The sequence below is a fragment of the Podarcis liolepis genome (genome assembly GCF_965112155.1).
Source record: "Podarcis liolepis genome assembly, chromosome: 13".
NCBI classification, from domain to species: domain Eukaryota; kingdom Metazoa; phylum Chordata; class Lepidosauria; order Squamata; family Lacertidae; genus Podarcis; species Podarcis liolepis.
The window spans coordinates 23,238,069-23,355,341 of NC_139573.1; the positions used below are offsets into that span (position 1 = coordinate 23,238,069).

Here is a 117,273-nt window from a genome sequence, read left to right on the forward strand (position 1 = left end):
GAGCTTAGTTCAGAGGACGGACATAGCAGACAGAGACAATGGTACTGAAGCAAAGTACTGCTCATGACAGCAATCATTAGCTGCAGACAAAGCCTCATCACATTCACCAGGTTCACCATAGCTCAGGCAGACACATAGCTCCTCTTCTGATCTCCTATACTCCCACAAGATTTCCTTTGAAGGTATGTCTTGATTGTCTGTAACAGCCTTTACCCCAACTGTAGTATATGATCCAGTGTGGGGGTTGATTCTAAACACCAGACCAGTTCTGAATGTTCCCCGTGAACATTGTATACAAATTTCAACCAGCTGTGTCTTGAAATCCACATTACCTCACCCTTAGAAATCTCAACCAGATGGCTCCAATTTTGAAATCACAGCAAAGAGAATTTGTCTTTCTGCCTGAGGGAAGAGTTATGCCAAGCATTTATTAGTTTGCTTTTACTCCAGTTCTCCACAAACCTCTCATGAGTGGACTCACAAATCCTACCAACATCTATTTTCAGCTGCAAATAACTTTCCCTTGTGTCTCCATCAGGAGAATATATATATCTCCCAGTAAACCTCCCTACCTCCCTGGATTGTTCTAACATTTGCTTGATGGTCTATTAATTTTACAAGTTCTTGTGTCCTTCATTGGCATCAGGTCAGCCAGTGTTCCCTCTAATCGGTTTCTTAACACTCCTCCAGGACATATTTTCAGAAACATTCCTTCTTCCCCTTGCAGACATTAAATCATTCTGCCTCCCTTTATGTCTTATTATGGCTTTGCTTGGCTTTTTTCTGACTGCCTCCAAGTTCTCTTTTTTTCTCCTTCCTCACCCTTTGATCTCTGTTGATTATTCCTGTGTGGTTGTGGTTTTGTAGAGATTCTAATCAGCGATCTTATAGTTGCCTTACCTGCTTTGTGCTGCCTTATAGCTTAACTGCAGCTGGTTGTTATTATAAGTAAAGCACTTAGACATTCTCCTATCCTTTCAACTGTAGAGAAACTTAATTTTTATCCAATTCCCACTCTTTTTCCATCGTTCTTCTTCAGCTCAACTTTTTTCTTTTTCTTTTTGTTCTCCCATCAACCTTGCAAAGTAGATTAAGTTCACAGATTTGCAGAGCCCAAGGTTACACTGTGAGCTTCATGCCTAAGCAAAGATATGAACCTGGATCTAACTTACATTCTAACCACTACATAACACAGGTTCTGAAACCTGCTCCCAGCTTCTGGGATAGGTGAACCAATGTTGTGAAACTGGGCCTAGTTGGGTCTAGATCTTTGGTCTGGCCTACACATGCAGCAGAATGAGGTGGTAGAATAGATGACACTTCTTCACATTGCAGGTGAGGGCTCCATTTTATTTAACACTGCTCCATGTCACAATCCCCTGCAAGTTGAAAATTCGTGCACTGAGGGCAAAGATTCTACTCTATCCCTCTTCCTGCTGAGCTTGGCTTCATTTTTAACACAGGGAAATAGTCAAAAATGTGATTCCCACCCACCTGTAGTCTGAAGTGCTACAGTCCATTCTACCACCTCAGCACTTGACCACTTGATTCCCATCTCATCTGCTGCTTGAGCAGGCCCAGCCATCTCATTCTGTGGCTCATTCTGCTGCTTGGTATTGCTGGGGTTAACCCTTTCCCTTTACATCACTGCAAATCCGTTGCCATTTCCCCTGGAGGTTTTCAAGTCAATGGCTGAATCTTGTAGCATGTGAGGCAATTGGAAAACATCTCTGAACATGTCTGATGTGCCTCTGAATAACTGCAGCATACCCTCCAGATCAAAATAAGGATACACTTGTTAATAGTGGCAGAGAAAACCCAGCCAGATGTGCAGGGTATAACATCATCATCATCATCATCATCATTATTATCATTCCTCCTCCTCCTCTTCCAATTTTCTCATAGCAAGTTAGGGGGCATGGGAAATACCATTATATCAGATGAAGCCATTGCTCCATCTCAGTATTGTCTATGGCAGCAGCATTGCCCTTCTTTTTTTACTGGCAGCCTCATACCCAGCATTGCTTGGTGCAGGCCCACAATCTAAAGTTTAGTGAGGGTGGTGGAGAAATGAAACCATTATAAACCATCCATGCTTGGAAGTTCTAAGAAACCCCCCAAAAATCACTGCAGTTTTCAGATCAATGGTTAAAATCAATGCCATTTTGAAAGGTCCTGACCACTCTTTCATTCAAAATGGTGTCCAGTTGTAGCCAAACATGTATGAAAATCTGCTCCTTGATCTCAGGAACCACTATACAAATTTTGCCTACTATATCTTATGACTTATAATGAGCAATCAACTTTCCAAAATATAAAGTAGATTTTAACTTATCCCACCATAATTTCAATTGATTTCATTTCAAACAAGTCCATTTATGGCCATTTCCTCACCCATTTCCACCTTTGACCCAGTCTGCTGCTGGAATGCTGACCTGAAAGGGTTGGCTATGTTTGAATCATTAAATGTTCCCCGCTTTAGGTCTACACTGCCTGGCAGTAGCTCTCTTAAGTTTTCAGATGAAGTCTTTCCTGGCCCAACTTGGAGATCCACCATGTGAACAAGGCTCTTTTGCATGCAAAGCATGCACTCTAATCTACCAGTGACTTATGGTGCCAAGGATCAATGCCAATGCTTCCTCATCCATTATTACACTGTTGCTTAAGTCTCTCTTCTACCTGTTGTATGCTGCATTCATTTATTCTGCAGCTGCTTGAAATCCACTGATTGAAAACCAAGGCATGTTTGTTCCTTGGCTTAATAATGCATGGTTATGCTCACCCAATTTTTCTGAGAGAAGTTCTAGGCCCAGTGCATAAGGCAGCTCCTAGGGCTGGCTTATCTACCTGAATACAGTTGTGAGACTCTGTCTGCCTCTGACTTCAGAGGAACTCAAGACCTGAGGGAAAATTTGTGGCTCAGTTTTTGTTGCTTCTCCTCCTTTTTAAAGCCAGACACTGAAGAGACCTGTTAGGAGTAAGCATGGATCAATGGTATAAAATAGTATGGAAAACAGCTTTATCAGAAAAAACTAACTAATAAACTGAAACTGACATGGAGACAAATAGAAGAAGATGCCTTCACCCCAGTATAGTTCTTCTTTATCACATACACACTCCAACAAAACAACAACAACAATCTGCCAACAGCATGTGAATCAATCTGGCTAACATGATTCAAAAATACACACACACCCTGCTCACACACAAAAACCAAATCTCACTACAGCCAACCAAAGACAACCAACCACACCCTAAGCCACCCCAACCTCTCTCACCACCAAGGAAATACAACAAGTGAATAGTAAGAGAACCCATACAAGTAACGCTGACACAAAACCCCACACATACACTAAGTAGAAGAATAGAAGAATAACCACCTGACCCCACCCCACTTACCGTTCCCCCCCTTTCCTAACCTAACACTGTATGTCACACTAATGTCTCACAACAAATGAAACTGATGTGCAGAAAACACAACTTGAAAAAAGAGACAACACATGTATTTTTGTAAACTAAGAAACCTTTAATAAAACTATGTCTTTTTTAAAAAAAATAATACTAACAAGCAGAGAGATACCATCTTAACGATCCTGCAGCAGACATGTGTCTGCAAGGAAGAGCCATTAATTGAGATGAAAGAGACATCATAATAGTTTCTTTAGTTGATTTTGATGATGTTATAATTGGGTTTCAGGGTGTTGCCAGGTAGGTGGGGGAAAGTAAATTACGGCTTTGCTAAATTAGTGTTCGAGAGAGAGGTTACTTTGGGAGCACAGGTTCTTGACTGGAACGGAAATTGTGATGCCACAGTACAGAAGGAGAGGCTGGTATGATCAAGACGGACAAGGTAGCATAGATGTCCCAGACAGTGAGGAATTATGAAGCATACCAGTCTATTGTTTCCCGATTGCAACTGGAGACATGGATGTATGTGGGCTGTTGGGATGAAGATATGGGCTAGACTTGCAGTCGGCTTAGCTGCCCCACCTCAAGCCCAGCTAGAGCCAACAATCCACATACAACCACCCTGTTGACCTGCCCCATAATCCTGTATAATTGCTGCCCACCTCCCAGTTAAAGGCCAAACAGAATACGTGTCTGTGTGCTGTAATTTCTGAGAAAGAAAAGAGAAGGGATTTTCCAGTCCCACCCAGGAGACAGGAATATGTATACAACAGGAGAAACTTTTCATTCGGGATTTCAGCTGAATGAGCTCCTTGTTTTGGTTTGATTCTGGTAGAACCAGTTTTTGTTGATGTCTACCATTTTACTAAGATCATTAAAAAAGAATTAATCCCATCCTCTAAAATGTTTGCACTCCCTCCCAATTCTGATTCATCTGCAAATTTGATACATTAATGCAACCTGCTCATTTGTCAGGACTGATGTCAGGACATCGAGAGATCAAAAACATACCTAGAGAGCTTTTATTTGGCACATTCACTGGGAAAGGGAATGATGATGACTACTGATGGTCCATAAAGTTGTACACATTATTGTGTTGGCGTTGGGACGTCCTGGAGGGAATGTATGTTGCCTTTTTCAAGGATGCTTCCTGTTTCAAGAGCATTGGCTTGGAATAAAGTAGAGCTGCTGTTTGGAGATACAGTGCAGCTGCACCAATGAGTCTTAGATCCAGTGAATCTCATCGGATTTCTTGGCACCCTCTCACTGCTGTCTTGTCATGTTGCAGGTCTGCAAGAAGTTCAGGCTACCAGTGGTGAGTGTACATTTTCTGCATTTCTCTTCCTTCTGTTTCAAATGTATTGATGCATGTCACCCCAATCTCTGAACGGTTTGAGATTCCAGGGGTTGAAGGCTTTTATGCAGGGTTTGTGTTTTCCCTCCAAATTCAGCTTTTTCATTTGAAAATATTTGGCTCAGCAATTCCTTTGTCCAGAAATTGCCCAGCTGTGTATTGGAGCATATATGTGAGGCATGGAATAAGTAATTTAAATATTTTTGCATGTCGTGAGCCCAGATTGTTCATCCACAGAGAAGTCTTCTAAGGAGCTGTTTTGCTAGCACTGAGTAATTTTTTTCTCGTTTCTTCCTTGGGGCAAGTGAAGCACTGAATACCTTTTGATGCAGAGACACTGCAGGGGTGCCAACTAGAATAAATATGGGAGGCAGATAAGCCCTGCCCTACACAATTAATCACATGGTGTGGTGCATGCACATCATTTGAACGGCAATTGAAATCAACTTTGGGGGCCCCAGCCCCTCAAATACTTTATTGGGGTACTGAAGGGAACTTGGCCCCTAGGAGTGGCTCCTATGAGAGACGGAATTCCCCCACCTTTATGAGATTCTGCCCGTTGCACCTATATAAGAGTCACTGCTGTTGGCTTGCTTTTTTCTCACCAGGGATAATGATGAAGATGGCCATACGGTTACGTGAATGTGCTGTTAAGGTTGAGTCAAACCTGTCTCCACTATATTATCAATTAGAATCCATATGATCTCCGTGTCTCCTCTAACCTCATGGCAGTTCGAATGAATCTTTGTCCTTTCTTGCAGCCTGTGGGCGGCCTCATGTCAGCCTCAACCGGATTGTGAAGGGACAGGACACAGTGCCAGGGGAGTTCCCCTGGCAGATCAGCTTACAGCTGAACAAAAGGCATGTGTGTGGAGGGTCCCTCATCTCCGAGGAGTGGGTGATAACCGCAGCACACTGTTTCTATCAGTGAGTATACAGGGTGGGATGGCAAAATTACTGATGCCTTTGGATCCCCCAACCCAGAATACTAGATCTGGTAGAGTTGCCATATTTCAAAAAGTGAAAATATTGACACAAAGGTTGTTGAGCATTGGGGGGGGGGGGTTGCAAACCAGAAACCAACATTGCTGACACGGGTTGCAATATATCTGGGTTGCAATATGTCTGGATTTTTCTGGACATTTAGCCAATTTCTGACAGGACACTGCTTCTGATTACAGTATTCCGGGTACATCTGGGAAATTCCGGATGTATGGCAATACTAACTCTGGCCTTTTGAGAAGGAAAGGACAGGCAAAGAAGTTACCACAGCTTGCTCTGGCTTGCTCTTCTCCCACCCATCCCCCACTCCACCCACAGGGTCAACTATCAAACTCACACTTTCTGAAACAAGATACAAACTGACACAGAGCAATCATTCAAAATGTGCACTGATCCAAATTTTGCAGTGCAGCTCTCCAACAAAATTTGCTCCAAAATCCAGCCCCGAATACCATTCATTCACCTAGCCCCACTCTTTCTGACATGTTTCCAGGTTCAGGGATCTCTCCCAGTACCAGGTCCTCCTAGGGGCCAACCAGCTATCCAATCCTGGCCCCCAGTCATGCTGCTTGGGAGTGAAGAAGGTCATCGTAAACCCAACTTACGCAGGACAGACCAGCAGCGGGGACATCGCTCTTGTGCAGTTGACCAGGAAGGTCCACTATTCGGAATTTATCCTACCCATTTGCCTGCCTGATGCTTCTGTGAAGTTTCCTCCGGGCAAAGTTTGCTGGGTCACCGGCTGGGGCAACCTGCGTCATTCAGGTTTGTTTGTTTGTGTGTGTGTGTGTGTGTGTGAGAGAGAGAGAGAGAGAGAGAGAGGGAGGGAGGAGGAAGAGGAGGAGACAGGGGCAGGATAAGGGGCAGGAACTTGTGTGGAGGAAAACGATATAGTAATAACTTCACAACAGAAAGCAGGGTACCCAGTAAAATTGCTTTATATTAAATTAAAATCTAAAATTGAATATGAATACCCTATACCAAGGAAAGCAAGAGTGGGGGGGGTGGCACGGCGATGTCACCACCCTCAGGGATGACATCCAGAGCAGACTGCACCCCCCGCACCCCCTTCCTCCGCCAGTGACAGTAGGAGAGAGAAAGAAAAGGAGGAGTGGCTAAGAGACCCTGTTTGGTGTAGTGATTTGAGTGTTGTACTAGGGCCTGAGATATTCGAGTTCAAATCCCCACTCAGCCACAAAACCAACTGGGTGACAGTGGGACAATCACTCTCTCTCAGTCTAACCCAGTGGCGAAGCTGCATGCTCCGCTACTGGGCGCGGACAGTAGGCGGGGGCGTGGCTGGCACGCCCAGGGGTGTGGCATGCGTTCTGGGGGCATGGCACCCGGCACACGGGGGGTGCACAGAGCATGTCCGGGGGGGGCCGCCGTGATGGCATCCTACCGGAATAGTGGTCCTGGGGGCGGTCTGCTCCCTCCGCACTCCCGTTCCTCCGCCAGTGGTCTAACCAACTATATAAGGTTGTTAGTGAGGATAAAATGAGTAAGGGGAGAACCATGTACACAACACTAGGCTATTTGGAGGGAGAGAGGATATCAATGTGATAAATAAATAAAGTTAATAGATTGGTAAATATGAGAAATGATGGGATGGAGAGGCTCAATGCATGTCACTGTATGTATGTGAGGAGACACACTCCCTCCCCAAAAGTGCATTTAAGGGGGAGGATTGCTTCAGTGGTGTATGTCGTTCTCATTGCAGTCGACCTTCCATCCCCACAAACCCTGCAGAAGTTGCAGGTGCCCATTATTGACTCCAAGACATGCAGTGCCCTCTACCGCACCAACATAGCTGATGGCCCGATCCCACGGGTGATCAAGGATGATATGATCTGTGCTGGCTTTGCGGAGGGCAGGAAAGATGCATGCAAGGTGAGAGTGCTTATCTGTTCGTTCACTTCTAAAAATGTGTAAATACTCCTCCTGATCCACTATTATTGCTTGGCAACTTCTGCTGCTAGCACAGATGGATATTTGTGTTTATGTCTTAAGAGAGTTGAAAGTAGTTTGAAGGCCAAACTAGATATGACAGGAAGGCATGATTGCATTTAATGTTTCTTGGTTGTTGTTTTTTAAAAAAAAACAAATAAAAACTACAGAGGGAAGGGATCACAGAATGCAGGAGTGATTAGCTCTCCCTTCCCACTGTGGTTTCAATTAAAATTCAATGGCCTCCATAGCTGCTATTAGCTACAAGAATAGCTGCAAGAATAGAGGTGGTGCTTCAGTTTTGGTTCTGTTCATTTTTCATTTCCCCAACTCAATTCTCTACTCCTTCAGCTTCCAGCATCAGACAAAATGGACCCTGGCCTATTATTCTCCTTCCTAGGATAAAGTGGTATCAAACCAGGTCAGGGGTGGGGTGTAGAAATGCTTACCCCCACCCCCAGAAGCATTTTTATTTCTCATTATGACATCTCTTCTTATCTTACTCTTTGAGATGCTGATGAAGCCAGCCAAGGCAAAGCAACTGGTTCGAGCAGTTCACCAGGTTTTTTATTTCAGATTCTAACCTCACAGACACAGGATCAGAGGCCTAGAAGAGACCCCACAGATATAATTAAAATTGACCACTCCCCCTCCCCCTCAAAAAAATATAACAACTGTCATGGCATGCTAAATTTCATTCACAACAGTGGGCATGGTGTGACACAACATCAGATGTCAATGGAAATGTTGCAACTTTTTATTTGCATGTGTGCTTCTGTTCCCCTAAGATTGCCTCATGAAAACAGGGGGTGAGGTCGGGTGGGGTAAATAACTGTATGCTGGAACACTGCCTCAAGTTTCATCACATGCTGTGAACCACACAAACACCACAAAACTCCTGCACTTTTCAGGGTTTACACAGTTGCAAGCATTTTTGTTCTGGAACCAATTAATAGAGGAATAAGTACGGAACTCCTGCTAGCTTTTCATGTGCCTTTTATGTCATGTGAAAAAGCACATAAAATGCAGCAATCATTGGGTAAGAAAACACTGGGGACACAAAATAAACTGCTGTCTAAATGCAGTCTTAGTTCATTCTGCGGTGCTCTGGGGCAGCAAAAAATAGAATGGAAATAAACCAGAGCATTTGTGGTATAAAAAGTTAGGGGATTTCAGCTGAAAGTCAAGGGATATTCACTCACTGGAAATGGTAGGTGACTGTTCCAAATCTTCTGCACAGACAAACAGTACTGAGAGTAGGATTGTGTGTGACAGCCCCAACAGCATCATGGGTGCAAATCATCATGAATGTGCATTAAAAAGAACATCTACGGGGCCCTCAATGTTCAAAACTGAACTCACCACTTTATATCTCCTAAAATACACCTGCTGTTAATATTAATAGAGGACCTTGTTGGTGATAGCAACTCCCATTCATTGCCCCTATTATTCATTTCTGTTTCTTTGTTTCACAGGGTGATTCTGGGGGCCCCATGGTATGTCCAGTTGGCCAGTCATGGGTCTTGGCTGGCATTGTGAGCTGGGGTGAAGGATGTGCCATTGAGAACCGCCCTGGTGTGTATAGTCGGCTCACATACTACCAAAAGTGGATCCACAGCCATATCCCAGGCATCCAATTTGTCAAAGACCCAAATAGCCATGGACTACGTGAATGGCGTGACATACATTACTGGAGGTCAGACACCAGTGGGCAAAAGCATCCCGGAGTCCACTTACCTTCCCACGCCTCTTCTCTCAGTGCCAACCTTCTGATGTTCTTGCTGTGTCTACTGATTCTCATATAGCCAAAAGACAGCGGGGAATGCGTTTCCTAACAAGCAAGATTATGAAACAGAAGGATGCCATCAAGCTTTTCACTGACCTTTCTGAGGTCTGGCCTTAATTCCCAGTGAAGCATCACCATTAGCTGTACCAAACAAGCTGGCTTTCATTATCTTCTTTTTCAAAGGGGGGTGGGGGGAAGATCATTATTTTTATTTATTGTTGAAATTTTTTTTATTGGAATTACTGCTTTCTCTGATGTGAAAGACATTTCAAGAACTTCTAGGCAAGACAAACAAACCAGTTAAAACAAACATTGTTCTTCAAATGCAAAGGATGATTATTAAGTTGGGTAGAAATTACGACTTTATTTTTATATTAGTGCATGGTCAATGAGGATTTTTGCTGGCAGTTTCTTACTTACCAGTACAAAATGTCAACTTCCTGTATGTAAAATATGTTTTCATATTCTGGAGTTATCAAAAGTTTCTATCTGCTTTACACACACACACACACACACACTGAATTTCATCCTGGTTTAAAGTTTTCAAATGTGACTCTGAACACTGGATTTAAATTCTGGAAATACTAAAGGTTTTTTCTCCATTTTGAATCTATATTTCAACTGGCCATATTTGACAAGTCTTAAGCCAGAGGTTGACAGAATCATATTTAATTAGTGGAACTTGATTTTTTTTTTGCAATCTTCTTTTTCACGCCATGTTGTGATTTAAATTATTTCTCCAGTAGTATTGAGATATGTATTTGTATGGGTGTGTGTTGTTTGTCTAGTTCAGTGTGCACAGAGATTTCAGGGGGTGGGGGCCTAAAACAATCAGGCGCTGTCAGGCCCCAGAATTAATCTTTATAAATGTCTCATTTTCTCCCCAATCACTCCCCTCCACAAGTATGTTATGCTATGTTGCATTTGTTTCCTTAATTGCACTGAAGGGAATCTCACTGTGCATGCTGGAGTCACTGAATGTGTGACAAAGAACCTTTTGATTGGGCTGTGTGACTCTCTATGATACATAGACGTGGGAGAAAGAAAGTGCACCCTCTTTGAATTCTGTGGTTTTACATATGAAGACATCATAACAATCATCTGTTCCTTAGCAGGTCTTAAAATTAGGTAAATACAACCTCAGATGAAGAACAACACATGACAAATTACATTGTGTCATGATTTATTTAAGAGGGATAAAGCCAAAATGGAAAAGTCATGTGTGAAAAATGACATTATCTTAGACTGTTAGATATTGTGTTATTTTTAAGACAATAAAGAAATGACCAACTCCAGCAATGTATTTCACTTCAGAAAGTATTAGATCAGTGTGTCCAAAACTTCTGACAACTACCAGTGCAACAGTCCAAGCCCTTAACCTTCAAGGCAGCAGATTTTACTTCGCGTCTCTATTATGTGTACAGATAGTGCCAAGCAGAAATCCTCCATTTCACAGTTGTTCCCCTAAGCACAAATTCCATAGTGGAAAAAGGACATGGATTCCATTGCCAGAGATTTTGGGTTATGTCCTTGGGTAACACAACAGCTCTATTTAGCTGTAAAAAAATATTATGCCTTTGAATTGTTACAGGAAGCGGTTAGTGTGCATACATGTTCAAGAAATAGATGAATTATAAAGTTGGGAACTGGATTTAAATCAACCCTGTTTCTTGGTGAATTAAATTATAATTCAGATGCATGACATAAGTTGCCTTGATTTAAATGGATCCATCCAGAAAAAGGACACAAAGCCAAGGATTTGTGTAGAAATTGGTCAGGCTGACTAGGGCTAATGGGAATTGGGGTTTGAGTCCACCAAGATCAAGGAGGAATCTACATACATATAAATGAAAATGAAAATGCTTTTTAAAAAACAACATGCTTTTTAAAAAACAACATGTTTTGAAAAATATATTAAATTTCCCACAGCTTACCATCACCATCTAGTGTCACGTTTGTATATTTCACTTTACAACACACTTAAAATGTTTCATTTGCAGCTGTATAGCTGAGTCCCTAGAAGACCACAAGCTCCCTACCCTGCTGTGTGAGTAATGATTGAATGCTTCAGTCTCAACTGCTGCAGAGGTAAGGTATACTTAGGGCAGGCATAGGCAAACTCAGCCCTCCAGATGTTTTGGGACCACAACTCCCACCATCCCTGACCACTGGTCCTGTTAGCTAGGGATCATGGGGGTTGTAGTCCCAAAACATCTGGAGGGCTGAGTTTGCCTATGCCTGACTTAGGGGTTGTGTAAGTAAACTGCTAAGAGTTTCCTTTTTAATGGTTACTTGTACAGTGGAAGGAAAGCTAGCTCATCCTAACTATTTTTAAGGCATTTGCAATATCCCCTCCCCTCTAAAGGCAAATCTGGGTAAAGAGGACCCACTGGTTTGCTAGGAACAGATACCAGAAATCAGGTATTTTTCCTCAGTAACAATGATGAGGACTTTGTTACATATGTAGTCATAAAACACTGGGTGTGCCTGAGACTGTCAACATCACAACATCTATGGGCTTGTTAATATCTGCTGATTGAATCTTGTTAACTTCAGTGGATTGATCCATGCATGATATCTCTATGTTTCAACATATGTCACTTCACTTTATCTTTTCAATCTCCCCCTTGCAGAAGAGTTTCTCCCCACCACCGCCCCAAACCATGCGTACATCTTGTACCCAACCTATTCACTTTATCTATCAGGCAAAGTTGTTTCTTGCCTATAAAACCTCATGTCAGAATTGCTGTGTTCAGCAGTGCCAAGGGTTTAAACTAGCACTATTACACTCCCACCAGTTGCAAAGGACTGACACTTATTACTTCCACCAAATGTGATACCACCATCAGATACTATCAAATGTGATGTATTACTGTGTGTGATGCACACAAGCATTGCTCCCCTGCTCACTAATCCCCTTTTCACTGCCTTTCCCAGCATTTCTTCTACACAGGGGTCAGCAAACTTTTTCAGCAGGGCATTTAAGGCATTTGCAATATCCCCTCCCCTCTAAAGGCAAATCTGGGTAAAGAGTCCACTGTCTCTAAGACCTTGTGGGGGGCCAGACTATATTTTTTTGGGGGAAATGAACGAATTCATATGCCCCACAAATAACTCAGAGGTGCATTTTAAATAAAAGGACACATTCTACTCATGTAAAAAACACACTGATTTCTGGACCATCAGTGGGCCGGATTTAGAAGGCGGTTGGGCTGGATTTGGCCCCCGGGCCTTAATTTGCCTACCCATGTTCTACAACATGACAATACCCTGCCTCATTTCCTATCACATTGTGTTCTTTTTCTCTCTCAGCTTCTGAACCCACCCAAGGATCACAACATCCCCCCTTCCACCAGCCAAGCTTTCTCCCATCCACAACTTGTCCCCCAGAAAGGACAACACTATTATCTCTTCTCCCTCTTCCAAGTTTCTCTTTCTCTCTCTCTCTCTCTCTCTCACACACACACGTATGACTAAAAGCCTCCCACAGTGTCAAAGAGGGAGGAGAGCCCATCTGGCAGTGCTTCCCTTCCTATGCTCCTCCTCCATCAAAGGTGACCCATTTGAACTCTGTGGCGGATTCCTGTAAGTGCCAGCTGTCAAGTCCTAGCTCAATCCACATGATTCTTGTGCCTTCTAGTGGCTCAGACTGTCATCACAGCATGATGACAGGCCAGTGTGTGTATATATTTACACACACATCCCCCCCTATTACTGCACCCCTTCTATTCTTACATGATTTACTTATTTGTTCAATCTTCCCCATCCCTTGCCATCATGTATTTATATTTCCAGTCAACAAAAAACCTCAGTTCACCCATTAGAAGCAGTGGTACAAAACAGCACAGCCACTATTTTAAAGTGGGGGGGGGGAGTAAGTTGCATTTTACTATTGAATAAGAATTAATAAGAACAGATGGTCTCGCTGGCTTGAATGGTTATTATGTAATTGAACTTGGCTACTGTTGCTTCAAATCAGAATATTTACTAGGTTGTTACTTTACTAAGGCAGCCCTGAGAATTTCAGCTTGTCCCCCTATTTAAACCTATAGGAATGCAGCCTCAACTGTAAAAAGAATATTATTTACTGGTGTAACAATTGCATTTGCATGGACAGGCAGAGTCCCCCCAACCCCAGGCGACCCGGGTGGAATAATGACTCAAGACACTGTGTTATGGGATTAAAATTGGCCACAACTTTATTAAAACTTCAGATGTAGGGAGACCTTGGCTTAGGCATTGGGTGTTTATCCCTCCCAGTCCCTGGCCTGGGATCTGGGGAACATCAGAGTTATCCAGAATGTGTGGGGATTGGGCTGGCTCTGGAGAACATATGTTCAAGCAGAGAGCCTGCCCCCCGTTTCACCGCCATTGGAGGGGAGAGCAATGACAACCTCTTGGCGTATGGCCAATGCCTCCCCTCAAGACCCCTTTAATGGGAAACCCTGGGATCAGCACTGCAAGGGGGGTGTGGGTCACTGCTTCACGCCCCCCCCCAATTTAGGAAGGCAGGCTAAAGGATTCTGCCCAAGGCCTGAAACCGCCAAAGTTGTGATGTTTTGCTACAGGGAAGGCAAAACCTGCCAATGCAGGAAAATTGATTTCCGGCCCTTCAACAGCGACCATGACATAGCAGCGCCCGCATAACTGGAGAAGAGGTTAAACTGCAAAAGAAAGCTTAACTGAGAGAGGGCAGGGTGGGGAAGCTCTGGAGCCGACTGAGGATTCCCAGGTAAGTACCTCCCTCTATTGTGTGGGCAGGCCAGTCCCTCCCCTTACCTGGCCAAATCACCCGGCAACGCCTCCTCAGTTGGGATTGGATAACTGGCAGAGGTACACTGCGACCTCCAGGTGTCCAGTTGGGGGGGGGAGCCAGACTGTACTGCCGGGAGCCACATAGGTCCAGGGGGGCTGCGCTCAAGCATGCAAAAGGTGCCTCTCATTTGATGTGGGGAGCGGTCATAGCAGTGAGAGCAGCCAATCTGTGATAGTCCCATGGTTTTATATATTTACTCTAAGGTGGGATCACGATGTTTTAAAGAAACGAATTCCATAAATGAATGGAAAACGTGGATATCCAAAGGTGGAGACCCATTCATTGGGCCACCTTCCAATCTTTGGCCTCACTTTGAAAGGGGTGCCTTATGAATCCTAACTGAAAACAATGCTTTTGGGCAACAACAAAAAGATTACAGCGAATCTCCTACCAGGAGAAGGCATCTGATTTTCCTGGAACATGCAGAGGCTGAGTGTTCTTTCTTCTTGCTTCTCTCTCACATACTTTGTTTTTCCAACTCCCCAGTTCTGTCTGAGAGCTAATTGGAAACAGAGAAGGGGTTTCAGCTTCCTATGGCCCTCAGCCAACACCCCAATGTGGCCTCAGGTGAATTGTTGGTGGGAACAGAAAGGATGTGGAGGGCAACTCAGGCCCATTTGGCTTTGACATGCATATGAATAAGGATGCTGGGGGACATGCTGGCTGGTTGGGATCCAGCTCTGGGTGAACCTGAAAGACCCAGCCAGCTGCTGCTGAAGCAAAAGTCGTATAATTAAAAGCAGAGGAGAAAGTTGCATTCTCTTTGGACAGTGCCAAAAAAAACCTCTGGCTCCAACTCCCAGCTTCCCACCCCATCCCTGCCTGGTAGCTGGTATAGATAGGATAGTGTCCTTTTCAAGCTCAGCTTATTTCCCTTCATTCATCCCACTGATGTGTCCAGTCACCAGATTAGTGCCCACACAGCATCTCCTGATTGTCATGTCCTGGAGAAGCAGATCTCAGTGTCATCGGTGTCCTGATGGCAATTTGCCCCAAACTCCTAATGACCACTCACAGCAGCTTCATGCAGATATTAAATAGCATTGGGGATAAAGTAGTGCCCTGCTTGGTGTTTGGTTGGCTTTGGAGTGAGACCTCTTACACTTGCCTTCTGGACTTCATCTTGCTTGCTTCACAGCCTGAAGACCCCCCCCCCAAAAAAAATACCAAGAAGCCATTCAGACTTCCACAACACTGAACTGAGTGCTCAGGGAGCCATTGTGTTGAACCCCCATTCTTGCATCAAGAAGCCTATATACATCTGAAATCTATAGGACTATAAAATCTATAGCAACATCAGAAGAAGAAGAAATACAACATGGCTGTGGCCAAGCCGGTGATGTTGAGGAGGGCATCAGCAATAGTGTGCAGAAGGCTCCTTCCCTTAGTCGGGCATCAGTTCTGCTTGGCTCCCTGGCTTCTCTCTTTTACCATTGAACATCAAGTTCCTTCAGAGGTCTTTGTTCCCAGGCTCTTTACTTTCTAACCACTAAAGCTCCCTCACCAAACCCAGGAAAGTTGGCTCCTATAATTCCAACACTCCACTGGATTCCACAGACCACTGGATCCCACAGGCTGTTGGAGAAGAGCCTTGATCGCCAATAATTCATCTCTCTCCATCCAAAGTTTGAAGTTAGCCCTCCCTTATTGTGCGCACACACACAACTTCTTGCACGTGCGTGTGAAGGGTGAATAATGAAAACTTGTCTGTGCCAAGAGCCCTGGACAGCGTCTAAGCTCTTGGCTTGTTTAGTCTCTCTCTCCCGCTCTCCCCCAACTTTCATTTCCTGTCTTGCAGTTATTTTATAACCCCCCTTCCACACACACACAGTCCCAACCCTCCTGGCTTCTTATTCTTGCAGCACTATAAATCCAGGATTTACATATTGTCTCCGATCCCTGGCCTTGGGGGGTGCTAGTGGGCAGGCATTGGGGGTGGGAAAGAGTAAATAGACAACCTGTTTGCAGCTGCATGCCAGACCCGGCAAGAGGAGAAGAGGAAGGTGGGTGGGAGAAACAGCTTCTAAAGGAGCAGGGAAAAGATCTGCACACCAGACTTATAAATACAGGAACAAGAACAGTAAAGGAAGAGGAACTGTAGGACAACATGAAGGTAATGTAGTATCTGAGGGGAGGGTATTTGCTTGTGTGTGGTGGTGGCTGGTGTGGAAAGCTGGGTCTAATTTTCTTCACAGGGCTTTTCAATATTCCCCCTATTATCAGTGGCTTTTGGCCATGATCTACATAAGTGTAAGATTTGTTTAATTCATGGGATTCACTGATCAAAGACTTGCAATGGCCTGAGAGTAATTGTTTTTAAAAGAGGAGAGGTCTAACAATGGTTGTTACCCATCGTAGTACCTAGTGGAGCTTCCAGCTTCAGTGATAGTATATCTCTGAAAACCAGACACTGATGAGGGCTACTGAACTCATGTCTTTTCTGCGTGCACCATGGATTATCCAGGCTAGCTGCAGTGACAAGCAGAATGCAGGGCTAGAGAGACTTTGTGTTTGATCCAGGAGGGCTTTTCTTGCATTCCTAAATCTAGTCATTTGTTCTACAATTGACATCCCCCCCCCAAGCCACAGGCATGCTTATTCTGCTACCCATATGTCTAACAATATCTAGTGCCTGCTTTCTAAATGGAGAAATTCCACCGGAATACTAGAGCTTTGATCCAAAACAAGCAAGCGATCTGTATCCAGGATGTATGGAGTTATGGAGGACTCATCAATTAATGATGGTGCTGGTGATATGTGACGCTATTCACATACTGTAACCATAGTAGAGATTGGCAAATTAGCAGAAGCACAACTCTTTAATTTTGACTGGAAAGGTGGGGAGACAAGGAGAGCAGGAACAGGTAAGGTTAAATTAAATAAGGGGGAGAAAAAGAATGAGAGATGCACAAGTTGTAAAAGCAGTGGCACCATTAGCTAATTTTAAAATACAGTGGTGCCTCGCAAGACGAAATTAATTCGTTCTGCAAGTCTCTTCGTCTTGCGGTTTTTTCGTCTTGCGATGCACGGTTTCCCATAGGAATGCATTGAAAATCAATTAATGCGTTCCTAGGGAAACCGCCTTCAGACCAGGTCCAGGGACAGTCTGTCCCCAGACCTCTTCTGAAGGCTGGGGGGGGGGGACAAGGGCTTTTCTTCTCACCCCCAGCATTTTAAAAAACCCTGGGACAGCGGAGGACTTCTCCGCTGTCCGGGCGATCTTAAAATGCTGGCGGGCGGCATTTTAAAATCGCCCCGGACAGCGGAGGACTTCTCCGCTGTCCGGGGCGATTTAAAAGCCCCTAGGACGGCAGGCGGGGGGGGACAAAGACTTTCGCCCCCCGCCCACCTTCAGAAGGTGTTCCCACCCCCCCCCCGCCCGGCTTCGCAGCAGCGCTATGAAGCCTGGCGGCTGGGGCAGGTGCTCCCGCCCCCCCCCCGCTTCGGAGCAGCGTTCTGAAACGGGGTGGCTGGGGCAGGTGTTCCCACCCCCCGCCCGGCTTCGCAGCAGCGCTACGAAGCCCGGCGGCTGGGGCAGGTGCTCCCGCCCCCCCACCCCGCTTCAGAGCAGCGTTCCGAAGCGGGGTGGCTGGGGCAGGTGTTCCCACCCCCCCGCCCGGCTTCGGAGCACGGGGAGATCGCTTCTCCCCACCGCCCCTTGCTTCAAAAGAGGTCCGGGGGCAGCGGGAAGCGCTCCCGCTGCCCCTGGACCTCTTTTGAAGCAAGCGGCTGCGGGGAGATCGCTTCTCTCCGCAGCCGCTTGCTTCAAAAGAGGTCCGGGACCTCTTTTGAAGCAAGCGGCTGCGGGGAGAAACGCAGCCGCTTGATTCAAAAGAGGTCCGGGGGCAGCGGGAGCGCTTCCCGCTGCCCCCGGACCTCTTTTGAAGCAAGGGGTGGTGAGGAGAAGCGATCTCCCCGTAGCCGCTTGCTTCAAAAGAGGTCCGGAACCTCTTTTGAAGCAAGCGGCTGCGGGGAGAAGCGATCTCCCCGCAGCCGCTTGCTTCAAAAGAGGTCCGGGGGCAGCGGGAGCGCTTCCCGCTGCCCCCGACCTCTTTTGAAGCAAGGGGCGGTGGGGAGAAGCGATCTCCCCGCAGCCGCTTGCTTCAAAAGAGAAGACCCGCTGTCCCCGGGGCATGCTTCGTTTTGCGAAGCAAGCCCATAGGGAAATTCGTCTTGCGAGGCAACTCGAAAACGAAAAAACCTTTCGTTTTGCGAGTTTTTCGTCTCGCGAGGCGTTCGTCTTGCAGGGTACCACTGTACAGATTTAATGAGGTCATATCCAGTTAAGTCATACCAAGAGCAGACCCACTGAAATAAATAGACACAAGTTGCTTAAGTCCCTTGGGTCTGCTCTGAGTATGAATAACACTGGATATCACCCAAAGTACATCTGGTTGTTTGTACAAACTTTGCAACTTTTGCAGATTGCACAGACAAAGCCTCCCCAGTCCCAGTGCGTGTGCAGAAGTTGTTATATAGGTAGCAATTGGGAGCAAGAATAGAAGGCAATAATCCCTATTCCTCCCTCCACAAATTCAATGAACGTCTGAAAAAGGAGGGTAGTTTAACGCCTCTGTGGGTATTCCATTACCTATAATATTTGCCCTATCTTCCAAAAAAGGGGGAGCTCAAGAGGGGTCGTGAAAGCTTCAGAACAAGCTATAAAACAAAGATTAAGCCAAGCATTTGAAGATTAAAAATGTATGTCCATTTTAGGTTTCAGTCTGAGGGAAGAGGGAGCTGTTTCAGGCAAGATTGGCATGAATGCTAACTCAGATTTCTTTGCGGTGCGTTCTTGCTGGATGTCAGGTTGTTGGCCAAAAACTTCAGTACAATTCCAAGTAAAACAAAGCGGTGGCTCTCTCACTCAGATTTCTTCGAGGGAAATCTCAGCACAGGATCCTCAGCATAGGACCAAACTAGCCGACAATCTTTCCCTGAAATTTTGTTAGTAGTAGTTACAAGCGAAATCTTCAACAAAATGTCAGGATTCCAGTGACTGTCCCATTCACCTTAAAGTACTTTTCTGTCCCCACCCCTCACCAGAAGACAGCCAGCCTCTTGTAGCCACTGAACAAGCTCTGTCCTTGCTGGTTTGTTTCTGGATCTTCCTCCCCTGCTTAGATCTCACCACTAATTTGTTGTGCAATTGTGTTGTGCTGTGTTCTGCAAGTTTCAGTGTTCCTCCAAGCCTGTTGATGCTTCCCTTTTGTGAACGAGTGGTAGCCTTTTGGATACATAAGCAATAGCACTCACAGCTTGGAAATAGAGAATGATTGATCACATTTTTATCTTGCCTTTCCTTCAATGAATACAAGGCAGTCTACACACACACACACACACACACACACACACACACACACACCACAACTACTGTATTCTTACAACATAGGACGTTGCCTTATGCCAAGTCAGATTATTGCTCCAGCTACCCTAGAGAGCACCTCTCCATGTTTTCTGTTGTGTCCCCAGTATGCACCATGTTCTAAAATACCATGCTCTTTCTTTCTGGCTCTCCCAGGTCTCTCTGTTCCAGCCAGGCTTGCTGTTCCTCCTCCTCCTTGTTCAGTTGCCCACCTCACAAGGACAGGCCATCAACCCTGAAGGTAAGACCTGCTGACTCTGCTATATGGAGCCTGCCCAAGCCCCTCATGTTAAGTCTGCCATTCCTATCCCTTCCCATTGGGGCCATATAGCTCAGGGCCCCTACATGAAAAAGATCCCATCTTCAATCCCTGGCATCTTCTCGTAGACCTGGAGAAAATGCTTTTTTCGAGGTGAGATCTTGGCCCGAAATCACGAGAGAGCAAGGAGCCAATTATGGATACCATGCTATCACAGGAAAAAACTCAGGATGCCCCAGTTTTTCCAGGGCATGTGACTGGAAGTTGGTCTTCAGGGTTTCAGGCAGAACTTTCTGAAGATGTGGGTTATTGAAATTGGGACCTTCTGCATGCAAAGCTGATGCTGTTCCACTGAGCTAGAGTCTCCCCCCCCCAAAAAAAAAGTTGGATGTTTGCCTACTTCCTGGAGCTAATGTAATACATTTGTAAATAAACAGACTTTGCAAATCATGGCCTTACAATCCAGTGTAATCAATAGACTTAGGTGTGTCTTACTCTGAGTAGCTTGCAAGTCTCCAGGATTCTTTTCTTTACAAGGGAATTGATCCTGTAAAAGGTACTCCCTGAAACATCCCCCTGCTTGGAAAAGCTGAGGGACTGAAACAACACTGTCGCACAATCCCCACTTCCAGGATTGGTGTGAGGTTCCGGGGAGCACAGAAAGTTTTGATTTCCTTCCAAGAGTGTGCTTTAAACTTACAAACCCTATTCAGCAATTCCACTCCACATGTGAGGAGTTAGATGAATGCAGAGGACGAGCGATGACTCTCCCACAACATCCCTACATTGAGCACATACATTTAACTTCTGTTAAAAATATATATATATTGCCTCCACTGCGGCAGCCCGGCAGCCACAACACTGCGAAGATGGCCTCCCACTAGACTGTGAAGACATATATGACCAAGGCTCTGAGACAGATGGCGTGTACCTTATTTATCCCGCGGGCCCCAATATCCCGGTGCCTGTGTACTGCGATATGACCACCGACGATGGAAAATGGACGGTAACAAGAGCAAAGTGTGGGATGGGAGGTCCACCTCAACCTGGCAGTAGGGATCACAGGGTTGGGGTAGATTGATGTAGGTAGCTCAGCTGTTTCTGTGCTTACCCAGGTGTTTCACTAAAGGCACCGCAATGAAACAAAGTTTGTGTGTGAGTTTTTGGTAAATTATTTCATATCTTTCCTCTTTTGGGCCATTGTCCCCCCCCCCTCTCTCATTCTTTGTCTGTCTTTCTCATTTGTGATCATATATGGATGCATAATTGCACTCACACACTGAAGTGCATAGGTACAACGTTCCCTGTTTTTAGCCTTTGGATTTTTTAAATACCCTAGTTGAAATTTTCTTATGTTTCATTTTTTATATTTTTTTGTGTTTCACTGTTTACATTTTTCCACCTTCATGAGTGTTTGACAGCAGGAAAGGCAGGCTTTAAGTAAAGCTTTCTTTTTAAAAGACAGGAGGGAGTGAATGTTTATGGGAAGAAGGAATCTTTGTTTTTGTACCTTGAAGGCACACCATCTCCTTCACTTTGGGATTCCTGTTTTCCATGGTGATGGGAGGAACGCCGTTGGTGGCGGCGGCGGGGGGAATGAGTGGGTACCCGTTCATTAGAGATTAATGCTATCATTTTCCTTCCACCACATTTTCCAGGTTTTCCAGAAACGATTCAATGGTTCAATCAGTTTCTTTCGGGGATGGAATGACTATCGGTTTGGCTTTGGCAGAGCAGACAGTGAATACTGGCTGGGTAAATAGAAATGAGTAACAGGAAATACCTTCTTTATCTCCCCCCCCCCCCTTTAAACAACAACAACAACAAAACAGACAATATGAATAATTGACAACCAAAAAGTAACATGAATTCAGTACAAGGAGGTTTTGATGATAAAATACAAAAGCCAATTGGTCAAAAATCACAAGTAAATGGAATGGATATTGGGCTCATCCACACTTACCATTTGTCCTGCACTTTTTAGGCACTGATCCATGCTTTAAGGCTGAGTACTTTTCTTTCCCCATGAAAACCTGCTCTTTTAATACAATTCAAGTTTTCTGTGGGTTGCAGTTTGTTCTGATTTAGTGGTAAAGAGAAGGTTTTCATGGGAAAAGCATTGGGGCAAACAAGAAAACCCAACAAAACACTCTTGGACCCTTTGAAGTGTGGACCTGTGCCTAGAAACATGGCACAAAAGAGAGTCTGAATGAGCCCATAATTACGAAGTTGTCAGCGGGGTGGAAAAACTCAGCTTACATTGCACAACAAAGCAAATAAGAGGAAAGGGGCTCCAGCCCATTTACAGACAAGGATTTGCCACCTGAGTGACTGTGTTGTCACGTAGTTAATAAATAACCACTAAGAACAGGTAGAGTCAGAAAGATCAGCATCACCTTTAGTTGCATGAAGATTACAATTTCTTTGAGATAGTGATGAACATAACTTTCTTGAACCAGTTATCTAGGGTATAACGTGAGACCTTTTTCCAGCCCTCTTTTTCTCTTCTCCCCCCCCCTCCCCCGGCTCTTGACACAGACATTTTCCTTTGCCAGGACATTTTGGAACACCAAATGTTTGGGTTTCTTCCCTATGCAGCTGAAACATGTTCCTGGGCCCAGACAATTCCAATGTAAAATGTAAGCATGTTTACAGTGTCTCTGAGCCAGGAGATGCAGCCAAGTTCCCCTTCATTTTTCTGCCTGCCCATCACTTTTCTGTCCAAAGACACTGGCTCAGACAATACATAGCTCCCAACGAAAAGAGTGGGTGGTTGCGTGGCTGTCTTTTGTTCTATGTGTATACAGTTTGGGTTCCTAAATAATACGTCTTATCTGCTCTATGGCCCAGGGCTGCAAAATATCCACCTCCTGACCCTGAAGCAGAAGTATGAACTACGTGTGGAGCTGGAGGACTTTGAGAACAGCACGGTCTTTGCCAGATATACGGACTTCTCACTGTCGCCACACGCTATCAGTGCAGAAGAGGATGGCTACACACTGCATGTGTCTGGCTTTATTGATGGGGGAGCAGGTGAGGGGCTGTGGGTGCCAAGTTACTAGTCATCCCTTTCTACTGTTACTTCAGCCCCCCACCCCATACCCAGGATCGGGTAGGGTGCTAGCTCCTAACACACTGAAATAGATCCTTCAACTACAATAGCAAGGGTGGAGAGCTTCAGGCCCTCAAAATGTTGTTGGATTTCAAATTCCATCAGTCTTAGCCAGCATGGACAATAGTCAGGGATATGTGGAGTTGGAGTGCAGCACTCAGGAACGTGTGGAGGAACCTCTATATGTTGGACTCCTAACTTCCATCTGCCCCAGCCAGTATAGCTGATGGGGGTCCAGGAACAGACTCCCTGCTACTGTTATAGAGAGTCCTGAAGTGACCTCCAGTCCCATCCAACACCACACAATCCAGAAGTCCTGGTTCTGAGTCACATAAGGACAATGCATTGGATCAAACTCCCCTCCCAGGGTTTGGTTCTTAACTTTGGGAAAATTTTCTGTACATCAGTGTGGTTAAGTATAATTGCCCCGAAACTCAGATCACAAGAAAGTCCACTCTTTGGAAAGCATGCCAACAGCCAGTTGTATCAAGCTAGGCCCCTAGCTGCAAGTGAATCTACTATAAAGTAAGCACACTACTCCAGCTTTTTATTGCAGCAGGCTTCATGGCAGGTACCTAACCTCAGATGTTGCAGAGCTACAGCTCCCATCATCCTTGACCGCTGGCCTTCACAATGAGCTTGTGGGAGTCTATTAATATCTGAGGTGCCACAGATTACCCACCCTTTCTTTATGGAATCCACATTTTTGTCACACCATTGTCTTTGTGCTCCCACCAGGTGACTCGTTGACCTACCACAATGGCCAGAAGTTCTCCACGTTCGACCGGGACCAAGACCTTTTTGTGCAGAACTGTGCGGCGCTGTCTTCGGGTGCCTGGTGGTTCAAGAGCTGTCATGTCTCCAACCTGAATGGCTTCTACCTTGGCGGGGCCCACCTCTCCTATGCAAGTGGCATTAACTGGGCCCAGTGGAAGGGCTTCTACTATTCCCTCAAGAGAAGTGAGATGAAAATACGCCGTGTCTGAGAGACGGGGTGGCCTCTCCCATTCCTCCTTTCCAGTGGCCTTCCGAAGATGAATTTCCATTGAAACAAACAAAACCTATATTGTGGATCAGGTTGTGGAACTGGGATTGAGCAGGTGGGGACTAGGGCTGTGATGGAACTAAAGCCATTGCCAACACAAACAAATTTTACCTTGTCTTAAACTTGTGCTGTGCTGAAATCTGTCTTCTAATTCCTTGAAAATTTTCTTACCCAGAGAAAGATGCTTGATTTTTCTGCCTCTTTCTCAGTGTACTTCAGAAAGTATTTGCAGTTACGGTGAGTTGGGGTTGAGCTTACTTACTTTATCATTCATTGCAAAGGTGGCCAGTAGTGGTGGGGGCTTTTTGATGTCAATCAATTTCTCCAGCACTCTGTGGCCATCTTGCCTGTCTGTGCTTCCTGATCTGAAAAAGCCACATGGGAGGAGTTATCTCATCATTTCTTTCCTTGGGCTTCAGTCGAACTGGAGGAAGCTGAGGAGGTTGCCTACCAACTGCATGAAACTGGTCTGTCCTTTTACCTTAAAATCAAAACACAACGCCACAACATCCACACAAGGATCACTTTAAAAATAAAAGAAGATGTTACTTTAAAAACATCAACCGTCAGGCAGCTATCATGGGCATGGTAGGCAACCACCGCAATTTCTAGTGCTTTCAGGAAACCTCACCCAAGGAAGTCATGAGATGCTCAGGAAGTACAGACTACAGATTGCAGACCACCAGAGGGATGTTTTGTAGAAAATGAAGAAATAGGCCATGTCAAAAGTCATGTGAGTGCAACAAAACTCCCACACCACACTAATAAAGATTTCACCCAAAGTCTGATCATTTTCAAATGCAATTTCTTTTTACAAAAAAACAGACAATCATTTTAAAAAGAGCTCTCTCTTTTTTGCACATCATTGTTTCAAACCTGTTTAACTGCCATGACTACAAAGCAATGCTCTGGATAATTCCTTAAGGAAGGTTTTCTAATACTCTCAGAAAATGATTCTCAGAGCTCTTTGGGAAACAGTGAAGCTACTCTGAAATTCACAAGTGCACAAGAGAGACATATCTAAATCTGCTAAGGGGAAGAGATGATCTTCATGTTGTTTGAGGCCAGGATTGAGAGTCTGCAGCACAGATGACTGGATTAGCATTCAAACCGAGAGTGATAAAATGATGGGAAGAGGGGAAGAACACAGGCAAAAGTAGCCCAACCACTTTTCCAAGTTTAAGAATAATTAGAATCCTTTGTACCCCTTTGGTTTATACTCTGAAATAAAGCCACATTCTCTGAAACTGAGACAGTGATACAACTGTTATGGGGGGAGGGGAGCTTTTTTGAGGCCAGGAGTGAAAAATCTGTAGCCTTCCAGATGTCACCCCTGATTGTTGGCCATACTGATGGGAGTTAGTACAGCAACATCTGGAGAGTGACAGGTTCCCCTCCCCAAGTTTAGGTAATTTGTTATTTCTTTACTGGTCAACTTCCCTGCACCGAGAAAAAGAGTATTAGTTCTTCAAAATGTGTGCTTCTTTTGACATCTGGCTGGCCTGAGTAACCATCCAAACTGCAAAGCAAACTTAGAAGATGGAAATGAAGACTAAACACTGCTTTCCCCAGCCTTCTCGTGTCCTGCCAATAAGCTTGTTTTGACTCCAGGCTGTTCACATCTGGATTTTGTCCCCTGCAATTAAGGCAAAAGTCACCTGAGGCTACAGCATTGTGATGGCTGAGAACCAGGATATATGGTGTTCTTTTTGTGTTCTCATAAAACTGGTTGTGTTTTGGGTGTGTGTAGCGGGGTGGGTGGGGGAGGAAACGGTGGTGGAAAGACCTACCACAAAGGTTTGGATCCTGAGCTGCAGTCTGAGCAAGAAGGGGGCAGAAAAACCACACACACAGCCAAGCCAGGTAAAATAAATGAATGTATTTCCTGAAACAAGAGCCAAGAGAGGCTGGGTGGGCAGGGACAAGTAATAAGCAGCCCCCAAAGCCAGGAATATAATGCCGGGAATATAGAGTATTTCTGACAATGAATTTGCTTTCCTAAAACGTGTTGCGTCAGAACATCAAGTTTCTAGGCACTTCAGAATACACTATGGAGAATCAGTGGGAAGGTTTCCCTGAGGATAATGAGAGAGGCTTTATTCCCATGAACAAGTGCAAATTTCCCAGCAGCCTTTGCTGTTCAATAGAATCGGGAACTGCATCCCTCACTCACCTGACATTGCATACCTGAGAGACTGAATCAGCAGGGTGCTGAAACTGATTAACCCCCCATGAACATGGTAACAGCTGAAAGGTTTTGACCTCCTGAAATAAATTGCAGGGAGAGGGTGCAGCTTAACTACATGAAGAAGAAAATAACTTCTTTCCATTCCCTGACTTCACACTAGAGGCTAAAGTGAGGGCTCACTTTTCAATATGTACCTCTTTAAAGAGGTGGCAGTAATGTTTCTCCCAGGATGCCATTCTAGGATGCCACCAGGCTGCTCCCTAGCTTGTGTTGCTGGTGCTACAGATAGGCCAAGGAAAAAATAGGAAGGGTCCGATTTCCCCGTCCCCTCCACTCTACTTATTATCTCAGCATAGGTGTTGGGGGCAAAAGTAACCTGCAAAAGGGTCCATGATACTCCAGAGGCCCCCTGTTCTGCATTACCTGTCCTGGACACTGAAGGAAGCTGGAAATGGACACAGAAGGAAGCACTGCTCCCTTACCTACCACTAGAGAGAATGCAATCACCCTAGCATCAGAAGGCCGCATTACTAGGCCTCAAGTCATCACTAGTGTGTCACCTCTCCATGTTGATGAACACTAAGGGCATGCTATTTTGCTATCCCTTAACCAGCCACGAGAGGGAGAGGGAGAACAATTCTTAATGTGTTTTACAGGACAGTATGTAAGATCCATTCCCCTGCTGCCATCCACACCCTTGGAGATATGCCTGAATGAGAAAAGGAGAGGTGTGCAGGCTACAGTGATCTGCCACATGTTTGCAGCGGAAGCTGTAGGTCACAGGACTGCCTCTTTGTCAACCCTAAGGTGATTTCCGTGGCCCAATGAGGCACCTTTCGTCTGAGAGGCTGGTCTCCTCTTCACCCTCAGGGTCATCTTCACTCACATTCTTGGCCTCCTGGGTCTTCCTCTCCCCGATGCTGCTCCCCACGCCAGCCCCAACCCCACCCCCAATGACCGCAAAGGTGCTTGCGCCAGCCATGGTCCCAATGGCAAACGTAGTGGCAGTGCCAGTGGTCAGCACAATGGCTTCTGCGGCCAACACGGCAGCTGCCACGCCAGCCCCGATGGCTCCACCAGCTAACCCCACAGCACCCACGCCAATTGCCATCCCAGCTTTGAGGGCATGGGACTTGTAGCGACGGTGGTAGTGCTCCTTAAAAATTTGAGCTTCGTGCTTCAGGTGGCCCTCCAGCGACAAGATGGACTCTGTCCGGCCCGGCTCATCACCCTGCAGAGACTCCTCACACCGCTGCATTAATTCGCACTGCTTGCTCAGAAGGCGCTGCGTCATGGACTTGGGAGTCACTTGCAGGCCAGCAATCATGGGACGACAGAGCTCATCCTGAGTGGAAGAAGGAAAAGATGTGTCAGGGTTACAGAACTGGGTAGGAGGAAAGGGAAACAGAAAGGAGATGCCAGTTCATGACCCAAGACAATCCTACTTCATAGTAATACAATTGTATTTCTCCTGCCCTTTCTCCTAGAGGATCATACGGAACCCGTGGGGAACCTTAGGCCTGGGGGCTAAATGTAACTCTCCAGGCCTTTCTATCTGGCCCTTGGGGACTCTCCCCAAGCATAGCTAGATCCCCTCTTTGCTAGTCACAGGCTCCACTACTCCTACTTCAAGCCCTTCTTGCGAGTTTGTTGTTGTTTTGCCTTGCCATAATGTGTCCATGAATTCCGGCAATGCCTGGTGCTTGCCTGGATATCAGATGGATAGAGATGTGTGAGTGTGTGCAGAAACTAGCCTACTGTACAAAAGTAAAGTCACTCCTGCAGTTTCACACCCTATCCAAATCATCTAAAAATTTAAATGTTCCCAGACAGTTCTCTCAAATGGATCCTGCAGACGACACCACCCGTTCTCCCTAAAGTGCAACCAACAGTGGTCCAATATTATAAATATGTCCTGCCACCAGCAACCTGCACGGCACATTTATTTCCTTCTCCCAAATCCAACCCTCAGAAATTCCTCAAAATCTTCTTTGCAAACATTTTTCTTAACCCACAGCCACACCTGTTGATTTGGTTCTGCACATACCTGGTCTCTGATGAAATCTGCAAACTCCCGCCGCAGTTTTTCCTGGGTGTCCAGATTGTGTAAGGTGATCGCCATCTGGGGAGGGTGGAAGGAAAGAACGGAAGATTCTCATTTTTCAGTTGAGTCCGCAGAAACCCCATTGCCAGAAAAGGAAGGTAAGTGCTCATTCATGTACCAATCCTTCTTGTGCCGGCCATCTTCTTCAGTTTGCATACGACATCTTACTTGTGGTGATGGACAGGAATAGAGGAAACTGCCTTACACCCAGCCAAACCATTGGTCCATGTGGCTCAGTGTCGTACTCACTGACTGGGAGTGGCTCTCCAGGGTTTCAGGCCGTAGTCTCTCCCAGCCTTACCTGGAGCTGCCAGGGATTGAACCCTGAACTTTCTGCATGCATAATGAATAGTCTACCACTGAGTTATAGCCCTTCCCTATTGATAACACAGCAACAGAAGCTGTCGCACCCACACCCACTCACTGACCTCTCAGTCCCATCTCGAGAAGGTTTTTATTTCATTTATCAAGTGATGGACACCAGTGGTCTGCTATCCAAGCACTAACCAAACCCAGAGCTGCTTAGCTTCAGCAAGGTTATTGTATTATTTGCCATTGAGATGTACCCTGGCTGATGGATGCAGTGTCCAAAAATGCAGCTTCTGCTTAAATAGATCAAACAGGTAAGCCAAACGACAAGCAATATGGGGGCCTGGTCAAGGAAACAGAAGCAGGGCTGATCATGAACATCAGATGATGAGAGTGAAGTTTGATACCTGAGTGACTGAAGAGAAGCCAAACTTATACTTCTTCATCAGAGAGGAGAAATTCTGAAAAGGAGAGAGAAGAAAAGGAGTGGCATCTGAGGATGGGGTTTACAACTGTCTCCTCATACCAAAAGACAGTCACATACTGTCAGAAGCCACAGTGCTGCAGTTAAATACATTCACAGTCCACACATACATCACATTTGTTTTCCCACACTCGGAGTTTGTACATTCATTTGCTTTTTTTACAAACGATGTTTTGACTTTCAGCCCTAATAAGGCAACCTCACAGTTAAAGAGACCTTAACATTTAATTAATACAACTAGGATAATAAAAATATCAAGATTGCAATGAGATTTAGAACAAACAAACATAAGAAGCAGAACCAATGACAAACACAAGAGAAATGGAGTTCAAGCTAGGGCAACTGACAAATCCCAAAAAGGGAGAGAAAAACAAAAAAACAAATCTTGACTTTGGCATCATGGCCTAAGTTCCACTGCTGTGGAGTTGCAGCTCAGCCTGTGTGCTAGGACAAGCCACACCCACACTAACATTTGGACATGCTGAAGGGAGTCAACGGCACCACTGAATTGCAGCAGTGTGCCTGACGGAGAGGTCTCATATCTCAAACTTAGCAATAGCAGCACTGGCTACACTAGACCTGAAGTACAGCTTAGCAAGTGAGGTGAGTGGTAGGGATGGAAATGAGTTGGTCCCTGTCCCAAAATACATAGGAAGCTGCTTTATACTGAGTCAGGCCATTGGGTCCATCTAGCTCAGTACAGTGGTACCTCGGGTTAAGTACTTAATTCATTCTGGAGGTCCGTTCTTAACCTGAAACTGTTCTTAACCTGAGGTACCACTTTAGCTAATGGGGCCTCCAGCTGCCGCCGTGCCACCGCTGTGCGATTTCTGTTCTCATCCTGAAGCAAAGTTCTTAACCCAAGGCACTATTTCCGGGTTAGCGGAGTCTGTAACCTGAAGCGTCTGTAACCTGAAGTACCACTGTACTGTCTGTACTGTATGCTGGCCAGCAGTGGTTCTCCAGGATTTTAGGCAGGAATCTTTCCTACCTAGAGATCAAACCTTCTGTATGCAAAGGTGTTGCTCTAACACTGAGCTATGGATGCTCCTAATTAATACAGGATGTAGCAAAGTCAGAGCAAAATCAGAGTCCATTGGGCTCAGTACTGTCTACACTGACTGGCAGCACCTCTCCAAGGCTTCAGGCAGGAGTCTCTCCCAGACTTACCTGGAGATGCTAAGAACTGAATCTGGGACCTCTTGCATTCAAGGCAGATGTTCTGCCACTGTGTTACATCCACCCATTGGATATCAGCCAGGTCTAAATTATTTTTAGATTAGAACCAGTCCAAGAGTACACCCATCTATACACATACATACTAGCAACCTTTCTTCACATAGCCAAAACAGCATCACACAGACACTGAATCTTACTTCAACCCTGTGTTGCAACCGTTACATTTCAGAGAAAAACTAGACTTTGACTGGCCAGCTTTTAAGTCAGCCCCTACAGCTGTGCATTTAACAGTCACACGGTGTCCAGCCTTTAGCATGCAATAATGTTTAGCTCTGGGCTGTGAAAAACTTCACCTGCCGAAAAGCAACACAGGGATGAAGAACACCTGCCCTGCCACCAATGCTTAAGGACTACAGCTCCCACCATCTCTGACCACTGGCCACATTGGCTGGGGCTGATGGATCTTGGAGTCCGACAACAAGAGGGCCAACGGATCAAACTTCTGTCATATGTACATGTACATGTTAGGGCAATGTTTTTATTGGTCAATCTCTTTTAGCACATGCCTATACTTTAGTGCAATTAAACTCTACTTAACAGGAGAGCCTCTACTTCTTAATGGCAGTGTAGGGAGGTTTTCGGCAGGCAAAGTGCTTTTGCACTCAGCGTCTCCTTGCCCCCCACATTCCATGCCGGAGTAAGAGCCAGGTACCAAGACGAACTACCCCATCCCCCCCAATCCCGAGGGGGGAGGATTTGCAAGGATAATTACCCTCAATCGTCCTTGTTTTTCCTTTGCCAACAATCTCCTGTTGTCATGGGGTCAGTGGCGTAGCGTGGGGGGTGCAGGGGGGGCGGCTGCACCGGGCGCAACATCTGGGGGTTAGGGGGCGCAAATCCACGGGTTAGGGGGCGCAAATTACTTGCCTTGCCCCGGGTGCTGACAACCCACGCTACGCCACTGCATGGGGTCTTCCTCCATTAAGGCAGAGCGGAACCAAAAGCCTCTACTCTTTTATATAAGCCTACCCTAAGCCATCTCTTTGCACATAGCACATCTTCTTTGCCTAACAGAGCAGTGTGACGGGCAGAAATCCAACAGGTGGAATTCTCCATGTTCTGTCCAGATTAGAGACTTGATTCTGCATCTCTTACCTTCACCTTGGCTGCAAGTTGTGCCCCTGTAAGGGCTCTTCCCTCCTGGTCACTCTTTACATGCATTACAGCTGTTCTGGCTATGTCGTCCCCATAAGCCTCCAGGCAATCCCTAAAATCCTTATCCATGTCTGGAAGGGGAAACAAAAACAAAGCAGGCAATTCAGGCAAAGGAACTGTAACAAATGACGCTCTCAGAACAGCTGCTCCCCCTGGTGGCCACAAAGAATGATGCTGAAGGTTCAGTAGCCCTCCCCAATTTTACATTTGACCATGCCACTGAATATAAGGAGTGAGAAACCTAAAAGCACGTGAACAGAGCATTTGGAGCAGTAACTTAGAACCACAGAATTGTAGAGTTGGAAGGAACCCTGAGGGTCATCTAGTCCAACGTCCTGCACTGCCATCCATGGGTGGGCTCGAACCACCAACCTTCCGGTTAAAGGTTTGCATTCAATACCAGGAATGGGGAACATGGGGTCTGCCAGATGTTTTTGAACTCCAGCTCCCATCAACCCCAGTCAGGATGGTCAGTGGTCAGCGTTGATGACATGTCACATGTTCAGCCGCCTTGGTCTGGGGCTAGGCAATGAGAAGCTGTAGCTTCCACCCTCCTGCAGCCTGATCCAGGCTGCTGCTGCCCAGTTAGATATGGGTGGGAGAAAGTGAGAAGAAATGCTAGATGCAACATTTGTTTGCATCACATTTAGGTTTGACATAAGTGATGCCAAAGCCTGAGAAACTGGAAGGACTAAAGGACCCAAGTTATTGCAAGTTGTTTTAAACTGTTTTTAACATTTTGTGTTAGTTCTTGCGACCCACCCTGGGGCCTTGAAGTGAAGGGTTGGTAAATAATGAAAGAAGCGTCACTTCTTTTTTCTTCTTTTACATGATAGAAGTGGGGAAATTCTTTTCTATTGCTTTGGGGTTAAGTAGTACATGCTGTACTGCTTTCTATGGGCAGACTAAAGAAACAATGAGGACATCAAAGGGAACCAGTAATTCCAGCCGCCAGATAGCAGAATTAAGCAGTTTTCTCCTCTTTAAAGTCTTTGGCTAGCAAGGAGAAAACGCCACTATGGATTAACAAAGGAGTTTGGTATGGAACCAAAGCTCCACTCAGTGGATGAATGAGTGAACAGCTCAAATGCTGCACAGAGCTAATGCAGATTAGAGGAGCAAGAGTTGGATTTGGAGCTACTTGTGGGAATGATGGAAAGAGAAGAGGTTCTTACCTGCAAGTGTGCCCTCAGTTCCCACCACCAGCCTCTTGCCAGGGAAGGGCATCAGGTAGCAGCGGGTGCTGGTGCTCCTGAGGGCCTCCAGGGCCCGTGGGTGCCTTTTGGGATCCAGTTTCTGAGGAGAAAGAATGAGAGAGAATTAGATGTAGCCATCCAAAAACAACCACCCGGAGCCAGGCTTGTTGTGAATGGGACTTCTCAAGCACTCTTCCAAAGCAGCTAGTTGGGTTGGATTGATATATGCATATTCGTATTCATATTCATATTATTATTTATACCCCACACATCTGGCTGGGTTTCCCCCAGCTACTCTGGGCAGCTCCCAAAAGATTAAAAACAGAATGAAACATCAAACATTAAAAACTTCCCTAAGCAAGGCTGCCTTCAGATGTCTTCTAAAAGTCAGATAGTTGTTTATTTCCTTGACATCTGATGGGAGGGCATTCCACAGGGTGGGCGCCACCACCGAGAAGGCCTTCTGCTTGGTTCCCTGTAACCTCACTTTTATCTCTGCATGGTTTTCTAACCCATTCAACAAGCCATAACTTCAACAGTAAAAATAATAGAGCCGACAAAGCAAATGATAACTAATACAAACAGCAGTTGGAATAAAAATCCAGAATCCTACATAAGTCCAGAAGCTAAAAGCAATTAGAACAGAAAATCAGGAAGGGGAAAAGTACTTGGCACAAGAATTCAAATATGCCTATTGCAATGAAAGCAGTGGCCCAGTTACACCCACCAGGCCATTTCAGCCAAGTCATGCCCACTTACCCTACACCTGTCATCATATTTGATGCCAGGTGTGGGGTAGGTAAAGATGTGAATGGACCCAAAGGGCATCTCCTATCAACAGCACCTGAAAAGCACAAAGCTGTGCCCTTCAAAGTATGTGGACAAAAATGAGTTATCTGCATCACTGTGATGACAGATGAGTGACCCTACCCACCAGTTCAAGCTGCCCATGAAGGTAGATGAGATAAGGACCCACCCCACCAGTTGGATCTCATTCCCCATCCATGAATCAATGGGTCTGGATAAACAAAATGACCTTCTATTCAACCTTAAAAGGCCATAGATTGGGTACCAGGCAAGTCTTTCTTTGGAAGACATTCTATAAAATGGGGTGCCACCAACAAAAAGGCCCTCTCCCTGGTAACCACCTTACTCACATGGTTGGAATGGAGAAACTGGAGAAAGGCTCTCCATCCAATGCTTCCACTGTCACATTTACCTGTATGGTACTTTGGAGGTAATTCTGTCCCTCCTGGAATCCAAAGACAGGTGGGAAGAACCAGTCACGCACCAGGACATCAAGATGCTGCAACAGAAAGACGAAGCATGTGAACTGCTTTTCCTACAGCTACAATATGCTTCTATTCCTCTTACACAATTCCTTTCAATGACCACACTTTGAATACTGTGTCCAGCTCAGGCACTGAGTCTGAAAAGGGATAATGTAAGGCTGAAAAGGGATAATGTAAGGCTGTGCAGAAAAGTGCAACCCAAATGATGCAAAGAATATATCATTTAAATCGGAACCAGTGAAAGCAGTGAATGTCCTGTGTGAGTGTCTGGAGGTGGTTGGAAGGTGGATGGTGGTTAACAGATTGAGGTTGAATCCCAACAAGACAGATGTTTCTGGGGGGACATGGCAGGTGTGGGGTCTCCCTGGACCTGCATTGAGTAACTGCCACTAAAGGGCCAGTTTGCATTTCTTAGTGCAGAAAGTATTGAGCTGATGTGAAGCTACTAGAAGCTTCTCTGTGTGAGAGAAGCAAGCAGAAGGGTCGTGATTGTTTTGGTTATACCTTCTGGAAGCTGAGTACAGCTGGTTTGAACTGGTTCTCTTATCTCTTCCAATTAAGGTCATGCTGACTATAAATATAGGCCAGAAGAAGCCTGGGTTTTACTTTCTCTTTCTATCCCTCTTCCTTCTGGTGTGGTATTCTGTACATAGTATGCTTAGTGTTAAGGTTTAGTCTTGTTTTAAGTTTAAAAATTTTTGTAAGTGCTGCAACTGGATTTTTATTGACTCTGCCAATCCTGAATGTACTGGATTTGTAACCATTTATGCTCATTTGCCTTCAGCACCAGTAAAGCCTCTGGTCTATTTTTGGAAACTGCATCATGTTTAAGTTTTTCCTCCACACGTATGACAATGCATAGCCACTGGTTCTTTTGGACTCACCGCTGTCCATGGAAGCGCAGGTTAATCCAGTCAGATGGGCGGCTAATAATAATATTGGTATAATTATTAACAGTTGCATTTGTGCATTTTCACCTTAGGAAAAATGTAAATAACAGGGAACATGACAGAGGCATAGAAAACAATGTCTGGTGTCGAGTAATACAGAGAGGGACATGCTCTTTTTCCTGTCTCATCCATGGGTCATCCATGAATGGTGTGAAATTCAGAACAAACAATGGAGAATCTTTCCTCACATGGAGCATTGTTTTAACTATGGAAGATGCAGTGATGACCATCAACTTGGTCAGGATAAAGTTACCAATCGCTACCATTGCTACTGCTCAGGTATCAGAGGCAATACCAATTGCTGGAGAAAAACAAGTGGGAGAATGCCATTGTGCTCAGGTTCTGTTTGCAAGCTGAATAAAGCCGAACTTGGGAAGGTTCAGGGCAAAGAAAAGGAGGCATGCCTTCACACAGCACATACTTAAATGATGGGATTCTCCCCAAGCCATACTCCTTCCTTTGAGCCCTCCTTGCATTCTGATAACATCTCTTGCTTGCCTAGATGAAGGACGGAGAGGGGAATGCAAGTGTCTGCAGAAACATGCCTACAGTACAAAGGTAAAAGGCACGTCCCTTGGTTTTCTCATGTGTGCTTCTGGCCCTACTCACCATTGGCATGTGACACCTGGAAAGTGACCCAGAAAGAAGCATGGCCCTTTGGATGAATGAAATTCCCAACGTTGGGATAGGCAGAATTGCCCAGAGCTGATTTACATATGAATTGGGCAGACAAATCAATGTCTGCCCAATTATATATCGGTTTTGCCTTTTTCATTCCATATAGAGGTGTTGTTTTGGGTTTGTGACACTCTCCTTATGATTGAAAAGAAATGCAAAGGGGTGTTTTAAAAAGCAACAACAAAAACAGTGGGAAGAGCAAATTATTGGGCGCTTGCAAATGAGAGAAAAAGAGATGTGGGTGCCAGGCAGAGGAACACGAGGCTGGGAGAGGTGGCTGAGGCGATGGGAACCCAGGAACAAAGGAGCTCTTTGACAGATCGGCGAGGCGGAGAACACGAACATCATGGCAATCGTAGGAGAAGGAAAAGAGAATGGAACAAAGAGAAGGAAGTGGAACAGCCGGTGCGCATTACCTGAAAGGGCTTTAATCTGCAGGAGCCTCCTACCATCTCAGCTACATACATGAACATCTGTGGGCAGAGGAAATGGGAGACCCACCCAGGAAATGAAGAAATCTGGTTTACTTAGCCCTTTAGCCCAGCCCACAATATCTATTCCCCTCTCAAGAGGCCATGGGCTTCAGAAGCAAGGAGCCAAAACCACACAGGATAAATTTATGACTATGGTATTTATTATATTGTGGTATTAGTTATGTACATCACCATTTGTATCCCCACCCCCACAACAATAGTTGGAGTCATCTCATTTTATGGTCATAATATCCCTTGGAGGTAGGCAAAGCTGAGGAAGTCTTGACTGGTCCATGATTAGTTGCATGGTTGAACAACATTCAAACTCAGTCCACAGCAATCTTGGTCCAAAAACTCGATCTACAACATCTGGAGGCCTACAGGTCAGGGAAAGGTGCCCTAGGGATTAGTTGCCTTTCACTGCAATGTGCAGCATGGCTTACTCAAGCCATCTCTTGGCATCTGCTTTTCCAGCATTTTCTGTCAGTGCATGGATTCTCTGCTTGCAGTGTGAGGCAGTTTTGGCTGCATGGATTGTTCTGCTGGGCAGAAACCTGCCTTTTGTCTATCAGGGACTGTTAGACAAAAAGAAACTTTGTCCCTTCCAGTTCTATATATCCAGCCTTCTGCTTTCCTGGAACTTGGGGGAACTCAGGAATTCTGGATCTTGCCCACCCACCTTTCTAGCCCACATGGAGAGAACCAGCTATTTTTATTCCAGCCAACTATTTTCCTCATCCTTCCCCTGGATAATGCCCAATTCCCCTTTCCCCTTTTACAATCCTACTCACCTCCAGGTATTCCAAATCTGGGTCCTTCATCATGGTGGCCAAATTGAGTATCTAGGAAGAAACAACAGGGGTGTCAGAAGATGCGCTGAACTTACTTTTGCAGCAGGAAGGAAGAAGAGAAAGCACACCTGGAAAGGAGGGATCTGGCAGGAACCCACCTGATAGGAGCTGAGCAGCATGGAGAAAGCTGAGAGCTTGACACCATCTTCAACGTTTCTTTCCACATCCATTGACCCCTCTGTGTCCACCAAGAACATGGCAATCTAAAGGGACAGTAAGAGATTAACGGACTCTCATGGGAGAAGTTTCCTGAGAGAAAAGGAATTAGTTTGGCCGGCGGGCTCCAAAGTACCTACTTATAGCTTATAGGTGGCATGTGTCTGTTGTGATGGTAAGCCATATTGGCTTCCTGTCCATTGCTGAGCCTAAGTGGGTGGTATGTGCCTTGAACATCCTAAATGTCTTGGGGTCCAAATTCCCCATGAAGTTCTTCTTCTCGTACTGGCCAGCCAATGTCATGAGATCTTCCAGAGAGGCCCTGATCTAAATGCCCACCATAGAACTTAGAGGATGTGCAGTGTAGTATAATGGTTAGAATATCAAACTAGGATCTGGAAGGCCAGAGTTCACTCAGCCACAAAGCTCACCAGATAACCACAAAAAGTCACTGTCTCTTAGCCTAACAGACTTCACAGGGTGGTTGTAATTCTGCAAGGAGAGAGCCTTTTCTGTGGTGACACTCCAACTTCAATCCCCAAGGCTGCAGTTCCAGTACTAACATTATAAGCTTTACAATGCAAGGAGAAGACATTCCCATTTGCCTGGGCATTTTAGTACTTTGGACCACAACTCCAGTACTGGCTGAGGCTTATGGGAACTGTAGTCCACAACATCTAAAGAACAGCAGGATGGGGAAGGCTGAGTTAGGATGCGAGGAGTGTGGGGCAGAGATTATGTGGAAGGAAAGTATTTCTGGGATGACCAGAAGGTCCCATTTCCACTGAGGGAGAGAAGCTTTCTTCCTCTTGTTCTTTCCCTAGTTACCTTCACAGCCTGTGCTGTGCTGTTCTTACCTTTTCATGTTCACTCTGGACCCAAAATGGCCGACTCCATATCCACACACCCTTGGTGGTGGTGTTAGGTCCTGGTCGCCATTCAAAACCCGTCAGTGCTTCATCTTCCTGACCCATCCATGATCCGTCCTCAGCCTCCTGTCAACAAGGAAGAAAGGCAGAGGATGGTGATCTTGTTAAACCCACAGAATGTTCATGAAGACAGGGCATAGAAAGGCAAGCTATGTGGTATTGAGCGAGATAGGACAATACCACTCTCCGATTCAGAACCCATAAGGGTGGAAGAGAGTAAGAGTGCCTCTGGTTGCCCTTCCCATCCACCTGGAGCACCTGCCCTGCATACAGTGTATGTCTCTGAATACCAATTGTAGAGAACTGCAAGCGGGGAGAGGACTGTTGTACTTAGGTTCTATTTGAAGGCTTCCCATAAGTATCTAGGTGGCCACTGTGAAAACAGGATGGACTACATGAAACTTTGCCCTGATCCAGCAGGGCTCATCTTCATATACCTCTGCTACCCTTAGATGTCCACACAGCTGCTTAACTTCTGCTCGGATCACAAATGTGTGCCAGGGTATAATTTGAAGGTGCATGTGGTCACCACTTTGCTAAAGCTAAGCAGGTCTGGGTCTGGATGGCTGATCACATGCACACTGCCCTCATTTAAAATGTCAGGATATAAACAAAATAAAATAAATAATATTTCAGCTCTGACTTGCACTTGCACAAAATCCCATTTTGTACAGCTGATTACCTAGATGAGATGGGGCAACATGATCCGTGAAGGACAGTCATTCAAGCCAGACCCTTTTCAAATGGAAATTCTGCAAGCATCACCTATTGACCCACCCTAACAACACACACACAGAGAAGTTCCCATGCATTTGTTCTCACCAGGTTCTGAAGCCGCCGTAGGAGAAAGTTCAGCAGGAAGGATTTTCCTCGCCGTTGCTCCCCAAGAATGGAGACCAGGCAGACGGGGGCGTCCTTCACCTGCCCCTGCTCCAAGCAGCGGCTCAAGGCTTCCTCATCCAGGCAGAGATCTCCATCATCATCCAAGCCCACCAGCTGCACTGGCTTTCCTGGCTCCAATACCAGTATCTCCTGAAAGAGAAGGGAGATAGATAGGTCACCCAGATCTGAAGATGCTCCACAGTCTGGCAACCCCATGGATCTTAGAGACATCAACACAGAAGAAAGCACAGCAGATCAATTTATAATCGTGATCAGTTTTACATCAGGCTGGCAACTGAGCGTCTGTGCACCAAAATCTTGCTAGTAGATGACGACTGTTGGCCACCCACTGTATATACAGCTCTTCCTTTCTTGACCAATAAATCTCACCACAGCAGGCTAGAATTTTAAGGTGTTTTAGGGCATATTGCTATTTGGAGGTGAGCATTCATAGCATTCATTTTCTATTAGGAAAACTCATTGTCAGAGGAGGAGCTAGGAAAATGCAAAATATGATTCCCCAGCCAGCACTTGCATTGATGCTATGATTCCTTCATGTTGCATCAAGTGTCCTAGTGGAAACGGCATAAGATGGTTACTTATATAAGCCACTTTAAGCCTCCCCAGATTGGGTCTTACCAGTTCCTCCTCAACCACCTCCTTTACAGGCAACTGTCCAATTTTTTCCACCAGGCTCCGCAGCCGAGTGTCCGGGATCATCCTCTCCCGGCTGCAGGGATGGCGGCATTCGGGGCAGCGGTACCCATAGCGTGAGGTTCCACTCCAGTGGGCAGTGAGGCAGACCCTGCAGAAATTGTGCCCACAGTCAATGGATACAGGGTCTTCAAAGGGTTCAAGGCAGATGGAACAAGTTATGTCCTCTTTCAGGTCCTGGATCATGCCTCCTGCAGACGTCTTTGTGGGGCTTGCCAGTGAGCTCAGCCTGCAAAAAGCAAACAGATAAAATACAAAGATGAACAGTGAAACTCTGGTTTCTGACAGTACCTCATTCTGCTGTGTCCACAAATAAGGCCTTGGTTAAAACCCAACTGTAATCATGTTTACGCATTTCACTCAGTTAATTGCCTGGGATGTGACCTCCCCTTGCTGAATGCTCTTTCTTGAAAGAGCAAAGTTGAAGAAGCCGTTTGCAATGTGCTCCCGATGAATATCAGGCTTCTGCTTAGACTCTGAAGGACCCTGAATTCTGTTTATGCCAGCTGCTGTGGAAAAGAGAGATGGGGTACATGAGCAAATCCACCTGCTCATTTCCACCTGGCAACCCTGCTGATATTTAGGCCCATAAGTTTCCTCAGGATTGGGAAGGGGGAAGAAACACCAGCTGTGGCTTACTACCTGATTTTCAGCCTAGAGATGCCTTCTCTCAAGACATTGGAGGATCCTGAATTCTGTTTATGCAGGCTGATATGGGGAAGAGTGATGGGGTAGGTGAGTAAACCTGTCAACATTTCTCTACCTGGTAGCCCTACAGATTTTGAAGCCTATGAGTTTTGTTGTGACAGAGAGTGAAAGAGAAACACCAGTTAAGGCTTATTGCTTAGACAAGGAGCTATAAACCCCAGACCTGTTCTTAGATTGCCTCTGGGCAGGGCAGGCAGTCTGAGGAGGATGACTCATAGAAAAAGCTTCCTGGAGTTAACTCCTTATGCACACACCAAGGTAGACACACAAAGGGTACAAAAATGAACTTCAGGAGACTTGAGTCCTACAGTGACACATGGGAATGCTCCCCTCTGCAAAAGAAGAAGAAGAAGAAGAAGAAGAAGAAGAAGAAGAAGAAGACGAAGAAGACTTCAGAGTGTTTATCTCCTTATGAAAGTATTGTCCCTTGAACTAAAGACATCTTAGCAGCGATGTGCCCATCATAGTATTATTACACTTAGAACTCACCAATGATTCCAATGAAGTCAAGGTGTCCCAACTCAACCCACTTTTATCCTCTCAACAACTCTGTACCATACCCTAGGCCAGTGGTGGCAAACCTGTTGGAGATTGAGTGCCCAAACTGCAACCCAAAACCTACTAATTTATCGCAAAGTGCCAACACAGCAATTTAATATGGGATAATAATTAACATACCATAATAAAATGAGCTGGGGGGCTGCCCTGAGTTGTTGAGCTTGGGGGGGGGGGCTTGGAACACAGTTGATTTTTGGGGGGGAGAAAAACATTCTCACACATTATAAACGCTTCCTATGGCACGCGGAGCAGAAACAACACATAGTCTCAAGGATCGCAGGCAGCAACCAATCAACAAAAACCCTTGACAAAGTCACCAATCGCAGGAACTACAGCCTGCTGGCTGCCAAAAATCCCACCAATTGCTGGGGGTGGGGAAGGAATACAGCTACTTTGTGGAGGTAAACTGCCTCTAAGCTGCTGCGGGGGGGGGGGGGAGTGGTTTACTCACGAGGAGGCATGGGGGGAAGTGGCTGCCCAATTTGAAAACCCCAAACAACGGCACTGCTGGCATGAAGGCACGTGCCAACAGAGAGGGCTCTGCATGCCCACTCTGGCACCTGTGCCATAGGTTCGCAACCACTGCCCTAGGCAGATAGTGATTGGTCTGCTGTCCACCCATCAAAGGACAAGGATGATTAGGGATTTGACTCTGAGTTTCCACAGTACAGTCTGACACTCTCATTCCTATGCTACAGTGGCAGTAATAATCATGAAAAGAAAGGTTGAATCAAATCTAGATATTGTGCTGATTCTTTCAGACATCATTTCCTAAAACATGCATTTCTTTTTCTTTCCTGGTAGAGCCAGTGTGGTGTAGTGGTTAAGAGCAGTGAACTTGTAATATGATGAACCGGGTTCGCTTCCCCGCTCCTCCATATGAAGCTTCTAGGGGACCTTGGGCTAGTCACACTTCTCTGAAGTCTCTCAGCCTCACTCACCTCACAGAGTGTTTGTTGTGGGGGAGGAAGGGAAAGGAGAATGTTAGCCGTTTTGAGACTCCTTAAGGAGAGTAAAAGGTGGGATATCAAGTCCAAACTCTTCTTCTTTTCTAGTAGGGTTGGTGGGTGAGTGAGGAGAATAGCTGAACAAGAGCCAACTCACGGTTTAGTATTTGTGTTTCCCATCCCGGGGATAGGATGTTGCTGGCAGCCTCCCACAGTATAACCTTCCCTGCTCCTAGAACAAGAAGATAATGTTACTGTTAGCCAGTGCCTCCTTTCCTCAGTATCCTCTGGTGTAATGTAAGGAATAGAGAAACAAAGGAGCAGCAGCAGGAGGTGATGGTAAGGGTGCATAGGAGATCACTAAAACACATGGAGATCCCCCTCTTTCACCTTATTTGGGATGGAATAAATATTTATTTCATTATTCATTTCTTACATTTCTATCCCACTTTTCTTCCAAGGAACTCAAAGTGGTGTACATACTTCTCCTCCCAGTGCTTTTGTTTTTTAAGAAAAAAGGTGCAGATACTCACCACGAAGCTGTTACAGTAAATGTCACACTTTTAGCATGGGGGGGGGGATGCCACCCACATGTAAAAGAAAGGGAGTAAGAGACTTGGGGAAACCCAAAGGTTTGCCAATGTAGAAGAAATAGGGGGGGGGGACTTAAAGGGGAGGATGAACCCCCACAAACAGCCCAATGCTAAGTAGTCATGGCATGCAGACTAACTATTTCGAGGAAGAGAAAATGGACCGGAGTCACTAAAATTACGAAAAAAAGCACTCCATGTTGCAATATTTTGCTGCAGGTCCCACTTATATTTTTTTCCATTTACTTGCCATGTCTGACCTGCCATCATTATAATCATCTAACACCTGTAAGTCATCATGTGGTGAGTATGAAAGTGTGAACCATCAGCTAAAAACGATGGACTTACTTAGGATCCAATGGAGTCACTTCTGTGTTTGGGGATACAGGAGGCATTTATATGGGTGCAACTTAAAGGATGGGGCCGGGGAGAGCAAAGTTCAAATCGCCACTCATCTATGAAGTGCCAATCACATCCAACCTACCTTACAAAGATGCTGTGAGAGTAAAATGGGCAGGTGGGAGAACTATGTCTGTTGCCTTGAACTCCTCGAAGGAAGAATTTTCTTTTTTCTTTTTAAATGTCATGAGAGAAAGAAACTGAATAAAATGAAATGGAGGATGGTGGAGGCTGAAGCTGATGATAATGTTTGTGTGTGTGCTGCTCTCCCAGACTGAATAATCTACCAGTGGGCCAAAACCGTTTCAGGAAGTTCCTCTGCTGTACAGAAAAATGTAAGGGTGTTGCTCACAACAGGCTGGCGGTTAGAGATATCAACTCCATAAACTACCAACTTTAATCTTTTCAGTCGTAATGAAGCTCCAACTGAGGCACCTTTCCTGTAGTAGTTTTTTTTCTTTTTCCGTTTTTTAAATTTTATTTGCTTAATTCAAATAAACAAAAGAAAGATTCTTCATCATCCATTAATACAAAATGATAAAGCAAATCAACTAAAAGGGGAAAAAACTAATATAATAAAATAAAGAATATCTTCTTACTTTACATATAACTTCCCATCCACTCCATTTTTTCACATATTCATTATTAACTTATTGCCAAAACTTGTCAGATTGTAATGAAGCTCCAACTGAGGCACCTTTCCTGTAGTTATCCGGCTAATCTAGAAGCAGAAGTGAGAAAAATCTACCCCAAAGCTATTCTATGATTGTTTTTTATATTGTCATTTTATGTTGTAAACCAACCTGAGATACACAGAAAAAATATACATACAGTGGTACCTTGGTTCTTGAACTTAATCTATTCTGGGAGTCCCAAAACCATTCGCAAACCAAGCCGCAGCTTCCAGTGGGCTGCAGGAGCTTCCTGCACTCAAGTGGAAGCCGTGTTGGACTTGGAGGCTTCCGAAAAACATTTGCAAACCGGAACAAGCAGCAGAGAAAGCCAATCGGGCACCTGGGGCGGCGCGTGTGCCCTGAGCCCGGGGGTGGGGGCAGCCACCCACAGGGCGAGGCAAGCCGGGGCAGGAAGTTCCATGGGGCCTCCAAGGAGTCTGCCTGCCTCCTCCCACTCAGCTGCCCTACAGCTGGACTGTTTGGGCCAGAGCGGAGCCTGCAGGGGCCCAAGCCACCACGTCACTCCCAGGAGAGACGCAGGCTCGGGCGTACTGCAGGCCCCGCGCTGAGTGCCGCCCGGCATTTTGTCACCCCCCTCAGTGGGGACACCCGGGACAGACCTCCACCCCTGACTGGAACACTTCTGGGTTTGAGGCGTTCGGGAGCCAAAATGTATGAGTACCAAGGTGTTCAAGAACCAAGGTATGACTGTACTACTGTAACAACAACAACAACAGCAACAACACAGTTTTAAAGGCCATAGATTGTTTAATTATCCAAAGCCTGGGAGAAGAGGAAAGCTTTTGCCTGGAACCTAAAGATATAGGTATAACAAAGGCTCCAGGTAAGCCGCCCTGGGGAGAGCATTCCACAAGCAGGGAGCCACCACAGAGAAGGCACATTCTCATGTTGCAACCCTCCGGCCCACTTTTGAAGGAGGCACACTTACCCAGCTTTGGGAAGGCAGTGCAAGGGCTGGGAAGGGGCACTCAAATGTTGAGGGTATTAAGGGCTGCATGTGGCCCCGTGCCTTTTATTTGACCAACCCTGCCTGTTTGGCCAAATGGTGGAACGGAGATAAGCATTGAACAATAGCAAATATTTTGTTTTGCAGTACAACTCCCATTAGCACCAGCATTGGGGTAGATTGCCTGGAGGGCACCAGGTTGCAGAGACCCACCTAGATATAGGGAAAAACCTGAAAATGCCCTTGAACTAATGGAGCAGTCACGCAAGCCTCTGCATTAAAAAGAGATGAGGAGAAACTGTGTCAGAGGCGAGGAAACAGATGGCAAAGATAAGCTAAGCACTTCTTTGTTTTGTTCTCTTGGTTAAATGCTGCCTGGTGCAAAACTGGGCTTGCATGAATGTCTGAAAGAACCAGGTATGAGTGGGCAAGAGATGGGGGCAGAGGAAATCCTCCTTGGTGGTGGTTTAAATTCACAACATTTCTTCTGCTCAGTTTGCCAGCTTCTGATAAAAGATACCGGGCATCTTCTCCAAAGGATGCAGAAAACTCTTTGCCCCTGGATGTAAAGATCTGCATGTGCTCAGAGGCACTTATGCATCAGGTTATGTGACCTTTTCTTCCAGTGGAGAGAGCAGCTTCCCTGTACAAAAACCTGCACATGGAGGACTGTCCTAGAATTGTAGAGTTGGAAGGGACCCTGAGGATCATCTAGTCCAACCCCCTGCAATGCAGGAATATGCAGCTGTCAAACCAGGAACCTTGGCATTATCAGCACCACACTCTAATCAACTGAGCCAGGAAGCCATTTCAAATATGAGAGCTCCACACATGCATGGGAGCCCCTGCAATCAGTTTGCACCATCAAAAGTGGCACTTTATAATTAAATTCCAACCCTGTGCAAAAATGACCAAAGGCACATTTATTGAACGTTAGAGAATTCACTGCACACACATTAACTCAGTGATCTTGCCCTTTAATTTCTTTAAAATTACTGTGGTTTCCTTCATTAGGTGGAAGAACGTTGGCAGATTTCCTAATTGCTCTCTCTCTCTCTCTCTTGCAGATATTTACTAACAGTACATCATGCAGGCCTTCAAGACTTGTGCAACCTTCTCCTTGAGGGTTCCTTGAGGTGCCCGTTTCTTCAGATGTCTGATTTGGCCACAGCAGCATACGCCTTAGTTACATCCTGTTTGTATTACTGTAACCCACTCTGTGTGGGGCTGCCTTTCAAAAATGCTCAGAAACTTCAACTGGCTCAAAGAGCTGCAGCCAGTTTGTTGACTGGGGCTCATTATAGGGAGCATATGACTCCCCTGCTAAGGCGGTCTGCTTCTAAGCACAGTTCAAAGTGCTGGTTATGACCTATAAAGCTGTACAAGGCTTAGATCCAAGCTATCTGAAAGACCATTTTCTCTTATATGAACCTGCCCGGGTTTAGAGGTTTTCAAGGGAAGTCTTTTTCTTAGTCCTGCCACCCTCTCTGGCACGCTTGGTGGGGACATGGGAAGAGGCCTTCTTGGTGGCTTCTCCCAGATTTTGGATCTCCCTCCCTGGACAAGCTAGGCTGGCTCCCTCCTTGTTGACCTGCTGCTGACACGTGAATACCATTTTGTTCCCACAGGCTTTTGGGAATTGACAGCTTTTATGGAAAGGGCTGGTGCTGTGCTGTTCTTTATTGTAATTATTTGAATGTTTTAGATAGATTTAATATCTGTATATAGAATTAATCCTATTGTTGTTCTTTTGTTATTATTATTGTAATGATATTATTTCCGGAGTTTAAAGTGATTATAGTTTTTATCTGTAAGCCACATAAGTGCCAGCTCCCTGGGGCCCTGGGTGCCCGAGCACCCACAAAATCCCCCATGAAGGGGCCGGGCACCCACAAATTTCAGTGCCAGGGCCATGCACACTGCATGGCACCCATGGCCACAGGGCCAAGTTGGCACTCCTGGTAAGCCGCCTTGAGTCCTGTAAGGTGAAATGGCAGGGTATAAATAAATACATTATTATAATAATAATTTGTCCTTTCAGGCCAGTCATCGTATGATTTTACCCATTCACTGCACATATGCAGAGTTTCTCTCCCTCTTCCTGCTTAGAGGTGCAAAATCTACACAGAAGGTCCTCAGCACTCTCCATACTCCCAAAAATATGCTCCAAATAATTGCACTGTTATATTGTAGGAGAACCAGGGGTCGAGGATGAAAGAGAGTGACATGCCTAAAGCCAACTAGCAAGTTTGTGACTGAGGGATTATGGCTCCCTGCAATACAGCTCCGTATCTTACAATCTGATCCAACCCGTGAATTGTACCATCAATTTATCCCCAGGTGACTGGGTTTGAAATTACAGTCTTAGTCAGACACCACTACACTACAGTGGCTCTGGTCATTAAACCTCAGTAGCAACAATAAAGGGTGTTGGCAGCCTTTAAGTTATTGGGCATTGTTGCTGAGTTAATCTCTCTGTTAGTATGGGAGGTATAAATAGCAGACTTTATCTGGGAAAGGAGGAAGGGAGGGATGGACCTCTACTCAGGGAGGAGGATGTTGTCTTCATGGAGGAAGGGAGGGAGGAACCAACCTCTACTTGGGGATGGAGATATTCTCTTTAGTGATGAAAAGGGAATAACTGAGCAAGAACAGGATTTTCACTACTTAAGGATATAAACACACAAGGAAGCTTCGTTATACCAAGTTAGGCAATGGATACATCTAGCTCATATTGATATCAACCAGCATCAGCTCTCCAAGGTCTCTGGCAGGGAATTTTTTCCAGCCCTGCTGGAGACTAAACTAGCCAAGTATCTTTTGCATATGGAACAATGCACTATATGTGTCTGGGGAGCTCTGATTTTGGAGTGAGGATCTACACCTACTTCCTCCCAGTCTTCAGCTTAATTTGAACCAGGGACACTTAAAGTGTTAAGCCCAGAACTGTTACCTTCACTGCCAGCACCTAACCTCACAGCATCCAAAGCAAGAACATCAGGCTGGATCCAGAGGTTAAGTTAGCTACACTTTTGTCCCAATGGAATATAAAGTCAAGCCATGGCCATTGATTTCAACAGGACTACAGAGTAGCTTGAACTTTCTTTGTATCCAACCCACAGTGTCTGTGAGCATTTACAAAGTGGCTCAATGAGTCAGTGTGTCTGGCTCTTAACCAGAAGGTTGGTAGTTTAAGCCCACCCAGGGATATATGTGAACAGGATTCCTGCATTGCAGGGGGTTGGACTAAATAATCCTTAAGGTACCTTCCAACTCTACAGATACTACTATGATCACTGACACAAAGAAGACATGCATAGGACACCATATACTGGCCTTCCTATGCAAGAAGGCTGATAGAATACATTTTGTACAGGAGTAGAGCTAGAAATGTGTGCTTGAAGGCCCTGCCTTTCCTTGAGATAATACCCTTCATTTATTCACTGGATTTCCATACCAACGTTGATACAAATATTACCGAGGCAGTTTACAGTAAAAACATAAAACAACTAGAATTTTAAGGGAGGAGGGAAGGCTGCCATTTATCATTTCTGCTAGCCCTTCATTGACTATAATGGGTACAAAGTATAGGAGCCAATCCCTAGGGGCTGTGGGGACTTCAGCCCCCACAATAAAATATTTGAGAGGGCCGGACCCTCACAAAGTTGGTGGGCATTCCCATTCAAATAGTGTGTGTGTGTGTGTGTGTGTGTGTGTGTCATGTGATCAGTTATGTGGAACGGGGCTTACCTGGGCCCCCACAATATTTTATTCAAGTTGGCACCCCTGGTGTAATGATCAGAATGGCTATAAAGGTATGTTTGGTGAGAAAATGGCTCTCTTCCTCGTTTTACCCCTTAACTTAGCAACTTTTAGAAGTGACACATTTCAGGCAAATTGAACCAAGGAATTGGAGACTCAGGCACCAATGCTATAAGCACACTTAACAGGGCATGGATAGCCAATGTCTGATATGCCCTCCAGATATTTTAAACTACAGCCCCCATCTGCCCCAGCCAGTATAAATTACTGGTCAGGAATTATTGGAATTGTAGGCACCAAGTTGTCTAACCCTGGACTAGGCGGTAAGGCAAAGAGAACAGGGCAGCACGAAGCTTTCTTAACTTTGCAATAACACCGAAATGATCCCTAAACATTCACTTCGATGTTTTTATGCCCAATCCTGTCCCCAAGCCGTCCTCACTCCTGCTTCGTATCAAAATGCACTCGTAAAGCATCCAGGGGGAAACAAAACAAAACAAAACCTGCAGCTGTCAAAGGTGGAGCTGAAATCCCACCCGATCTTCAGGACGCGAAGTTTCCCAAGCAATGAAGGCAGAAAGACGAGGAGGCTAAATCTATCTTTAAAACACAAGCAAAAGAAGAAAGAAGCCCACGAGGAACGAGGGAGAAGGGACGGGAAGCTCTCTCTCCGTCAGCTGAGCATGACAATGCATGGCACAAGGATTAGCCTCCTGCATGACAGAGGAGGGAGGAAAAGGGGGCGGGGGCGGAAAGGAAAGCCCCTCACACAGGAGATTCTTCTGCGCGTGCACGCTCCTACCTGCTCCCGATCACGCTCCGCAGACCCCTCAACAATGCCTGCGGGCGAAGGCGTAAGAAGTGAAAGTAAAAACATCGTTGTTGCGCGAAGAACGCACAGCTACTTCCCCATTCTGGCGATGCTTCTGAGAAGGCAGGAGCGATTGGCCAATAGAAGGTGACTCCGGACTGTGCCTTTGGGGGGGGGGGAGAGACTTGGAGGAGAGAGACAGAGGGGCGGGGCAGCGAGAAGAAAGGATAAAGGGAAGATAAAGGAATTGGACAAGAAAAAGTGAGTCAAGTTGTTTTAACATTCTAAGGCAAGGCTTTGGCGGGGTGGGGACGGATGAATCAATCCTGTCTGATTCTAGCCCCCTCTCCTCTCATGCACGCGCACACAACTCCTGCTGACACAGTCAACTTTCCCAGTTTCGCTCTCAATCCACCGTCCTTCCTGGTTTGTTTTAAAACTGCTTTGTATGTAATCTCTGCCCTCTCCGCAAAGATGGAGATCGTTGTTAAACTGAGCCACCCTATGATAAAAATCGAGTGTGGCAGGTGGATGGCCTGGGGCGCTATCGTCCCTCTCTGACTGCCCCTTTCCCTCCTATGAAATGGATTTTGGAATTCTGATACAAGTTCTTATCCTCATAAGAGCCAATTCCTAGGGCCCGAGGTCCCTTCGCCCCCCTCCCATAAAATTTTGGAGCCTTCTTCACCTACCCCAGTTGATGGGCCTTGCCATTAAAATGGTGTGCTTGTGCCACGTCTTGTGGGGTGGGGTTTACCTGCGCCCCCCCAATATTTTCCTCAAGTTGGAAACCCTGCTTACCCGCCACCAGAAATTTAGTGAACCATTTTTTCCTTTCTTGTACATGCATGACAGATGAATATCTCTGGAACTTAGCTTTCTTTGAATAGTGAGATTTGGTTTTTTAAAGAATAATCACCTCTGTGTCTCAGTAAGAATACTGGGCTGTATCCAAGCAAATGTTTACTTAACACTCTTATTATTAACCTGGAGTTTGTTGAAATAGTTACAGTTTCGTTTCCTGAGTGCTTCTGAACCTATGGCAGCCACACACAACATATGCAGTCTGGGTACATAGATAGATAGATACAGATATATAATTGGGTGGGGGATGGTTGTGGATGCTTCCTGGTGAGATCAGGAAGCTCCAGGGGCAAGGAGTATGTAATTTTGCTCCACAGTTTGGTCTGAGCTTCAGTTTGGGAAATAGTGGTTGTGGTTGGGGTGTTTGAGAGAGTTACTGGAATTCCTTTATTGCCGATAATTTGATTTTTACTAGCTTCTCACATTTTTACCAGGTAGTGAAAAAGTAGGTTCAGAATAGAATAGAATTGTATTGTGTTGTAAGGGACCACGAGCATCTAGTCCAACCTCCCCTTGTCTCCGAAAATATACTTTGTCACCAGTATATGCTCCCTGCTCACGTTTTCCTACCATTCAAGGAACAGTGTGAAACTCCTGTAATTTTACTTTAAAGTGTAGTGATCCACAAAGGAATTGTGAAGGCTTAGGGAATATGGCATGGGCAGAAAGAGTAAATCTACAGTTAGATTATAAAAAAAATCACATATTGATTTAACTTAACCAGGGGAAATGAAACTCGTTGTGCAAGTGAGTTAACCCCGACATCTAGTGGCTGATGTAATGATTGCATATGTTGCAACATGAAAAAAGGCTTTAAAAATAAACAAAAATAAAACAAAGAAGAAAAATAAGCAACAAAAGAGATAAAAAGTACAATGAAAGAAGTAATGAAATTATTACCAAATCAGGCATCATTTTGGCAATTTACAGCTATTTCCAAAAGCACTTTTGCTCAGAGCCTTGCACCAGCTAATGCAGAGAGCCAACCTATAAGTAAAAGATATAAAAAGAAATCTAGTGTCTGACAATTGATAACACATATTTTTTTCTTTCATTGTACAGTTTTTGATGCCTGCTAACCAGACATATAATTTAACATGCAATATTATTATGTACATTTGTTTTAAAATATATTAGTTTCCAGTGCTTTTTCTTTGGGGAAAATGGTGCTGGTACTGTACTCACAATGAAGTTGTTACAGTGCCACACTTTTCACATTTCGGGGGAAGCACGATCGTTTTATATTTTTATAATTTTATTATGTTTACTTTTTAAAGTCTGTTTCAATGCACATTTTATACCACTATATGTACATTGTTTTTAGATATATTTTTAATTAAGCAGTATATAAATTTTGTTATATAAGAATAAACATATTTTCTGGGATAGAGCACTTTGTGTGCCATCCCAGTAAAGTTGTGTCTAGAACAGGGTCCCAAGTACAAAAGTGTGCAGCGTGGAATCTCTCTTATCTCACTGGTTCCACAAATTCATCTATGATGAGCCAGAGACATCTAATGATGTTAGCTATTAGATAATAGCATAATCTGAAAACAGAGAGTCATAAAACAGAGGTGGGGGACCTCAGGCCTAAGTGCCAAATGCAGCCCTCCTTACAACATCACTTCTCCCCCAGGCAATGCCTCACACCAGCCCTGCTTTGCACCTTCTTTGAGTGTTTTTGCCTGGTTGAAATGAGTCCTTGAACTTTCATAATGCCTCTTGCCTGCCTCAGTGGAGGACAGAGAAGGGTGTGTGTGTGTAGAAACTAGTCTACTGAGCCAAGGTAAAAATTACTTCCACTCTTGCCCTGCCTTTCACTTGTATGTGGCCCCTGGCAGGGCGCCCAGAAGGAAATGCCATCCTCAGGCTGAGAAATGTGCTCCACCCCTGCCATAAAGGTTTGCTTGAGCTTGAGGGAAAGTAAGATTAACAAAAGAGGAACCTCCACATGCTTACCCTCGAACATTTCTCCAATGAAAATAGGGAAGTCCTGTAGTAGTAGTAGTAATAATAATAATAATAATAATAATAATAATAATAATAATAATTGCTGCTATTTTAGCCCCAGCCACTCTGGGTGGCTTCCAACATACAGTGGTACTTCTGGTTGCGAATGGAATCTGTTCCAGAGCCCTGTTCACAGCATGAGCAGAAAGCAACCCGCGTCTGCGTCTGTGCGGGACGCGATTTGCCGCTTCTGCGCATGCATGTGGCATCATTTTGAGCATCTGCACATGCGCAAGCGGTGAAACCTGAAAAGACGTAACCTGAACCGAACGTAACAAGAGGTAAGACTGCATATAAAAACACAATAAAACATTAAACATTTAAAAACTTCCCTATACAGGGCTCCCTTCAGATGTGTTCTAAAGGTTGTATAGTTACTTATATCCTTGGCTTGGGGTGGTTGCATAACTCTATACCCTCCAACATTTCTCTGGTGAAAATAGGGACGTCCTAAGGAAAAGCGGGACATTCCGGGATCAAATCAGAAACTGGGGTGGCTTCTGCAAATCCAGGACTGTCCATGGAAATTAGGAATGCTTGGAGGGTTTGCCCTCTAGCTTAGCCCTCCAAGGACTGAGGCAAGTGTACCCAGCTTTGTTCCCCTGTCCCCACTCTGCACGGACCTGCTGCAGGCTAGCAGGCCATGCGGAAGAAATAATAGTATATCACATTCACAGTTAGTTTCAAAGTCTGAGAGAGAGGTTAGGTCTGCTAAACTGCCAGAGGGAAAGAAAGCTTGGCCAATTCAGGCTGAGATAATAAGAATCAGCATACGATTCGGTTAATTTGTTTATTGCTCCTCTTAACAGTAAAAGATTGTTGTCCTCTGTCTGTAGGCAGTAATAAATAACTGCTGAATTTGGATAAATCTGCTGTTTCATGTTGTTTACCACAGAGAACATTGTGAAATTGTCTGATGCTGGGAAACCATCTGAGGCAAAACTACACTTTCATATCCCCATCACACTCTTCTCCATTTTGCTGCTGTGGAAAAACAACAACAACAACATTGGGCCATGTTGCAGAATTTTATGTGTGTATCTTCTGCTTCTAGGTTCAAAACAGAAGCATGTGATCCTACTGACTGTCTATGGGTGAAGAAAGGAGAGGCTATTGTCCACTCCTTCATAACACCTACTTTGCCAAGCCTACACTGAACTTCGCTGAAGGCACATTTCTGTCCATGGTCCTCCATGCTTTACAGTGGCTTCTCTTCTATAAGCTTGATCAGCAAGCTGATGGCTGTTTTGCGTGTTCAGACCCAGAGACCTCCCTCCTAAATAAGGACACATTTGACTCAAAATTTAGTTTTGGTTTTTGGCAGAATTTAGGCCACAACTTTATTGATTACAGAAAAGTTAGTGGTTGCATACGCTCTGGTTCAACTAGCCCCCTGCACCCTTACAGGTAGCGCTGACCCAGAGCTCTATCATAGGTCAGCCAAGGGTGAACACCTGAGGCAAGTGAAAAGCCTGGGAATGGACTCTGTTCACTCCCCAGATGTTCCCCTGGACTCAGGCACGGGCACAACCCCCTCTCGGGGGTTGACCAAACCAAGTTGAGTCCCTGGATTCCTTTAATAGAATACCCTTCATATAGGGATGGTGAGACCATTCTCCCATCCCTATTACATGAACCAGTGCCTATCCGCAACCTTACAAGTTGTGATGAATTGCTACGCGGCAGGCGAAACCCAAATGGCAACAGCCAATCAGCCAAGTGGGGAAAATTCCTGCCGTGGCCCTGTCCCAACGACAGACGACACATGACGGCATAACAAGGTCAATCGCAAAATGCCCTAAAATTAGGGAGAGGTGGGTGGGTGTTCCGATGCGTGAGCCGAAAGGGGAAGCTATGGGACATGTGCATAGGTCTATCTAGGTCCCTCGATCCGTTTAGACAGCACCCATTGGCCAGATTAAACCCAGCAATGAGGGACCTACCAATTGGGTGTTGTGGCTATCCAATAGACCCTCAGGCAGCAAAATGGCTTGGGTCACTTACATACCTATGCCCAAACATCCATACTTTCTTCCCCTGCCCTAAATCAGACAGCTAATTCCTGCTCTCTCTCCTGCCCTGTGCTGCGGGATTCAGGAGTCCTACCTGTTGGCGAGGTTTGTGTCAAAGAAATAATCCCCAGTCAATAGCAACAGACAACTTCCTAGGGCTGTTGTGATGAGTCAGCATTACATCACAAAGTCCACTGAGGAGGCTAGGTTACAGTTCTAGCTATATTCTTCTATATTTCCTCTACGTGCTGAGCATTGCCTCTGTTGAGAGTCACTCAGTCAAGTCAGGAGGTCCTTAAGCGGAAGATGTGTTGTCTTAGAATACAGGAGCTCATCATCTTCTCCATTCTGATTGGTAAGAGAATATTTCTGTCTCAGCACACCTGTTTTCAGAATGTGAAGCTGGGGGATGTGCAGGGATCCACAGAGCCATCTCTTCTTCTCTGCTTTCACTCTCCAGGCTCCCCCAAGGCAGATCTGAATTATTATTATTGGGGGGGGGGGGAGAGTATGTTGAAGGTTTAGGTTGAGAAATTCCACTACATTTGGTGATCCTACTGAATTATGTGGAAAGACCAGTGGGGTTAATAATAATAAATTCTGGGCAGCTTTCAACAGAACATTAAAAACAGAATAAAACTTCAAACATTAAAAACTTCCCTAAACAGGGCTGCCTTCAGATGTCTTCTAAAAGTTGGATAGTTGTTTATTACCTTGACATCTGACAGGAGGGTGTTCCACAGGGCGGGCACCACTACCGAGAAGGCCCTCTGCCTGGTTCCCTGTAACCTCACTTTTCACAGTGAGGGAACAGTCAGAAGGCTCTCAGAGTTGGACCTCAGTGTCCAGGCTGAACGATGGGGGTGGAGATGCTCATTCAGGTATACTGGGCTGAGGCCAAATCATAAAGAACTAGCATCTTATATGCTGGCAGCAGCAAATACTCTTTGCAAGGACAGGGAGGCTGTCAGTTATATATCATCAATTAAAGAATGGCTTGATTTGCCTTAGTGGCCATATTCAACACATTTTCTTTAGCATAACTTTAGGATAAAATGGGATAACTTTACCAAATTCAGCAATAAAAATGGGTTACTATCAAACACATGCTATGTGTGTACGATATTTTAATAGTAATAAGGAAAAAAGCTGGGCTAACTGCCCTAATTTTTATTACACAGAGAGATAAGTTATCATAATTTTGTTATCAAACAGGTTAGATAATGTAGAATTACCTTCATATTTTCATCCACGTGCTTTTACTGAACATTTTGTTAAATCATATATAAATTGTATTTCATACGTACAATTCTGTTATCTTAATAAAGAAAGTAAATGAGAAGCTTCTTGGATTGGCAGAGGCATGGAAGGTGTGTGTAATGTGATCTGAAGGTTTGCCTATTTCATTTGCTGCTGTGCTAGGGACTTTCCAATTTCACTTGATGTACTATTAATTTCCTTGTTTAAAACAAAAAATGCTATTCCTCCAAAGAGGTCAGAATGACGTATGATTTTCCCCATCCTGTGAGATAGGTTAGGCTGAAAGATGGCACCAACCAGAGGTGCCAACTTGAAAAAAATATTGAGGGGCACAGACTCTGACAAAGAGGAGCCAGACGCTGCAGCAGTTTCACAGCAACTGCCCGGTCCTTCTATAGCAAGCATTCCTCCTTCCCTGACAGCGAGGCCACAAAGAGCCTTGCACATTGCTGAGCAATGGGCCAGAAAAGCCGGGGGAGGGGTCCCTTCTTCTCACCTTAGTTTACATCTGCTTGTGAGGAGTCTGGAGGAAGAGGGCTAGAGAGCAAAGGCGGGGCATTGTGTCTTGAGTCTTCATTCTTTTTTCTTTTTTTGGTTAGATCATTTATTCATTTTCAATAACAATCTTCCAATTAATGACAAATCAAATCAGTCCAAATTACAATAATAACAATACACCAATTATATATTACAATTATAAAAATTTTCTTGGGACTTCCCATGTTCCAGATGTCTGAAGATAATCATCCTCATTCATGTCTCTGCATTTTCGGTATTTTTCAAATTCAAAACTAATATTATCCATCTTTCTTCTCAGTCTTATCAGCTGTTGTTTCTGTGGCTCACATCTTGTAGCAAAGTTTTCGTGTAGTTAACCCACAAGAGGCATTTTTTAAATCATCTTATTCTCTGTCCAATTATTTGGTATTCAGTCCTCTTATCTCTCCTTTGTTCGTTGAGTTCTCATTCAAGGCACCGGGCTTCATTACAAAGGAAAGTTTATAAATAGCAAGTCAACAAATTCTCTCTGATGTCTCTTAATGAGCTGATGTACGTATATGTCTGCATATATTGCTGTATTGTGGGGCGTGCTTCCCAGTTGTATCCTCCCAAGTACAAAAGGACCACCCCCCCAGCTCCTCCGGGCCCTAGAAGAACTGGCAGGGATCTAGCGCTCTCCGTCCTTCTGTCCACAATCATGTATAAAAATAACCTCTGGTTTCATATGCTTCAGGTTACATACGCTTCAGGTTACAGACTCCGTTAACCCAGAAATATTACCTCAGGTTAAGAACTTTGCTTCAGGATGAGAACAGAAATTGTGCAGTGGCGGCACAGTGGTAGCAAGAGGCCCCATTAGCTAAAGTGGTGCTTCAGGTTAAGAACCGTTTCAGGTTAAGAACAGACCTCCAGAACGAATTAAGTTCTTAACCCGAGGTACCACTGTATATTTTAGAACGAAATATACCCCAAGTCCAAAGGAGCTCTTTTCCATAAGAATTCCTTTATTTTGTAGCTGCGCAATAATAATCACCATTTTGTTTCCATCTTCAGCCCGAGTTGCCATATCTGATCTTGTTTTGCCAACTTCTCAGAGTTTTCCATTGAGGGCTGTGTATCATGCATTCAATTATAATTTTCGTCTCTTATGTTTGGTTTAAGTAATTAAATTCTTTCCGGCTGAGCTTCGCTAAATCATGATGTAATATAGCAAATACGAAAAGATAGTGGTTGCTCACCTCCTTAATCCATGTTTCAAGATGAGAGTCCATTTAAAGTCCGAAATTCAACATCTAACAACTGCATAATTTAGCAGTTTTTTTCCTTTTTCTCCTGGATCTAGAACATGACTGTTTCCAACCCCCCCCCCAATCTTATAATTATGAAAAATGGGTGTCTGTTGCGTGTAGGAGTGGCTCTGGAGAGTGCCAGCCGTGCCATTCTCTTAGACCCAGCGTCCCTGCAGCTCACACCTTGATGCAAGCAGACAGATCACAGACGATTTGCGGGTCTATGAGACAGTCCTCCCCCACCCTGGGGAGTCTGCCAGGGCTAATTACACCCATATCAACCCTGAATTACTAGCACGGCTGAGGTCTGTTCATGTGGGAGACAGCTATTTCCCACAGCAAGAGACCGGAAGTTCTAGTCTTCATTCTGACCTGGAGATGGACCCGCATGCCTGACAGCCCCAACACTTACACATCATCAGAAAGAGCAAATGTGTTGTCAAAAAGAGTATAAGGGAGGATATATATTTGCCCAAATTTTGCATATGCTAATTTATGTGAATTAATGCAAATATATAAATAATTACTGCAAGCAGAAATACAATACATCAAATCATAGTGGGGGTGGCTGCGACTAGGCGGCCTGTGTCTGCTGTCCAGGTGCTGAGCCTTCCTGGCCTATTCCAAGGCCACTGCTCTCCCTTCTCATTCTTCTTTATCTTTAAACTTGACTATGATCAGATAATGTCCTTTATATAGAGGATACTTTCTGACAGCCAAGAGGATAGCTCAGGCGGTAGAGCGTGAGACTATTAATCTCAGATCAGGGTCATGGGTTTGAGCCCCATGTTGGGCAAAATATTCCTAGATTGAGGAGTTGGACCAAATTATCCTTGTGGTCCCTCCCAACTCTACAACTCTATAATTCAAACAGAGAGCCATTCTTTGTAAAGTGGGACACATAGACTTCTCTATGTAAAGGAGGACCTGAGACCATAGAGGGATGCGGTAACTCAGACTAGACAATACTGAGCTAAATATTCCAGTGATCCTATTCAATATAAAACAGCTCCTTTGCATACAGCCACTCTCTCATTATAACCATTTGTGGCTAAAAATGATGGAAAGTTGTGGCTTCTAATAATTTTTTCCTCCCTTGTCTTTGCAGGTATTAGAGAAGCTGAGCCATCACCAGGTGAGTAACAACTTCTTTGATGGGATTTGTCTTTGGGGGGGGGGATCTCCTTTCCAATATGCTCACCAGCCCATCTTGCTCTCTCCACAGCCTGTGGCCAACTGGTCCCCTCTGCCCGCATTGTAGGTGGTGAGGAGGCTGAGGTGGGTGCATGGCCATGGCAGGCCAGCTTGCAGATGTTCGACTCACACCAATGCGGGGGAACCCTCATTGCCTCACGCTGGGTACTCACAGCTGCACATTGCTTTATCAGGTGAGAAGAGAGCCCCCAAACTTCTCTATCTTCTTAGGGAAACCTGGAGACCTTGTTCCCATCTTTTTTAATTTTTTACCTGTAAAATGATACTCCCCTTTCAGACAATCCAGGCATTCTGGTAGCCATCTTCTCTCATTTCCTCACCAAGGTGGTTGTCACTTGCTGTATATTAGGGTTGGGAAACCTCAGGTCTGAGGGGCCAAATGCAACCATCCTTTCCTCTTTATCAGACCCCTCAGGAGTCTCCCAGGCCATGCCCTCTCCCCTTCATTATGCCCCACTTGCTAATCCTACTCATCCTCATTCTGGTTAGAATGTGCCATTGAAGGTGTCTTCCCCTTTTTCCTTTCTCACAGGACTCTGGAAGTATTTTTACTCATCTGCTCTCATTTCTTCTCCCCTTCTTCTTTCACACTTTTGTACCCTATTGCCCCCCCCCTAATTGACAGTTTCCTTGAAACCAGAGGTCTGAATACTCTACTGCACTCTCTCCTCTTGTGTTTTATTAGCCAGCATCTTTGTCTATAGTATTACAGATCCTTCCTTGTTTGTCGTCATACTGGGAGCCCACAATCTCTCATACCCTGGACCTGAAGCTGTGTCAGTTCTTGTGAAGCAAATCATCATCCACTCTGACTTCTTGGGATACAGGGATGGCAATGATATTGCGCTTATGGAACTGGAAGGCCCTGTCAACTTCACCCACCGCATCCAGCCTGCCTGCATCCCAGGACCTTCCATCTCCTTCCTTCCCAGGTTGGGGTGTTGGGTCGCAGGCTGGGGAAACATCCAATCGGGAGGTGAGAAAGTCAGGGCTGGCTACACATTTGACGGGGCCCTGGGAGGGCCCCTCTGCTGTGCCTCTCTCTCCCGTGTTGCTGGAAAATCTTTGCCTGCAAATGACTGGTGAGCAGCAAAAGTACTACTACCACTTTTATTTTCCATAATGCTCTGAAATTTTGGGATATTAAAAAGGCAGCTAGACCCAGTCACCTGATGCTGCTCAAGGCACTGGACCAGGAAAAACCTTTCCAAAGGAAACCCAGGAAACAAATCAGTAATGGGCTTTTCGAGGGTGCCAGAATCCAAGCTACTCAAGGCTGCCACCTGCCAGCATCAGATTTGTTAGCAGTAAATCAGAGTTCCTATTTACCTAGGATAGTTCCTGCTTACCTAGGATAGTCCCTGGCAAATCACTATGTTTGATGTTTGCCTCTGGGGGCGGGCCATTTGTGTGTGGGGGTGTGTGTGTGTGCTTTTAATAAAGAATGAAATCTTAGGGAGAATGTGTATTCCATCCTCTGTGTTAGTAAAATGGTGGTTAAAATGGAAACACTCAAGGTCACTTTGTCAACTCATTAGAGTTTAGAAGCCAGAAAGGCCCGTTTCAAAAAGTGCAAAGCAGGTTTCAGGAATGAGGCTTTGCTCAAAGTACGCCTTGGACAAATTTGCATTATCTCCCACCTCTCTCTCTTTCTCTCTCTCTCCCAGTCCCACTACCTGAGCCAGAGCTCCTACAGGAAGTGCTGCTTCCGCTGATGGATACAGCTACCTGTGAGGCACTTTACAGTGACTATAAAGATGAAAAAACTCCAAGTACTAGTGTAATCAAGGATGACATGATGTGTGCAGGATACATGGAAGGGAAAAGGGATGCCTGCCAGGTACAATGTATTCATTTATGACATTTTTATCCTACCTTTCCTCCAATTAGCTCAACCTTCTGCCCTCCTGAAACACATTTTATCCTTACAACAGCTTAGACTGAGAGAGACACTTGCCCACCTTTCATGGCTGAAGAGAAATTTAATTGGATGCTTACTTCTTCCTGGGTGGGGGCCTGTTGCAGCCTCTCACACTCAGTCACCGTTGGGGGCATTTCCCGCTGAGTTCCCACTGGCTGCTGCATCTCAAATTGGCCAATCAACGGCCTCTTTTGGGGGTGTACCTCGCAGGCTGAGAGAGCATTGGCTGCACACATGCCCTCACAACCAGTGAGACATAAAAGCCGGGAGTGCTGCCCTGTCTAAGCACTTCCTGAAGCTAGTGTGACACTAGTGTAATGACTATCAGTGGCACAGTTAGGTAATTTTGAAACTGGACTTAATTGTCTTGTGTCTCTCTTCCTTAGATGGCAATGATATTGCTTCACATAGAATCATAGAATCATAGAGTTGGAAGAGACCACAAGGGCCATCGAGTCCAACCCAACCCATCAAGTCCAACTTCCTCTGATATTACTTTCTCTGAATACCAGTTACTGGGAAACATAGATGGGGCATACAGTTGGCCTCTGTGAGAACAGAGTGCTGGACTAGATTGGTGTTCGGCCTGATCCAGCCATGTTCTTAGGAAGATCCTGTCGGATCACACCAAAGATGCACCTAGTCTAGCAATCTTGTTCTCACCATGGCTAACCAAATGCCTGTGAGAAACCCACAGGCAGGACCTGAGTACAACAGCACTCTCACCACTTTTGATGAGCAGCAAGTGATATTCAGGGGCATATCACCTCCTCTGGAGGTAGGATATAGTCATCATGTCTAGCAGCTATTGATAGTTATTCTCTGAAAACTTGTCTAAAATCAATGTCTGTGCCCATCAGAATGGGTGCTCTATATTTCAACAGATAATTGCAAATGGGTGATTGGCAACAGGTTTTAATTTAAATGGTAATCGTCAATTCAGATTAAATGGGAATGAAAATAGAGGCTGGAATTTTCATAGCGACATCGTGTGGCTGCTGAGAAAAACTTGCATACATGAGGCACACCAGTACAGCAAACTCGTTGAAGCACCCTATATCTTGCAGAGAACTCCATAATGTGTGCATTGTTTTAAAAAACAAAACAAAAAACAACAACACCCTTCTGGCCCTCCAGTTGTTGATGGACTACAATTTATGTCATCCTTGACCCATGGCAATGATGGCTGGGGCTGATGGGAGCTGGCATCCATCATCATGTGGAAGGCCACAAGTTCCTAATTACTGTATTAGTCCTTCCTGGGCTGGCCTTCCTTGCCAGACTTCTGCTAGAAATATCCACATAGCTTTTGGTTCCTGGAGGCAAATATCTAAGACACTATTGGAGCAAGGATCTTCATATTCTCTTGTCCCTTCTTTGTTATCCTAATGCACCAGAACAGTTTAGCACGGAAGAGTAAAAAGTATGCCCATAATGGTTGACCTCACCAATGGCTGACCTCACCACTGATGAGTTGACACATCTACAGTTTGCATCTTTCAGTCCTATTTTGTACAGTAATCAAGCTACTGAAAGAAGAGCAGGACTAGTAGTGCTCTTAAAGTAAAAGGGAAATAAATTACATCAGAAGGAGCCAGCATGGTGCCCTCTATATATTATTGTACCACCACCATTGTCCAACAACATCTGGAGGGCATCACAGTGTTTATCACCCATGTATTACACTATAAACTTTGTAGCTGGGCACAGCTGGCCATGTCTAACAGCACCTTCTCAAAATCTTTTTTTTTTAATGACCAGCAACATAGAAACAAAATAGGAAACACATAAAAAATCCAAATGCATATGATAGAGTAGAATGGGGGTGGGGTGGGGGAATAAAGTAGAAAAAAAAATAGCATAGAGTAAAATAGGTAAAGGTAAAGAGACCCCTGACCGTTAGGTCCAGTCGTGACCGACTCTGGGGTTGTGACGCTCATCTCGCTTTATTGGCCGAGGGAGCCGGCGTACACCTTCCAGGTCATGTGGCCAGCATGACTAAGCCACTTCTGGCGAACCAGAGCAGCGCACAGAAACGCCGTTTACCTTCCTGCCAGAGCGGTACCTATTTATCTGCTAGGTTGGCAAGAGAGAGTAAAATAAGCAACTTAAAAACTTAGAATCCTGTCACAAACTCCAAAGAGGAAAATTACAAAATGTCTAGAATCAGTTCCTGGTAGGTTTTGCTTGCTGCAGCACAGTGCTTGGCCACACAGAGAGTGAGAGATGCATGTTGATCCAGAAGGAGCTAAAGGATGTAAAATGCATCTGATCATCCTGGCAGATTTGATAAGAAAGGTTCAATAGACATTGTGAACCATTCACAATAAAAGGAGCCATACAGGAGGACATGAGTCACTAATCTGATCTCTCCAGAGTCATGGGAGCACTTCTGCTTGTGGGAGGGGGTGCTTGTGTTTTTTTTTTCATCTCCAGGGCTTCTGCAGAGAGGACATTTAGCACTTCCTGCATAAGATGCAGGTGGTGGCAGTGGTGGGATTGGGGATATGTGTTCCTGGTGGATAACCATTTATTCCTTTATTTTTCTTTACAGGGGGACTCAGGAGGACCATTGATTTGCCCGTGGGGTGGGGCTTGGCTTGTGGCTGGTGTGGTGAGCTGGGGGGATATTTGTGGTGCCCCTAAGCGTCCTGGTGTCTATACCCGGGTCAGCGCCCACAGCAGTTGGATATTGAGACATGCCCCAGAAGTGACTGCCAATTTCATCAATGGTGCCTCAAGCAGGGGTTGTGCCCAGTTTCTGGTACTAATAGTGCTACACTGCCTTCATTAACTACCAACAGTATGCAGGGTCAGGATTGCTATAGCTTCTTTGCTGTGACCAATATCTGGCAAAGGTGACCGGGAAAGCATTTTTGGATATTTGAAATACCTGGAGTTCTGGGAAACATCATAATACAATGGTACCTCATCTATGTTACAGAAGAGAGCTATCCTATAGACTTTCTGTCAGCTTTACATTGTATTAAATCTAACCTTAATTTATTTTAATGATTTGCCACCAAGCGAGTGGCAGGTGTCTCTAACTTTGGTCCAAGTTACCCCACAAAGTAGCAAACCTTCAATCCATTCAATTTAAAATTTGCTAGTTTCAACTTCTCAACAACAGTTAGGAACTCTGTCATGTGACTGTTACAGTTCTTCCTGTAGTAAAGTTCAATTTGAATAGTTCCCACATCCAAGCTTGATGAGAAGTCTTACTTGTAAATGCAAAGGCTCTCTGTAAACTGTCAATCATCTGAGTGGCTGTGTCACAATTGTTGGTCTGAGCCAGTTAGGAGTGTGAAAGACTATCCATAATAAAAGACACTGCTATATCATTTAGATGTCCCCATATGCTTATTGATGCTGCAACATCTGCAGGCTTCTCATGTTTGATCCAAGAAATGACCCCTCTTATTCTCAGAGTGACTTCCAATCTTCTCATCCATTAGGTAAAGTTACTCGCTGTGAGTCTAAGCCATGGGTAGGCAAACTAAGGCCTGGGGGCCAGATCTGGCCCAATCGCCTTCTAAATCCGGCCCGCGGACGGTCGGGGAATCAGTGTGTTTTTACATGAGTAGAATGCGCCCTTTTATTTAAAATGCATCTCTGGGTTATTTGTGGGGCATAGGAATTTGTTCATTTATTTATTTTTCAAAATATAGTTCCACCCCCTCAAGGTCCGAGGGACAGTGAAATGGCCCCCTGCTGAAAAAGTTTGCTGACCCCTGGTCTAAGCAGTCTGGGACTATGCGCAACAGTGGGATTTTGGAAATATATTGTAAACACACACAGATACTAAAAATAAATGAAATAATGGCAGACAAAAATGCCAAATATTAAGATTGTTCTCAAACCTGGAAAGAAATAAAAGTCTAAAAAATGAAAAGTGGCTCAACTGAAAGTTTACTTTGTGTTGTCTGACTGCACATATGTTGCCAGAACCAACATGGTACAAGACATAGATTCAAGACACATATTTTCATGGAATCTTTACCCAGGACACCTTCAGATGAGAGAGCACTTCTATGCACAAATAGATGATTAGTGATTTCAGCTGCAATTCTAGCCCCATTTAGCAGGGTGTGAATGAGATTAAATTAAATGAGACTCAATGGTCATTTGGGACAGATGTTCAGGCATGTTTATCACCTGTGATTATTGTCTCTAAGGCAAATTTTCATCTCATTTAAGTGGAAGGGGAAAAGTCTGCTCAGATGTAACAAGGGATTTTATTCAGCATTTCCACAGGTAATCCCTGACTTTCAACTGGTTATTACCTTCCCCTTTAATTATCATGAGGACTGCAATTAATGCTGCTGCTTTAAAAAACACCATGTCAAATTGCACTTGCCAAAAGTAGCAGGGAAAGGAGTGATATAAATATATCACTTAGCATTTGGTGCTGGGGCTAGGAAAAGAATAGACAGGACACTTCCAGTTTGATCTCTGATGCTTTGCCTTTTATTTTAAATTCAAACCTTCAAAGATGGCAATAGTTGTATCAAAATGGTACTGAAAATGGTGAATATTGTTTTCTTGATTCTGTTACTGCTTCCTCATATGGCATGCAAGGAACATATTGTCAGATGCATGGTTCAAGATCCACACCCTCCGCTTCATGAATATCATCAGTCAGGTGACCTCTTTATTGGTGGAATTGCTTCTCACAGCTTCATTGTCTCCAATTTCATCCCCTTCAAAAAAGTACCCCCACAGGCATCCTATGAAGAGCTTATGTAAGGCGATTTGTTTCTCTCTCTTGTATTCCGTCTTGGAAACTGTCATTGGTGCATCTGATTGGGTCTTCTTTTTTCAAAAAGCAAAGCAGTTAAAAGAGTGTCAAAATTAAATGACTTCATAACTGGAATTTAAGCTCCTCCCACATCTCCTTCTGCTTCTCCCCAGTTTTCTTCATGATTACATTGTCCCATCTCATGTCTTTGTCTATGTCTCATATTCTGCTATCCTTGCTGTCTTCTTCTTCTTCTTCTTCTTCTTCTTCTTCTTCTTCTTCTTCTTCTTCTTCAATGCTGTTTTGAAGGTGCAGGGAAGGTGTGTTTGTTATTGTATTATAAGTGAACATGTGAAATAACTCCTGATATTTCCAGTAATACAGAAAGTGGTTCTCATTCTAGTGTGTTGCCTAAGAATTATCAGCATATCTTGGCTTTGGCATTTGCAGTCAAGGAGATCAAAGAAAACCCTCAGATGTTACTCAATGTCACCTTGGGCTTCTACATATATGACAGTTATTTCACTATAAAATGGACCTACCATGCAACTTTGCTACTTATACAAACATTGGAGAAGTTTGTTCCCAATTATAAATGTAATATTGCATATAACCTGATTGCGATCATAGGGGGATTGGACCCCCTAACCTCCCTTCATGTGGCAACTGTTGTGGATACTTATAAGATCCCACAGGTAGGATGTATGTGTGTTGGTCTCTGTGTGTGCTGAATATTGGATTTTAAATGTTTTGAAAGAGATGGGATAGGAAGAAGAAAGAGGCAGAGATGCATGCTGAGATGGGCATTCTTTTTGAGTGAGCATCAAATCTTCCCTAAGAAATACAGCCACGTGGGTTATTCATAAATCAGAAACAAGACAATGTAAACCCTTCCTCAGAAGTACTAGTTCTCTCACTGTTCTTGTAATAATAATAAAAATACCAACACATAGTTTGAACAAACTAATACCTGGGGACAATGCATATGAAAATGTGACAAGAATAAACAATGTTCTAATGATTACTGATATGTTATTTGTGAATTACTTTCAACACTTGGAAGCATGAAATGAATGCTATTATCTTCTCTTCCCCTCCACATCTATCTTTAGCTTATTTATGGCCCTCCTCCAGTGATGAATGATAAAACACCAGGGCTTTCCTTCTACCAGATGGCCCCCAAGGAAGACTGGCAGTATGCAGGGATTCTCTCTTTGCTCCTGCATTTCAGGTGGACGTGGATTGGGATCCTTACCTCTAATGATGACTATGGAGATAGATTTCTACAAACTGTGGTTCCAGAGTTTACTCAAAGTGGTATCTGCTTTGCCTTCATAGAAAAAAGTCACACACATATGATTTTCACTGAAATTAATGACATGTTCAATCAGGGAGCAAAGCTACATGATAACATTATTGACAGCAAAGCCAATGTAGTAGTGGTTTATGGAGAATCTCACACTATTATGTTTTTGAGATGGTTTCCATATCTATCAGGGCAAGAGCACATGACAAATAAACAGAAAGGCATAGTGTGGATAGTAACAGCCCAGATGGAGCTGACTTCTATTGCTTATCAAAGGACCTGGGATACAGACATCCTTCATGGTGTTCTGTCTTTCACAATTCATTCCAATAACCCACCAGGATTTCACAAATTTATTGACAGTAGAAAACCTCTTGAAACCAAAGGAGATGGTTTTATCGGACACTTCTGGCAACATGCATTCAGCTGTGTATTTCCAAATTCAGAGATGAGCAATGTGGATGGGGATATTTGTACAGGGGAAGAGAAGCTGAGCGATCTTCCTGGGCCATTTTTTGAAATGAGCATGACTGGCCATAGCTACAGCATCTACAATAGTGTGTATGCCGTGGCCCATGCGTTAAATGCAATGTCCTCATCTAGACACAAATATCGAACAATGGCTGTTGATGGAGGACTGAAGTTTCCAAATCTAAAGTTGTGGCAGGTAATGGATTGGGGGGGGGCAAAAGGTTACATTGCTTGCTCCATTTTTAATATTTATACCTTTCCACGTGAGCTAGAAATACCCATGACTCTTTTAAAAAGACCAAAGCTCAGAACATTTACTTTTAATAATAAATTGATAAATAATAATTATTTTAAGAGTTCCAGTTCCACATGTCCATAAACTAATTCCAGTTCACCTTAGACCCTTTACAAAATGAACTAGTTCTGTTTACATTCAGTTCACTATTCAGTTCAGATTCATTCAAATGATCCTTGAATTCAGAATGATACAAGCTGCTGTGATTAAGTATATAATATTTTTTAACACACTAAGAAAACTTCCAAACATGCACAGTGGAATGTGAGCAGTTTAATTTATTTCCCCGTGTGTTTATTATCTTTAAACTTAAAGACTCAAATTGTATGAAGAGTGAAAAACATATGCAAGAAAATGAGCTTGAAGATGAAATAGAAATACTTTAGAATTCTACCCAGAATGAACTTAATTCAAATGTAATTTTATGAACTGGTTCATTCCAAGCACTGAAAAAGAAAAACATACCATTCCTTTTATTCCCATTTCTCTTTCATTTTTTTCTGGATTCCTACACTGAATAGGCAATGCAATACTGAAAGGCTCCATTCTCTATAAGGTACCATTTAGCTGAAACTTATAAACTTTCAAATATGAAAAAAGTATTGTTTTATTATCCACGGCAGGGGGAAGGAACTGGATCTGGCTATTGGCAACTTGGTAGTTAAGCCAATACAGCAGACTTGACCTCACCATCTGTCAAGTGATAGGTGGTTACTTTAAGTCCTGCTTATGGCTAGAGTTAGCTCTGCTAGTGAATTCAGTGTGAGGAGCTCAGTAGCACAGCAGATCCTTCCAAAGTTGCAATCACCAACCATCAACTGCTTAGTGATGTCAGCAAACCTCCCTTGCCAATGACCAGTCAGGAGTGCCACATTAGGGCCCCACACCTGACATCACATATGGCCTCAGGTGTGGGGCGGGTGGATGTGATTTCTGGAAACGACCTTATGGGTCTAACTCAGATCCATGCAGGATCCAATAGGTATTGGGCTGGAAGTTCCCCAACTATGGTCTATGAAATTGTTGGTCTGGAAAAAAAAATGAAAACAGTTTTGACAAAGAGACAATGGTCTTATACTCTGAAAGATCCAGAACACTGTTGTCTAATCACAGCCTTACCTAAACTTTTGTGTTTGCTTTTTCAATCTAGCTCCATCACTATCTCAGAGGTGTTTCCTTTAACAACAGCTCTGGTGATAAGGTTTCTTTAGACCAGAATGGGGAGTTAATCGCTGGATATGATATTATAAACTGGATTTTTTCTTCAAACCGATCCTTTCATAGGGTGAAAGTTGGGAAGATTGATCCACAAGTTTCACCAGACCAAGCATTCACCATCAATGAAACTGTCATAGAATGGCCCCATTGGTTTAAACAGGTAGGGTCTTCAGATTACGTGACATTGTACTGCTCTGGGCAACATCAGACCCCTCCCCCCAATCTCCTTCCCAAGTCATACCTATTCATTTGTGCCCAAATTTACTAGGCTTCAGACAAGCATTCTGTTTTTCATACTAGGTTGAAGTCTTAAAATGTGGGGAAATACTGTTTAGCATCTACAGCTGGGATGGGCAACCTTTTTGAAGATATGTTTGCATGTTTTAACATCACAGCACTGTGGTAATATTTGAAAGACCGAAACTAGGTAGAGGGTGACTACCACACATGCCTCATTATAATGGATAATTGGGTGGAAATCCCCTAGACAATACTAACACACGTCTACAATTTCCAGCATTAGCATAGTGGCATAAATTAAATACATGCAACATAATTTCTTCCATGTCTTAATCCCATAGCACCATGGTAGCATTTGAAAATCCATGGTAGCATACAAAATATTGCAAATGGGTGGATGATCTGTCAGGCCTAGTTATAGGCCTCCTTTCCCAGTCTAGTGGCAATTGGATGGATGCACATAGGTCATGGAATGCACCATCATGCTCCTATGATATTCAACCTTAACATGGTGGTGTTTGATTAAGGTATTCAACAATGGTTCAAGATTCATTTTCAGTTACAATATATATGTACATATAGATGTATATAGGTGGATATATATATATATATACATACATATAGATAGATATATAGATTTACATCTATATCTGTGTGGATCTAAATTGATCTTTCTCAAGATTAACATTCTGCTCTTTCATTTCTTGATTAGGTTAAGCCTCTTTCTGTATGTAGTGAGAGTTGCCATCCTGGTTCTAGCAAGAAAATGAAAGAGGGGGAGCCATTTTGCTGCTATGATTGCACCCCATGTCCAGAAGGGAAGTTTTCAGAGCAGGAGGGTAAGAAATATGCTGTGTAAAGTTATCGTGTAATTTGGCCGTAATGAAGAGGACACATCAAAGTGCAGCATCGCAAAGCAAAAACAAAGGAGAATGAGGAGGATGCAGCAGACTAATTTATTTATCCAAATTGCATAAACATAAATCCCAACATATTTCAAACACCAGACCTTCATTAGGGCAGTGTAAAAAAATGTATATTTAAATATTGCAATGAATGTTGTGAAAATTGTTTTCTAGCAAACCTTGTTTGACGTGTATTGGACTTGCTTTGCGGTGCTATCAGTTATTCTCTCACACCTGTTATATGCTCACGTGTTTCTTTAAGTCAAAATAAATTTCATATAAAATAACTGTCAATTGTAGTATCTAAATGGAATATTCATTCACCAGCCAGTCTACAATCATTAGGTAAAAAAGGATCACATGTGTTCAGGGGAGGTGGAATCTTGTGCAGATATGAGTGAATTGGGTCATCCTGTCTGCAAGTCACCGATTCTGCATCCAGTCCCCACTAAATAATACATAGAATACATAGGAAAGCAAACACAAATAAATGCATAGAAACAAGCTGGTTGCTTGAGACTGGAGATTTTGGCATTAGATAAACAGAGCTGGTCAAATGAAATGGGCAAACTTTAGAGATCTAGCCATTCACAATGGCTTTCACCAGTAGTTCCCTCTGACAACCAGTAAAGGTAGGCAGGAGGTGTTCAATACTACAAAATAAGGGATTGTGTTGTGCCGTGTTTGGGCATTAACCTGAAACTGGGCTGAAACTATGGATGGAGGTATGGGAGTGCATGGGCATTCACACCCTCAACCTCTAGATGCGTGGACTCCTCTTCAGATCTTTAAGTATTTGGCATGAATGGCTGAAGGGGGTTTCTAAGTACATTCTGTTGAACCCCCTTAGAAGCATTCATGCAAACACTTGAGCATAGTTTTGTTGTGCTGCCTATCCTGTTACTTAACAGCTCGTGAAAATGATTCTTAGCATGTTGTTGGATAGCCACAGACTTCTGTGCTGGGATAGCCGCTTGTGGAAGATTATTCCTTATGTGACTCCTTTCCTCCATCAATGTTACATAACGTGAGCAGAAGTGCCATATCAATTGCACACCACTTATTCCACTTCAAAACAAAAGGAGAAAAGCCTCAGGAATGAACAAAGGAAATGATAAATACATAAATAAATGTGTTGTTCGAAAGAACATAATACCTTCATGAGGATGCTAGTTAATGAATGGTAGCCTACTCCACCATCTCCTAACTGGACACATTTCAAAGGATTGACCTTAAAAGGATTTCCTAATAAGAATTGGTTTTTTAAAAAACCTTATAAGATAAAGAGTTACAACATGTTTGGCTTGTATGTTAACTTGTAGTTACCTAATTTCTTTTTCAGACTGTTCTACATGTACGGACAAAACCTATCCAAGCAACAGACAAGATTTCTGTATTCCTAAGGTCATTACATTTTTGTCTTACACAGAACCTTTGGGAATCAGTTTTACCTTTTTGGTCCTTTCTTTTTCTTTGATCACAGCTGTGGTGCTAGGAATGTTTATGAAGCACAGCGACACTCCCATTGTCAAGGCCAACAATCGCAATCTCACCTACACTCTCCTTTGCTCTCTCCTGCTCTGCTTCCTCTGTGCATTACTATTCATTGGCCAGCCTGGGGAGATGACATGTCTCCTCCGACAAACTGCTTTTGGCATCATCTTTTCAGGGGCTGTTTCTTGTGTGCTGGCTAAAACCATCACAGTGCTTCTGGCTTTTATGGCCACTAAACCTGGATCTAGGATGAGGAAGTGGGTGGGGAAAAAACTTGCCTCCTTCTTTGTTCTTTTCTGCACCCTTCTTCAAGCAGGCATTTGTGCTGTGTGGATAGTAACCTCTCCCCCATTTCCAGATGTTGACATGTGGTCAGTAACGGAGGAAATTGTCCTGGAATGTAACGAGGGTTCAATGACTATGTTTTATTGTGTTTTGGGCTATATGGGCTTCCTGGCAATTATCAGTTTCATTGTGGCTTTCCTTGCCAGGAAGTTACCTGACAGTTTCAATGAAGCCAAATTCATCACTTTCAGCATGTTGGTCTTTTGCAGTGTTTGGCTATCCTTTGTTCCAGCCTACCTGAGCTCCAAGGGTAAATACCTAGTTGCTGTGGAGATCTTTTCTATCTTGGCCTCCAGTGCTGGACTGTTAAGTTGCATCTTTGCCCCAAAATTTTACATTATTGTGTTGAGGCCTGAGCTGAACAACAGGGAACAGCTAATAAGAAAGAAAGCATGAAGATATATTTAACCCTATTCAGGCATTAGAACAAGTGCCGTAGCTCCCCCCCACACACACACCTATTTTCATTGCCCTCGTTTCATGCAGGGTAAGTGTATGAATTAGAGAGCCTCCTATATCCATTGAGGTTCCTAATACAGTGGTACCTTGGGTTAAGAACTTAATTCATTCTGGAGGTCCTTTCTTAACCTGAAACTGTTCTTAACCTGAGGTACCACTTTAGCTAATGGGGCCTCTCGCTGCTGCCGTGCCGCTGACGCACGATTTCTGTTCTCATCCTGAAGCAAAGTTCTTAACCTGATGTACTATTTCTGGGTTAGCAGAGTCTATAACCTGAAGCGTCCATAACCTGAAGCGTCTGTAACCCGAGGTACCACTGTATGTTTATGATGATATGTTGTCGCTTGTCAGTTTCACTGCCTCCAGATTTCCCTATAGAGCTGTAATTTAACTGCACAGGGAGTCCAAATGGAGAGGTCTAGCACACTGTCTGTTCCATCTGTACAGTATCAGTTTCAATTATTGAAACCTGAGTACAAGATGTTTGCAGTTGTACATACATAAAACATTCAGAATAATTCCTAAAAATCATTAATAGTTCTCCTCACCATAACCATGTAAAGAGTATGCCACTAAACAGGCCCCTGTGCCATGTGGTTGTCTGTACAGTCATACTTTGGATCCTGAACGCCTTGGTACTCGGACGTTTTGGCTCCTGAACACCGCAAACCCAGAAGTGAGTGTTCTGGTTTGCAAACGTTCTTTGGAACCCGAATGCCCAGCAGGTCTTCCGCAGCTTCCTGTAGTCAATCAGAAGCCGCACTTTGTTTTCTGAACATTTTGGAAGTCAAACGGACTTCCGAAATGGATTCCATTTGACTTCCAAGATACGACTGTATAGTTCTTTGTCCTAGGGTTTCTCAAAGTTCACAGTTCCAGTAGATTAACTGGCCAAAATTGCAGGTTCCTTCTTCCTGGAGCTGTTCAAATTCTCTTTGGATTTCCCTCACATTCTTGCCCCAAAGAAATCTCCCTAGCTGCCTGCAGAGCATCATGAAGAAACAATGTTGGAAAAATTGTGATCATTTCTTCTTTCTTACTAAGACTGTAGGGTACCTCTCCAATTTTCTCCCCTTTGCTACCCCAGGGCAAATCTATTTCATCTCCTGCCCCACACCACAAATCAAAATCCTGCCACCAGGCTTTGTCTGGAGGCACCTAATTTAGAAACCCATGGCAGAGCTCACTCAGATTGGTGGCTAGAAATCCCTCCATGCTTACTCCAATCATCTCTGAAGAGCTTCAATGGGCTAAACAAAGGCATATGGCTTTCCCAGTTTGCCATCCAAACCCATGGGTGATCTGGGCTGCTTTCCCTAGCATTGGGAAGCACCCCCCACCCCACAAAGCCATCTGGAAGTACCCAAAGGGCAACATCACTGGCACTTTTTACTTCACCAAAATCAGCAGGAGCCTCCTGTTCTCCTGGCGCATGCAGGCACATCTCTTGGAGGTTTGCCTATGTGTTTCCCCCCACTGAGGGAAAACTGCAGCATCAACTTGAACTGCTCAAAAAGTGTTGCTGGCACTCTCATCCAATAAAACTGAATGTTGGAAAATCCATGCCAGTCAAAAGGAAGTACATTTTTGGGGCCGTGAAGTTTGAACTGTTATGGAGGCTCCTTTGTTCAGATGCCTCAAACTTCTTCTTTTTCCAACTCCATTTGTGAAAAACAATATTAAGTTGATGATTACCTACTCCTGTAATTTTGAAAAGGACTGTAATTAATTCAACTACTTGGCAATGCTTCTTCCCAAGGAGTTTCAGTGGACAGAAGCAAAAGTAATAGTACAGTGTATGAAGGATAATATAAATATTCAATTTAATAGTTAGTTGTGGGAGCAGGAACTTTGGGGGGGAAAGCAAGGAACCACCTGTTTGAGTCTAAACACAATCTCTGCTTAGAGAGGAAATTTGTACTGAGGATGGTGACATTAGTAGTCTCGATATTGGTACTACTTCCTCACATGGCATGCAAGCCTCACATTAACTGCATGGTAAGAGCTCCACACAATCCAATTCACGAGTATCATCAGTTGGGAGGCAACATAATTGGTGGCATCACTTCTCAGACCTTCATAATCTCCAACTCGCTAACCTTCATTGAAGCACCTCCACCTGTGTTGTTTGAAGAGCTTGCGTAAGACCTTGATGTTGCTATTGTTGGTTGTTACAGTTTCTGTTTCCATTAAGGATGTGAATTACAGTCTTTCCCCAAGTCTGTCAAACAATTTTCATGTGAACTTAAATACTAATTTAATTATATTCAGAATGGAGACAGATCAAGTTCCTCTGGTTTTGACAGTACTAGTGATGGCTGCCTTCACTTAAACACTTTAGAAACTACCATCAATGAAGCCAGAAATATTAATGGTCAGTGATAAGCGATCTTAATTTGTATTTCTTACCACTTGCTCTGATTGATGTCATTTTCTTATAGAATTTCAAAATGTCTTTGTAAGAGAGCTGGGGTGTTTATATATTTGTATATAATAAGGAATGAGATGTCAAGGGGGATGCAACATTTTTACAAAACATGGAAGTTTCTCTAAATAAGGAATACAATTCTAATTCTAGTGCAGTTATCACAACACTCTGAACATATTCTTAAAATATGGATTTCATCTTCAACTGTTGGGGGTACTTCACCAAGAACTTATAAAGTGTTCTGTATTCTGAGGCATTCTTAAGAAAAGATCCAAGAATGTCATAGAATAAGATATATATCAAGAATGGGAGTAGGTGTTCACATGCATCGAACACAGCCTTCTGAAAATGTCAAATCATATGGTTCATGATAACACATGGAACTTTATATTGGTAACTTATCAATAAACTATATCAAGTGCATTGTTGTAAAGGAGAATACAGTTGTCTAATATTTGCGCAGCCTACTTAGGGCTAAGAATTGCCTAAAGACAGTTTGTACATAAATACTGTAAGGAAGTATAGGGAGTACAACATAGTCCACATTTTACAATGTGTGTGATATCCTAATATACTGTACTTTTTTTTTAGGGTAGTGCCTAAGAATTACCAGCACGTCCTGGCTTTGGCATTTGCTGTAAAGGAGATAAATGAAAACTCTCAGATTTTACCCAATACTTCCTTGGGCTTCCACATTTACGACAGTTACTTCAATGCAAAGAATACCTATCATGCCACAATGCAGCTTATGTCCTCAAAAGAAAAAATAGTTCCCAACTACATATGTGACATCCAGAATAAATTAATAGCAATTGTTGGGGGGCTGGACCCTCTAATTTCTCATTATATTGCAACTGTATTGGATATCTACAAGATTCCACAGGTAGATTGTGTAGATGTCTCTATCTTTATGTGGAATGTGGGAGTTCATCCATTTAAATGCTTTTTTTCACCACACAGGCAAGATTGTGGGTTTGGAAACTGAAGTGGGTGAAGGCATGTAGGAAATATTTCCTTGTTTAGGAATGTCAAATGGAAGCTGAGATACAGATCATTATAAATGAGAGTGTTGGAAATATAACAGCACCTACAGAAGAAAGTAAATTGTCTAGTGATGGTGGGTAGGTGGAAGAAAGGAATATCAGCAATAATTACAGCCACAGCATATGACAGGCAGACCAATCCCCTGACTTGTTGTTAGTAAGATGGCAGCCAGGTGTATACTTTCTGAGAAAAGAGAGAGGTTGATAAAGCATTGCCCCATTTGCCATACTGAACCAGCCTCCATTAAAACAATTCCTTGTATACCAGCAGTTTGAAGAAAGGGGTTCTGTGGGCCAAAGTTGGGCTTCTAGTTAGTTAGTTTGTTAGTTATTCATTCTTATTTCCTTTTTTAGCTCATATATGGCCCTGCTCCAGTGATGAATGATAAAACCACAGACCTTTCCTTCTACCAAATGTCTCCTAAAGATGCTCTTCAGCATGCAGGCATTCTGACTTTGCTTCTCCATTTCAATTGGACATGGATTGGGATCCTTACATCCAATGATGAATATGGAGAAAGATTTGTGCAGACAGTGTTTCCAGTATTCTCCAGAATGGGTATTTGTTTTGCCTTCATAGAAAGAAGCAACAAATTTACCATTGTCACAGAAATGTATGATAAGCTGCATGAGGGAGCCAAAATAAATGATAGAATCATTGACAGCAAAGCCAATATAGTGGTTGCTAATGGAGAATCCTATCTCATTGTGTATTTGAGGTGGCTACCATATGCCTCAGAAAGAGAATGTACAATAAATAAAGTGTGGATATTAACAGCTCAGATAGAGCTCACTTCAATGGTGTATCAAAGAACCTGGGATACAGACATAGTCCATGGTGTTCTGTCCTTCTCTATTCACTCCAGTGATCTACCAGGATTCAAGACATTTATTGAAAGCAAAAGCCCTTCATTCAAAACAGGAGATGGCTTTATCAGGGATTTCTGGCAGCAGGCCTTTGGTTGTGTATTCCAAAGTATAGATGGGAACAAGGTGGATGGAGACATTTGCACAGGAAAAGAGAAGTTGGAAAGCCTTCCTGGGACAATTTTTGAAATGAGCTTTACTGGCCACTGCTACAGCATCTACAATGCTGTTTATGCTGTGGCACATGCTTTACACTCCATGTCTTCATCTCGACTGAATCATCCATCAGTGGTTGAAGGAAGGTGGAGGAACCTTCAGAATCAGCAGGTGTTGCAGGTAATGGAATGAAGTTCCTCCTGTTGGATGGCAACATATCTCTCAGAATATATAGCAATATGCTCCAATCAGATCCTTCTTGCGGGCTTCCCATGGACATCTGGTTGGGCATTGTAAGAACCATACGCTGCAGTTGATAGGCTAGTAGGTATCTCTTTATTCTGTTTGGTAAAAGGTCTCCACAAACTCTTACCAAAATTCTGTTTGGTAAAAGGTCTCCACAAACGCTTCCCATCCTCTCATGTACTTTCTCATGTTACTGTGAGCAGGCTCTGAGACTATAGAATTGTAGAGTTGGAAGGGATTACTAGGGTAATCTAGTCCAATCCTGTAATCTACTATAAGAACTGTATACTGGACCAGGGAGGGTTTTTGACTTATCTTACAGGTCTTTCTTTTATTCTGTCTAATAAAAGGTCTCCCCAAACTAGGGTTGCCATATTTCTATTTGCCCAACATAGGGCTAGAACTCCCAGCCCTGAGACTAGGAGTCTCATGCTCAACCGACTGGCCTCCTTCCCTCTTTTTCCACTGGTGAACTTAAAATATACACATTATAGTTTTGCTGCTATACATTTACTAATTCATGCTACCTCTGATTCATGCTGCCTCTTGGCTCTCAGAAACTGCCACAACTACATTGTGAGTCCGTTAAGAAGTGTGTGTATTTGCTGGTAAGAGGCTTTCAGATTCAGTAATGTTGTTTTAGAAGAGACATATTTCATTTAGAAGAAGATGTTGCCCAGCAGGAGTAAGATAGAACCTTTGAAACTCTGCAACTACAGCCAGAATCCAGTTTACGGAGGGCAGCTCCACTATGTTTTTTGACCAGTAATGTTGAATAAGTTTAGGAAGTGCTAAATTAATTGTATATGGTGAAAAAGGTGATGGATTTAGAAAATACATTTGATACCTAATTTAAAGTGCACTCTTTAACCTTTAAAACACTAAATCAAGAGTGACTGGCCCAAAGTGCAAAGTGAGGCAACTGCCTTAGGTGGCAGGATCCATTGGGGCAGCAGATCCTTATGTTGGTATTTCTTTCCCCTTTGCTCCTAATGCATATCTTCTCTCACCCGTTCTTTCCTGGAGCCATTTTTGGGGTCCTGCGATTCAGAATAGGATGTAAATGGGTTGCTTCCACCCGGGGAAGATGTTTGTATGATTTGCTGTGAAAGATTCCACAGAAATGCAGCCTCTACTAAGCTTCTTTTCCTTTTCAACTCAGCTCCATCACTTTCTGAAAATTGTCTCCTTTAACAACAGTGCTGGAGACAAGATCTCCTTTGACCAGAATGGGGAGTTAGTGACTGGATTTGATATTATAAACTGGATTATTTCCTCAAACCAATCCTTTCATAGAGTGAAAGTTGGGAGAATGGATCCCCAGGGTTCTCCTGACCAAGTGTTCACCATCAACAAGGATGCCATCACATGGCACAATTGGTTTAATCAGGTAGGACTCAGTTGGGAACTGCTTGGCAAACCATTCAGTTTCATTGAATGGACAATGTTCAGACCATGACAAATCCCGAGTTTTGATTAGAAATGATATAACCTATGTAGAAAGTAAGAAGGATGCCAGATAAAGTTATGGATTAGTGGTCCCAGTTTGGTTTCAGTTATACATGAATATCATCTTAAGAACTTGAGACTTCTTTTCAAGATAATCATTCTACTCTTTTACTTACAAATTAGCTCCAGCCTCTTTCTGTATGTTCTGAAAGTTGCTATCCCGGTTCCAGCAAGAAAGTGAAGGAGGGAAAACCGTTTTGCTGCTATGATTGCATCCCATGTCCAGAAGGAAAGTTTTCAGACCAAAAGGGTAAGAAATAGAGTGTAGAAAGCTGGGGAAAGTTTGGTCATGATCAAGGAAACACATCAAAATTGTAGCAAAATTGTAGCACAAAGCAGAAGCAAAAGTGAATGTCATAGATGCAGAAGACTTGGTCCAAATGATATACATGCTAACTTCAATGTGTTTCAAACACTGCTTGTTCATCAGGGGATTATATCAAAAGGTGTAAAAATTCATATGAGTTGCATCTAGTTGGTGTTCATCTGCACCCAAACATTCAATTCTTGTGGTGTCCAAAAACAAGTAAAGATGATATTATATTATGAGATGGGATAAAAACCCTTTTCTTGCATACAACTCTGTTATTTGATATATATAAAAAATCTTTTGTATACCTCTATGGAAATAGAAATGGAAAAATAGTATCTAAATTTCACAAATGAGCAAAGAAACTGCCCAGGCAGGCACATTATGTGACTCATGAGAGCAGCAAAATAACAGACTGAACAATGGTGATGGGATAAAATCAGGCCAAATCTTTATTGAAAGAAGGACGTATCTCAAGGGTTGGCATGGCATTTTGTCCCAGGATCAGTTCATCATTCCACAAGTCCCATGTTGATGGAATGGATCCACAGGAGTTGGCTACTGTTGAACTATGCCGTGGTCTCACTGGGGAACCAGGATGCAGATTCCAACCAGGCACTTAGCGAACACACGCTTGGGTTTGCCATAGTCAATCCTCTCCTCAGGCCCCTTATGGGGGCATCCTATACTATGTTGATCCTGCCTAATGCCATTTCCGCCCTCATACAAACAATATTATTCTGTCTAACCAGGGAAATCCATTATTTTACTGAGGCAAAGGTGAAGAAAAAACCCAACAATGTGCCAGTCGGGTTGAGAGAAAAGAAATCCCTTCCAGCTCTCTCAAATCAAAATGGCTGTGACCTCCAAGGGAAGAAGCCTTTTATAGGCTTTCCCCTCCTCTCTGCAGCAAGGGCTCATGGGCCAGATTTTTCCCATCAATCCACCACCCAGAGACGTTACTGTACAAAACCTTGCCCTGTATTTTGCTGCAATCTGTAGGCCACAGCGCTGCTGGGCAAAGGTGTCCCATGCTTAGTAGGCATGGAATGGGGCTTATAAACATAAAATTTCTCTAATCTTAGCTCACTACCTTGCAGATTCAACTAATGGTGCAGATGTGCATTCACAGAGCTCTAAAATACATGAGATCATAACATTTCCAGGAAGGTAAATGGGAATTCACATAGCCATCTCCTCACCTTCCATAGTTTGAGAAGACTGACACCAAAGGAATAGCCTAATATGAATGGATTGTTTTAGATGTAGAAGAGAAAACATGCTTGTGAAATCTCTGGAATCAATTTGAAATGAAGCCCATGTCTTTTGTTTTTCAGACATGAATGCCTGTTCTACATGCACTGCAAAAACATATCCAAGCAAAACCAGGGATTTCTGTATTCCCAAGTTCATTTCCTTTTTATCGTATAAAGAACCACTGGGCATCAGTTTAGCCTTCTTTGCTCTTTTCTTTTGTCTGATCACAGTCTTGGTGCTAGGAATATTTCTGAAGCACCACAACACTCCCATTGTCAAGGCCAACAACCGGAACCTTGCCTATACTCTCCTTATCTCAATCCTGCTCTGCTTCCTTTCTGCATTGCTATTCATTGGACAGCCTAAGCAGATGTTGTGTCTCCTCCGACAAACCACTTTTGGCATGATCTTCTCTGTGGCTGTTTCTTGTGTGTTGGCAAAAACCACTACTGTGGTTCTTGCTTTTATGGCCACCAAACCAGGTTCCAGGATGAGGAAGTGGGTGGGGAGAAGACTTGCCAGTGCCATTGTTCTTTCCTGCTCCCTTATTCAAGCAGGCATTTGTACCTTTTGGTTAGTCACCTCTCCCCCATTCCCAGATGTTGACATGCACTCAGTTACTGAAGAAATTATATTAGAATGCAATGAGGGGTCCATGACTATGTTTTACTGTGTTTTGGGTTATATCAGTTTCCTGGCCATAATCAGCTTTGTTGTGGCGTTCTTTGCCAGGAAATTGCCCAATAGTTTCAATGAAGCCAAATTTATTACTTTCAGCATGTTGGTATTTTGCAGTGTTTGGCTCTCCTTTATTCCATCCTACCTGAGTTCAAAGGGGAAATATATGGTAGCTGTGGAAATCTTTTCTATCTTAGCCTCCAGTGCTGGGCTCCTAGGTTGCATCTTTCTCCCCAAATGTTATATCATTGTTCTGAGGCCTGAACTGAACAACAGGGAACAACTAATAAGAAGGAAGGTCTGAATAATCTCAATGTCTTTGTGTTTTGCTATTATCTGCAACCCAGGGTATCTTGTGTATGAATTATCATTCAGAGTGTTACTGTATTGCTAGAGAAAGGCTCCTCTGAGTTAGGGAGGTATGAATTGCTTAATCAAATATCTTTCAGTGCATTTGTTGGCAAGTGCTCCTTCAGCTCTTAAATGTACTCTCAGGTTTTTACAAAGAATATCAAGCTAGGCCAGGTTTCCCAAACATCCAGCTGTTTTTGGACTACAATTCCCATCATCCCTGACCAATGTGATGTTCTCTGCAATGTCAGCCCCCACCCCAATCTGCTTCGCACGTCAGCATGCCTGATACATATTCAATTGTTCCAAAATTTTACTAGGCTTCATAAAGCATTTGGTTTTTGATACTAGGTTCAAGTCTTAAAATGTGGGATAATACCATTGAGCATCTATAGCTGGGATGGGCAACCTTTTTGAAGATATGTTTCCATGTTTTCACATCACAGCACTGTGGTAATATTTGAAAGACCGAAACAAGGTAGAGGGTGACTACCACACACGCCTCATTATAATGGATAATTGGGTGGAAATCCCCTAGACAATACTAACACACTTCTACAATTTCCAGCATTAGCATAGTGGTATAAATTAAATACATGCAACATAATATCCATTTCTTCATCCCATAGCACCATGATAGCATTTGAATGTCCATGGTAGCATACAAAATATTGCAAATAGGTGGAGGATCTTTCAGACTTAGTTATAGGCCTCCTTTCCCAGTCTAGCGAAAATTGGATGGATGCACATAGGTCACTGAATGCACCATTATGCTCCTATGATGTTCAACATTAACACGGTGGTATTGAGGCATCAGATGAAGATCTGCATTTTAAAATGAGCTTAAAAAAATATATATGTTTGCATCTCTCATGCCAGGCAGCATCTCTCATGCCAGACAGCTGGGTGCATCGGCAGATGCTCTTCCTAAACAGTGCCCCTCTGACAGAGCCTCAGGGTTGCAAAAGGAAATTACAGGCTAGGAGCAAAAGGTCACACTGACCATACAAATTACAGAATACAATTAAGCTATAAAAACACAATTAAGAGTTGGTAAATAGTAAGAATTATTATGTCTCCCATTAAACTTGAGCCACATTTTCATAAGGTTAAAGGGTAAATTGAAGAAGTTGCTTTTAGAAACAGCAGCCGTTTCAGCAGGGAAAGGGGGGCTACTCTCTGAAGTGGCTTTTGGAAAGTGTTTTTAAGTTTCTTTTTACTTTGAAAAGGCCTTTCCTTTTCTACTAAAAATCTATATATGTTCTGTATTAAATATATTGGCTTAAATGTAATTATGCAAAGGATTTAGAAAGTAAGAAATGTTAGATTCTTATGTTAGATTCTTATTCATAGAATCATAGAATCGTGGAGTTGGAAGAGACCACAGGGGCCATTGAGTCTGACCCCCCTGCCGGGCAGGAAGCACCATCAGAGCACTCCTGACATATGGTTGTCGGGCCTCTGTTTAAAGACCTCCAAAGAAGGAGATATTTCATAGATGGTGTGTGAGAAGGTGAACCCAAGATCTCTGTTTAAAATGAAATTAAAAACCATCTGCTTTAACCATCTGGTTTGCAGTGAATAGGGCAGTAGGGGCCAAAGGTTATCTGGTAATTAAGGTGCCTGGTCGAGGTAAATGTAAGATATATGACTACTTGTTTGCCATTTATAGATAGAAGGAAATATAGCTCTTTGTCTCCCATAAAAGGCAATAGGAAATGGGTGTATCTTTTATGATTGGTTCTAGCAAACAGCCAATAGGAATTTCAACCAGGCTGATTGGACAGAGGCAGCCAAAAGAGGAGCAAGGGGGCTGGACTGAGGGAATATAAGCGCTGGCCATCAGGGCTGGAAGGGCAGAGCTTTGGTAACCATATACCACTGTGTCTCTCATTTATTTGTCTGACAAATAAATTATTATTTTAATTTCTCTATTGCTGCGTTGAATATTTCATTCCAGCTAAGCATTAACCACAAGCAGGGTGCTACAGTATATGATTAAGTTATTCAACAATGGTTCAAGATTCATTTTCAGTTACAATATATATGTACATATAGATGTATATAGGTGGATATATATACACATATAGATATATAGAGAGAGATTTACATCTATCTATATCTATGTGGATCTAAATTGATTTTTCTCAAGATTAACATTCTGCTATTTCATATCTGGATTAGATTAAGCCTCTTTCTGTATGTAGTGAGTTGCCATCCAAGTTCTAGCAAGAAAATGAAAGAGGGGGAGCCATTTTGCTGCTATGATTGCACCCCATGTCCAGAAGGGAGGTTTTCAGAGCAGGAGGGTAAGAAATATGCTGTGTAAAATTATTGTGCAATTGGATCAGAATGCAGAGGACTCATCAAAGTGCAGCATCACAAAGCGAAAACAAATGAGAATGAGGAGGATGCAGAAGACTAATTTATTCCTCCAAATCGCATAAATATAAATCCCAACAAAACACAGACCTTCCATAGGACACCATAAAAAAAGTATTAAAATATTTCAATGAATGTTGTTGTGAAAATTATTTTGCATGACCAGGCGCCGACTGCCCCAGCTCCCAGGGACCACCAGAAAGGAAAAAAGACGTGTGATAACGTTTTATGGAATTAAAATTTGGCCACAAGTTTATTAAACTTTTAAATGTAGGAAGACCTTGGCTTAGGCATTGGGCGTGTATCCCTCCCAGCCCCACAGCCGGGGGGGGGGGGACTGGGGCTCATCAGGGTAAATGGGATATGGCGGTACCCTGCAGGCAGCCCACCCAATATCCCCGCACGCAGGGTAGTTCAATGACAACCTTTCAGCATATGGCCAGTGACACCCATATTACAACCCCTTTAAGAGGGGACCCTGGAAGTGCCGCTGTGGGGGGGGGGGTGAGTCACCACTTCACACACACCCCCATTTAGGGAAGAAAAGACTAAAGGATTCTGCCCAAGGCTTTAAACTGCTAAAGTTGTGATAATTGCTACAGGGAAGACAAAGCCTGCCAATGCAGGAAAATTTCTTCCCAGTTCTTCAACAGCAACAAGTCAAAAGACAGTAGCAGCGCCCGCTAAACAGGAAGAAAAAGGTTAACCTGCAAACCAGAAACATTAAACAAAGGGAAGGGCTGGGTGGGTGAAGCTCCTGAGCTGACTGCCTGGCTGCTGCCGGCTCCACCCCCTATTTATGCAACTGGCCCCACCTCCCAGCAGTGTAAATTGACTAACTGAGGCTGGCAGTGAACCTCCAAAGAATAACACTGAGAAGCAGGCCAGCCCATACAACTGGTAATTTCCCTGGGGTCCAAAGGACCACGGGTGATCCCGCAAAGGGTACCCACAGTGTAACGTGTGAGTGCTCATTCTAGCAAATCTCATTTGACGTGTATTGGACTTGCTATGTGGTTCTATCAGTTATCCTCTCACACCTGTTAAATGTTCAGGTGTTTCTTTAAGTCAAAATAAATTGCATATAAAATAACTGTCAATAGTAGTATCTAAATGGAATATTCATTCACCTGCTAGTCAACAATCAGTAGGTAAAAAAAGGATCGCCTATGTGTTCAGGGGAGGCGGAATCTTGTGCAGATATGAGTGAATTGGGTCATCCGTTCTGCAAGTCACTGGTTCTGCAGTGGTTCCCCCCTGAATAATACATAGAATACATGGAAAACTGAATACAAATAAATGCACAGAAACAAGTTGGTTTCTTGAGACTGGAAATTTTGGCATTAGATAAATAGAGCTGAAATGAAATGGGCAAACTTTAGAGATCTAGCCATTCACAATGGTTTTCACTAGTAGTTCCCTCTGACAACCAATAAAGGTAGGCATGAGGTTTAAATACTACAAGTGTTTCAGTTAAAAGTGTTGTAAACGTCATATGAGAAACTGGGTTGGCAAAATTGGACTCCACACGCCATCTGGTGTCACAGGGTCATAATGAATATACAATGCTTATAAAGCGCTTTTTCTTTCTCAGTGTAGCTGAGTCCCTAATTGCTTCCAGACTACAGCCAACTTGTCCTTCTCTGAGACATTCTCCTTGCCTTCAGCTACAGATTGCATAGTCCAAGCCCTTTAACTTCCCATCCACATTGTGGATCTCTCTGGCCACCCCTTCCTTTTGGGTACCTGGCAGCTGGGCTCCAGGGACAGTTGCAGACTCCCATAGCATTTCACCAGGCAAGGTTCCCACCTCACAGAGAGCCATACTTTTCTCTACAAGGAGACTTCTCATGCTCTCTGCTTGCAGCTGCTTCAATTCACTGAAGCACTGGTTCTGCCACTGCCCCATTAGTTCATGCTGCAGGCTTTGTCATTGCTCCATTCTCTCATACTGCCTTTGCTGCTTTAGCATCGACTTGAATTGCTCAAGAAGTGTTGCTGGCACTGTCATCCAATAAAACTGAATGTTGGAAAAACCATGCCAGTCAAAAGGAAGTACATTGGGGGGGGGCATGAAGTTATGGGCGCCCTCCATTACCTCATGCTGCCTTTGCTGCGGTAGCATCAACATGAACTGCTCAAGAAGTTGGCAGATCCAAGCCAGTCAAAGTAAAGTACATTTCTGGGGCCCTGAAGTTTGAATGGGGGGGGGGCATCCTAACCACCTCCATGGAAAAAGAAAAAACCTCGGTTCAGATGCCATACACTTTTTTTTTTTTTTGCAACTCCATTTGTGAACACCAATATTAAGTTGATGATTACCTACTCCTGTAATTAGGAAAAGGGCTGTAATTAATTCAACTACTTGGCGAAGCTTCTCCCCGAGGATTTTCAGTGGAGAAAAGCAAAAGTAATAGCACAGTGGATGAAGGATAATATAAATAATCACTTTATAAGTTAGTTGTAAAAGCAGGAACTCAGAAAAATCAAGGAATTACCTGTTTGAGTCTCCTAAGATGGAATAGAACAATCTGTGTTTAGAGAGATAATTGGTACTGAGGATGGTGATATTAGTAGTCTTGATACTGGTACTACTTTCTCACATGGCATGCAAGTTTCACAATAACTGCATGGTAAGAGATCCACACAATCCACTTCACGAGTATCATCAGTTGAGAGGCAACATAATTGGTGGCATCACTTCTCAGACCTTCATAATCTCCAACTCGCTAACCTTCACTGGAGCACCTCCACCCGTGTTGTTTGAAGAGCTCGCGTAAGACCTTTTTGTTATTGTTTGTTGTTTCTATTTCTGTTTCCACTAAGGATGTGAATTACAGTCTTTGTCCAAGTTTGTCAAACAATTTTCAAGTGGTGAACTTGAAATATTGATTATATTCAGAATGGAGACTGATCAAGTTCATCTGGTTTTGACAATAGTAGTGATGGCTTCCTCCATTTAAACATTTTAGAAACTACTATCAATGAAGGCAGAAATATTGATGACTCCGTGATAAGCTTTCTTAATTTCTATTTCTTACCACTTGCTCTGATTGATGTCATTTGCAATTTCAAAATGTCTTTGTAAGAGAGCTAGGATTGTGTGTATGTTTGTTGAATTCAAAGCTAAGTCTTTATATATTTGTAAATAATAAGGAAGGAGATGCCAAGGGAGAACAACAGTTTTACAAGACATGGTAGTTTCTCCAAATACAGAATACAACTCTGATTCTAGTGCAGTTATCACCAAACTCTGAACATGTTCTTAAATTGTAGATTTCACCTTAAACTGGTGCTGGTACCAAGAACTTATAAAGTGTTCTGTATTCTGAGGCTTTCGAAAGAAAGAAAGAAAGAAAGAAAGAAAGAGAGTAGGTGTTCACATGACCTATGGAAAATGTAACTTGAAAAAAGAGACATTGCGCATACCTTTGTAAACCAAGAAAACTTTAATAAAAAAAATACAGCCTTCTGAAAATATCAAATAGTATGGTTCTTGATAACACATGGAACCTTGTATTGGTAATTTATAAATAAAGTATATTAAGTGCATTGTTGTAAAGGAGAATACAGTTGTCTAAGTTATGAGCAATCCACCAAAGGCTAAGCATTGCCTAAAGACAGTTTGTACATAAATACTGTAAGGAATAATAAGGAAGGAGATGCAGGACAACATAGTCTACATTTTACAATGTTTGGGATATCCTAATAATCTGTACTCTTTTTTAGTGTAGTTCCTAAGTATTACCAGCACATCCTGGCTTTGGCATTTGCTGTAAAGGAGATAAATAAAAACTCTCAGATTTTACCCAATACTTCCTTGGGCTTCCACATTTATGACAGTTACTTCAATGCAAAGAATACCTATCATGCCACAATGCAGCTTATGTCCTCAAAAGAAAAAATAGTTCCCAACTACATATGTGACGTCCAGAATAAATTAATAGCGGTTGTTGGGGGACTGGAGCCTCTAATTTCTCGTTATATTGCAACTGTCTTGGATATCTACAAGATTCCACAGGTAGGTTGTGTAGATGTCTCTATTTCTTTGTGGAATATGGGTTTCATCCATTTAAATGCTTATTTTCACCACACAGAAAAGATTGTGGGTGTGGAAACAAGTGGTTGAAAACATGTGGGAAATATTTCTTTGTGTAGGAATGTAAAATGGAAGCTGAGATACAGGTATTCATAAATGAGAGGCACCTACAGAAGAAAGTACATTCTCTAGTGATAGAAGGTAGGTGGAAGGCAGGCATATCAGCAATAATTACAGCCAGAGCCAATGGCAGGCAGAGAAATCACCTGACTTGTAAGTAAGAGGCAAGCAGGTGTAGACTTTCTGAGAAAAGGCAGCACCCCATTTTACCTACTGAACCAGCCTCCATTGAAAATGTTCTTGTGCATGTAATTAAAAATTTATGCATCAATTTTTGAAGAAAGGTATTATGTGGGCCAAAGTTGGGCTCCTATTCATGAATTCATTAATATTTCCTTAGCTCATATATGGCCCTGCTCCAGTGATGAATGATAAAACCACAGGCCTTTCCTTCTACCAAATGTCTCCTAAAGATGCTCTTCAGCATGCAGGCATTCTGACTTTGCTTCTCCATTTCAATTGGACATGGATTGGGATCCTTACATCCAATGATGAATATGGAGAAAGATTTGTGCAGACGGTGTTTCCAGTATTCTCCAGAAAGGGTATTTGTTTTGCCTTCATAGAAAGAAGCAGCAAATTTACCATTGTCACAGAAATTAATGACATGCTACATGAGCGAGCCAAAATATATGATAAAATCATTGACAGCAAAGCCAATGTAGTGGTTGCTAATGCAGAATCTTATCTCATTGTTTTCTTGAGGTGGCTACCATATATCTCAGAAAGAGAATGCACAATAAATAAAGGAAAAGTGTGGATAGTAACAGCTCAGATAGAGCTCACTTCAATGGTGTATCAAAGAACATGGGATACAGATATAGTCCATGGTGTTCTGTCCTTCTCTATTCACTCCAGTGATCTGCCAGGATTCAAGACATTTATTGAAAGCAAAAGCCCTTCATTCAAAACAGGAGATGGCTTTATCAGGGATTTCTGGCAGCAGGCCTTTGGTTGTGTATTCCAAAGTATAGATGGGGACAAGGTGGATGGAGACATATGCACAGGAAAAGAGAAGTTGGAAAGCCTTCCTGGGACATTTTTTGAAATGAGCTTGACTGGCCACAGCTACAGCATCTACAATGCTGTTTATGCTGTGGCACATGCTTTACACTCCATGTCTTCATCTCGACTGAATCACCACTCATTGGTTGATGGAAGGTGGATGAACTTTCAGAATCAGCAGGTGTTGCAGGTAATGGGATGACGTTCCTCCTGTTGGAAGGCAAAATACTTCTCAGAATATATAGCAATATGCTCCAATCAGATCCTTCTTGTGTGCTTCCCGTTCACATATGGTTGGGCACTGTAAGAACCATATTATAGACTAGATAGGCTTTTGGGCTGATCTAGCAGGTCTCTTATGATTCTGTCTGGCAAAAGGTCTCGACAAACTCTTCTCTTCCTCTAAGGTGCATGTTATTCCTCCATGTTACTGCCAGCAGGTTCTGAGACTATAGAATTGTAGAGTTGGAAGGACCACTGGGGCAATCTAGTCCAACTGTGCAATCTACTGCAAGAACTGTATGCTGGACCAGGGAGGCTTTGGACTGATCTAGCAGGTCTATTTTTATTCTGTCTAATAAAGGTCTCCCCAAACTATGGTTGCCATATGTCAAAAAGTGAAAAGCCAAACACAATGTTTTTGAGGTTTTTTTGGCAAAGTTGTTGAGATTTTAGCCGTTTCTGAAAATTCTTCCCAGACACAATACTGGACCTATGGCAGCCCTAACCCAAACTCTGCCCATCCTCTCCATCTTCTTTCTCTATATTAATTTGAGCATGTTCTGAGGTTATACAGTTGTGGAGTTGGAAGGGGTCACTAGGCTTTAAATGAAGTGTCACTAGGCTTTAAATTAAGGATCCACCAGGGCAGCAAATCCTGATGTTGGTATTTCTTTCCCCTTTGCTCCTATTGTATATCTTCTCTCACCCGTTCTTCCCTGGTGCCGTCTTTGCATCCTGTGATTCACACTGGGAGTTCAGTGTGTAGTTGGTTACAAAAAAAAAGTCCCAAGATTCACCCCACATGAGATACTTCTAAAAAACAACAATATTGTAATGAAGTGTTGTTTGGCAAATGTGACATCGACTTTCACATGTCTGAGTATGAAAACAAAGAACTGTGTTGCTTCCACCCAGGGAAGATGTTTGTATGACTTACTGTGAAAGATTCCACAGAAATGCAGCCTCTACTAAGCTTCTTTTCCTTTTCAACTCAGCTCCATCACTTTCTGAAAACTGTCTCCTTTAACAACAGTGCTGGAGACAAGATCTCCTTTGACCAGAATGGGGAGTTAGTGACTGGATTTGATATTATAAACTGGATTATTTCCTCAAACCAATCCTTTCATAGAGTGAAAGTTGGGAGAATGGATCCCCAGGGTTCTCCGGACCAAGTGTTCACCATCAACAAGGATGCCATCACATGGCACAATTGGTTTAACCAGGTAGGATAAAGTTGTGAAGTGCTTGGCAAACCATTCAGTTTCATTGAATGGACAATGTTCAGCCCATAACAAATACCGAGTTTTGATTAGAAATGATACAACCTATGTAGAAAGTAAGACTCAAAAAGCATATGCACTGTTTCCTTTCCTGTTGAATATATTAAATGTGTTGAAAAGAATAAACATATGTTTCTGCTAGTTTGATTACATATTCAGTGCCACAATAGGCAACTAGATGTCTTTGAGAAGACTGAATGCAGGATGTAATTGCAGAAGTGTTCTCCCCACTTGCAATTTCTTTTTTTAGACTAATAATAATATTTATTAAGTTTTCCAATTTGACAATCCAATAAAGGCCACATTAAAGACATTCTGAATTATAAAATAATCAAACAGTCCAAATATTAAGCCAAATCATAAATCTTTGTTTGTCTTCCCATGTTCTGAGGTTGGACGATTGCCATCATCTTACATTTGCGCTGCTTTCTTAATTAGTCCAGGTGCTTCACAAAAATCAATCTGATGTTAATCTGTTCATTTCCACAGCCTCTGAGTTCGTCCAGCAAGCAAGTTATATCAAAACAGTATGTTTCTGTGTGGGTGTTTATTTTCTTCCATGTCTTTCACTTTTGCTTCTTCATGCCAGTAGTTATCCAATATGACACGTCCCAAAATGAAGGAAATCTGGCTTTCTGCCAATTGTTCCAGGCATATGTCCAAACATTTCCATTTCATCTTATACCAGAACAGATAAGCCTGTACTTTGGCTAGAAGCCTCCTCCGCTTTTAACAACCCATTAGAATTAATTGCAAGTTTGTAAATCTTTTCCACACAGTTAATAATTGCGTATCTGAGGCTCCAATACTTTGGCCACATCATGAGAAGAGAAGACTCCCTGGAAAAGACCCTGATGTTGGGAAAGATGGAGGGCACAAGGAGAATGGGATGACAGAGGACGAGATGGTTGGATAGCGTTCTCGAAGCTACCAGCATGAGTTTGACCAAACTGTGGGAGGCAGTGGAAGACAGGAGTGCCTGGTGTGCTCTGGTCCATGGGGTCACGAAGAGTTGGACACGACTCAATGACTAAACAACAACAATTGCGTACCTAATCAATTTGTATTCAGAGTTTCCGGGGGGGGGGTTGTCAAGTAAAATAGCAAATACGCAATATTCCCCCCCCCCTTTTTCGTTCTGACATAAAAGTTCCATAGTAAAGATAATCTCTCTTCCACTCGAATCCTTTGGCTCCTCAGTGGCTGAATCAGTTAGCAGATTAGTTTATCTCCCCTCACTCAGAGTATGCCCATTAATAAAGTCCAAATTTTCATATTAAAAAACTGGAGTTTGTTCACTCATGGCGGCGACTTTGGAGAGTGTTTTCCACCCAGATCCCCCTGCCACCTCATTCCTACTACATTGGGGCAAGTGTTGGGTGATCTGCGTGTGAAGCTGCCCCCACTAGCCCCACAGTTGGGGGGTTGGGAGGATGATTACTCCCATCTCATCCTCAAAATATCCCATGTAAAACGGCACAGATGTAATCAACAGCCTCAGCCATGGCAAGCCAAACCGGAAGTTCCCCACTTGCAATTTCTAGAGACTGGTATTCAGAGGCCTGTTGCTTACAATGGTTGAGGTAGAAATTAGCTAGTAGCCCTTGATAGAATTATCCTCTATGAATTTGTCCAATCCTTTTTAAAGGCATCCAGGTTTGTAGCCTGTGCTCATTTTGGTGAATTTTAGAGTTTAACTGTGTTTTATGAAGAAGTACATCCTTTTGTTATGAATATTACAACATTCAGCTTCAGTGAAAGATATTTTGTTGTTGCTGTTGTTTAGTCATTTAGTCGGGTCTGACTCTTCATGACCCCATGGACCAGAGCACGCCAGGCACTCCTGTCTTCCACTGCCTCCCGCAGTTTGGTCAAACTCATGCTGGTAGCTTCAAGAACACTGTCTAACCATCTCGTCCTCTCTCGTCCTCTTCTCCTTGTGCCCTCAATCTTTCCCAACATCAGGGTCTTTTCCAGAGAGTCTTCTCTTCTCATGAGGTGGCCAAAGTATTGGAGCCTCAGCTTCAGGATCTGTCCTTCCAGTGAGCACTCAGGGCTGATTTCCTTCAGAATGGAGAGGTTTGATCTACTTGCAGTCCATGGGACTCTCAAGAGCCTCCTCCAGCGCCATGATTCAAAAGCATCAGTTCTTCGGTGATCAGCCTTCTTTATGGTCCAGCTCTCACTTCCATACATATTTAGGCATTATAAATGGATGATTTCATGTATCCTTACTCTTTCCTGTCATCTGCCTTATTTCTAAGCTTAAAAGCTCCAAATGTGTTAATCTTTCCCCATAGGCTTCCTTCCCTTTCAATTTGTTTTAAAATGTTTTTAATATTTTATTTTAATGGTTGTAACCACACTTGAAATACCTTGCACAGCCCAGGATATTTCACATCTCCGATGGATGTCAGATGAAGTTACGGAAGAGTGGTTCCAATTTGGTTTCAGTTATACATGAAGATCATCTTAAGAACTTGAGACTCCTTTTCAAGATAACACTGGGCAACAATTTTTTACTTTTTGAATGTTGTCTAGATTTCTACAACTGATTTAGGGTATTTTTGCACTGCTGAATCAGGAAATGGCATCCATTTCTCTCCATCAGGTTAGGTATACTGTAAACTGAATGGTGGGCATTGATAAAGGTAAGTACACATAAATTGCACGTTGCTTCACCATTTTTCAAACTTCAGGGCTTGAACTTCCGTTTCTTGGAACTCCTGGAATGCTCAGCGGCAGGGAGGTCTCTCTTCAGAGTCCAACAGTAGTCAGCCATCATGACTGCATCCCAGCGACCCTGATACCTGGTCTCCATCTCTTTCATGTCCTGATGGAATCTCTCTCCCTGCTCGTCACTCATTGAACCCAGGTTCTCAGGAAACTGGTCCATATGTGAAAATAGGTAGTGCATCTTGACGTTCATGTTGCAGCCCAGGTTTCTGAAAGCAGTCAGCATGTTGTTGACAAGTTCTGCGTAGTTTCTGGCCTTATTGTTGCCAAGAAAGTTCTTCACTACCAGAACAAATGCCTTCCACGCTTCCAGTTCCACTTCGTTCATTGAGTTTCTGAACTCTGGATCTCTGATGAGCTGACGGATCTGAGGACCATCAAAGATGCCAGCTTTCAACTTCTCCATGGTCAATCCTGGAAAAGCCTGGCACAAGTAAGTGAAGCAGTCACCATCCTTGTCCAGAGCCTTGGTGAACTGCTTGATTAAGCCAAGCTTGATATGCAGCGGTGGGAAGAGTATTCTGTCTCTGTCCACCAGAGGGTCATTGATGACGTTCCTTTCTTTGCAAGGCACCAATTCCTCCCGCACAGGCCAGTCCTTCTTCATGTAATGCTGAGCACTACATCCCTACTATCCCATATGCACAGAAAACATGGGTACTTGGTGAAGCCAGACTGTTGTCCCAACAAAAAGTTCACCATCTTCAGGTCAACACAAATAAACCACTTATGCTGATCATAACCAATTTTCTCCAGCACATACTTCACCGCTTCATAGCTCTCCTTCAGTGTACTCGAGTGAGCCAGGGATATAGAGGCAAACTGGTTGCCGTTGTGTAGCAGAACACATTTCAGTGATCACTTGCTGCTGTCAATGAACAGTCTCCAATCTTTGGGTTCATACTGTGGCACTCCAAGCTTGAGCAGAAGCCGCGCAATATCTGCACAGTACACCAAGTCCTTCTCTTCCAAGAAAAAACGGAGGTACTCTTGATGCCTGTTGTGGAAGAAGCTGATGCGAGCACTGTCAGAGAGGAGGTTTTTTTCCTTCAATCTGGATGCCAACAGTTCGGCAGAGTCCTTTGACAAGCTGAGGCCGTGAACTAGATAATTCAACTCCTTTTGGGAAAATGGATGTGGAGCATCATCTTCAAGAACCACTTCTTCTTCTTCATGTCCTTCAACACTAGAGGCATCTTCGTCACTAATGTCAGGAAGTTCTCTGAAGATAGGCACTGGAATTTCATCACAATGAGCTACAGGACGATGTGCTGATTGAAGATCAGGATACTCGAGGCTGCTCCGGTTCTTTCTGTTGATCCCAGCCGCACCAGTTTATGGAAGATTTCGAGGTTTTATGACTTCAAACTGATCCCTTTTTGACATAATCACCCAGAACTATTGGACCTGAATACTTCTTGTCATTAAAATAATCATTTCCAATCAAAACAATTATTCGACATGGCATTTTACCCCCACCAACTTCTTCTAAAATGCTACACACAAGCGTACATGTGAACAAAAATGTAAAAAAAATGACGTGGCCATAGCTCAAAAACTTGACCTGATTGAGCAAAACCAATGTGATTTTTGGATTCAGCACATCAGATTCATCCTAAATCAACTGGAAAAAAAACGCAAACAACAAGTTTGTTGTTGACCAGTGTAATCATTCTATTCTTTCACTTTCAAATTAGGTCCAGCCTCTTTCTGTGTGTTCTGAGAGTTGCTATCCTGGTTCCAGCAAGAAAGTGAAGGAGGGAAAACCATTTTGTTGCTATGATTGCATCCCATGTCCAGAAGGAAAGTTTTCAAACCATAAGGGTAAGAAATAGAGTGTAGAAAGCTGGGAAAAGTTTGGTCATGGTCAAGGAAACACATCAAAATTGCAGCACCACAAAGCAGAAGCAAAAGTGAATGTGACAGATGCAGAAGACTTGGACCAAGTTGTATATGTGCTAATCTCAATGTGTTTCAAACACAGGTTGTTCATCAGGGGATTATATTAAAAGGTGTAGAAATTCATATGAGCTGTATCCAATTGGTATTCATCTGCACACATGCATTCAATTCTTGTGGTGTCCAAAAACAAGTAAAGATGATGTTATACTTTGAGGTGGTACACAAATCCTTTCCTTGTATCCTGCTCTGTTATTTGATAAAACTGGTTTTTTTTAAAAAAATTCTTTTGGAATTGAATTCTTTTGGAACTGAAAGTGGGAAAACTGTATCTAAACTTCACAAATGAGGAAAGAAATTTTCCAAGCAGGCACTTTATGTGACTCATGAGAGCAGCAAAATAACCAGACTGAACAATGCTGATGGGATAAAATTGGGCCAAATCCTTATTGACAGCAGAAGGCAGGACAAAGGTTAGCATGGGTCCCAGGATCAGTTCATCATTTCACAAGCCCCATGTTGATGGAATGGATCTGCTGGGTTTGGATCACTCCAAATCTGTATGATGGGAGTTGGCCAGTGTGGAATCTTGCCGTGTTGCAATGCAAGGAAGCAAGGTCTCACTGGGGATGCAGGGTGCAGATTCTAACCAGGCAGATACCGAACCCACGCTTGGGTTTGCAAAGGTCAATCCTCTCCTCAGGCCCCTCAGGCCCCTATACTATGCTGATGCTGCCCAATGCCATTTCCGCCCTCATACAAACAATATTATTGTGCCTAACAAAGGAATGCCATAATTTTACTGAGGGAAAAGTGAATAAAAAACCCCAACCAGGTGCCAATCGGGTTGAGAGAAAAGAAATCCTTTCCAACCCTCTCAAAACAAAATGGCTGTGACATCCAAGGGAAGCAGTCTTATATAGGCTTATCCTTCCTCTCTGCAGCAAGGGCTCATGGGACAGCTTTTCCCCATTAGCCCATCACACAGAGAAGATACAGTGGTACCTCGGGTTACATAAGCTTCAGGTTACATGCGCTTCAGGTTACTATCTCTGCTAATCCAGAAATATTACCTCGGGTTAAGAACTTTGCTTTGGGATGAGAACAGAAATTGTGCAGTGCTGGTGCAGCGGCAGCAGGGGGCCCCATTAGCTAAAGTGGTGCTTCAGGTTAAGAACAGTTTCAGGTTAAGAACGGACATACAAAATGAATTAAGTACTTAACCCGAGGTACCACTGTACTTGACAAAACCTTGCCTAGTATTTTGCTGCAATCTGTGGGCCACAGTGCCACTGGGCAAAGGTGTCCTCTGCTTATTGGACACAGAACGGGGCTTATAAACAAAAAATGTCTCTAATCTTAGCTCACTACCTTGCAGATTCAACTAATGAGACAGCTGTTCATCCACAGAGCTCTAAAATACATGAGACCATAATATTTCCAGAAAGGTAGATGGCAGTCCACATAATCAACTCCTCACCTTCCATGTATTGAGAAGACTGACACAAAAGGAATAGCCTAATATGAATGGATTGTTTTAGATGTAAAAGAGAAAACATGCTTGTGAAATGTCTGGAATCAATTTGAAATGAAACCCATGCCTTTTCTTTTTCAGACATGAATGCCTGTTCTACATGCACTGCAAAAGCCTATCCAAGCAAAACCAGGGATTTCTGTATTCCCAAATTAATTTCCTTTTTATCATATAAAGAACCACTGGGCATCAGTTTAGCCTTCTTTGCTCTTTTCTTTTGTCTGATCACAGTCTTGGTGCTAGGAATATTTCTGAAGCACCACAACACTCCCATTGTCAAGGCCAACAACCGGAACCTTGCCTATACTCTCCTTATCTCAATCCTGCTCTGCTTCCTTTCTGCATTGCTATTCATTGGACAGCCTAAGCAGGTGTTGTGTCTCCTCCGACAAACCACTTTTGGCATGATCTTCTCTGTGGCTGTTTCTTGTGTTTTGGCAAAAACCACTACTGTGGTTCTTGCTTTTATGGCCACCAAACCAGGTTCCAGGATGAGGAAGTGGGTGGGGAGAAGACTTGCCAGTGCCATTGTTCTTTCCTGCTCTCTTATTCAAGCAGGCATTTGTACCGTATGGTTGGTCACCTCTCCCCCATTCCCAGATGTTGACATGCACTCAGTTACTGAAGAAATTATATTAGAATGCAATGAGGGGTCCATGACTATGTTTTACTGTGTTTTAGGTTATATCAGTTTCCTGGCCATAAACAGCTTTGTTGTGGCGTTCTTTGCCAGGAAATTGCCCAATAGTTTCAATGAAGCCAAATTCATTACTTTCAGCATGTTGGTATTTTGCAGTGTTTGGCTCTCCTTTATTCCATCCTACCTGAGTTCAAAGGGAAAATATATGGTAGCTGTGGAAATCTTTTCTATCTTAGCCTCCAGTGCTGGGCTCCTAGCTTGCATCTTTCTCCCCAAATGTTATATCATTGTGCTGAGACCTGAGCTGAACAACAGGGAACAACTAATAAGAAGGAAAGTCTGAATAATCTCAGCGTCTTTGTGTTTTGCTATTTTGTGCCACTCAGGAAATTTTGTGTATGAATTATCATTCAGACCTTTACTTCTTTTAAATGTCACTCTCCATTACACTTTATCTGCACTTGGATACTTGTGTGAAGGTAGCTCTGTAAACACTTACAACTCATTTAGGAGAGTTTTTTTCTGGAAACATTGAACAGTAACTGAAGTTATTCTTTTAGAGATGAAACACTCACCGGTGCCTTGAAATCTCAGTCAAGAGTTTTATTACTTGATCGGTTACAAAAGCATTACGGTAGCAACTATTTACAATCATTAAAGCATACAGCTATAGCAGCATGCTTTCAGTTACAGTCTCTCCCTCTTCAGTCTGTAATCAGATATACAGTCCATTAGCAGTCCTGACTCAGCAGATTTTGAGGCAGCACTCATTGGTCAGATGTCTTCTGTCTGCAAAAGCAAAACTGATAGTTCCTCTTTTTAATGGCATTTTAATGTCACATTATGCATCACAAGTCCCAACTTTTCAACTAATTGTGCATGTATCTCAAAAGTAAGAGATTTTGTAAACACATCAGCACCATTTTGTCTGCTTTTACAATACTGCAGTTGTATCTGATTTTGCTTCACATTCTCTTTCACATTTTGGTATTTAATATCCTCATGTTTCATTCTACTTTTAAACTGTTCAGAGTCCATCCCTGCAATGACTGCTTGATTATCCTCCCATACCTGCACTGGATATGTACAGTACACTTTACTCCTATGTCAGTGAGAATTTGTATATGGTACTTCAATTCATTACATCGATCAGATTGAGCACTGTATTCAGCATCTGTGGAGGAAGTGACTACAATCCCTTGTTTCCTGGACTTCTACCCCACCAAAGAATTGCCAAATTGAAATACCATCCCAGCCACTGATTTCCTGTCTGGTAAATTTGCCCTATCACTATCAACAAAACACTTTAATTCTTCTGATCCTGAGGATGACAATTTAAGAAAATAAAGTGTATTATGTAAAGAATGGAAAATGTGTTTTACCTACTTATCGCTTTTAACAGTATAAAGTAAATCAAAGACATATGAAAGACACAGATCACACTTATCATGTTTGTCACCAAAGGGCCTACATACAGTTGTCAGCTATACTTCTTTTGAAACCAAGTTTCTTCAAAACACTGTCAAGACATTCATTCCAATTCCTGGCACATTGTCTGAGCTCATAGATCACTTTACACAATCTGTATACAGAACCCTGTTCACCTGCCTTGAACCCAGGTGCTTGACTCATGAATATTTCCTCTTGAAAACCTGCATTGGGGTAAGCAGTTTCAATATCAAAATGATTCACCTTGAACCTGCATTGTTCTGCCACAGCCAGCAACAAACACACATTCTCACTCCTTGTAGTTGGAGAAAAGCTTTCATCAAAACTTACTCCTTTTCTTTGAGTAAAACCATGTGCTACTATCCAAGCTTTGTATTTAATACTTCCATCGGTAAAGTTTTTAATCTGTACACCCATCTACAGGCCACTGCCCCTTTCCCTTCCGCCAATGGTTCAACTGTAAACACGTTATCTTCTACCAAAGACTTCATCTGATTTTACATATCCCTTTATGTTGCTTACATCTCTGGTGGGCAGGATGGGTTCAATAATGGGATTTAAAACACATCCACATCCACCCACCCACCCCAAACCCCATAATTTATCCTCGTCATCCAAGCACAATTCAAAATGTTGGTTGTCAGGGGTTCAGGAGCAGAGGCAAGGGCAAGGGAGGAAACAGAGAGCGAGAGGGAGGAGGCAGAAGAAAAGATGAGTGATGACGACGACCCGAGATCTCCGAGTCTTTCCAGTGAATCAGAAGATTCACAGAAAGGAGCACCAGTGGCCAGGGCAAGGGGGGAGCCTAGGGGGACACCCCAGGAAGATAGAGCCAGAGGGGACTCAGAGGGGAGCAGTTGGAAATCGGGACCAGCGTCACCGCCAGAGAGCAGGGAAGAGGAAGGGCGCCAGGGATCAAGCGCTGGCAGCTCACAACAGGAGGGAGGGCACGAGTCAGGAGTGGCCACACCTCCATCGGGGAGCGAAGAAACGGTCAGACGGAAAGTGGAAGGTTGGGCGCGCGCGCCAAGTTCAAATGCACAGGAAGGTGGCGCAGTAAGCAGCCCGGAAAGGGAGCCAGGTCCTAAAGCCCAGCGCAAGGAGACAGGAGGGTCCGGGGGGTCGGCGTCAGAAGAATCCCGGAAGGAAGAGACCCCGGGGGGCAGAGGGACCCAGAGAAGAACAGTCAGGCGGAAAAGGTGGAGCAAGGCTAGGATATTAAGTTGGTGTACAAGGGGCGGAGACTCAGACGGAGCTTCGCCGATCTAACCCATAAGACGTAGAGTTGCACGCAGCAGCTTGAGAATGGAAACTGTAACTCAATAAAGACTTTTACTTAATGATCGCTGGCTAGCGTGATCCTCTGTGAGCTAGGATCTGGAAGCAGCTCTGACATTGGTGCTGACCTTTAAAGCCCTAAATGGCCTTGGTCCAGTATACTTGAAGGAGCGTCTCCACCCCCATTGTTCTACCCAGAAACTGAGGTCCAGCGCCGAGGGCCTTCTGGCTGTTCCCTCACTGCGAGAAGCCAAGTTACAGGGAAGCAGGCAGAGGGCCTTCTTGGTAGTGGCACCCTCCCTGTGGAATGCCCTCCTATCAGATGTCAAAGAAAATAACAACTACCAGACTTTTAGAAGACATCTGAAGGCAGCCCAGTTTAGGGAAGCTTTTAATGTTTGATGGATTACTGTATTTTAATATTTTGTTGGATGCCGCCCAGAGTGGCTGGGGAAACAGCAAGGTGGGAGGGGTAATAATAATAATAATAATAATAATAATAATAATAATAATCAAGCAAAAGTGCATTTTGGCAGTAAGGGTCATATTGATGATCAGGAGGAATGCATTGCTTAATCATATATCTTTCAGTGCATATGTTGGCTAGTAATCCTTCAGCTCTAAAATGTACTTCCAGGTTTTTTTTTACAAAGAATATCAAGCTAGTCCAGGGTTTCCCAAACATTGAGCTATTTTTGGAATAAAATTCCCATCATCCCTGACCATTGTGATGTTTGTGCAACGTCAAACCCTGCCCCCATCTCCTTCCCAAGTCAGCGTGTCTGATACTTATTCATTTGTGCCCCAAATTTACTAGGCTTCAGACAAGCATTCTGTTTTTTATACTAGGTTGAAGTCTTAAAATGTGGGATAATACTGTTGAGCATGTACAGCTGGGATGGGCAACCTTTTTGAAGATATATATCCATGTTTTCACAATGCGCCACTGTGGTAATATTTGAAAGACCGAAACTAGGTAGAGGGTGACTACCACACACACCTCATTATAGTGGATAAGTGGGTGGAAATCCCCTAGACAATACTAAGACACTCCAACAATTTCCAGCATTAGCATAGTGGCATAAATTAAATACATGCAACATAATTTCCATGTCTTCATCCCATAGCACCATGATAGCATTTGAATGTCCATGGTAGCATACAAAATATTGCAAATAGGTGGAGGATCTATCAGATGTAATTATAGGCCTCATTTCCCAGTCTAGTGGCAATTGGATGGATGCACATAGGTCATGGAATGCACCATCATGCTCCTTGGCCCAGTATTCCTGAAGGATAGTCTCCACCTCCATCATTCTGCTTGGACACTGAGGTCCAGCTCCGAAAGCCTTCTGGCGGTTCCCTCACTGCGAGAAGCTAGGTTACAGGGAACCAGGCAGAGGGCCTTCTCAATAGTAGCGCCCGCCCTGTGGAACACCCTCCCATCAGATGTCAAGGAAATAAACAACTATCTGACTTTTAAAAGACATCTGAAGGCAGCCCTGTTTAGGGAAGATCTCTCTGGCCACCACTTCCTTTTGGATATCTGGCAGCTGGGCTCCAGGGTGACTTCCAGACCTCCATAGCCAGTGCTTTCTTTCTGGGGGGACACAGGGGTACACATATACCAAAAGATTTTGTAAATCTCTGTACTGTTGTTCATTTAATGCATTTATTTTTTTCTTGATTTGAACTATAAGATGCTGATTTTTGTGAGTCAAAATTAAAGTACCACTAAACATTTTTTTAGAAAAAAAAAGCACTGCCAACAGCATCTCACCAGGCAGGGTTTCCACCTCAATGACTTTTCTCTACAAGGGGACTTATCATGTCCTCTGCTTGCAGTTGCTTTATTTCACTGAAGCACTGGTTCTGCCACTACCCCATCTGGTCAAGCCACTGGCTTTACCATTGCTCCATTCCCTCATGCTGCCTTTGCTGCTTTAGCATCAACTTGAATTGCTCAAAAAGTGTTGCTGGCACTGTCATCCAATAAAACAAAATGTTGGGAAATCCATGCCAGTCAAAAGGAAGTACAGTTTTGGGGCCTTGAAGTTTGAACTGTTATGGAGGCCCCTTTCTATCCAACTACATGGAAGAAGAAAAAACCTCTGTTCAGATGCTCCAAACTACTTCTTTTTTTCCAACTCCATTTGTGAACACCAATATTAAGTTGATGATTCCTTACTCCTGCAATTGGGAAAAGGGCTGTAATTAATTCAAGTACTTGGCAATGCTCCTCCCCGAGGATTTTCAGTGGACAGAAGAAAAATAATAGCACAATGTATGAAGGATAATATAAATATTCACTTTAATAATTAGTTGTAGAAGCAGGGACTCAGAAAAAACAAAGAAACTACCTCTTTGATTCTCCTGAGAGGGAATAGAACAATCTGTGTTTAGAGACAAAATTCGTACTCAGGATGGTGATATTAGTTGTCTTGATACTGGCACTACTTCCTCACGTGGCATGCAAGCCTCACAATAACTGCATGGTAAGAGCTCCACACAATCCACTTCAAGAGTATCATCAGTTGGGAGGCAACATAATTGGTGGCATCACTTCTCAGACCTTCATAATCTCCAACACACTAACCTTCATTGAAGCACCTCCACCCGTGTTGTTTGAAGAGCTTGTGTAAGACTTCATTATTGTTATTGTTTGCTGTTACTATTTCTGTTTGCATTAAGGATGTGAGTTTCTGTCTTTCCCCAAGTTTGTCAAAGAATTTTCAAGTGGTGAACTTGAAATACGAATTTAATTATATTCAGAATGGAGACAGATTAAGTTCATCCGGTTTTGAAAATACCAGTGATGGCTTCCTCTACTTAAACATTTTAGAAAGTACTATCAATAGGGCAGAAATATTAATGATAATTGATAAACTATCTTAATTTGTATCATTTTTCTTATACAATTTCAAAATGTCTTTGTAAGAGAGCTGGGGGGAGTGTTTGTTGAATTCAAAGCTAAGTATTTATATATTTGTAAATAATAAGGAAGGAGATGTCAAGGGAGAAGCAACAGTTTTACAAGACATGGAAGTTTCTCCAAATACAGAATACAACTCTAATTCTAGTGCAGTTATCACCACACTCTGAACATATTCTTAAAATGTAGATTTCACCTTAAACTTATAAAGTGTTCTGTATTCTGAGGCATTCTTAAGAAACGATTCAGTATTGTCATAGAATTAGATAAATATCAAGAATGGGAGTAGGTGTTCACATGCATCAAATACATCCTTCTGAAAATGTCAAATCGTATGGTTCGTGATAACACACGGAACTTTATATTGGTAATTTATAAATAAAGTATATTGAGTGCATTGTTGTAAAGGAGAATACAGTTTTCTAATATTTGTGTAGCCCACATAAGGCTAAGCATTGTCTAAAGAACGTTTGTACACAAATACTGTAAGGAATAATAAGGAAGGAGATGCAGGACAACATAGTCTACATTTTACAATGTTTGGGATATCCTAATAATCTGTACTCTTTTTTAGTGTAGTGCCTAAGTATTACCAGCACATCCTGGCTTTGGCATTTGCTGTAAAGGAGATAAATGAAAACTCTCAGATTTTACCCAATACTTCCTTGGGCTTTCACATTTATGACAGTTACTTCAATGCAAAGAATACCTATCATGCCACAATGCAGCTTATGTCCTCAAAAGAAAAAATAGTTCCCAACTACATATGTGACGTCCAGAATAAATTAATAGCGGTTGTTGGGGGACTGGAGCCTCTAATTTCTCGTTATATTGCAACTGTCTTGGATATCTACAAGATTCCACAGGTAGGTTGTGTAGATGTCTCTATCTGTATGTTGAATATGGGATTTCATCCATTTAAATGCTTATTTTCACCATACAGACAAGATTGTGGGTGTGGAAATTGAAGTGAGTGAAATGTGTAGGAATGGCAAATGGAAGGTCAAGTACAGATAATCAAAAATGTGAGTACTGGAAATGTAACAGCACCTATAGAAGAAAGTAAACTGTCTAGTGATGGCAGGTCAATGGAAAGGAGGAATTTCAGCAACAATTGCAGCCAGAGGCAATGAAAGGAAACCAATACCCTGACCTGTTGTAAGCAAGATGGCAGGCAGGGAAACAGCTTCCATTGAAAATCTTGAGTTTGTAATTTAAAACTTACACATCAACTTTTTGAAGAAAGGGATTCTGTGGGACAACGTTTGGCTCCTATTTGTTTGTTTGTTTGTTCATTCATTCATATTTCCTTTTTTTAGCTCATATATGGCCCTGCTCCAGTGATGAATGATAAAACCACAGGCCTTTCCTTCTACCAAATGTCTCCTAAAGATGCTCTTCAGCATGCAGGCATTCTGACTTTGCTTCTCCATTTCAAATGGACATGGATTGGGATCCTTACATCCAATGATGAATGTGGAGAAAGATTTGTGCAGACAGTGTTTCCAGTATTCTCCAGCAAGGGTATTTGTTTTGCCTTTATAGAAAGAAGCGGTAAATTTACCATTGTCACAGAAATTAATGACAAGCTACATGAGAGAGCCAAAATATATGATAGAATCATTGACAGCAAAGCCAATGTAGTGGTTGCTAATGGAGAATCCTATCTCATTGTGTTTTTGAGGTGGCTACAATTTATCTCAGATAGAGAATGCACAATGAATAAAGGAAAAGTGTGGATAGTAACAGCTCAGATAGAGCTCACTTCAATGGTGTATCAAAGAACTTGGGATACAGATATAGTCCATGGTGTTCTGTCCTTCTCTATGCACTCCAGTGATCTACCAGGATTCAAGACATTTATTGAAAGCAAAAGCCCTTCATTCACAACAGGAGATGGCTTTATCAGGGATTTCTGGCAGCAGGCCTTTGGTTGTGCATTCCCAAGTGTAGATGGGGACAAGGTGGATGGAGATATTTGCACAGGAAAAGAGAAGTTGGAAAGCCTTCCTGGGACATTTTTTGAAATGAGCTTGACTGGCCACAGCTATAGCATCTACAATGCTGTTTATGCTGTGGCACATGCTTTACACTCTATGTCTTCATCACAACTGAATCACCACTCATTGGTTGATGGAAGGTGGATGAACTTTCAGAATCAGCAGGTATTGCAGGTAATGGGATGATTTTCCTCCTGTTGGAAGGCAAAATACAATAACATATAAAAATATGTTAACATATAACATATAACAATATGCTCCAATCAGATCCTTCTTGTGGGCTTCCCGTTGACATATGGTTGGGCATTGTAAGAACCATACACTGGACTAGATAGGCTTTTGGACTGATCTAGCAGGTCTCTTTTTATTCTATCAAATAAAAGGTTTCCCCAAACTAGAGTTGTCATATTAGAAAAAGTGAAAATCCAGTTTACAAAAAAACCCTGCTGGACACAATTTTTTAAGGGCGAATCCTATCTATATCTGAGAAATTCCAGACATATGGCATCTCTATCCCAAACTATGTCCATCAGCTCCTTTCCATCTTCTTTCTCTATATTAGTGTTGGCATGTTCTGAGATTATAGAATTGTAGAGTTGGAAGGGGCCACTAGATTAATGTAGTCCAACCACTGCAATGCAGAAATCTTTTGCCCAACGTGGGGCTGGAACCCACAGCCTTGAGAGTAAGAGTCTCATGCTCATCCAACTGAGCTGTTTCCCTCTTTTTGTAATGGTGAACTTGAAGTATTCACATTATTCTTTTGCTGCTATACATTTGCCAATTCATGCTAACTCTGGTTCATGCTGCCTTTTGACTCACAGAAACTACCACAACTACATTTTGAGGCCCTTAAGAAAAGTCTGTCTTTGGAAATTGGTTGGAAGTCTTTTTCTTCTGTGTTTCTCTTTTGATTCAGTTGGGAGAAATAGGTGGTATATTGCATTTTTAAAGTAAATAAATAAATATTTTTCCATGGGTGAGGAAGCAGGCAGTATGGCAGAGAATATGCAATGATTCTTGGACTAGTGTGGTCTTAATATTTCTAGGAGGGGTGTTTAGCTCCTAAGACTTGTCTCCTAGATGGCTGTTGGGATTCTGCTGGTAAGAGGCTTTCTGATTCAGTAATGTTGTGTGTAGAAGAGACCGGTGTCATTTAGAAGGTGTCCAGTAGAAGCAAGATAAAAACCTTTGAAACTCTACAACTACAGCCAGAATCCAGTTTACTAAGGGCAGCTTTGAGCTCTACTATGTTTTTGGACCATTAATGTTGAATAAGTTTAGAAGTGTTTCATTAATTTTATACAGTGAAAAAGGCCATCAATTTAGAAAATACATTTGATATGTAATTTAAAGCTCATTATTTAACCTTTAAAACACTAAATGGCTTTAAATCAAGTGGGCCTAGCCAAAAAGGGAAAGTCAGGCAACTGCCTTAGGTGCCAGGATCCACCGGGACAGCAGATCCTGATGTTGGTATTTCTCTCCCCTTTGCTCCTATTGTATATCTTCTCTCACCCGTTCTTCCTTGGTACCATTGTGGAGTCCTGTAATTCAGACTTGGAGTTAAAGATTCACCCCACATGAGATTCAAACTGGCAGGTCAAGACTCACCCCACATGAGATACTTCTTAAAAACAAGAATACTGCAATGAACAGTTATTTGAAAAATGTCACATCAACTTTCACATGTCTGAGCATGAAAACAAAGAACTGTGTTGCTTCCACCCAGGGAAGATGTTGGTATGACTTACTGTGAAAGATTCCACAGAAATGCAGCCTCTCCTAAGCTTCTTTTCCTTTTCAACTCAGCTCCATCACTTTCTGAGAATTGTCTCCTTTAACAACAGTGCTGGAGACAAGATCTCCTTTGACCAGAATGGGGAGTTAGTGACTGGATTTGATATTATAAACTGGATTATTTCCTCAAACCAATCCTTTCATAGAGTGAAAGTTGGGAGAATGGATCCCCAGGGTTCTCTGGACCAAGTGTTCACCATCAACAAGAATGCCATCACATGGCACAATTGGTTTAACCAGGTAGGATTCAGTTGGGAACTGCTTGGGAAACCATTCAGTTTCATTGAATGGACAATGTTCAGCCCATAACAAATAACAAGTTTTGATTAGAAATGATACAACCTATGGAGAAAGTAAGACTCAAAAAACATATGCACTGTTTCCTTTGCTGTTGAATATATTAAATGTGTTGAAAAGAATAAACATATGTTTGTGCTAGTTTGATTACAAACTCAATGCCACAACAGGCAACTAGATGTCTATGAAGAGACTGAAAGCAGAACCTGAGTGCAGCAGAGTTCTTCCCACTTGCAATTTCTAGAGATTGGTATTCAGAGCCTTGTTGCTTCCAATGGTTGAAGTAGAAATTAGCTAGTAGCCCTTGATAGCCTTATCCTCTATGAATTTGTCTAATCCTTTTTAAAGGCCTCCAGGTTTATAGCCAGTGCTAACTTTGGTGAATTTTAGAGTTTAACTATGTGTTGTATGAAGAAATACATCGTTTTGTTATGAATATTCTAACATTCAGCTTTAGTGTATGATATTTTGACTTTATAAATATATCGTTTTATGTATCTTTACTGTGTCCTCCTGTGATGGCATGGGAATCCAATTCAGAGGCTGAACCGGAGGAATCCCAGCCTGCATAGGGGTCCCCGCCTCCAGGGCCGGCTGAACTGGGGCAGGGCCTTGATTCTGAAGCGCCTGCACCTGTGCCGGATCCTCAGGAGCAGGCACCAGGTGAATCCACTCTGGCTCTGGAGGTGGTTGAGGACTCAGTGCCTACATGTGAGTCTCCCCCTGGGTCCAGTAACCCTTCAGCCTCTCCTGAACTGCAGAGTGGCGAAGGGAACTGGTTTCTCCCAGGAGGAGTGCTCGCCTTAAGGCCAGGAGAGGCGGGTCTCCTGGGGGCCGGGACCGCCCCTGGCCTCAGAGAAGATAAAGGCCAGTCAGCCCGGTCCCAGGTTGCAGGAGCAATGTCGTTGAAGAGCTGTTTCGGCCAGCACCCAGTCCGGTTCCCCCAGAGTTTCTGTCCTTGCCTGGCTCCTCACTGTGGACCCCGCTTCGCCCGTGGAGGGCTGTCTGCCAACCCTCAACTCAGTTCCTGGACCTCGCCCCACGGTAATCTCCCCCCTGGACCAGCACACCTCCCTTACTTGCCTTATTTCTAAGATAAAAATGCCCAAATGTTGTGATATTTCCCCATAGGCTTCCTTTCCTTTCAATTTGTTTTTAAAATGTTTTTAATATTTTATTTTAATGGTTGTAACCACACTTGGAATACCTTGCACAGCCCAGGATATTTCACATCTCAGTAGGATGTCAGATGAAGTTATGGATTAGTGGTCCTAATTTGGTTTCAGTTATACATGAAGATCATCTTAAGAACATGAGACTCCTTCTCCAGATAATCATTCTACTCTTTCACTTTTGAATAAGGCCCAGCCTCTTTCTGTGTGTTCTGAGAGTTGCTATCCCGGTTCCAGCAAAAAAGTGAAGGAGGGAAAACCGTTTTGTTGCTATGATTGCATCCCATGTCCAGAAGGAAAGTTTTCAGACCAGAAGGGTAAGAAATAGTGTGTAGAAAGCTGGGAAAAGTTTGGTCATGGTCAAGGAAACACAACAAAATTACAGCATTTCAAAGTAGAAGCAAAAGTGAATGTGATAGATGTAGAAGACCAAGTTGGACCAAATGGTATACATGCTAACCTCAATGTGTTTCAGACACAGCTTGTTCATCAGGCGATTATATTAAAATGTATAGAAATGTGTTGTATCCAGTTGGTGTTCATCTGACACATACATTCAATTCTTGTGGTGTCAAAAAACAAGTAAAGATGATGTTACGTTATGAGATGGTATACAAGTCCTTTCCTTGAATACTGCTCTGTTGTTTGATAAAATGGTTTCCTTCTTTCTTTTGTATAGCACTTTGGAATTGAAAGTGGGAAAACTGTATCTAAACTTCACAAATGAGCAAAGAAATTGTCCAGGCAGGCACTTTATGTGACTCATGAGAGCAGCAAAATAACCAGACTAAACAATGGTGATGGGATAAAATCAGGCCAAATCTTTATTGACAGCTGCAAATGGGGCAAAGGTTGGCATGGCATTGGGTCCCAGGATCAGTTCATCATTTCACAAGGCCCATGTTGATGGAATGGATCTGCTGGGTTTAGATCACTCCAAATCTGTATGATGGGAGTCGGCTAATTTTGAACGATGCCATGTTGCAAGGCAAGCAAGCAGGGGTCTCACTGGGGGACCAGGGTGCAGACTCCAACCAGGCAGATACTGAAACCATGCTTGGGTTTGCCATGGTCAATCCTCTCCTCAGGCCCCTTATGCCCCCCCCCCCTCGGTACTATGTTGATCCTGCCCAATGCCATTTCCACCCTCATAAAAACAATATTGTGATTTGAGGACCCACCACCCGCTTGAGGATAAGAAACACATATGGACACAGTATATTACTAGGTTAATGGGCTAAAAAAGGCCACAATTTTATTGATTACAGTATGTGAGAGGTATTGGCTCAGGCATTGCATAAAACAGCAGAGCTTGACTCCAGGATGGGGTGAGTCTAACAGGGGTTAGCCACCAGAAGGAGGAGCCTGTTAATGAAAATACAACTGTAAGGTCCCCCTGATGTCACTGGGGGTCGTGCCATGGCCCTAGTCACCAGCAACGGCATCGGACAGGATCCACAACCACCAGATTCCTTTAACAGAATACCCATAAAGTGGAGGGGTAGGCGATGGCCACACCCTGCCCTCCAACACACCAACAACATATTCCAATGACTAACCACCAATAAGTAAAAGTTGTGCTGATTTGCTATGAGGTAGGTGAAAAACCAAGTGGCCTGTGCCAATTTGGCAGTTGAATAAAAATTCCTACCAGACCCCTTGAACAACCAAGGTAAGCAACTACAGGCCCATAGCAAGGTCAAGCACGAAGCAAAGAACTAAAGGCAAGGGTGGGTGGGTGATCCGTTGACACCCGGCAGCAAAATGAGGGGAAAGTGCTGCCATGGCTGCATTTTAGCAGCTAAACCCCGCCCCCAAGCCTCCCCTTGATTGGTTGGCTGCCTGAGGACACAGCGTGGCAGCAGGGACAGCCAAGCAGGGGCCGGTATGCGCAAAATGCAGGAAACGGCTCCCACTCACAACTCCTCCCCTCTGGAAGGAGAAGAGGCTTTCTTCTGCCTAACAAAGAAAGCCATGATTTCACTGAGGGAAAGGTGAAGAAAAAATACCAACCAGGTGCCAATGGGACAGCTTTTTCCCATGAGCCCACCACAAAGGGAGGTACTGGGTAAAACCTTGTCCAGTATTTTGCTGCAATCTATGGGCCACAGCGCAGTCAGACAAAGGTGTCCCATACTTATTGGGCACGGAACGGGGCTTATAAACTTGAATTGGCTGTAATCTTATCTCACTACTTTGCAGATTCTAAAATACATGAGATAATGACATTCCCAGGAAGGTGAATGGGAATTCACATAACCATCTCCTCACCTTCCATATTTTGAGAAGACTGAAACCAAAGGAATATCCTAGTATGAATGGATTGTTTTAGATGTAAAAGAGAAAACATTGCAGTATGCTTGTGAGATGTCTGGAATCAATTTGAAATGAAGCCCATGTGTTTTCTTTTTCAGACATGAATGCCTGTTCTACATGCACTGCAAAAGCCTATCCAAGCAAAACCAGGGATTTCTGTATTCCCAAGTTCAATTCCTTTTTATCGTATAAAGAACCACTGGGCATCAGTTTAGCCTTCTTTGTTCTTTTCTTTTGTCTGATCACAGTCTTGGTGCTAGGAATATTTCTGAAGCACCACAACACTCCCATTGTGAAGGCCAACAACCGGAACCTTGCCTATACTCTCCTTATCTCAATCCTGCTCTGCTTCCTTTCTGCATTGCTATTCATTGGACATCCTAATCAGGTGTTGTGTCTCCTTCGACAAACCACTTTTGGCATGATCTTCTCTGTGGCTGTTTCTTGTGTTTTGGCAAAAACCACTACTGTGGTTCTTGCTTTTATGGCCACCAAACCAGGTTCCAGGATGAGGAAGTGGGTGGGGAGAAGACTTGCCAGTGGCATTGTTCTTTCCTGCTCCCTTATTCAAGCAGGCATTTGTACTGTATGGTTAGTCACCTCTCCCCCATTCCCAGATGTTGACATGCACTCAGTTACTGAAGAAATTATATTAGAATGCAATGAGGGGTCCATGACTATGTTTTACTGTGTTTTGGGTTATATCAGTTTCCTGGCCATAATCAGCTTTGTTGTGGCGTTCTTTGCCAGGAAATTGCCCAATAGTTTCAATGAAGCCAAATTCATTACTTTCAGCATGTTAGTATTTTGCAGTGTTTGGCTCTCCTTTATTCCATCCTACCTGAGTTCAAAGGGGAAATATATGGTAGCTGTGGAAATCTTTTCTATCTTAGCCTCCAGTGCTGGGCTCCTAGGTTGCATCTTTCTCCCCAAATGTTATATCATTGTGCTGAGGCCTGAGCTAAACAACAGGGAACAACTAATAAGAAGGAAGGCCTGAATAATCTCAATGTCTTTGTGTTTTGCTATTTTGTGCCACTCAGGAAATTTTGTGTATGAATTATGATTCAGATCTGTAATGTATTGCTAAAGAAAGCCTCATCTGAGTTACCATATGCCTTTATGTTTCATACATCCCTGGTGTGCAGGATGGGTTCAATAATGGGATTTAAAACACAACCCCTCCCCCCCAAAAAACCCTGTATCCTCTTCATAGATTTAAGCAATAGCACATTTTGGCAGTGAGAGTCACATTGATGTTCAGGAGGAATGCATTGCTTAATCATCTATCTTTCAGTGCATATATTGGACATTGCTTCTTCAGCTCTTAAATGTACTCCCAGGTTTTTGCATAGAATATCAAGCTAGACATGGGTTTCCCAATCTTCCAACTGGTTTTAGACTACGATTCCTATCATCCCTGACCACTGCGCCTGCTAGCTAGGAATGATGGGAGTCATAACCCAAAAACAGTTGGAGATCCAGGTTTGGGAAACCCTGAGGCAGACCAACCTTTGTCCCAGCATGACTCCTGAGCTCTCTGTCTGCTCCTGATCCATTCTATATCATCTGCATGAATAAAAATCTATTTCTCATTTACAAGTAATGGTCACTTGCTGCTTTTTAAAGTTTGGAGCCAGGACAAAGAACATCATGTGATCAGCTTCTCTCAGAAGTTTCAAATTCATCGTACATTTGCATGCATCATAACAAATATTTGCATCAGGTTCAGTCAAAACCCAAACTAAATCTATACAGTTTGAAGGAGATATGGGCTTCAACTTAGTCCGGTGGAGGCAGTCTGTGATCACCCCAAGTCAGGCATCCCAGCGTGAGCCAGGCCTGTCTGGGGGTGGAGTGTCAGGTGGGAAGAAGGAGCTTTAGCTGCATGCACCTGCTTTCCAGTAAGGGAACACATGCACAGAATCAAAATGAGCAGGATTTAACCCTCTGCTCATCACCTGGTGAGTGGAGAATTAAATCCTTCAGGCTGCAGGGGTCTGCTTCATCTGCATGTTCCCCACAGGGAACAGTTTTCTCTTCATGCACTGCATCATTCCCAACTCATGTGTTTGAGTTCCAAACTCAAGCAGGATCCCTTCCTATCCAACTATGTGGAAGAGAAAACTTTTCCCCCAGATATGACAGACATTGTTTCTTCGGCAATTCCCATTGGGAGCACCAACTTTAAATTATTGATCATCTTCTCTGATAATTATGGAAAGGACTGTAATTAATTCCTTGCTCCCCGAGAATTTGCTATGGTTAGAATCAAAACAATTCCCACAGTCTAGAAAGATTGATATAAATAATGACAAGAACATTTAGGTATGCTACCAGAGACTATGAAAAGACAGGGATTCACCTGAGTCTCCTGAAATGGAATAGGAGACTGTTTAGAGAGAAGATTAGTGTTCAGAATGGTGGCATTAACAGTCTTGATTATTGTACTACTTCCTCACATGGCATGTAAGTGCCAAAACATTAAATGCATGTTACGAGACCCACACCCACCACTTCACAAGTATCACCAGCTGGGAGACTTCATCATTGGTGGCATGGCTTCTCAGACCTTCATCATCTCCAACTCAATAACCTTTGTTCAAGAACCTCCACCAGTATTGTTTGAAGAACTTGCGTAAGTAACTTTGGAAAAAGTTTTTGGGTTTCAATTAGATATCTGAACTACAGGGAGCAATTTTATAAAAGTAAAAAAATAGATTAATTGAGTGGGGTTGCGGGGGGCTACAGCAATAGTGGTCTTGTCTTCATCTATTTATCTATATTAGAATGAGGGTATACCAGCTTCTGAAATTTTTGAATCACATCGTTCATTTTAGTACATGTTAGCATTGAAAGTGTTGCATTCTGAAGAATAGCTGATATTCTTCAATTGTTTCATTTTTGCTAAGACCATCTAAGGCTAAGAAGAAATGTGTACAGCAGTAGTGCAAAGGATATTAAGGGGGGGAAAGAGGGCAACATGGGGTTCAAAATGTAACTCTAGCAATCTATTTAAAATACCTTCTTACATTCACTTAATTATCCCATTTAGAGTAGTGCCTAAGAATTACCAGCACATCTTGGCGTTGCCATTTGCAGTCAAGGAGATCAATGAAGACCCTCAGATTTTACCCAATCACACCTTGGGTTTCCACATCTATGACAGCTATTTCAATGCAAAGAGGACCTTTCATGCCACAATACAGCTAATGTCCACAGTGAAAAAATTTTCTCCCAATTACATATGCAACATCCAGAATAAACTAATGGCAGTTGTCGGAGGATTAGACCCTTTAACTTCTCTTCATGTGGCAACTGTATTGGATCCCTACAAGATTCCCCAGTTAAGTTACATTCTGTGTAGATGTTTCTGTATAAGTGGGATGTGGGGTTTTTACACTTATTACTTCCTTTGTCAACACAGATAAAATTGTATGGTTTGGAGGCAGAAATGTGTGTATTTGTGGCAAAAGACAAGTGTAAGCTAAGAAATATGTTTATGGATGAGGATCTTGAAAACATAGTGGAACCTTCATAGAAATTCAAATTCCATGTAAAGAAAATATTACAAGTCTGGTGTTTGATGAAGGGTATCTAGTGTTATAATTAGGAAGTTCTTCTAAATGATTAGAGTCACATCACTAAATAGTAGAACACCTAGAATGGAATTCAGGATTCAGCATCAATTGATCTTGATGAATAATTATTTAATTTCACATGCAAGCCACTGTTGGAAGCAGTATGCCTCTGAATATCTGTTGCTAGAAATCATAAGGGTAGAGAGTGCTGTTTCCTTCAAATCCTGCTTACAGATTTTCCATAAGCATTTGGTTAGTGAAAACAGGATGTTAGCCTTCAACCTGATCCAGCAGGGCTCTTATGTCCTTGTGTTTTTATTTGCTTGTGCTTGAGCATACAAATATAAACCCACCTAGTTCCTTTAGATATTTTCCCTTCATTAGCTGGTATTGTGTAATAGTCAAAGCAGTAGAGTCCGGTTCATAACTGTGAATGAGACTCTTCCTCACCAACATCAGTTTGCCTTCAATCATCTGCCTTTGTTCTTACTTACAACCAGTCCATGAAGCACTGCCTGTGAGCTTCCTCCTCCTAGTCTCAATGTCACTCCTGTAGAACTCAACAAAGAGCAGGTTGGAGACAAAACTAAGAATAGATGGCTCTGCTGGTCATTGGCTCTGGCTGCAAGTGTTGTTGGACTCCCTACACTTCACTCTACCAGTCCCATGTGGAATGCAGCATGGCTGGGTTAAAAAAGAGAGAAAGGGAGTTGTGAGGGAAGTAACAAGTTGAACCGTTACACACTTTATCTTGGCTACAATATCAACCAACTCTATTACTAATTCCTTATCCATAGTGTGTGAACTTCTATATTGTAAAAATAATAAAGTTTACTAACGAAATAGTTGTAAAGACTTCTGGTGTAATGCATGTGAAGAACTTTGAAGCTCCTGAAAGTGACATGTAATTTCATAAACACTGAAGATGGTGGTGACAATGCTAATATGAATACTAACATCTATCCAATTTAAAATCTATGTTTAGCTCATCTATGGCCCTGCTCCGGTGATAAATCATAAACCCCCAGGTCTTTCCTTCTATCAGATGGCCCCTAAAGGAACTCTTCAGTACACAGGCATTCTCTCTTTACTTCTGCATTTTGGGTGGATATGGATTGGGATCCTTACTTCCAATGATGAATATGGAGAAAGATTTGTACATACTGTGTTTCCAGTCTTCTCCAGGAATGGTGTCTGTATTGCTTTCATAGAAAGAAGTAGCAAATTTACGACTATCACTGACATTCATGAGAGACTAGAGAAAGGATCTCAAATACATGAAACAGTGATCAATAGCAAAGCCAACGTTGTGGTTGCCTATGGAGAATCTTATCTTATTGTGTTTTTGAGATGGTTTCCCTATCTCTCAAAACATACAACAAATAAACAAAAAGGCAAAGTGTGGATAGTCACAGCCCAGATGGAGCTCACTTCAATGGTCTATCAACAGTCTTGGGAGACAGACATAATCCATGGTGTATTATCCTTCACTATTCACTCGAATGATCTGCCAGGTTTCAAGTCATTTGTTAAGAGTAGAAACCCTTCCAACACGAAAGGAGATGGTTTTATCAGGGATTTCTGGCAACAGGCTTTTGGCTGTGTGTTCCCAGACCCAGCTCTGAACAAGATGGATGGGGATGTTTGCACAGGAAAAGAGAAGTTGGAAAATCTACCTGGGACTTGTTTTGAAATGAGTTTGACTGGCCATAGCTATAGCATCTACAATGCTGTATATGCTATGGCTTATGCTTTACATTCCATGTGCTCATCTAGATTCATTCACAAATTGCTGGTGGACAAAAGGGAGCTTAATTTTCAGGATAAACACGCATGGCAGGTAATGCTATAAACATCCTTATGCTTTATGATACAGTATAGGTGGTTGTAGTAGCAGGCTGCCACGTGCAAAATAAAATGTCTCCCCAAACTCCTCCTGTTCTCTCATTTTCATCTTTTATTTTTAAGTTCCTCTGCAACATTTCTCCTGACTGATGAATACAACAATTTTCTAAATTATATTCAAACAGCATTGTTGATAGATTGACCTTCAATATTTGGAAGCCAAAAGATCTGCCTCTGACCCAGTGTTTAAACAAGTCCATTAAGGATCAGAGAAACCATTTCATAGATGGATATATTATGCATTCTCTTACTCCCTTTTATTAAAAGCTACAGTAAATTATGATGTACAATTTCAAACTCTGAATGGTTATATAGACATAATATTTTCAAAGGCATCTCTAGCAAACTAGCAAATCTTCCATCTTACTTTAGGAATTAATTTCCAACTATTAACTATATGAAGTCATATATATATAATATGACTTAAATTGTACTTATTTTCAGAAGGAAGGATGAACATAAGTCAATTCTTAAAAATAAGATCTGTTTTATACGTCTATTAACTGAATATTGAAGAATGAATTAGCAAAGATGAAAGCATAAAGTAGGAGTATTTCTTTTTTTTCTTTTTTTTCATTTTATTTTGCAATATTACATTCAATTACATCTTTAATCATTCTTTGCAATACAGACTATATATATCTATTTCTATCTATATATAAATCTATCTATTTTTCATATTTGTACCATTGTGACTTCCCTCCACCCGTGCTCAGCTTCCATTGTTTTTCATTCCTTTAATATTGTGTTAAAGAAAGTTATTTACATATTCCCCATTAATCCCTTTTCATCTTTTAACCTTAACTTTACAAACTTAAGACAATGCATATCAATGAATTTGTTTTGGAACAATGTTTTGTCATACATTCCCATTCTTTTCTTAATTTCTGATTTGATTGGAATCTAATAGCTGTTGTCATTTTGGCCAATTCAATTAATTCACAAAGCTTGTATTGCCACTCTGCTACTGATGAAAACTTGTCACCTTTCCAATTTTTAGGTATTAGTAATCAGGCAGCAGGGATGTCCTTTGAAACTAAGCCTAATAGAAATGCTTCTGGCTTTTTCTCAAATGATGTTTTAAATATATTTTTTAATTATTCTTGAATATTGCTCCAGAATTTTTTAATTTTCCCACATCCCCACCATGCATGATACACTGTTTCTTCTACCTCATGACATCTCCAACACTTATTTGATTTTAATATGTATATATTGTCTAGTCTGACGAGAGTCATATATCATCTGTCCATCATCTTCATCAGGTTTTCTCTAATTGTGTAACAGGCAGTAAATTTAATGTCTTGCTTCCACAATTTTTCCCATTGCTCCATCTGAATTCCTCCTTTACTTTCCCTGACGATCACCCCCTTTACTTCCTCATCCTTTAATTCCCATTCTAACAACAGATTATAAGTTTTTTATAATACTTTCTTTGTGTTTTGTAATTTGGATTCTTCTTTTCCAAATCCATTTTTTATCCTAATTAAATATATCATTTAATTGATGGTATTGCAGACAGCCAGTAAAATGTTGTTTAATTTCCTCAAAGGCTTTTAATTTTAATTGACCATGTTCTTCTTCTGTTTGTATGTAGCCCAATCTTTCTCCATATCCCTTGTCGTCCTGTTCCTCCCTCTCCTCCATCGTCTGCCACTGCTCCCACGACTCCCCACACACCTCCCTCTGCTGTTCAAAGCCTCAGAGAGGCTCCCCAGACGTTAGTTTCTGCGTGAAGGTTTACTTTCACACTGGCTCTCTGTCTAACTTTCACTTTTCTCTCATTGCTTCTCCTATTCCTCCTTTACTTTCTCTTTCCACATCAGACTGCTCACATGTAAGTTTATATTTGATGTTATTCTCGCCACTACCGGGGTTGCTTGATATGCTTTTTGCTTCTTGTTGATGTATTCCTTTTCGTAAAGCTTTTCAGTCACAATATTAAAAGCTGCGCAGAGGTGGATCTCTCTGCCTTGCGCTTCTGTTTTTAGCGTAAATATAAAGTCACTTACTTCCCTCTTCTGTTAGTTATGAACTGGTAATTTCCTTGGGAAGCATAGATTTTCATATCCTAGTCTTAATTTCAGAGAGACCTGATGCTGTTTTGCTTGGGTCCTGAGGTGTTTCACAGTCGGGAATGCCCCCCTTTTTTGCACTGAGGTTCTCCCATCTTTTCCCACTTAAATGG

General features: G+C 43.1%; 6 protein-coding genes across 14 annotated transcripts in view; 5 read left to right on the forward strand and 1 right to left on the reverse strand.

Moving 5' to 3' along the window:
- The window catches only part of LOC310692311 (serine protease 27-like), a 13,792-nt gene extending 3,000 nt beyond the window's left edge, over window positions 1–10,792 (forward strand). Inside the window, exons 2-6 of the mRNA XM_083473034.1 lie at window positions 4,697–4,723; window positions 5,524–5,689; window positions 6,258–6,529; window positions 7,485–7,654; window positions 9,187–10,792. Coding sequence (XP_083329160.1) covers window positions 4,697–4,723; window positions 5,524–5,689; window positions 6,258–6,529; window positions 7,485–7,654; window positions 9,187–9,516 — 965 coding nt within the window. The 3' untranslated portion in view covers window positions 9,517–10,792. The remainder of the gene's footprint in view (window positions 1–4,696; window positions 4,724–5,523; window positions 5,690–6,257; window positions 6,530–7,484; window positions 7,655–9,186) is intronic.
- A 5,345-nt stretch (window positions 10,793–16,137) lies between these two features.
- LOC310692323 (microfibril-associated glycoprotein 4-like) lies at window positions 16,138–25,341 on the forward strand. The gene is made up of 6 exons (XM_083473066.1): window positions 16,138–16,426; window positions 19,835–19,919; window positions 20,783–20,943; window positions 21,596–21,692; window positions 22,788–22,970; window positions 23,788–25,341. The coding sequence occupies exons 1-6, from the start codon at window positions 16,421–16,423 to the stop codon at window positions 24,033–24,035; spliced, it is 780 nt and encodes a 259-aa protein (XP_083329192.1). The 5' UTR covers window positions 16,138–16,420; the 3' UTR covers window positions 24,036–25,341.
- A 617-nt stretch (window positions 25,342–25,958) lies between these two features.
- On the reverse strand, window positions 25,959–49,291 carry RNF112 (ring finger protein 112). Of its 3 annotated transcripts, XM_083473022.1 has the most exons (15): window positions 49,102–49,240; window positions 42,982–43,069; window positions 42,065–42,139; window positions 39,620–39,923; window positions 38,921–39,130; window positions 38,027–38,164; window positions 37,112–37,216; window positions 36,954–37,004; window positions 36,106–36,162; window positions 33,989–34,075; window positions 32,749–32,869; window positions 31,514–31,644; window positions 29,103–29,156; window positions 28,330–28,404; window positions 25,959–27,627 (listed from the first exon to the last, which is right to left on the reverse strand). In XM_083473022.1, exons 3-15 carry the CDS (start codon window positions 42,085–42,087, stop codon window positions 27,085–27,087), a joined length of 1,899 nt encoding a protein of 632 aa, XP_083329148.1. In that variant the 5' UTR covers window positions 42,088–42,139; window positions 42,982–43,069; window positions 49,102–49,240; the 3' UTR covers window positions 25,959–27,084. The 3 variants fall into 3 exon arrangements, with proteins under 3 accessions (XP_083329148.1, XP_083329147.1, XP_083329149.1); XM_083473021.1 differs by lacking the exon at window positions 42,982–43,069 and having other exon boundaries at window positions 49,102–49,268; XM_083473023.1 differs by lacking the exons at window positions 42,065–42,139; window positions 42,982–43,069 and having other exon boundaries at window positions 49,102–49,291.
- On the forward strand, window positions 49,127–65,942 carry LOC310692322 (serine protease 27-like). Of its 6 annotated transcripts, none has more exons than XR_014518716.1 (7): window positions 49,278–49,371; window positions 58,155–58,181; window positions 58,272–58,434; window positions 58,966–59,237; window positions 59,929–60,101; window positions 62,737–63,080; window positions 63,447–65,942. XR_014518716.1 is itself a non-coding variant. In XM_083473064.1 (6 exons), exons 3-6 carry the CDS (start codon window positions 58,358–58,360, stop codon window positions 62,974–62,976), a joined length of 762 nt encoding a protein of 253 aa, XP_083329190.1. In that variant the 5' UTR covers window positions 49,127–49,257; window positions 58,155–58,181; window positions 58,272–58,357; the 3' UTR covers window positions 62,977–65,942. The 6 variants fall into 6 exon arrangements, 4 of the variants coding, with proteins under 4 accessions (XP_083329190.1, XP_083329189.1, XP_083329191.1 ...); XR_014518717.1 differs by lacking the exon at window positions 49,278–49,371 and adding an exon at window positions 52,040–52,265; XM_083473064.1 differs by lacking the exon at window positions 49,278–49,371 and adding an exon at window positions 49,127–49,257 and having other exon boundaries at window positions 62,737–65,942.
- A 95-nt stretch (window positions 65,943–66,037) lies between these two features.
- On the forward strand, window positions 66,038–80,488 carry LOC310692302 (vomeronasal type-2 receptor 26-like). 2 transcript variants are annotated; one of them, XM_083473017.1, is made up of 9 exons: window positions 66,038–66,151; window positions 68,277–68,370; window positions 69,163–69,303; window positions 70,698–70,759; window positions 74,673–74,964; window positions 75,479–76,327; window positions 77,556–77,783; window positions 78,026–78,152; window positions 79,550–80,488. In XM_083473017.1, exons 1-9 carry the CDS (start codon window positions 66,057–66,059, stop codon window positions 80,449–80,451), a joined length of 2,790 nt encoding a protein of 929 aa, XP_083329143.1. In that variant the 5' UTR covers window positions 66,038–66,056; the 3' UTR covers window positions 80,452–80,488. The 2 variants fall into 2 exon arrangements, with proteins under 2 accessions (XP_083329143.1, XP_083329144.1); XM_083473018.1 differs by lacking the exons at window positions 66,038–66,151; window positions 68,277–68,370; window positions 69,163–69,303; window positions 70,698–70,759 and adding an exon at window positions 73,827–74,027.
- A 5,022-nt stretch (window positions 80,489–85,510) lies between these two features.
- LOC310691585 (vomeronasal type-2 receptor 26-like) lies at window positions 85,511–96,698 on the forward strand (the record flags this gene model as incomplete). Its single annotated transcript, XM_083471444.1, has 6 exons — window positions 85,511–85,656; window positions 86,893–86,901; window positions 87,898–88,234; window positions 89,262–89,489; window positions 93,980–94,106; window positions 95,797–96,698. The coding sequence occupies 6 exons, from the start codon at window positions 85,511–85,513 to the stop codon at window positions 96,696–96,698; spliced, it is 1,749 nt and encodes a 582-aa protein (XP_083327570.1).
- Between the last annotated feature and the right edge of the window lie 20,575 nt (window positions 96,699–117,273).

Bases quoted from the DNA above. Each gene is read 5' to 3' on its own strand.
- LOC310692323 (XM_083473066.1), top strand. The intron at 20,944-21,595 runs GTAACAAGAGCA...CACATTTTCCAG, and splicing joins CCGACGATGGAAAATGGACG to GTTTTCCAGAAACGATTCAA. The intron at 21,693-22,787 runs GTAAATAGAAAT...TCTATGGCCCAG, and splicing joins AGACAGTGAATACTGGCTGG to GGCTGCAAAATATCCACCTC.
- LOC310692302 (XM_083473017.1), top strand. From the start codon at position 66,057: ATGAATGATAAAACACCAGGGCTTTCCTTCTACCAGATGGCCCCCAAG. The intron at 74,965-75,478 runs GTAGATTGTGTA...TTCCTTTTTTAG, and splicing joins ATATCTACAAGATTCCACAG to CTCATATATGGCCCTGCTCC. The intron at 78,153-79,549 runs GTAAGAAATAGA...TTTGTTTTTCAG, and splicing joins AAAGTTTTCAGACCAAAAGG to ACATGAATGCCTGTTCTACA.
- LOC310692322 (XM_083473062.1), top strand. From the start codon at position 54,303: ATGTGTTGTCTTAGAATACAGGAGCTCATCATCTTCTCCATTCTGATT. The intron at 54,352-58,154 runs GTAAGAGAATAT...TTGTCTTTGCAG, and splicing joins CATCTTCTCCATTCTGATTG to GTATTAGAGAAGCTGAGCCA. The intron at 58,182-58,271 runs GTGAGTAACAAC...CTCTCTCCACAG, and splicing joins AGAAGCTGAGCCATCACCAG to CCTGTGGCCAACTGGTCCCC.
- RNF112 (XM_083473021.1), bottom strand. From the start codon at position 42,087: ATGGGAAACACAAATACTAAACC. The intron at 38,165-38,920 runs GTGAGAACAAAT...CCTTGTTGACAG, and splicing joins TACGGCGGCTTCAGAACCTG to GAGGCTGAGGACGGATCATG. The intron at 27,628-28,329 runs GTATGTGCAGAA...TCTTCCACTCAG, and splicing joins CAGATTTCATCAGAGACCAG to GATGAGCTCTGTCGTCCCAT.